General features: G+C 40.4%; 2 protein-coding genes across 2 annotated transcripts; one reads left to right on the forward strand and one right to left on the reverse strand.

The window, feature by feature from the left end:
* The first annotated feature begins 3,814 nt into the window (after window positions 1–3,814).
* Window positions 3,815–68,474, forward strand: Slc9a7 (solute carrier family 9 member A7). The gene is made up of 12 exons (XM_051179644.1): window positions 3,815–3,984; window positions 4,814–4,960; window positions 7,408–7,508; window positions 7,666–7,754; window positions 7,846–7,959; window positions 10,304–10,415; window positions 11,062–11,215; window positions 20,437–20,496; window positions 27,995–28,058; window positions 50,785–50,867; window positions 57,039–57,144; window positions 61,367–68,474. Exons 1-12 carry the CDS (start codon window positions 3,815–3,817, stop codon window positions 61,616–61,618), a joined length of 1,452 nt encoding a protein of 483 aa, XP_051035601.1. The 3' UTR covers window positions 61,619–68,474.
* A 1,431-nt stretch (window positions 68,475–69,905) lies between these two features.
* Chst7 (carbohydrate sulfotransferase 7) lies at window positions 69,906–96,521 on the reverse strand. The gene is made up of 2 exons (XM_051179643.1): window positions 94,924–96,521; window positions 69,906–70,379 (listed from the first exon to the last, which is right to left on the reverse strand). Exon 1 carries the CDS (start codon window positions 96,416–96,418, stop codon window positions 94,961–94,963), a length of 1,458 nt encoding a protein of 485 aa, XP_051035600.1. The 5' UTR covers window positions 96,419–96,521; the 3' UTR covers window positions 69,906–70,379; window positions 94,924–94,960.
* Between the last annotated feature and the right edge of the window lie 41,784 nt (window positions 96,522–138,305).

Below are 138,305 nucleotides of genomic sequence, written 5' to 3' on the forward strand. Positions count from 1 at the left end.
TCCTCAGCCTGGTCTTGACTGACCCCTTTGCTCATTACTCCTCCTTCTCAACAACTGGATTCCAGGAGTTCAGCTTAGTGTTTAGCAGTGAATCTCTGCTTCTGCTTCCTTCAGCTACTGGATGAAGGCTCTAGGATGGCATTTAAGGTAGTCATCAATCTCATTATAGGGGAGGGACATTTAAGGTCTCACAGGGTTTTCTAAGAAGTGAATTAAATTACAAAATTCTTAGCATGGTATCTGCTTCATGGTAAGTCATCAGTTAGTATTTCTTAAACAGCTGAATTTTTTTAAAAAGAAAAATCTTATACTATATAATGATAAACTACTAGAGTCAAAGTTTTACATGAAGAGCCATAAATGTAATTCATGTAATAAATCATATAAAACACAATTTAAGAAAAGACATACTTGTAAAGATGTGTAACCTTTTGCATCAGGCTGAATGGAAGAAGTTGATTTTGTGTCTTGAGATAGCATCAGTGTTGTAAGGACATGCCCTGCAAGAAGCTTTGCTGGCAGGCATGTAGCCTGTTCCTACTAGCTTATGTCATGATTCAGAGGATATTCTTCAAATCCAAATTAGTTGTATATTTTTTTGTAAATGAATTAAAATATTTAGAAAGGAAAGCATGTTGGAGGAACTGTCACTTTGAGGTGTCCTTTATTCCCCAAGAAGAATAGAGAAAGCAGGACAGCAGAAGACAAAACACATAAAAGAAATAACAGTATTCCAGCATGAACAATGAGGCTTAGATACAAAAGTAGCACCTCTGCAGAGGTAAAGAGGAGATGCTATTCATTTTGTCTGCTATGAAACCCAGAAATTTCCCTCCAATATTTAACACACCAGGAATAAATATTGTTAGTCTATATGGTGATACTTAAAACTGAGAGGGAGATTCAATGTTCAGATTTACTGATGAGTACAAGGAGACTGAAGGAGGTCAGAGGCTGGGTTATAGGGAGTCTCGGAAATACCCAGAAAATGACTACCAATATGATGCAGTGGGTAAAGGCTCTTATACAAGTTTTGCAACCTGAGTTCAAACACTGGAATCCTTGTAAACATGGCAGGACAGAACTGACTCCATGAAATTACCGTCCAACCTCTACTTATATGTGTGACACACAATAACAGTAAGTTTTTTGAAACTAGAGCCTTACTGTATAGTTTTGGCTAGCCTGAAACTTACTGTGTAGACCAGGTTGACCTCTAACAAACAGAGATCCACCTGCCTCTGCCTCTTAAGTGCTGGAATTAAAGGCATGTGACACTAAACCCAACTAATAATATTTTTTAAAAACAATAAAAACCCAGAAAAGATATTCCTGGAAGAATTGACCCATCCCCCAAAGAGGAACTGCTAGACTATTTACTTCGATGGACAGGTGTTACAAGTAGGATTTTCTGCTGGCCTGCACCCACTGCAATGCCAGCCCCAATTAACACACAGAGACTCTGTATTTGATATTATGCTGTTGGCCAGTTACTTGTTTCTTAACGGCTAGCTCTGCCTTAATTATTAACCCATTTCTATTCATCTAAGTGTTTCCATGTGGTCTCATGTTACCAGAGAGTAGGGCTGGCGTTCTGCTCTCTCCAATCTACATGCTGAGTCCTTCCTACTTCCTCTCTCCTCGTCTCCTAGTCCCACCTATCTTGCTTTTCTATTGGCTAACGGTTCTTTATTCATTAACCAGTGTGAGAAACATATTTACAGAATGACATCTCCCAACAGGCAGGCAATTAAAAGAGGAAGACAGATTAAGTTCTAGTTGGAGTGGGGTGGATGATGTTGGAGTCAGTGGATTTCAGAGAGTACTGGGGAAATGGCCATACTTAACAGTCCCGGCAAAGCTAGATTTATTAGTTATTTGTAGTTACTGTGAGAAAATTTCATAGCCAAAGATAAAATAAGGAAGACAGAGTTTATTTTAGTGTATGAATCTACAGTGACAGCATCTGTTGATGGTGGGAAATGCATGGCATATTAACAGGAGCAGAAAGCTGGATATTCACATTTTCTTTCTTTCACATTTATATGTACACACAGAAAATTAGAGTGGGGAGAAGTAGAACAAGCCTGCAAACCCTCAAAGCTTGCTGCCCCAGGGACATATTTCCAGCAAGTTTCCACCTCCTTAGGGTTCTATGACCTCCCCCAAACTACCAATTAGGTACCACATGAGCCTGTGGAGGACATTCTCACTCATACACTGCATCAGAAAAAAGAGCTCACGCACTAAACTTGACACACCTTCATTCAATATAAGCAACACAATCAAGTTAAGGTTGAACAGCATGGAAGCATAAAGAAAAATGAGGTTAATCACTTGAATAAGAAAACTACAACAATGAGGTCACACTAGGGAAACAAGCCTCCCTCCCAATGGATGCAACTTTCTTCAGATTCCAAAAGATAACCAAGGTAAATTAAGAGAGTGACAGACAACCTAGTATAGTATTGCATACTTTTATCCTAGCACTCTGGAGACAGAGGCAGGTAGATTTCTGAGAGTTCAAGGTCAGCCAGGACTATACAGTGATCCCCTATCTCATTATTATTATTATTATTATCATCATCATCATAAAAATAATAATAAAGTCTAGATAGTAGTGGTGCATTGTTTTAATCCCTGCACTCAGGAGGCAGAGGCAGGTAGATAGATTTCTGTGAGTTAGAGGCCAGCCTGGTCTACCGAGTGAATTCCAGGACTTCCAGGGTTATACAGAGAAACTCTGTTTCAAAATCCCCCCCTCAAAAGGAAGTGATAGGCATTACAAAAGATCTGTGCATGCCCCAGGGTTGAAAAGTTCTGACCCTAAAGAACTAAATCTTATAAGGCACCCTGAGAAAAGAGCTCACAGAGGAGGAACCTAATAGAGTAAAAGAGGTATTTTTAGAAGTCCAGAGAGTATATATTGTTGTCACTAAACTGTAAAGAAAGGACAAAAAGGTCACTATAAAATTTCACTGTGGTTATTTTCAAGTGAAGGGGGCTTGAGGTTGGGGTGGGACACAAGCATATGAAGAAGGCTGGCAAATACTTGAATTCATTGATAGTAAAAAATTTGACTTGCTTATAATTATTCACTAAACTAAGCATTTGGCTGGTGTTCTGATTCCGTAAGTAGTAGTACTTTTGGCTACAAATACTACACAGACCTGACTGATACCCTCTTAAACAAAAATAGACGTTTATCTTGAATCCCACCTGTAACCTGATACTATGACTTGTGTCCTAGGTGCATCCATTGCCTTGTGGAGGTAAGATGGCTGCATGTGCCAGGGATAAGACTAACCATCTTGTGGTAAACAGGTTAACCACTACAGCAAAACCACTGGTCTCAAACACTAGTAAGGTTAAAGTTGAGAAAACATGTTCTATAATTCTAACATTCTAGGAAAGCTTGGGTTATATAAGAAACCGTTTCTTAGTTATTTATTCCCTAACAAGTAATTTGACATGAACAAAGCCTTGGTCAGTCTTTTCTGCACCCTGACTCTGTGCTGGGTTCGAGGAGCACTGCGGTCAAAAAATTTGACAACTAACAAAAAAAGACAAATCACTTAATTGACCCCCCCCCATTTTTTCTACACAAGTAATTTTCAGTATATTGTACCATTAGGGCAGACAGCAATGCACTTAGGTGCAGGAATAATGAGGCTCAATGATCACATCAAACCTCATCTAGATTAGAAGTTTATCATTATTCCTTTTATCATTTACCAGACAGATCATCTTGTCTGACTACTGCTGGGTACTAAGCTGCCTTTTCCCACCTATTATACAAATAGCCTCTATAAATATGGAATTGATGGTTACAGGACAGAAGCCAAAACTTATTTGTGTGCTTTGGGCCTACATTTCAGTGACCGTGTTGGCAATCTTTAATGAACTGCATGCAGATGTGGATCTTTATGCTCTTCTGTTTGGAGAGAGTGTCCTGAATGATGCTGTTGCCATTGTACTGTCCTCGTAAGTAACTCTTTACTGCAGGTGCGTGGGGGATGGGATATATTTCTGTCTTTGTCTTTCAGCAGCATTCAGGATGCTGATGTCAGTATAACATGGTAGCTGCAGCTTAAATTAAATGCATTTACTGTGGGCAGTGCTTGGTAGACTTTGTTTATTGATATTTTCAGTTACAGCGCACCTCCTTACCCCCAGGGGTACAGTTTAAGACCCCTAGTGGATGCTTGAAACCATACTAATCCCTGTTTATGATTTTTACATACATATATACATACACATATATAATGAAGGTAAGTATAAATTAGACAAGTAGAAAGATAGAAATGACTAATAATAAAGTAGCACAATTAAAATAATGTTTTAATTGTAATAATATACAACAAGCTTACTCTTTCTCTCAAAATGTGTTATTGCACATTTCACTTACATATAATGTTTTATTGCTTGTCTTTGGCAGATCCAAATTTTTGGCAACACTGCGTTTTCTTCTTCGAAACATTATTAAGTAAAATAAAAGTTGTTTGATCATAAGTGCTGTAGTCAGTGGTTTCTAAGGCATATACCATGTTAAAGTAGTGAGTGATTCATGGCATGGATAGGCTGCATCTGGATGGTTTGAGATTTCATTGTGTTATTGAGAACAGTATATAATTTATAACTTAGAGTTTATTTTTGGATTTTTCTACTTAATAGTTTTAGGTTGACGTTGACCTCAGGTAACTAAAACCATGGAAAGTGAAATAACGAAGGAGGGTGGGAACTGTTTAGTGTATCCACTGTGGTCTTTTTTCAAAAACAAAACCAAAACTTTATCTTTCTTTTTAAATTCCAGGTCCATTGTTGCCTATCAGCCAGCAGGACTAAATACCCATGCTTTTGACGCTGCTGCCTTTTTTAAGTCAGTTGGCATTTTTCTAGGCATATTTAGTGGCTCTTTTACCATGGGAGCTGTAACTGGTGTTGTGACTGCTCTAATATCCTTTTGGTTAGTTTGGCCCCTGCCTAGCCACACATACATGATATTGTATTTGCAAAGAGAATGTTCTTGGTTCCTTCTCTCAGATCAGAATCTTAAAGTGAGTTATCCTGAGATGTGGTACCTCCTCAGCTGGGTCAGGCACAGTGACTGGGCCCCTCAGGAAGAACCTGGGAAATTAGACTCTGAGAGTTACAAAAGAAGAGGTAATGAAATTGGAACAGGGATATGATGGGTTGTCTCAAGTGGTATGGAGTTGGGGGTACATATGATCAAAATACATTGTTAGCATGTATGAATTAAGGAATAAGTAAAACAAATTCTCTCAGAAGAGAATGTGAAGAAGGAGGGAAATAAAATCAGTGAAACACAAACTATAACAAATAAAAATTTAAAAATAGGGAATTCAGCTCTAGATTTTGCTTTGTCCTTACCTTTGCTGTTTTTTCTCCCTTTCTTATAACTCAGTTAGAACACCCATTATAGGGGATGAAGAGACTGAGGAACACAGATGAAGCTTGCAGTCAGTAACCACTGGTTAGGCAGCACTTTAGCTACTGGCTACTGGTGTTGTCTGCTGTTCAGAGACTATGGGCATTAAGGCAGCCATAACTAAACCAGAGCCATTGGTGGTCATTACTGGACTTTCTACTGTGCCATCCATGAGGAAAGGATGGTATGATATTTAGTTTCAAATAACCAAACAAAAAGAAAAAGACATGGAAGGAGCTGGCATTCCCTCTACATATGTGCTGAATCCTCTATCACAGTGCCCTCTTTGCTGGGCATTACTATTAAATGTAATTCAAACCACATCTATTTTATGCATAACCAGTATAGATAACATGGAAAATTATTAGTAAGATTTGAGTTTTGTTCTGGTCTTTGAGATATGTATCTTTTTCTCTTTGCAAAACCTTAGCTATGCCTAACTACATTTTAAATGTTGAGAATCTACAAGTAGCTAGCAGCTACTGTGTCAGACAGCACAAATCAAGATAACTTTGTTTAATGGCCTTGGTACAAGGGTTTAATTGCTTAGTGAACTGATTTGTGAGTTGTTTCTATATTGATGGTGTATTGAATGGCAGTGGTAGGAAGAAGATTCCCTCTGTTCTGTAAAGGAGACCCCAGCACTTCATTGCTGTTACAGGAGTGATATATTTCTTCTTTTCTGTCTCATACATGGGTCAGGCTTTCATGATCCACAGGGATCAGAGCCTGTCTTCCCAGGTCTGCCTAAGGTCTTCCCAGACCTATGAGAACTAACCTGTCAGTCCAGCCTTCAGCCAGAAATTTGTTTATAGAGTCATAGTAATTCATGTACTATGAAATTCACACATTTAGAGCATACAATTCAATTACTTTGCAATTACTTTCCTTGTGTTATTAATTTTTAAAATAGTGACAATGTATAATAAAATTTGCTCAGCACACAATTTAAAGTTAGTAAGTACAGGAGGCAACAAGATGGTTCAGCAGGTAAGGGCTTTTGCCACAAAGCCTGATGACTTGTGCTTTTCCCCTGGAACCCACATGCTAGAAGAAAACTACTCCCTATAAGTTGTCTTCTGATCATCATATGCTTGCTTAACAAGCATGTGTGTGTCACAATGTAGATTATCCATTCCTACTGCCTGTTCCCCAAATTGTATTCCTTATCTTAGACAGACAATCTGTGCCAATTCAACAACTCTACGATCTAACTCTGGCTCTGGTAACCTGTGTTCTACTGTAAAGTTTCTTTTATTTTGTGTGGTGGGTGGATCAAACCCAGGATCTGCAAACTAGGCAAGTGCTTACCACTTAGCTACACCGACAGGCCCTGGAAAGCTTAATTTATTTTATTTTATTTTTGTTACTTGAAAATTGAGCTCAGCTGTTAAGAGCACTGGCTGCTCTTCAGAGGACCCAGATTCAGTTCTCAGCATCCACATGGCTGCTCACAACTATCTATAATCCCATTTCTTGATACCCTCACACAGACATACATGCAGGCAGAACACTAATGTACATAAAATAAAAAATAATAATTCTAAATAAAAGAAAGAAAATATGTGTATGGTAATGATAGAGCATACCTTTAATCCCAGCACTTGGGAGGTAGAGGCCAGTGGATCTCTGTGAGTTTGAGTCCTGTCTGATCTACACAGTGAGTTCCAGGCCAGCCAAGGATACATAAAGAAACCCTGTCTCAAAAAGAGAAGCAATAAAGCATGCCTGGTTAGGGATGTGTGGCAGAGTGGTAGAGGATCAGCCTAGCATGTTCAGGGCTCTTAAGCTCCATCCTGACACTGTAACATTTAAACAGATAGATAAGACACACCCCAAGGAGATATAGGGAATGGATGGCCCTTAGAGAAGGGGACTCAGGCTAAAAGAATGGGGATCTCAAGTGTCCCTGCTGTCCCTGCCCAGAGCTGCTGTCCTTAACCTAGTGCTGACGTGACCAAGTTCACTAAGCTGCACTGCTTCCCCCTGCTGGAGACAGCACTTTTCTTCCTGATGTCCTGGAGCACGTTTCTTTTGGCTGAAGCCTGTGGATTTACAGGTAGGTTAATGCTGGGCTGGCAGGGCCTGTGAGAGAGGGAGGGAAGGGGGAGGGAGGGGGAATTATGCAAAGCTCACCTGCCATAAATTCTCCATGTCAGTAGAATTTATTTTCTTGTCTCATTCTTCCCACTGAATTTTAGAAACTCTTTTGACAGGTGTTGTAGCTGTCCTTTTCTGTGGGATTACACAAGCTCATTATACATATAACAATCTGTCAGTGGAATCAAGAAGTCGAAGCAAGCAGGTAAGAGAAGCCCTTGAGCCTGATGGGCTTCTAGGTAGCATGGCAGGAGGAGCGCAGAGTTCACAGCCTGCTCTTTCCTTTTTTCATGCAGCTTTTTGAGGTGTTACACTTTCTGGCAGAGAACTTCATCTTCTCCTACATGGGCCTGGCACTGTTCACCTTCCAGAAGCATGTTTTCAGCCCCATTTTCATCATTGGTGCTTTTGTATCCTTTTCTTATTCCAAATGGAGACAGAGAGGTGACCTCTGTTGGGGAAGCTGTATAACCACTAATGATAATCGTTTGATCACTGTCTCAGTTTTGAGTGGGTAACAGGGTCAGTTGCAGTTCAGAATATTTGTGGGGAGCTTCTTAAAGCAGAATGTATTTGATTCCAAGGCCTGAATTTTTTTCTGGTATTTCCTGTTTTAAGTTAGTACTTGATGGACTATCATTTGTTTTGTAGAGCTCTGTCCTGAGTAGATCTAAAAGTCAATAGTCATGTCAGTCTCCAGAATTATTTTTGACATGCCATTGCCATGTCAGTTTAACACAGGTAGTTTCCTGATTTTAGTAACCAGAACATTACAATCTGCTTGCTCTCAGCTGCATAGTCCAGCTTGGCTAGCCGTACCCCATGCTATCCTTGTGTGAGTAGACAGTGAATGTGCTTTCACCCAAGCATAATCAACAGTAGCAGGGCAGCTTGGTCACCTTTGCTTTTGTAAAACAAGAAGGAAGGGAGGTTTGGGAGGAGAGAGAGAGGAGGAAAAAAAGAACAGATAAAGATATTGATAGGATTGGAGGGAAGGATGAAGGGAGAAAAAAGGGCATAATAAAATACCTAGTTCTTTGAGTTGGGCTGTTGGGAATAAAGTGTTTGAAAAGGGCACACTTTAGTGCTTGGCTTAGAAAGGACACATGTGTGTACCCAACAGTGGCAGCAGCCAAGGATTTGGCTCACTTGGTCTTAGATACTATTATTTTTACTAAAGTAAAAGTAAACTTTTCTGGCTCTGAATTTCAAAATCCTGTTCCTATTGCTGGACGACTTCTTCTTCTTCTTCTTCTTCTTCTTCTTCTTCTTCTTCTTCTTCTTCTTCTTCTTCTTCTTCTTCTTCTTCCTCCTCCTCCTCCTCCTCCTCCTCCTCCTCCTCCTCCTCCTTTTTTCTTTTTTCTTTTTGCCTTCTTGAGGTGTCATGGGAATCCTTAACTCTTATGTTATCTAAAAAGTATTTTTTCTTCTGGGGTTTTCATTTCATGTGTAAGAATGTGAGGGGCTAGCCCTTCTTAGCTGCTAGATAGTGACAGTGCTGGAATGCCGGTTAGGGTCTTACGAGTTGACTTTACACATTCACTAGAGGAAGAGCTTAGAATCTGTTGGATGAGTTTGTCTTCACTCAGCCCTAGCATGTCACTCTGAATTGTATTTCCTGCATAGCATACTGGACGAGATAGTGGGAGGAAGGCCTTGTTTACAGATAATGCCTGTTGGCTGGGTGAGCCATGTCTGAAAGGCTGCTGGCCATTTGAGGCTTTTTCTGCACCTCTGAGACAGAATATGCATGCATTACAAGCACTACCCATTTCCTTTTGTTAAAAACAAAACCAAACAAGGAAAGGAAGAAAGACTAAAAAAAAAAAAAAAGCAGGAACACAGTTTACACTTTACCCTGGAGGAAGTCGAAGATAGTTTGGCCCTGGTTTCTGTCTGAAACAGCTGTGGCTGCTGCAGCTGGTGCGTTGCTTGGCGGAAGCTCTCTGTTTGCTGGCTCCCGCCTGAGTTTCCTTCTCTGACCAGGGGATTGTGCCTCTCTCTCTGTTGGGTGCTGTTTAAACTTGGCAAGGGAAAGATGACTGATTTCCCTCAATTCTTTGCTTTTCACAGTAGAGTTCTTTTTTCACATTCATCCTTTTCTACTTCTTACATCCCCAAAGGCCATTTAAGCTACATAGGCAGAGACTTTCTCTGACTTCATTTCTGTGAGTGAATGTTTCTTTGTGGTAAGACTGCTTGAGGTTTCCTCACTTCTGTTTTCAGGTGCTCCCTGGGCATTGAAGTCCTGTCTACCCCCCCCTCCCCCCCGCCCTTTTTTTTTTTTTTTTTTTTTTTTGTTTTTTTGTTTTAAGTGAAGCTTGCTCTTTCTTTAGCAAACTTTCTACAGTTTGACTCCAGGATTATTTTTCTTTCTTGTTGTTTTCCTTCTAGCAGAGCCCAACAGAATATGCCTTGTTCTTGTCCAGTCTGCACTCTTGCTATGGTACTTTAGATTACTTCTGGACTTATATTTAGAGAAATTAAGGAATCTGTCAGTACTGGTTCAGTTCAATTCAAAAGTTACAGCAACGTGTTTCATAAGCTGAAAATTAATGAACTAAGAAGTCGGAAAGTTGATTAAGTGACTCCCATTTTGTTGCTGAGGGGATCATTCTATGGGGAATCCAGGCATTTTGACTTCTTTGGGCAGCTGTGTGCATCACAGCATTCCTAAAATTCTGTGGTCAACCAGAGTGTTTTGAAGTGCCGTTCTGAAAACTTTTTGGGTCCTTAACCTCACCTGGTGGTCAGGTTGCCATCTTCCTGGGCAGAGCTGCACATATCTATCCACTCTCCTTCTTCCTCAACTTGGGCAGAAGGCATAAGATTGGCTGGAATTTTCAACACATGATGATGTTTTCAGGTAAAATATGTTTATATATAAAGAAAATAGATTTTATTTAGCAAATAATGATAATATGACAAAATACAATCAACTGGGCTTGATAGCACATCTGTAATCACAGGCTAGGAAGTGGGAGGCAGAAGGCCATGCTTAGGTGCATATTGAGTTTGAGACCAGCCTGGGCTAAATGAGATCCTGTCTCAAAAATCCTGCTACAGGTCTATCTTTTTACTCTTCTATGAGGTAACCCCCCCCCCCTGCTAAGAAATACCACCCAGTTTTCCACAAATGTGCATTTGAACATATTCATACTCAGCCAACATTTTTGTTGACTGGTATTTAGATTGAAAACTCAGAGAGCTTGTTATTAGGCAAGTTTCTTTTTTAGTTTACTAGCAGGAAAATCATTTAAATAGTAAGAGTTATTCTAGAATGTGCTGTACAAAGTGGTGCTGTGTTTTTCTTCTCATGCTGGGAAGTCTGTGAATGCCAGCTTCAAAGGGAAGAAGACCATACACCTTTGGGGTGCTTCTGTGGGGTTTAAGCAGCAGGATTCCCAAAGCATGTGGCAGGAGTTTTGTTATCCCCACAGTTGCAGTACATTTTGAGGAATTGTCATCAGGTCCTCTCATCACCAGAGGATCTTCCTATTTGGTTCCCACAGGCCTGAGGGGAGCGATGGCATTTGCACTTGCCATCCGTGACACAACATCCTATGCCCGCCAGATGATGTTCACAACCACGCTGCTCATCGTCTTCTTCACTGTCTGGGTCATTGGTGGAGGCACGACACCCATGTTGTCATGGCTCAATATAAGGTCAGTTTGGAACCAAGCCAGTTTTGTGTCTAAATGTGTCAGTTGTCACAGTGCTTGAGAATGCTCAATGTGCTGTGCAGACTGCTTGTGAAAGGTTCTCATTCTTTCAGTTTAAGATATGTGTTTGGGAGTGTATTTTAAAGTTTTTAAATTAAAATTTGGAGTATTGAGAGTTTTCATGATACAGAAGTATCACTGAATTAAAAAAAACAATTTGTAATAAAATTATCAGTATACACAGGAAACTAGGATGAGGTGGCTCTTACTAGGGCATTGACTTTAGTATAAGAGTTCAGAGCCTCAAAGCTACAGGAAGAGGGAACAGACCTGTACCCATGGTAATGTTTCCTGTTCCTTTGTGTTGAAAGCTGGGCCCAGAAGAAGAAGCTCCTTATCCAGAAATCAAAAGAGGCGAGTAGAGTTTCACTTCCTTAGGAATTTGTATGCCATGCCTCTTCTTGGCTTCTGTGCAAAAAAAGAGATAATATTTTCTATGTAACCATCACCTGTTGTAGCCCCATGGCATCTTTTTTTGTGTGGTCTGTAGCTTTGTCAGGGCACAGGGATGTTGACCTACCTTTGATTCTTAATTTTTCCTTGATTTCTCCTATCTCTACTTCCTAAGCATTGGGACTACAGGCATGTGACCCCACACCCAGACTGTCTTAGGGTTTCTATTGCTATGAAGAGACATCATGACCATGGCAACTCTTACTAAGGAAAACATTTAGTTGGCTTACAGTTTCAGAGGTGGAGTCCATTATCATCATGGTGGGACATGGTGCCATGCAGACAGACAGAACTGGAGAAGGAGCTGAGAATAGAGAAGGAACTACATCTTGATCTCACAGTCAACAGGACTAGGTCTGGAACACTGGGCATGACTTGAGCTTACATGGGACTTCAAAATCCACCCCACTCCAACAAGGCCATACTTACTCCAACAAAGCCACACGTCTTAATAGTGCCACTTCCTATGAGCTTATGGGGGCAGTTACTTTCAAACTACTACACAGAATCAGGAATTTTATTTTGTAAAGAGCATTGGGATTATATACTGTGATCTATATCACTGTTTACTCAAAAAGGCATTCACTAGACCAGGAGTCCAGAGACCCACAGCCCAGTAGTGACTGATCTCTGACCACTCATTTCTTTGAGCTCCAGTTTTCCTCAGAGGAAATGAAACTTTATGCCAGAGTACTTTCAGGGCTCTCCACATCAATGTGTTAAACTCTGCCTCTCTAGTCTGTGTCACTGGAGATTCTCTGGCTACCTGCTGTGGTTTCATGTCTTCACTGGGTGACTGTGACTCATCAAGGAGGCACTTGGGTAATGTAAATGCCTGAAGAGTCACTCTCTAAAGAGCCACAAGGTGGCAGTATATCTTTCTCTTATGCTCTTTAATTTGTTTTCCCTCCTCTAGAATATAGAATGCCAAACAAAGACAGTTGGAGCTCCCACGCACTTCAGAGGAGAGAAACAGGATTTGAGAGAATAGCCTTTTCCGCCTGAGGCATTTATACTGATGGTAGGCAGGGATTCCTGGGTTTGGCCACTGCCAGTTGTGCCATTTCTGGGCTAATGTGTCTCAGACTGCAGATCAAGGCAGGGGCTTCTTGGTGACAATCTTGTCTTCGCTCATGTTTGCATTGCAAGTACCATTTGCATTTCCATGTTTATGTAGTAAGATATGGTTCTCATAACATTCCCATAGTGGAGATAATACTGTAATCCCTATTTTAGAGTTGGGGAGATGAGACAATAGAACAATGACTTTGCTCTAGGTCACAGAGTTTTAAGAGGATGAGGTGGGACTGGAATTCAGGAAGTTCACTGTGTTGTCCATTTGTAAGAAGGGTTGTGGTGCTAAAGACTGCTTTCCTCATACAATTTGGAATGTTTAGAATTTTTTCTTTCTAGCATTAATTCTAATGGTCAGATAGTCCATGCTTGGGAATGTAACCCTGAAGAAAGAACTTATAGTTATGTGGTACTCACCTTGAGACACCAGATGGTACTGCCTTTGTTCTTTGTAGTAGCATGAGGATAAGACAGGTGCTTGATCCTGTGTACAACTGAGAGTTTGCACCCAGTACCTGTGAAGTTACTCTCTGCCAGAGTCAGAGTTTTGGAATAGGGTTACTCATCTTGTATAGAGAATTGACAGACAGCTAATAGGCAAAATTTTATTTTTTAATTTTTTTTTGTTTTTCGAGACAGGTTTTCTCTGTATTATTTGGAGCCTGTTCCGGAACTAGTTCTGTAGACCAGGCTGTCCTCAAACTCACAGAGATTCACCTGCTTCTGCCTCCAGAGTACTGGGATTAAAGGTGTGCATCACAAATGCCCAGTTATAAGCAAAATTTTATAAACTCCCCAGACTCTTTGGCATTTGTATTTATCATTGGCTTTTGAAAACATTGACCAATACTATATAGCTTATCAGAAGTTTTTAGAAACTTTGAAGTCTGATTTCTTTCTCATTCTACTCCATTCATAAAAATGCACTTTGTGTATTGAGAAAACATTCACATTTATGCCTAATTTTATATGAGTAATTTAAAGCAGCTCCATAAATGCATAAAAGTTCTAGACCTCTCATTATTTTTTGCTAATCCCAGAAATTGTAGTAAGCTGCATAAGAGCATAGACTTCAAAGATGTGTTAAAAACTGTAATCCACCATTATGTAACAAAGAACAAAGGCAAACTATCTGGCTTTTTAAGTGTGATGCTAGTGACAGAACTCAAGGCCTCAGCATGCTAAGCAAGTGCTGGACCAGTGAGACACATCCTCATTATCTAACCTGCTTAATCCTTTCCTTACCTACAGAAAACTTACAACACCACAATATATTGTTTGAAAATGTTGTTCCAGGATTCCCCGTGGATAATAAACCCTGCAGATGCTCAAGGCCCTTGTAAAAGTGGGGTAATGTTTGTTCAGAACCCATGCCCATTATCTCAATAAATAAATGGTCTCTAAAAGCCTTTGGCATTTCCTACAATGTAAATGTTATGCAAACAACTGTAGTGCCATATTGTTTGTGGAATAATGACAAGGGAAAAAAAAAGGTCTACGTGCTCATTACAGAAGCAGTTGGGAGGGGGTATGTTTAATCTGGGATTGATTGGATTCCCACACATAAAACTCCACTGAGTACACAAAGCAAGGAGGGCAATACCCCCTGGCCATAGTGAATGATCAAAACAGGACTCATCAAAAGAACTGTTGGTTACCAGACAGCTAACAAACAAAAGTTTGTAATTTTCTCAGACTCTGTGATGTTTGTATTTATCATGGGCTTTTGAAAATATTAAACATCATTATATAACTAATCAGGGGTTTCTGCAAACTTTGAAGTCTATCATAATTTCTTTCTCATCCTATTTATAGAACCCATTTTTATATGTTCAGAAACTATTCATACTTATGTGTGATTTTACATGAATAAGTTAAAGCAGCTCCCTAAACTGTATAAAAGTTCAAGGCCCCTCAGGAATTGTCTGGTCTCCCAGTCTCTTGCTTGTTTATGGCCATATTATATCATGTGCATTTTCATTCTATTTTGTAAGTTCTGTTCTTTTTTTTGAATCCCAAAGCATATTTGGTACAACCAAAACCAAATTATTTTCCACTGAGAGTAGAGAGTTGACTTTTTTTTAACTTCCTCATGACCTTTACAAAAAGTGGGCCATTAAAACAGTCCTCCCAGAGCTGATATGTGGGCAGCTTTCTGAGAAGCATGTGATGGCTCAACTAGGCTGGAGCTGCTAAGAAGTGAGCAAGTCTGTTGAACAGAAAACCAACAGTTCCTGTAATTCTGCTTTTCTGTTTTTTTTATGTCTACGTTTTGGTTCCTTAACCATGTCATATTATCCGTAAATAACATAGAGAAAAGATCAGTCTATGGAGAATGGGTGATCAAAATTTGCTATTATTAGTATTTTAGAAAAGATTCAGTTTCCCTGTTCTTCATTGGTAATGTCATGTGACTTTTTTGAATTGTCAAATTTGGAGAAACCCTCTCAAGTTTCTTTGATATGTGAACCAGAATATTTCAGAGCATAAAAGCTATGCAGCATAATTTTTATTCTGAAGTAGTTATAGGGCTGAGCATTCAGAGTACATATCATGCATGTTCTCCTGTGCTTCCATCTTGCATAACTGTACTATATCACAACAGGAGCTGAAATGAGTTCATCTGTGTGTCTCTATACTATTTTATTACATATGGTTTTTGTTTTTGCAAGCACCACTATGTTCAAGGAAAAGAACTGTTCCAACACAAAGATGTCCTTAGCTCCATACTTTATCACACTCACCTCCTACCCTCACCAATCCCTTAATCCAGTAGCCTTGAATTTCTACTCCAACATTATAATTTTGTCATTTTGATAATTAAGGAGCTCAAATCATATAGCATATGATCTTTTGAGATGGCTTTCTCTTCCATTCAACATAATGCCATGGACATCCATATAAGCCATTGTACATGCCAATAGTTTGTTCGTTTTTATTTCTGGAGAATATTTCATGACATGATTGTATCAGGGCTTGTTTAACCATTCATTCACACCTTGAAGCTACTGTCAACATATCTAGGTAAGTTTTTATATCAGTGGAGGCTTCCATATATATAAGATATATGTCCAGGAGTATGCTTGCCACATGAGATAGTAAATTAGTATTTAATTTTCTAAGGAACTGCGTAACAGTGTTCCAGAGTGGCTGTGTTAGTGGCATGTGAAGATCTGGTTTCCTGGTATCCTTAGCAGTGCTACTTTGCATTCTCTAGTTGTTCTAATAGAAATGTGTGGTGCTGTCTCATCCTGCTCTTAATTTACATCTCTTTTTATGGCTAATGATGTTGAATATCTCTTCATGGCCTTATCTATTACTTTTATCTTTTCTTTCATGAATGCCAAAGTCTTTTGTTTGCTTTATAATTGGAGTTATTTGTTGTTATGATTTTTGAAATGTTTTTATTCTAGATACTAGTGTTTTAAAAGATAACATGGTTTGCAAGTTCTTTCTCACTTTCTTGTATCTTGTCTAATCTGTCTTTTTTGAGTCATCTATTTGGTGCCATGTCTAAAAGGTTCACCAAACCCTCTTGAAACTTCCTTCTTTGTTGTTAACTTAAACACTTCATTTTGTAGTTTACAATTAAGTCTATGAGCTGTTCTTGGTTAATATTTGTATACAATATAAAGTTTTGTCATATTTGTTTATGGCTATCCAGTTGTTCCAGTATGGTATAATAAAAAGACTGTGCTATTTCATTGAATAGCATAATGAAGTAACAGACTGCTGTTCCATTACCTTTTCTCATTTGTCAGAAATAAGTTGTCTGTGTACTTGGGGATCAGTTTCTGTTCTGGCTCATGGACTTATGTGTCTGACTTTCCAAAAATGATTACTATAGTTAAACAGCATGCCTGAGCATCTGGTAGACAGATTGCAACTGCTTCTTTCCCCCCCCCCCCAAATTGGAGCTATTCTAGTTTTATTTCATATAAATTTTAGAATAAGCTTGTCTATGTCTAAAGTAAAAATCATTCCATAGCCAGGCATGCTTTTAATTTCAACAATTAGGAGGTTAAGGCAGGAGTTCAAGGCTAGCCTAGGAGATATGAAGAGAGTCTGTTTGAAAAAAATTGAATAAAATAAAAGTAAGCAATCTTTCTCTCCTTTTCATAAGAACCATATTTTATATATTATCAGCTGGGGAGATTAACATCTTCATCATGGTGTATCTTCCAATTCATGAATATAATCTATTTCCCCATTTATTTTGACCTTCTTAGATTTTTTATAGTAGCATTTTTGTCATTTTTAGCATATAAATCCTATGGAAGTTTTATTAGATTTATATCCTGCGATATCTATTGTTTTATTTTTTTTTAACATTCCTAATAATGTGTATGTTCCCCTTTTTTGTCAGACTTGGTAGGGGTTTGTTAGGAAGTTTGTTTTTTTTTTTTTTTTTTTTTTTTGGTTTTTGACATGGGTTTCACTGTGTAGCCTTGGCTCTCCTGGAACTCACTGTATTATGTAGACCAGGATGGCCTTGAACTCATAGAGAACCTTTGCCTCTGTCTTTACAGTCCTGGGATTAAAGGTGTATGCTACCATGCCAAGCTGTAAGATTTTTTTCATTCTAAGCAACTTTTTTGCTTTTTAAAAAATTACCTGTTTATTCTACTTATTTTAGTATACTGTTTACCTAATTTTCATTTTACTGATTTTTGCTCCTGTATTTATTTCTATCTTTCTTGTTTGTGCTCAGCTCTACCTAGACACCCAAGTAAAGCAACATGCACTATTGTCAAAAAATACATGTGGTGCCAGTTCATTGTATTTTCCAGATGTGAATAAGTAATGATTATTAATTGTAGACACTGGCATTTACAGAACTTGCATTACAATAAGTTCCTTACAAAATAAGGTAATGAGACTGATGGGTTTCTCTTGGTTTGTGGCTTCTGAAGTTACTTGGTGACCTCATGTAATTTCTGTAACCCGGTTCTTATTTTAAACTGACTTAGAAATCCCCTGATACTCATTGTGGTATTTTGAACCTTGTAAACTCAATAGGATCAGAGCTTACTTTCTTACTTGTTTTTTATTTCTTCAACTGTTGCTGAGTGGTTAGGTAGCTGCTCCAAAATAGGACCAAGGCAGCTAGCTGTTTAGAAATAGGACCAAGGTCTTGGAGTTCTACTGTAAATAACTAGAAGTTAGTTGTGATTTCTTCCTCCCTCATTCCTTCCTTCTCTCCTTCCTTCCCTCTATCCCTCCTTTTGCAAGTGCCTCTCTTCATAGCCCTGCCTGTCCTGGAATTTAGTATGTAGACCAGGCTGGCCTTATACTCACAGAGATCCACCTGCCCCTGCCTCCAGAATGCTAGGATTGAAGATGTATGCTAACCATGCCTGGCTAGCTGTGATTTCTTGACCATGACTAACTTCAAGTTTGTGTTATGAATGAAAAATGAATACAACTACAATTCCAAAGCCAAGTCACTTCTGTGTATAAGTCCAAATTATATTTTTAAATTAATATTTTAAAATTTTTTGGAAAACACTCTAATATTTTAGTATACAATCTGTATATTTACTTAGTCTTGAATAATCACTTATACACAAAGGATATAATTTTGGCAACTTACAGGGGTTATGAAGTTGTCTCAACAGATGAACTTATGTGTCCCAAACACTTTATGTTGGTGTGATGACTGTTCTCTTGGAGTACAAATATGAATTGATAGTGAGGGCTGGGTAGTGGAAAAACACAAATTCAGCTAGCCAAATAAACAGGTAACCTTTGCACCTTACAGGGAAGCAATACAATTATTCAAGGTTAAGTAAGAACACTCTGGTATTATTAGACTGAAAAATTATGATAACATTTGCTTCAAATAGCATAAAGAATAAAGATGAGAAGAAACCATGGGCTTCTTGTGTAATAGTGTTTGTAACTTGATATTTAAAAAGATGCAACCTTATACTTAGAACTAGTATCTTATCAGGAAGAACTGCAGTTCTTGAGTCTACAGGTCTAAGTTGGAATTGTGTCTCTACCATTTCTACCTTTGTGACTGTAGACAAGTCATTTTACCTCTATCTCTCAAGTTTTCTCACCAATTAAACAGTGACAAACATAGTGTGCTGGTAAAATGTGGTTATAGTAAATATGATGAGGATTTCGTGCACTAGGGGCTACGGGGTGCAACTCAGTGCAGAATGTTTGCCTAGCATGTGCAAAGGCCTAGTTTCTATCCACATTGTCATCACTACCTATGGAAACTCCCCAAAACAATAATTAAATATGTTGTTTGACACATACTCACTAAATTTTGCAGTTTATATTATCTGTCGTTAATATGATTTTTACAATCACCCAGGCAACAATAAGTCTTACATTAATGAAATCCTGGTTTGTTTTTGTGTTATTTGTTACAGTTTTTCAATGTGCTATTGTAACTTAGACAGTATGGTCTAAGGTGTATTCTCATTCTGACCATGTAACTCATTGAAAGTATCATCTTACAAGGAGTCCTGATCTCTTGCATTTTTCACATTTCCTTTAAGGGATATAATGGAATGAGAATTTTGAACATTACCTATCACAATATCTCTCATTTTTTCCAGTTAACTGCAGTGAAATTTTAATACCAGAAGCCTGCTATGTCTCTATATTTTATAATGGTTTTGGATGGCTTAAAACTTACCAGTGTGATTTTAGGTTATTCTTCTGTATGTCCCACAATCATAGGGATGACATTACCCCATCTAGTGTACATGGTTTAGTGCAGTGTTCTCAACTAAGGGCAATTTTGTTACCTGGGAGACATCTGTGAATATCTGGAGATCTTTTTGGTTGCTATATCCTGGGGCAAATGAAGTTGTTGCTGTTGGCATTCTGTAAGTAGAAAGCAGGATCCCAAAGTGCACAGGAGAGTGGCTCCCCACAACAGATAATAATCTTGGATTGAAAAGCCCATAGTGCTGAGTTTGTAAAACTGTGTTGTAGTATGATGGTTAAGTTCAGTGTTGTCTGAATAATCCAGAAATCATTAAGGAAAGTAAAAGGCCACATCAAACCAGAGACCTCAAAGGAAAGAGTTGGGTTCTTGGCTTTCAGATAGAAGCTGTGGACAATGTAGTTTGCTTATGTAGACAAAAGAGGCTATCTTTGTTTTCTAAGTATTTTTTTTTTTTTTGGTAACAGAGTGGGGGTTTTTCTTTCTGTTAACTACATATAAAATATAGACATACTCCAAACATATGTTCATTGTTTCATAACAATTTCTGTTTTGTTTTTATGGACACATCTTGATTTATGAAACAGATTTATGAAATATTTGTTCATATGATTTTATTGTGATATATTTTGAGAAACTTAACATCGTTTTCAATTGTTCCTTATTTTATCTAGCTCCTAACATTGCTGCATTAAGTTTAGCAACCTCTCTGCCTCTTGGATTTTAGAAAATGGGGACAAGCGGAAATTGTTATGTAGCTCCATGGTTGGTACTTACTTAGTGTTTTCAAAACTTTGGCTTCCATCCCCAGCACTGACCAAAATGGGGACTATGCATTTCTGTTGAAGCTGAGATAGCCTTTCTTCATGGACATGGTCCAGGTCAGATGCCACAGCTTCTGGTACCTGTGTTGTCCATAATGTTCACATTTCCTTCTTCTGCTGCCCAGAGTTGGTGTGGAGGAGCTCTCCGAAGAGGACCAGAATGAGCACCGCTGGCAGTACTTCAGGTGACACAGACACTACTAAGAAAATGGTTTACTGGCCTTTGCTTTTCTGTCTAACTTGAATGGTTTCTCTTTATGCTGTTTGCTTTTTCCTTCCTGAATATGCCAATCATCACTCCATGGGCAACAGGGAAATCAGTTTAATCATTCCTCCATGTTGATTGGTGTGCCAACTTTATTGGTATTATTGCTTTCCACCCACATTTGGGGCCACGTGTTTTCAGCCACAAAGCCTGAATTAATGTCTTCATTTGGTACAGCTGAGCTTAGTGTTGAGAATAGTTTTTCCAAGCCATCTACACTTTCCCCAGAAAACCCTGCCTCTGATCTAGTAAATAAGGCTTGTAACTAATACAGAGAATTAGATTTTCATATTTCAGCCTTGACTAGAGCATACCTCACATGATCTTAATTAATTGCCAGTGTTGTGTATTTTTAAGTATGTATTTGTATATCTATACTTTGTCATGATGGTTCAGATGACATGAAGGACATTAGTTTTTATTAACAAAAGGATGAAGTTACCCCTAACACAGTTGTTTCTTGTCTACACCCAACTGTATATGATGAAGTTGTATTTAAGGGTAGTGATGTATGAGCAAAGTAAAAACCCTCCTGTGTTCATTCTTGCCTTTCTGGATCTCCAGTTGATATGTTTTCTTCCTGGTCTGATCTGTAGATACATGAAATGTAAAATCAGCTTGAACTCAGATCTTGGGAAAATATTCTGCTCACTGAAGACAGGATGAAAAAAATATCTATAAGTGGGGTGTGGGTTTTAGAATATAGCTCAGATATATGCTACAATGGCATACATGAAATTCATGGAAGTACTTCTGCCAAAACTACTGGCTGTGGACTTAGAGAATGCCTGATCCACCACCATGCTATTCCATACAGTATTGCTTCTGACCAAGGAACTCACTTCACAGCCAGAGAAGTGTGACAGTGGGCCTAGGATCATGAAATCCACTGGTCTTACCATGTTCCCCACCATCCTGAATCAGCTGGCCTGATAGAAAGATGGAATTGCCTTTTAAGGCACAGTTAAAGTACCAATTAGGTGGCAGTAGCCTGGAGGGCAGGAGCAGGGTTCTCCAGAAGAAGGTATATAATTTGAATAAATGTCCAGTATATGATATGGTTTCTCCCATAGCCAGGATCCACAGGTCCAGGAATCAAGGGGTGGAAAGGGGAATAGTTTCACTCGCTATTACTCCTAGTGACCCACTAGTAAAATTTTTGCTTCCTGTTCTTGTGACCTAGATTTTGGTTCCAGAGGGGGAGCACTCCTGCCAAGAGCCATAACAAACATTCCATTGAACTGGAAGCCAGCCCTCCTGGGCTTCTGACATCTTTAAACCCAACAGGCTAAGAAAGGAATAACTGTGTTAGGAGAAGTGATTGATCCAGATTACCAAGGGGAAATTGGATTACTTCTTCACAATGGTGGTAAAAAGGATTATGTCTGGAATGCAGAAAATCTTTTAAGGTATCTATTGGTGCTACCATGTCCTGTGATTAAAGTCAATGGGGCACGACAACAGCCTAATAAAGACAGGATAACAAAGGAATGAAGGTATGGGTCACTCCTTCAGTAAAAGAGCCAAGACCTGCTGAGGTTTTTGCTGATGGTGGAGGAAATACAGAATGGGTAATAGAGGAAGGCAGATATAAATATCAGCTAAGGCCACATGACCAATCATAAAAATGAGGATTATAGTTGGCATGAGTGCTTCTGTTGTATTTTGTTAACAATGAATTTGTACAGATATTTGTGTTTTCTTTCAATTTCTTTATCATATGTTGTAACATCAACTAAGAAAATATCAATTGTTATCATATTTAAGTTTGAGATACTAAAAAGATGTCCTCCAAGGGACAGTGTCCCCTGTTCTAAATTTATCATGAATTTGCAGCTGTACAAAGGATAGTCATATTATATTAGGCACACATATGACCTGGTTAAATATATAATGCATTTGTGGTTATATATGGGATAGTTATATTCTGTTTAGGAGTTATTATGGCCTGGTTATTGTTTTCATTTGGAAATTAATCATGACATGTATCAAGTTGACATGGTAGATTGTGATGGTTGTTCTTGGTTGTCAACTTGACTATATCTTGAATGAACCAGAAATGGGGCATACCTGTGAGGGATTTTCTGTTTGGTTTAAAGTAGGTGAATCTACTTCTAGCCTGGACCTTTAAGGTAGGAAGACATACACCTATGGTGTATCTTGGGGCAGGAGGACACATCTTAGATCTGGATTTTAAGACTGGAGAACACAGGCCTTTAATTCAGATCTTGAGGCTAGAAGATATATGCCTTTAATCCAAATTTTGAGACAGGAAGACATACCTTTAATATGGGCCATACCTACTGCTGGAAGACTATATAAGGATACAGAAGAAGGAAGCTTTTGCTCTTCACCTGCTTGCTCTTGCCTTGCTAACACATCTATTCCTTCAATAGTATGAGAGCCTATTTGTTAGAGCACATACAGATTTATTAGAGCCGACAAATCCAGCCTGTTATGCAGAGAAACTACTAGATTTTTAGATTTTCTGTTCATGGTTATTCATTGTTGGATTAGCTGAACTGTAGCCTGTAAGCCATTATAATAAATCCCCTCTATATATGGTGTGTGTGTGTGTGTGTGTGTGTGTGTGTGTGTGTGTGAGAGAGAGAGAGAGAGAGAGAGAGAGAGAGAGAGAGAGATTCATTCTTTAAGTTCTGTGACCTTAGTGAATGCTGACTAATAAACTACAGTAGACAAATTGTTTTAGAATGAAAGTTATTAACTTTTGGGTATTTATCCATTCATGAAAAACCACATCCATTTGACTTCTTTGAGTTCTCATATAGAATTTCCACATTTGTTTCATTCTTAGTGAAACTAAGGATAATTCAGTTCACTCTGGAAGAAAAGACTGCTCTACCTAGTGTATCTGAATGCTAAACTGTGACATAATAAAGCTCCAGGTTTCTGTAATGTTCCAGTTGTAACAGTCAGGAAATAAATACTTTAGAAATGGTTGCTGAACCGAGGAATTTGAGAAAGTTAAATGTTATGGGGCTCAGAACCTACAATCAAAAGCCTATGTCTATGATTTCTTGATGTTTAGCACCACTCCAAATGTCCTGGCCCATTGCTTTACTCTTGTCCACACAGAGCAGTTTGGTTCTGGGCTGTGATCCAAGGGCGGATCCCTTTATAGGAATCCCATCATACTATGTGTCATCCTTGGGGATTGTTCCAAGGCCCCATCCAGATGGCAGAAATGTAATTATTAAATCATGGAAGTGAACATTCTCAAATGGGAAGAAAGTTACAGAATAACTTTTATGTCCATGGTCCGTGTTTGTCTTCTGAGGGGTCATTTATGAAGCCATGGCAAGCTGGAAAGCAGGTATTATTTCCCTTCGTGAATTCTCCTACTAAGCACTTACATCAGTAGTTGGTACCTCCATGAGATCCCACGAGAGCCAGGCAGTACCCATAGTCTCTGTGCCTGTTTCCAGAACTTCAAGTCTCCAGGGAGTGATACAACCAGATCTGAACTTGGCTGCATTGCTTACCACTTCATTAACTGCATCTGAGTCAACTTGAGACTTTCTCCATTTCCATTACTTTTAGGAGAAAGAGAATTTCAGCAAAACATTTCAGAAATTTATCAAGAAGAAAATCTTATATGATGAGAATCTTTAGTTTCTCATTTCCTGTGTTTACCAAGTCTAGTATCTTATATTATGAATCTTTACAATGAGCTTGTAAATCATCAGTATTAATTAATTAGAAATAGAAAAATAGGTTGGTGTGTTTTTGAAACATCTTTACCAAAGGTATCAGTAGGTATTCTTAATTGTGACATTAAACATCCCCCCCTCCAAGGAGAGAATGGAGCAGTGAATACCCAGGTACTAACTTGCACTCACCACTTAACTAAATTTGTCACATTTTCCCCACTTCAGAGTCAGGTGTCCTGAATCTACTCATAAATGCAATCTCCTCTGTAACCACATATGAGAAAAGCAACATGAATTTTAAACACATAGAACCCAACAAACGTTTATGCTTATCGGAATTTCTGTTTACTCTTTTCACATTCCACTCCATTTCCATGGTCTCTTATAACGTTTTTTAAGTATTCAGGGTCGTTGTTTAACACAATATCCTATCAGGATTTTTCTGATGTTTCATTATGACAAGAGGTAAATGATCATTTTTGTCAAAATAAACTGTTAAAGAATGGTTTCACATTTCTTATAATCTTTCAGGTGGCACATGTTGTCAAGCTGTCCATTATTAGTGATATTCCACTTGGTCAACATAGACTACTGACCCTAGATTCTCTAGTGTCAAAATGCCAGTTTCCTTTATACAATTGAAAAGTTAACAGCAGAGTGATATTTTGCCACCATATGAATGACCAGATTCTTAGTGAGCCAGCAATAAAATCATTCACTAGTGAGTACACTAAGGACAGAGCATTAAAATTTTTCTAATTTTCTCATTTCTTTCAATTTTTGAAGATAACGAATGTCCCTCATAAAGAACTTTAGAGGTTTTGCAATTTGTTTTACACACTGCTAAAGTTGTCTAGGTATTCAGTTCAAGAGAATTTAACTTGTGGAATTAGAGTTGTTTCCCTACAGGACTCTTAACAGGAACCTGGGTGTTAGCACTGGCAAAGCAAAGTGTTAGCAATAAGAAGAAATAAGTGATGTCAATATGGAAACCTGACTGAAATTAGGGTTTATTTTAGAATCTACACTTTCATTGTCCACATATGATTATTTAAAGTTTTAATTAGTTAAAAATAAGACGTAAAATGTAGTTCCTCACTCATACTAACTGAGTTCTCAGTGAGCATAGCAGGTGACATTGCAGAAAGTTCTATTGTACAGTACTGACTTAGACTCTCAGGTTCTCTGTAACAAATTGTGAACATCATGAGCTTGTGACCAAGTTAAGATGGTTCTAATTTCCTGAGTTCACCATAACATGTTTTGAGTGCAGCATTTTAGGCTGTTTGGAATTCTGGCCCAGCCACATGGGCCTAATGCAAATGCATTGGTATTTCTGTGCTTTGAGTGAAATAGATCAGTCTTAGCTATTATACGTAGTTGTTTTAAAATAGAACCAATTTAAAATTTTGCTAGAACTCAGGAGACAGAGGATGGAGGATTGCCAGGATATGGTATACATAGTAAATTTCAGGCCAGCCAAGGCTACATAGGTTACCCTGTGCCCACAAACTAAAATGATTTTGTTAAGACATATTTTCTTTATGTAGTAAACATCTGAGGACTATAGTCCTCATAATTGTATTTGATTTTATTTTCCTTGTGATGGTACAGTGTTCCATGTGGGCCTCCTAGTTCATCCATTTGCTTCACCAGTACTGATGCATAAGCCTTTTAAGAAGGAGACTTCCTTCACAGTCCTCAGTGCAGAGAGGAGGGATTCTTTTTGTTGTTGTTTGTTTTGAGACAGGTAGCTCTGGCAGCTGTCCTGGAACTTGCTCTGTAGACCAGGCTGGTCTAGAACTCACAGAGATCCTCACCTGCCTATGCCTCCCAAGTGCTGGGATTAAAGGCATGTGCTACCACTGCCTGGTGAGAGGAGGGATTCTTAGTGGCAGATCTGAAGTGACATATTCTCGGTTACCCCATATTCTTTAGCAGCCTCTCTGTGGTTTGGCTGAGGACAACATGTCACCTGCTCTTCTGAGAGGTACTGCACCCCTGAGTCTGCATCCAGCAACAGCTTTCAGTAGATTTGTCTGGTACAAAGTATTTTTGTGCTGCTTCACAAGGTCTGATAGTATATTCTTGTCCATTGATCTTATAAATGCTACCATATATACCTTATACATCACCATCTAGAGGATATTTCCTATGGAATGGATATTAAGAGTCTCTAAAAACAGGTAAAGTTGAAGAATGGCTAGGAGTTCCAAATGCAATTTTGCCTCCAGCCACTTTCATGTATTAGATTATTGTGTGTCCTAGGACATTGGATGACTTTTTGGGGCAGCTTTTGAGCCACTGAAGTAGATGGTAATATAGGTAGGTCTCTGAGATTTGGTGTTTAAACATTACCAGATAAGGTCTAGTTGCAAAGTCCATCTAATTCAGTGTATTGGTTCACAATGAAGAATCTGGTGCCAGGTCCAGTGTAGGATTTTATCAAGTCCAGAATGCTGCCTGGCCCTGGATGCAAACATGTATTGTGTACATGAATTCATCTTGTGGCTAAAACGTTGCCTTCAACACACAATAAGGTAGATGTTTCCTTGTATTCTGCTCCCTTCCCAGGGGCAAATACTTTGGCCAATGGTCAGCAAGCTTGAGACAGGGCAGAATAGAGGTTGGCTTTGAGAGTTTGGGTATATCTGTGCTATCATTTACCCCTTACTTACATGTAGTCTCTTTTCTCTAGAAAGATGCCAGGTCTAACAGGTGATAGGGAGGAAGAAAAAGAAGAAAAATAAGTATGTACTTAGGGCTTTGTATGTCCAGTCCAGTGTCTGCTTGCTGGACAAGGACATTCTTGTACTGGACAGCAAAGCATCCCTCTTCAAGTTTATAATGGCCTAATCTGCTGAAAACTTGAAGCTTCATTACATATTGAGATATTGGGCGATTGAAAGGAGTACAGGATTTTCTTGGAGTCTATTTCCTCTTCCATTGCTCCATATTATCTGTCTCATAATGGAGAAGATATGTATATAAACAATTAAGCTTGATATGGTGGTGCATGTTTATAATCCCAGCGGTGGGGAGATAGGCAGGTCTCTTTGGCTTGCTGAGCATTCAGAATAATCTAATTGGTGATTTCTAGGTCAGTGAAAGTCCCAATCTCAAAAAACAAAAGGCGTTCTGAAGAACAACCTAAGTTTGACATCTGGACATCACACATATACATGTTTGCACATGTAAGCACTTGGACATGCATATACACAACAAGTTAGAAATGTATTCATGCTGCTGCTTCATTTATATCATGAATAGATGTGAGGTGGATAAATGGGATGATGGTAATAAAAAAGCTGTAATAAATGTTAACTGTAGGCTCTTGGTGAGCATGCAGGTATTTACTACAGATTCCTCCCATGATTCTTTGTTCATCGGACTAATCTCATAACAAAATATTGTGGGTATCAAAGCAATTCAGGGCAGAAGTGAGAAAGCAACCAAGCAGAAGAGACCTATGGTTTAGTAGTGGGATCCACTTGGTATAGGATGGCAGATGGACAGCTGCCGGTGTATTTCCCATAGGCCTTGCTAAGGGCAGGAGTGCTTATAATATCTGACTCTTTGGGATCTGCTGTGGTGTGGACCTGACTTCTGCATGATGGCCTTTCTCTCCTTGAAGCTAACCACTCCTGCTTTGGGAAGATACTCACTGACTCAACCAGCAAGGCTGCCATGGGCCAAACTAATGCTTTCTATTTTTCTCCTTGTCTTTTTTTCCCCGGTGATTTTTAGAGTTGGTGTTGACCCTGACCAAGACCCACCACCTAACAATGACAGCTTTCAAGTCTTACAAGGGGTAAGTTAAAAGTTGCTGCATTCTGGGAAAGATATGATTTGAAAATTGCTAAAATTGAGAATTTGATCTATGCTGTGCATTGTATCTGGCTTCCCTTATTGTCATCATGACAACAACCTTTTAGGTTGCTGCCATAAAGTCTGGTTTATAGGTTAGAAGCTGAAAATTGTGTTGTAAGTGAATTACCTAAGGTCAGATAATGAGAAAGTGGTACTTTTGCAAGTAAAACAGGCTTGGAACACTTGGCTACTAGGATGAGGAGAGATTCTCCTAGATCTAGATAGTTCCATAGCAGTCAACGCAGCTCCATTCTCCGGGTCACACATCGTCTCTCCCTCTGAACACACACCTACAAAAAGAATTAAATGGGGTGCATAGGTTGGTTTCATGCAGCATTGCTTACTGTGTGTCTCTTAAGACCTGCAGGCTGAAATATTAACAAGAGGTACAAGTCAACTTTGCTGGCTGTGTGGCCAACAGGAGTCCCCATGAAGTCTTGGGGTCTGTACTCAGGTGCATCCAGATGCTTGCTATCTACCCTAGAAAAGAACTTGAGGCTGAGTCAAAGCGAAGTTCCCAGGTTTGTTGATTGAGCACGAAAAAGAATGGGCTAGAAGGGAGTCAAATGTGCATGGTAGGAGATAAATACACCCAAGTGTCTCAGCAATAGCTACATTGTGATTTGGGGGTTTTGAAGGTACTTCTGCAGCTGAGTTTAGCTGTTGGGGAGAGTATGTATTTGAATACTTCATTTTATTTTCCACAGAACTCTGTCCTTGAAGTAGAAACTTCCTTGTAAATCTCACTGGCTTGCAGGTGGAGAAAAGAGTGTGGTTAGAGAGGAAATAATCATCAAGGAATCCTTATACACATAGGCCACAAATGGATTAGGCCTAAGCACAAGTAATAAGTAATGACACAGTTTTAACAATCCCATGTGTGCTACATCCCAGGTGGCCCATGCAATTACATAGAAATTCCTGGATGCCAATGAGTGAGAAGCAGAAATCAGAACTGGAAAATTAAAGGGTCTCTTCCCTCCTCACATCCCCTCGGCTTACTAATCAGCTGTCTTGCTATGGTAACACTGTATTTGCAGTTAGACTTAGTGATGAACTTGCTATCAGTTTTTCAAGGAAATATTTGGGAAGTAATAGTCTTAATTGTTGGTTCTGGCATTTCATACTACAGTAAGGCTAAAGCAGCCTTTTCTCCAGGTAGAGTGAATGACTTGACACCCTGGACCAGGTCAGCACTGGGTTGCTGGTACCTCCAAGATGATATTGATAGGGCTAACAGTGACTTCTGCTGTTGTCTTATGGCATCTGGTTTGCCTGCCTGCAACTGGGTGTGTCATAGATTCCTTTGACCTCCTCCTCCCAAGTTTCACATTAAGTCATGGAGGTGTTTTCAGAGTCAGTTCTGCTGGTCTTTTGAAAACATTCAAAATTAATGTCAGTATGGAAAAAGTAGGCAGACTTTCAGTGTGGTTCCCCAAGTGCCCTGCTACAACTCAATCCCCACACAAAAAAAGGCTTCCTCCACATCTTCCTCACTGGTTTTCTTGATCCAGGGAACCACAAACAGCATGCTCTGGATCATTCAGTGACCTTGAGAAACAAGAGCAATCAGTGTGCCTCTCATTTGTACATGAAACCTTAGGTTCTTGTGATTGCCTTGATATACCTTCCATGCTTGGTGATGTCATGAAATTTGAATTAGAGGTGGGAAAATTCCTGATATTTGTCCTCTTCTAGAAAGGGCAGTTCTCTTGACCCTGTTTTTTAAATGGTCATCTACAGGTGAAGGCAGTGATGAGATATAGGAAGGAAAATCATTTTTTTTTTTGTAATAAGGTTCTAGAAACCAGTTTTCTTACAAGTTATAGAAACAAAGAGAAGAATGCAATGAATCAATGAAACAAAATGTTAGTTCTTTGAGAAAATCAATAAGACAAACCCTTATCTAAACTAATTAAAAGGCAGAAAGAGAATATCCAAATTAACAAAATCAGAAACTAAAAGGGGGACATAACTATAGAAACTGAGGCAATCCAAACATCATTAGGTCATATTTCAAAACCTATACTCCACAAATTTTAAAAGTCTAAAAAAATGGACAAATTTCTTGATAGGTACAACTTACCAAAATTAAACCAAGATCAAATAACCAATTTAAGTATAGACTTATAACCCCTAAAGAAATAGAAGCAGTCATTAAAAGTTTTCCAGCCCAAAAAAAAAAAAAAAAAAAGCTCAAGGCCAGATGGTTTTAGCACAGAATTGTAGCAGTCTTTCAAAGAAGAGCTAATACCAGTATTCCTCAAATTATTCCACAAATAGAAACAGAAGGAACATTGCCAAATTCTTTTTATGAGGTCACAGTTACCCTGATACCCAAGCCACACAAAGACTCAACAAAGAGAATTATGGACCAGTTTCCCTCATGAACATGAATGCACAAGTACTCAATAAAATACTTGCAAATTGAATCAAAGGACACATTACAAAGATCATCCATCCTGATCAAGTAGGCTTCATCCCAGAGATGCAGGGATGGTTCAACATATGAAAATCTGTCAATGATGTAATCCACCATATAAACAAACTGAAAGAAAAAAAAACACATGAAACTTGTGGTATGCTTTAAGCATCCTTTGAGTATATGCCCAAGAGTGCTAGATTGGTCCTCTTATGGGACTCCTAACAGTGGGAACAGGGGCAGTCTCCAAATCTTTTACTGCCTTTGAGACTCTACATCACCTTGCATAGCCTTAATGCATGGAAAGTTGCTTAGTATTACCACAATTTGATATGGCATGTTTGATGATATCTGTGGGAGACCTGCCCTTTCCTAAACTAAAAAGGAAGAGGAGTGGATTGTGGATGGGAACAGGGGAAGGGAGGAGTAGGGACTGGGAGGAATGGAGAGAGGGGAAACTGTGTAAAATAAATAAATTTATAAAACAACAACAAACCCCACATGGATTTAACAAAATCCAGTATTCCTTCATTATAAAAGTCTTGAAGAGGTCAGGGATACAAGGAACATACCTAAACATAATAAAGGTAATATATAGCTAGCTGATATTGCCAGCATCAAATTAAATGGAGAGAAACTCATAGCAATTCCATTAAAATAAAGACCAAAAAAAAAAAAAAAAAAAAAAAAAAAGGCTGTCCATGCTCTCCATATCTATTCATCATAGTATTGGAAGTTCAAGCTAGCTCAATAAGACAACAAAAGGAGATCAAGGGGATACACATTGGAAAAGAAGAAAAAGTGTCACTATTCACAGATGATATGGTAGTATACAAAAGAGACCCCAAAAATTCTACCAGGGAACTTCTATGGCTGACAAACACCTTTAGTGAAGTATCTGGATACAAGATTAACTAAAAAAAGTAGCCCTCTTATATACAAATGAAAATGGGCTGAGTAAGAAATCAGGGAAACATCACCTTCACACTAGCCACAAATAATATAAAATATCTTGGGGTAACTCTAACCAAATATGTGAAAGACCTGTATGACAAAAACTTTAAGTCCCCAAAGAAAGAAAATTGGAGAAGATATCAAAAAATGGAAAGATCTCCCATGTTCATGGATAGGTAAGATTATTATAGTAAAAATAGCAATCTTACCAAAAGCAATCTATAGATTCAATGCAATCCCCATTAAAATCCCAACACAATTCTTTGCAGACCTTGAAATAATAATACGTAGCACACGCCTTTAATTCCAGCACCCGGTAGACAGAGGGAGGTGGATCTCTGTGAGTTTGAGGCCAGCCTGGTCTACAGAGCGAGTGCCAGGATAGGCTTCAAAGGTACACAGAGAAACCCTGTCTCAAAAAAAAAAATAAAAAATAAAAAATAAAAAATGGAAAACCTAAAAACCCAGGATGGCTAAAACAATCCTATTCAATAAAAGAACGGTGAGAAGTTTTATGACCCCTGATTTCAAGCTCCATTACAGAGCTATAGTAACAAGAACCAGATGGTATTGGCATAAAAACAGACAAGTGGATCAATGGAGTTGAAGATCCAGATGTAAATCCACACAGCTTGGACACCTGATTTTCAACAGAGAAGCCAAAACTATAAAGTGGAAAAAAGAAAACAAATGGTGGGATCTAACTGAATGTTGCCATGTGGAAGAATGCAAATAGATGCATATCACCCTGCACAAAACTTAAGTCCAAGTAGATCAAAGACCTTAACATAAATCCAGATACACTGAACTTGATAGAAGAGAAAGCAGGGAATAGCCTTGAACACCTTGGCACAGGAGAGAACTTCCTAAATAGAACACCAATAGTGCAGACACCAAGACTGACAGTTAATAAATGGAACCTCAAGAAACTGAAAAGCTTCTGAAAGGCAAATGACACTGTTGAAAGACAAAACTGCAGCTTACAGAATGGGATGAGATCTTCACCAACCCCATGTCTGACAGAGAGCTAATCTCCAAAATATATAAAGAACACAAGAAGCCAGACATCAACAAACCAAAGAACACAACTAAAAAACGGGGCACAAATCTAAACAGAATTCTCAAGAGAGGAATCTCAAATGGCTGAAAAAGTTCCAAAGAAATGTTCAACATTCTTAGCCATCCAGGAAATACAAATCAAAACAACTCTGAGATTCCATCTTACACCTGGCAGAATGGCTAAGATCAAAAATACAAGTGACAGCTGGCACTCCAGGCAGTGCCCAGAGTGGACTCACTCTTGTGGCATAGGTCTCAGGCTGGACCAGTCATTGGTTGGCCACTCCTATATTCTCTGTGTCACCCTTACCCCAGCACATCTCATAAGCCAGGTCCAACAGACTGTGGGTGGAAAGTTATATGGCTGGATTAGGGTCCCAATCCCTCCACTGGTAGTTTTGCCTAGCCATAGGAGGTGGCCAGTTCAGGCTACTCATCCGCCATTGCTAGGAGTCTTAGCTGGGGTCATGCTTGTAGATTCCTGGGAGTTTCTCTTGTACCTGACCCAGAAATGCTCCTCCATTTCCAGTATTTCAGTATTTTCCCACTCTGACCCCCAACCTGATCCTTCATGTTCCATCCCCACCCACCCAAAGTCCACCCGCAAAATCTGTTCCTCCTTCCCAGGGAGTTACAAGGCAACCCCCAGCCCTCCTTGTTACCTAGCCTCTCTGAGTCTATGGATTTATAACATGACTATCCTTTACTTTATAACTAATATCCATGTATAAGTGCATATGTGTTTCTACTCATTTACAAGTGAGTACATTTTTGTGTTTCTGGGTCTGGTTTACCTCACTCAGGATGATTTTTCTGGTTCCATCCGTTTGCCTGCACATTTCCTGATGTCATTGTTTTTAACAGTTGAGTAATACTTCATTATATAAATAAATATAACACGTTTTCTTTATCTATTCTTTGGTTGAGGGACATCTCAGTTATTTCTTGGTTCTAGCTATTACACATAAACCTACTATGAGCATAGCAAGTGTCTTTGTGGTATGATTGGGCATCCTTTAGGTATATGCCGGAGATTGGTATAATTAGGTCTTGAGGTAAATTGATTCCCAATTTTCAGAGAAACCGCCATATTGATTTCCAAAGTGGCTGTACAAGCTTGCACCCCAACCAGCAATGGAGGCATGTTCCTGATGGGAGATGCCATTCTATAAATATGTTTCTCATACTGGTTAATAAATAAAGCACTGTTGGCCAATAGGAAAGCAAGATAGGTGGGACTAGGAGACAAGCAGGATTGGAGGAAGTAGTAAGGAGGGGTCAGAATGGAGAGACTGGGGAGACCAGACGCCGGCCCCACTCCCCGGTAAGATGAGACCACGTGGAAATACTTAAATTAATAGAAATGGGTTAATACTTAAGACAGAGCTAGCCGATAAGAAACAAGAAGTACCTGTGCATTATTTGGGGCTGGCGCGGCGGCGGGACAAGACCAGGCTGATGGGGGGGGTAAAAATCCTACTCCTTACTCCACATCTTTCCTGGGAGTTTCTCTTGTACCTGACCCAGGTACAAGAGACCTAGGATTGAGTTAAACACAACTGAAGAAATAAAATGCCAACAATATTCTGCTCTACTCATAGATTGGTGCCTATCCCAATTGTCATTAGAGAGGCCTCATCCAGTAACTGGAGGAAACAGATGCAGAGACCCACAGTCAAACATTAGGTAGAGTTTCAGGGAATCCTGCCGGAGGGAGCCAGAGAGGTCAAGGACATCACAAGAGAATTCACAGAATCAACTAACTTGGGCTCATAGGTGCTCACAGAGACTGAACCGACAACCAGGGACTGACCTCTAGGCCCTCTGTGTATGTTACAGTTGTGTAGCTTGTTCTTCTTGTGGGACTCCCAACAGTGCAGGCAGGAGCAATCTCTGACTCTTCTGCTGGATTTTGGGACCCTGTTTGTATTGGGGTGCCTCGCTCAACCTTAACACAAGGGGAGGTGCATAGTCTCACTGCAACTTGATATGCCATGTTTTGTTGATACTCATGGGAGACCTGCCCTTTCCTAAACAGAAATGAAGGAGTGGTTGGAGGTGGGGGCAAAGGGGAGGTGTGGGGAGGGACAGGGAGGAGAGGGCTAAAGGGAAACTATAGTTAATTTTTTTAAAAAATGCAAAAACAGCAAACCAGAGCAACAAAGGCAGTTTTCCTTACTGTTTGCAGAAGCCCAAGCTTAAAGAATGTCATAGCTACAAGCTGCCATTAGCTTATGTAGGAGACAGGAAGGAGTAGTTGGCTGAAACTTTTGGCTCTGTGAGGGAAACATACGAATATTGTGGGCAGACTGCAGCTTTGTGTTTCTGGCAAGTTGGAATCATCAGAACAAAAACAAGACCTGAAAACACAGTTGTTTTGTTTCTCTAGAGGTCTTGGCGACTTTGCAACCAAAACAAAAACAAGCTCAGCTGTAAGGAAGCTGCTTGGCAGCAGGGGTAGCAGCTTCTCATCCAATTAGAGACGGGCTTTTATGCCAGAGCAGACAAAGCTGAGATTTCCTTTGGCTAGACATGCTGACACATCATTCTCTTCCTTCCTCAAGTTTTCCAGAAGATCACTCATTAATGAGGCCCCTCTGGGCAGTTCAGGGTGTGACTCCTGCCTTTATCATATCAACAAGACCAGCACACAAACGGATATGTTAATGGAGTGTGGAGGAAAGGAAAGTGTGTGTGTGTGTGTGTGTGTGTGTGTGTGTGTGTGTGTGTGTGTGTGTGTGTGTACAGTATTGGAAATTAGATGTTTAGTGTTGCATTGACAGAGAACAGAGAACTTTGTGAGCAAGTTGGATTCATTTTTCCCTGGAACCTGCCCCTAGCTAAAATTGGATTCTTTAGCCACCAAAATTTTTAACTTCACACAGTTGCTAATTCAAATTATTCTTCTCTGATCCCTTGTCCTACCTCATTTTTCATTTTTTTTCTCCTTCCTTCATTCCTTCCTTCTTTTCTTTTTTTAAAGACAGGGTCCCTCTACATAGCCCTGGTTTGCCTGGAACTCTCTTTGTATACTAGGTTGGCCACAGACTCTTAGAGATCTATGTGCCTTTGCCTTCTGAGTGCTAGGATTAAAGCCTTTTCTTGCAGTTTCTGCTTTTGTTGCTTTGATTTCCCTTTTTGCTATTTTTTGTTTGATTTCTAGAAGCTTTGCAGTAATTCAGATTTATTCACCCACTTGAAAAAAATGTTTTTTGAATGCCTGTTAGTTTGTCAGAACTTTCAGGTTCTAGGAACAGAGCCAGGACAGAAACCACCTTTTTATTTTGGAGGACTGGGCATCAGTGGATGATGAATCAAAGTTATGGCAGGAACCATGTTAGAGTACCTTACTTACTCTTCCTTTAGGAGGTCAGTTCTATCTCTTGTGGCTCAGAAGGATGGAAGTCAAGAATTTACTAGAAATACAGACTCTCAGGCATCACCTAGCCCCACTGAAACCAAATCTGGCCTTTCACTTTAACCCAAGTAACTTGTATGCATCTTGGAACACCCTGGGCAGGGCTCTGGACATCATCCCTGTGATACCCAGAGGCTTGACTCCTGGTCTGTAACTTCCTTATTATCACACCAAGTGCTTAGTTGGCTTTCCTGTCGAAAGACAGATCCAAAACAAATGACTTTATTTGCTCTTCTGCTCTCTCATAGCTTATGGGGGCTGTTATAACATGGTACTGTTCTGGTGGAAGCTTCACCTCAGCCCCTGGCATCCATATACTCAAAGAGTCTGGGGTGTTGTGGTGGAAATTCCACCCAAGCCCCCTCCTCCATCCCCCTCCAAACCCTGCTGCATCTCAGGAAGTCCACCAAATGACCCCTCTCCCCCAGAGGTGCTCAAGACCACTCTCATGGGTTATTTAAACTGTCCCCCAGAAAATAGACTTGTGTTTTTTCCAGTCTCCTTTTCCTGTCTCCTTTCTTGGGGACTTGAAGGCCATCTGGGAGTGCTGTATCCATTAAACATGGGCTTTTTCTAAATTGGTTTGATTTGGTCTGATTTAGATAGCTGTATTGGCAGAGAGGCTTATTGGGCTGTAGGAACTTCTCAGGTACCTCCAAGTTCACAACTTAAAATGATACAGTTTCATTGGCTGAAAGTTCAGTAAGTCAGAAATATGGTGGGATCAGCTGGATTCTCTGCTTCAGAGCCAAAATCAAAGTGTGGTGAGACAGAGCCTTGGCTAAGAAAACATGTGCAAGCTCATTCAAGTTGTCTGTGACATTCACTCCCCTGCTCTTGTGACATTGGCTGGTAATGGGATAGGAGGACACTGCCGGAGGACTTCATGGATGCTTGTGTTTAGTGCAGACTTTCCACACATGCTCTGAACATGTAGTTCTACAGACAACTTTATGTATGGTATGTCTCATTAGCATTTTAAATCTCTGACCAGGGATATATATTTGGGTATCATAAGGAGCCATGGGTTACTCTGGAGTCCCCGTGCCTCCTCTAGTGGTGCCAGCTATTTTAATAAGCCCCAGGCGGGTATTTTCCACCCTTCCTCATATACTAATATTTTAAAGCCTTCCACGTCTTATTTTCCCTTTTCCCTTGCCTCAACTCTTCTCTGAGAGCTGCAGCCCCTGGAATTTTAGTGGGTGGGGTTTGAGGGCATTGCTACATCTTCTGTAACTACTTCTTGCTATTGAAAGGTTTAGTTCCTTTCTAAGAAGGACCATGAATTCTCTCCCTCTCCTACCTGTCTGTGAGAGAGGCTCCCTTGTGATAGAGATTGACTGGAATCCTTGAAGCACAAGGGGTTTAGTCTGGAACTGCTATATCCTACTGACTGCAAACCAGTATTTCTTTTGAGACCTAGGTAACACTTGGGAGGTGGGAGGTCTGTTGTTGGCATTTCTGGGGGCAAGAAGGTCTTTGAAAATAGTTGTGCTCAATTTAACTTTTGAGTTTAGGAATGATATCCCCCAAGCTGCTAAAAATGCCAACATACTGATAGTTATATATTGAGAATGTGGCAAGACAAAAAAGAATAATTACAAGAAGAATCCAATGGTGGACATGAAGTTCTTATCAATAGTGTATATCAAGCCAACAATGCTGAAAGAAAGACAATGCAAGGACCCAAAACATAAATTAAGGCTATAACTACTGATAGGCTCATGTAAATAACACTTGTCTTTGTACTTAAGAAGTTAAATCAGCATGGTGGTTCAGAGGGTAAGAGTGCTTGCTGACTTGCTTCATGATCTGAGCTCAATCTCTGCTTGTTATCAACATTTTGAGGAATCTCATTGTGGTTACCAGATGATAGCATGGAGATCAGGATCTCCTCTTGGGATTCTTAGTCTCATTAATAAAAACATGTAAGACTCAAACAGAAGCTCAAGGGCAATTACTAGAGCTTAAAAACTTCCAGGACTAGAGAGATGTCTCAACAGTTAGAAGCACCAGACTCAGCAGTTAGGAGCACTTCCAGACCTGAGTTCAACTCCCAGCAACAACATGGTGGCTCACACCTGTTGTTCTTTTGCTGTAATTGCCACCTATGAAACACAAGCATGAGACTCAGCGCCCATGTGGAGTTTATTGGTAGGGAGGAGAGAAAGGGGGAAAGAGATGGGGGGGAGAGAGCAAGGCAAGAGAAGAGAGAGAGGGGAGCAGAGCAAGAGCAAGAGAGGGAGAGGAGTAAGAGAGGAGAGGGAGAAAGAGAGGGGTGCACTTGGCACACTCGCTTTAAAAGGGAAACTTGCACATGTCTAACTGAGAGTCCCCTGTGCAGCCAGGTAATGGTAGCCAGGTAATGCGCATGAGCAGCCAGGTAAGTCATGGCATAGAGATGACATGGCCATGAGCATCTCACCCATCGTCAGGGGGCAGGGTCAGCAGACTGCTGGGTTCCAACAACACCAACCCAAATTCTAGTTCTAGGGTATACTACAACCTTCTTCTGACTTCTTTGGGCACCAGGCACACACAGTGGCACACATACATATATTAACAGGCAAACATTCATTCACATAAAAATAAATTGAAAAAAGAAAAAAGAAAAGAAAAATCTCCAAGGCAGGCAAGTATAAATCTCAGCAGCTGCCCAGAAGAGGAGAACAGAGGAAAAAGTGTCTGGGAGGGGGGTAGGATGCCATGTGGTTTGGGTTACTAGCACAGAGGTATGCCACATGTCAGGGAGGGAGACTTTAGAGAAAAAGCAAGGCAGCCCAAAGTACGAGAAAAAGCATACTTAGGATCTGGCTAGTATCCAAAAGAAAGATGGTAGATGGCAGATGAATTTAGTAACCTTAATTTTCTGAAGGTCTCAATAAGCCTATTGAATAATACAGCAGGGTTTTCTTCTTTGCTTAAGTAACCCCTCTGATCTTATTATTAACAGGTTTCTTAATATAATTATTTTTACTGCTGCAAGAAGACTATCTATCATTCTGCATCTGTAGACCCCTAGGGGTATTGTGATTCTAACCATTTTTTTCCTGATCTGCAAGGATGTGTGTGTGTTCTGACCAGATAGTACGGTTTTGAGCAGATATTCTGTTTGTAGGTCTTTTAGTTTCCTCCAAGATCTTCTGTTTCTCCTCAGGAATCTCTCCTTTTCTTTTCTGTTCTTTCCTTTCCTTTCCTTTTTGTTTTTTTTTTTGGGGGGGTTTGTTTTGCAAGACAGGGTTTCTCTGTGTAACTGCTGTGACTGGCCTGGAACTAGCTCTGTAGACCAGGCTGGCCTCGAACTCATGGAGATCCACCTGCCTCTGCCGCCCAAGAGCTGGGACCAAAGGTGTGCGGCACCAACACCTGGCTCTCCTCAGGGATCTAAGCAGGATCAAGTTTAGATCCTTTCATCCAAATCTCCCCACCACTCAGGTTATATTAAATGCCTTTTGTGTACATGTAAGTAATTCTATGTCTCATATACAAAGTCCTCAAGAAGACCTGATGGGTTGGTCCATCTCCCCATTCCATCATATTACCTGATGAATTGAGCATAGCCTGTCTGTCAGAGAGGTAGATACAAGTTTTGAGCCCCTAAACCTTCTAAGCTTACTCATACTTGGCCAGGGTTTGAACAAATTGCTGGTGTCTCTCCAGAGACCATGTCTTCCGGTAACTTTCCCAGAATTGAGGTACAGGAGCTTACTATGGGTATCACTGAAGTCATTCTTTTCTAACTTAGTAGAATAAGATTTCTCTCATGAGACTATAAAAATTCCCAAGTGGCTAGGTTTGTCAGAGAAGAAGCTTGCTGGCAAAATAGCTGTGGTCATTTCTTCCTTCCTTCCTTCCTTCCTTCCTTCCTTCCTTCCTTCCTTCCTTTCATTCTTTCTCCAGATTACCATCCAAATTAAAATGAAAATGGGTAGTGCTCCCATCCCCCTGGATTTCTTGGTCAGGAAGTGTCTTACTATTTGTGAGACTACTATTAGGGATACTGTTAGGGATATGGTTGTCTACAGTACAGAGGAAAGCAGTAGAGAAGTATAGAGCAGTTAGTGAAGGGTATAAAAAAGGAGGAAACTGGTGGAACAGCTGCAGTGCGGATAAGTCTAGAGAGAAGTAGTGTGTAAGAAGTGGTCCCTGCACCACTGATACTGTATGTTAAACTGGTTCCTCTAGTACTTTGATGCCTAGGACAGGTAACCTGGACCTTTAATGTCTGGACCAACAGTTAAGTACCCCAAGCACCCTACCCACCCTGTACCAACTGTCCCCATCAGCCCTGGGAAAAGTGAAAGGAGTAGAAGAAAAGGACATAGGGAGGGATTGATGAGGAAGGCGTGATTGTTGTGGGTGGGATGGGGAGGAAAACATTCCAAGTTCCCTTAAGGTTATTAGTCCTTACCAGAGAGCTGCTGTGGAATGGTACTTTGAGAATTGAATATTTTCTTGCATTTTGTGAAGTCTAATTTCTTTTTTCCCCTTTTCCCATTCCATCTTTTTTTCTGTTTTTTTTCCTTTGTGTTTTCTAAAATATTTTTTTCTATTTTATATATCCATCCCAGTGCCCTCTCCCCTTCTCCCTGTCTTCCCCTCCTCCCTCCCTCCCTTGATCCCTTCCTCTCATGCCCCATGACCAACCTGCCATTCCATTCTCCTCCACAGGGAGAGTGATGCCTTCCATGAGGGATCAACAAAATCTATGAAGTCATTTGGAGTAGGGACTAACTAGGCCCTCCCTCCTGCCTCTAGGTTAAGGGAGGGGAATGTGCCCCAAAGTCCTATTGTGTACCAGGGATACATCCTGGCTCCACTGTCAGAGGTCCCTTAGACTGCCCAGGCCTTCTAACTGAGACCCATGTTCAGGGGTCTGAGTCGGTCCAGTGCTGGTTTCCCAGCTATCAGTCTGGGGGTCCATTAGCTCCCTTTTGTTCAGGTCAGCTGTCTCTGTAGGTTTCTGTAGCCTGGTCTTGTCCCATTTTCTTATCACTCCTCCCTCTCTGCATCTGGATTCCAGTTTGGCTCAGTGTTTAGCTGTGAGTGTCTTCTTTTGTTTCCATCAGCTACTAGATGAGGGCTCTATGATTGAAGATAAGTTAGTCATCAATCTCATTATCAAGGAAAGGCATTTTAGGTATTCTTTCCACTTTTGCTTAGATGTTAGTTGGGGTCATCCTTGTAGGTCTCTGGGCATTACTCTAGAGTCAATTTTCAAACCTATAATGGCTCCCTCTTTTATGGTATCTCTCTCTCTCTCTCTCTCTCTCTCTCTCTCTCTCCTCTATTCTTCCACTGACTCAATCTTCCTAGTCTCACATGCTTAAATCTACTCCCCTTCTCTTTCTCCTAGCTCCTTTTCCACCCCCCACTCCCCAATATGCTCAGGAGATCTTGTTCCTTTTCCCTTCTGTGAGGGATCTTGTATGACTCTCTTAGGTTCCACCTTGTATCCTAGTTTCTCTAGTGGTGTGAATTATAGACTGGTGATCCTTTGCTCTGTGTCTAAAATCCATATATGAGTGAGTACATACCATGTTCCTCTTTTTGTGACTGGGTTACCTCATTCAGGATGATTTCTTCAAGTTTCATCCACTTGCCTATGAATTTCAAGACTCCATTGTTTTTTTCCCACAGAGTAGTATTCTATTGTGTAAATGTGCCGCATCTTCCTAATCCATTCTTCAGTTGAGGGGCATCTAGGTTGCTTCCAGGTTCTTGCTATTACAAATAATGCTGTTATGAACAGAGTTGATCACATGTCTTTGTTGCATGGATGTGGATCATTTGGGTATATGCCTAAGAGGGGGATTGCCATGTCCTGTGGTAGACTGATTCCCATTTTCCTGAGGAACCGCCATGCTTATCTGTAAAATGGCTGTACAAGTTTGCACTCCCACCAGCAGTGGAGGAGTGTTCCCCTTTCTCCACATCCTCTCCAGCATGAGTTTTCATTGGTGTTTCTAATTTTAGCCATTCTGGCATGAGTAAGATGGTATCTCAAAGTTGTTTTGATTTGCATTTCCCTGATAGCTAAGGATGTTGAGCACTTTCTTAAGTGTCTTTCAGCCTTTTTTATTTCCTCTATTTAGAATTCTCTCTTCAGTTCAATTCCCCATTTTTTAATAGGGCCATTTGGTGTTTTGGTGACTAGTTTCTTGAGTTCTTTGTATATTATAGAGATCAGCCCTCTGTCAGATGTAGATTTGGTGAAAATCTTTACTCAGTCTGTGGGCTGCCGTTTGTTTGGTCTTGTCCCCTGTGTCCTTTGCCTTACAGAAGCTACTCAGTTTCTGGAGGTCCCAATTGTTGATCTCAGTGTCCATGCTACTGGTGTTATGTTTAGAAAGCGGTCTCCTGTACCAATTTGTTCAAGGCTGCCAACCACTTACACAGATGGGGTTTGAGTCACAAAGTAGCATCCTATGCAAATCTGTTTTCTCTTCTAAGAGTGGCTGGATTTATATTGAGGGCTTTGATCGATTTGGACTTGAGTTTTGTGCATGCCGATAGACATGGGTCTATCTGCAGTCATCTACACACCACCAACCAGTTGTGCCAGCACCATTTGTTGAAGATGCTTCCCTCCTTCAATTGTATAATTTTAGCTGTTTTGTCAAAAACAGTTTGTAGTTGTGTGGATTAATATCAGGATTTTCTATTTCATTCCATTGGTCTACCTGTCTATTTTTGTGCCAGTACCTAGCTGTTTTCAGGACTATAGCTCTATAGTAGAGCTTGAAGGCAGGGATGGTGATGCCTCCTAAAGTTCCTTTTTTTGTACAGGGTTGTTTTGGCTATCCTGGGTCTTTTGTTTTTTCCATATAAAGTTGATTATTATCCTTTCAAGGTCAGTGAAGTGCTGGGATTTTGATGGGGATTGCATTGAATTTGTAGATTGCTTTTGGCAAGATTGCAAGTTTTACTATGCTTATCCTACCTATCCAAGAGCATGGGAGATCTTTCCATTTTATGGTATCTTCTTTAATTTCTTTCTTTAAAGTCACAAAGCTCTTGCTATATATGTCCTTCACTTGTTTGGTAAGGGTCACCCCAAGATACTTTATGGTGTTTGTGGCTATTGTAAAGGGTGATGTTTCTCTGGTTTCTTTCTCAGGCCCTTTGTCGTCGGTATATAGTAGGGCTATTGATTTTTTTGTGTTTATCTTGTATCCTTCTAGTTTGATGAAGGTGTTTATCATCTGTAGGATTTCCCTGGTAGAGTTTTTTTCAGGTTGCTTATGTAAACTATCATATCCTCTGCCAATAGTGACAGTTTGACTTCTTCCTTTCCAGTTTGTATCCCCTTGATCTCCTTTTGTTTTCTTACTGATTTAGCTAGAACTTCTAATACAATATTGAAGAAATATGGAGAAAGTGGGCAGCCTTGTCTTTTTCCTGATTTTAGAGGACTCACCTTACGTTTCTCTCCATTGAATTTGATGTTGGCTGTTGGTTTACTGTATATTCCTTTTATTATGTTTAGGTATGTTCCTGTTATCCCTGCTCTCTCCAAGACCTTTATCATGAAAGGGTGTTGAATTTTGTCAAAGGCTTTTTCAGCATCTAGTGAGATGATCATGAGGGTTTTCTTTTTCAGTTTGTTTAGATGATGGAACACATTGATAGATTTTTATATGTTGAAACATCCCTGCAACCCAGAATGAAGCCTACTTGGTCATGGTGGATGATTTCTCTGATGTGTTCTTGATTTCGATTTGCCAGTATTTTATTGAGTATTTTTGCATCAATGTTCATGAGGGATATTGGTCTGTCGTTCTCTTTGTCAGTTGTGTCTTTGTGTGGCTTGGGTACCAAGGTAATTGTGGCCTGGTAAAGAGAGTTTGGTAATGAACCTTCTGTTTCTATTGTGTGGAACAATTTGAGGAGTATTGGTATTTTCTCTTCTTTGAATTTCTGATAGTTTTCTGGAGTGAAGCCATCTGGTCCTGGGCTTTTTTTGTTTGGTAGGCTTTTTACTACTGCCTCTATTTCATTAGGGGTATAGGTCTATTTAAGTTGCTTATCTGTTCTTGATCTAATTTGGTAAGTGATAGTTATCCAGAAATTTGTCCATTTCCTTTGAATTTTCAAATTTTGTGGAGTACAGGTTTTCAAAGTATCCTGAAAATTCTCTGGATTTCCTCAGTGTCCGTTGTTATGTCCCCCTTTTCATTTCTGATTTTGTTAATTTGCATGTTCTCCCTCTGCTTTTTGGATAGTTTGGATAAAAGTTTGTCGATCTTGTTGATTTTCTCGAAAACCATCTCTTTGTTACATTGTTTTTTTGTACTGTTTCCTTGTTTCTACTTTATTGATTTCAGCCATGAAATTGATTCTTTCCTGTGGTCTACTACTCCGGGTTGAGTTTGGTGAAGTCTAATTTGTAACCTTGGCTTATGACCAGATTATCCTGTTATAAGAATTTTCAAGTGATAGGTACTGCAATGGCTCTTAACTGCCCAACTTGTGTTTGTAAGCTAGAGTGTCTCCTCTAAGGGATGAGCAGAGAGTTTAGTAGATTAGCAATGTAAATCTCACCTCCTGACTCATTTGCCAGCTGATATTAGCAGAAACTACAGTTTAGGAGACATTTCTAAAGGGCATCCAGGTTGCCCTCTAGCATGGTTGCAGCAGGATCAGATCGTTTATTAAGAGGTAGTATATTTCCAAGGTAGGGAATGGGCTGGAAAAGGAAGAACTTTTAGTACTCAAAGGGCACTGCTCTACAGAGAGTTGGTTCTTTTATGATACCTTAAGGAGGGGTGCTTACATTTGCATATTGTGGAAGTTGGAACACATTTGCACAGGACGTTTTTCCACATCTTTTCTGTTCCCTGTACTTCAGCATATAACTTAATGCATTACATGTCTCATTGACATCTGAAATCTCCACCAGGAGTGTGCACTTAAGTATTATAATTGTTGTGAGTTACTTTTGTGTTGGACTTCTTTGTGCCTGAGCCTTTGGTACCAACCCAGTTTAGTGGTTTTGGGCCAGATAGTTTCCAGCCTTCTTTGCCAACTTTAGTTTTTCATATGGCAATTTGTAATGTTTTCTGTAAAGTCTTCTGAACTTCATTCTCTACCCTATTCTGCCTTAGTGAGACTGAGGTGTAGTGTGCTTTCTGTTTGTTTGCTGGGGTTCATGCTTAGCTCCCAGAAGCCACTCATATTTCCTGGCTCATGCCCCTTTACCATCTTTGAAGCCTCTGTCAGCAAAGCAAAGGGCCTTACCACCCTCTTCCATTATATCCCTCTGGCTTTCACATTCCTTGTCCAAAAAGGGGCTCTGGAGATTGCTCTTAACCACTTGAATAGCCTTAGCTCTTTCCTCAAAGCCCTTCTGTCCTGTGTGTAACATACCTGTCAGTCTTGAATTAGGATGTAGAGAAATTATGGGTAGCCTCTGTTCTGCTGCCAGGGTCCTTTATGAACCTTCTGTTCTCAGTAGTGCATCTTAAAATGTCTAACATTATATAAGAATAGAATAAAATACAATTCTATGAGCACATTAATATTCATTAGTTTTAGAAAATTATCTCAAAAAGTATTGCTTGTCATTGTTTAATTATTGAATCAGCTTTTTTCCCTTAATGACAATTCTCTCTCTCTCTTTCTCTCTCTCTCTGTCTCTCTCTCATGTGTGTGTGTGTTCTCCTCCTCTTAAAAAAATGCTACATTTTTCTTCTCTTTACGTGTCTAGATCCCTGCATGATGCTGGTACTTAGTAAGCTCTTTCATATATTAACTAAGTGCTTACTATAGTGAATATATGAAAGAGCACTAATATATAAGTGCTCTAAAATAATAATAAACAGGGTTAAAAGATTAAGAATCCCTAGTATAAGATACCCTATGAGACAGCCCAATGACATTAATGATTAGATATTTTCCTCTAACAGGTATGTGCTTAAAATTACATATTCACCCAATTGAAATAAATTCTATGAGTCCTACACTGTGCTAAATATTTTACAAATACTTAATCCGCATGCATATGCATATGTATAGACATACACACACAGAGCGCAGGTTTAAATGATGAGTCAGCATCTATTGAGTAAGTATCACATATCAGATAATGTTGTTTGGTTGTTTTTCAGTTTGCTTTTAGATATGGCCTTTCTGTGTAGTCCTGGATGCCTGGCACTCACTATTTAGATCAGGCTGGCCTCAAACTCAAACTCAAAGATCTACCTGCTTCTTTCTCCTTAGCACTGGGATTAAAAGTGTGGTGCCACCTCACCCAGCCTTGTCTTTGGTTCTTTAATAATAATGTATACCCCTAAAAAGAAAGACAAAACAAAACAAAAAAAAAACCTCTTTAAAAAAACAAAACAAAACTCTGTTAAACATGTATTTGCTTTTTCTGCACAGTAATCTTCCCATTGTCAGTGGTCAGGTGGAGTGCTGGCTTTGTACATAGGTTCAATTCCTCAGCACCTCCTAAGCTAGTCAGTGGCAAGCAGGCCTGTCATCGCTTCAGGAGGGGAATTTCAAGGTCCAAATTTGAGAAAGGAACTGTAGCCTAGGTGGGCCAGGAGCTGCCTGAGGGCTAAAGGACCTGTTGGATGCCTTCTCTTTGTCTAGCTTTCTTCTTCAAAGCCCTTTAAGGTACCATGGGGAAATGCCAGATGATGATCCTAATGAACATGTAAATTCCATTTCAGATGCCAGTTGTAAGTTCCAGGTTGCAACTTGTACTTCTGAGTGCCTGGCAATAAACTAGGAACTCCCACAACTTCCTCCTTAGGCTCTCTGATTCACTACAGTGGCTCACAGAAGTCAGGAAGGCACTCAGCTTATCATTACTAGTTTACTATAAACCATACAACTTATTAGTAAGCAAATGGAATAAGTAGGTGAATAGACAGCTGGGGAGGGCTTGATGGAGCTGCCATGTCCTTTGCAGGTACACTACTCTCTTAGAACTTCACCAGCTCATTAAGCTCTCTAGTCCCAGCACTTAAGGGATTTTTTTCTTTGTTTGAGGTTCCATTACACAGACATGGTTGATTAAATCATTGCCTGTCAGTGACTGACTAAATCCCCAGTCCTCCTTACCTTCTTGGAAGTTGGGAATAGAAGCAAAGGTTGAGTCTTAATCATGTAGTTGGTTCCTTTGGCAACCAGTTGTCAGCTTCTAAAAGTGACTTCGATAACATAAACTTAGGTATGGCTGAACCCCACTTAATATAAATAACAACAAAAAAAAGGATCCTCTTTGATTAGGAAATCCAAGAGTTTTAGTAGTTTTGTGCCCGGGAGTGATATGAAAACCAAATATTTCTTAGTCATATTGAAGTATCACAATCCCATAATGACCCCACGTGGTAATTATTAATATTATTTTCTGATTAATATGATCCCTGAATGACAGAAAAGTGTGGTAACTTGCCTAGAGTCACAAAGCCATGGAACAGCAGTCAGGACCTACCATCTTTTGAGAGGGACTTTGATGGTTACATCTACACTTCTTGAAGTCCCTTATTACCTATGAAACATTTGTCACAGAAGCCAAACTTGTGGAGAGACTTGAAAGACCACTAATGGTTTCCCAGGAAGGAGTATATATGGAAGAAAGGAAGAGGAAAAAAGGAGTGTGCTAGGCTAGAAGGGGCCTGAGCTAAAGACATGCTATGCATCTTTCTGTTGGAAAATTATGGAAGGGTATGGTGAGAGAATCAAGTTTTGCCTGTTTTATGGGCAACAAAGGAATGGGAATCCCAGTCCCCATGTATAGGGGAAGGAAGCCCCACCTGTTTCCAATGGCTATCCCCTTAGCCCTGTGCTAAGTCCACAGGAAGGGCTCTCAGGACTTCTGTGTGCTAGAGTAGTTAAAACTGCCCTGATTTCCTCAGAGCCACAATGTGCACGCTGAAGCTCTTCCTGTCCCTAATCATGTCTCTGGCACCATCTCTTTGGAGCTAGAAACTGTTAAACACCCATTTTAAAAACTTAACAGTGTTGGTTTTTTTTCCCCAGTTTATACTTGTGACTTATGACTCAGTTTAGTTTTCTTCCATTTTGAGTTTTCCTGTGGAACCTGAGGTCATTTTATCTTTCTTATGCTTTGTAGGCATATTGCTTTGTGACCTGACAAAAGCTTTTGTTAGTTTGAGTTGCTGCCTTGTGTTTTGTAGGAAAACTTGACGTGAATTTTGATTTAGGATTAGGTTGAATTTCCACTAATTTCTGAAATGGCCTTTCCTATTTTGTGGCTATATATTCATGGCAAACAGCATTCTCTATATTAACAATTATAAAATTAATATACTGAACTGAAAAATGTTGAAGATGTTCTGTATCCTTAAGTGTCAAATAATCAGCCAATATTTACACTAAAAGAAGCATATCTATCTCATTAGTATGAAAATTAATCTCATCTTTAGTACTAGAAATGGTAAATTATATGTATATCAAAAACTGTTTTAGGATAAGTTTATGATTTATTATCAGTAAGTATTTGCATTTTATATGTATAATATTCTCAGGTGAAAGTAGGACACAAATGGAAAAAAAGCTTAAGAAGCCCTGATTGTAATGTCCTTGTTGATGCTTATAATTTTCTTAGGTTTTTCTTTAGTAAAATTTTATGTGAGTGGAGAGATGGCTCCGCAGATGACCACTTGCTGCTCTAAAGATCCTAGTTCAGACACTCATATGGCATGGCTCACAGCCATCTGTAACTCCATCTGTAGCAGAAGATCCATGGGTACTAGCACACATGGGCGCACCTGTGTGTGTGCGCACACACACACACAAACACACACACACACACACAGGCATACACAGGGTGGGGGGTAATCTTTTTAAAATACGTATGAAGATACATTTCCTTTTTTTTTTCCACAGAAAGGCTACCTACCACTCTTAGGCTCAATCATACAGCATTTTGAAATCTTTCTAGCGTTGTCATTAGTTAACCATCACTCAGAGGAACAATTTTTGTCAGAAAATGGAGACTGTTTTCTGTCCCTTTTCTGCCACCTATTTTTATAAACATATGAAATAAAATTGGTCTGTGCAGTTTCTCCTTAATGTATATTTCTTATCTGCAAAGGGTGTATTTAGCTAGACGATTTCCATATCCATTGGTAAGCATTCTTCAGACACCATGGCAACTATTTTAAAAATGATTTTTGATGGTGGAATGTTGGAAGACATTGCTGGCTGGTCAGAGATTTCAGCCTCCCCATGGCCTAGCAACTTATCTTAACAGGTAAAATGGAGCTTCCTCCCTCCAGCAGAGCTTCCTGCATCTACCTGCCCTTATCTGGAGAATGTCCCTGGGCCTGGAGGACTGACCTTATCTAGAGCTATCCCTAAAACCAGACTCCCAGGTCATCTTTAGCTTGATCCTTGGCACAGATCCCTGCTGAGAAGACATGTGCTAGGGGCTCTGCTATAGAACCCTACTCTACTGCCACATACTAAGTCCTGTATTAGTAGTGTGCCACTTAATACAAATTAGGGTTTGTTCCCCAGGCTTCCCAATCCTATATATTCCTTATATTCCGGAATAAAATTGATCTTATTCACCGAAAACTGTCTTGGAGCAGGTGGGGGGAGGGGGCTGTCTCCTTCCTTGCTTATGGGACTTGTACAAAGCTTACTCTGTCACCTCTTCTGCCTCTACACTTGGTGGCCAATAGGTCAAGAGGGAAAGGGGAATTTGAATACTGTTTGATTATGTCATATAGAAAGCCATTCTGTATGCTTATCTTCTCAAGTAGCCCTGACTAACTTTGTTACTGCTTTAGAATTATACTCACTGTGATTTAGAATTACTTGTAATTTTGTTTCAAGTTTTAGTATATATTGCTGATTGCTTCTCACTTCCAGACTTGCTTCTCTCTGTAGTGTGAAGAGGATGATGATTAAAAATAGGTGTGTTTCACCAACAGTTTGTACCTGGAGAATCTTTCATCTAGCAATATAGAATCCAAGCAGTACTCTCAAACTGCTGAAGTCAATTTACTGTTTTATATTAGTTGTACTGTTTATAAAATAATTATGTAGAAAAGACATCTTAAACCTCAAATGAATGTCTGATCTTACAGATATTGAAAATTAAGTGGTGAGGATATTTGATAGGAATGACAAAGAACAGGCTACTTCATAATAGATTAAAATCCCATAATTGCTACTCTGTCTCTTATTTTTCTGGCCACTGGCTCATAAAGCTAGTAGAGATATATGTTATCTGGAAACTTGGGCTAGGACCACAAAGAGCCCTTGGGCTAGTTTGTCAGAAAATTTAGCATTGTTCATCTAGGTCAACATTGGGAAAACCTGGAATGTTCATTTTACACAAGCTTTCTTTACTATTGGCAATGCACAATTTTTGCTTGTAATTATCCTGAAAGGTACTTGGAGGGAAATTAAAAGAGATTTTATGTCAATACTGGCTTCGTCTACCCACAAACATTACTAGACCTTTTTACTTTGGGAATTGATTTTTTTTTCCTTTTGTGTTTGTTTGATTTCTGCTAGAACATTGCCTCACTCTATCTCTGCATGTGTGGTTCTGAGCATTGGAGTCAACACCCTGTGCATGTTACATAAATCCTGTACCACTGAGCTGCATCTTTGAAGCTGTAGTAGTGTGATGTGCTCCACTGTAAGCTCTGGCTCTGGGAAAGTTGTAGTTTTGTGAGCCCATGTTCAGAGCAATTGCCTAGCTTGTGCAAGGCTCTGGGTTCAATTTTAAGCACTGCAAAACACAACAGTTAGAGTTTCAAAACTAGTCTTTCCCCTTCTCTCATTGCCCCTTTTCCCTAATCAGTGTTCTCTGGTTTTTTGTAGGATGGCCTGGATTCTGTTGGAGGAAGCAGGACAAAGCAGGAGAGTGCATGGATATTCAGGCTGTGGTACAGCTTTGATCACAAGTATCCTTTTGTCTTCTCCTAAGCTCAGGAGACATTGGTGACAACATCCACTTATTGAATTGTCAGTGAGTGACACTCCTGATGAATAAGGAATGGTGTGTATGGGACACGTATCCTCAGGCTTCTCTTGGGACAAGATGATCTTTCAACCATAGGTGTCAATGGTGGCATCTCTCTAGTCAAGAGGAATGTGGACATTTCAGCAGAGTGGGTAACCCCTAGCCTGGAAGACTCGTGTGGCTTTCAAAAGCTTTGTGTTCAGGGAATGGTGTCTTTGTAGGTAAATTAGTTAAAATTGTATAGTGGCCTGCCCTGAAGTCAGGAGGGGAAGGGAGGATTGGGCCATCCTTGTGGTGAGGATGAATCCTATTGGTTAAATTTGGCCAATTTAATCTTATACTAACACTTAGGGCCACATGCAGGGAACATACTGTTTTTGTCACTTCAAATTAAAGACAAGACAGTTAAATCTTCATGGTATTTTGTATTGATGTAGTGATCAAATGGGTAGATGGCTTATTATACATATTTTTGAAGACATTGAAAATATTAAAGCAATATTTTCCCAAAGCATAAAAGATGAAGAGAGACATACCCAAATTATGTCAAAGCCAGCCTGAGCTATCTAAGACCCTGTCTCATAATAAACACACTCATTTAACATTAAACCAGCCATGAAACACAAAAAACTGGCATAAAGCAGTATTTTTCATCTTCACCAAGTGTAGCCACTGCCAATTTTTTCAGTTTTTTAATTTTAGTAGCATCTAATGATTTTCTTTTTCAATTATGTATAATATAAATACATAAACATATTTGTTTACATATTTATGTAAATATATTTTATATTATATACATATATAATAGAAAATAATATATATATATGCACACACACAAATATATGAGGTTATACAGTGTATACCTTTTTACATGTCTGGTTTATTTGTATGATTCGTCCATGTTGTGTTTAGCTCTAGTTCATTTGTTCTTATTGATGCATAGCATTTCATTGTATGAGTATTCCACAATTTATCATTCTATTATTAATGAACACCAGGTTGTTTCCCACTTGAAGAAAACTTCTGTGAACATTCTTATTCATACATGTCTTTGATGTTCTGTGTGTATGTTTTCAGTGGGACTGTACCTAGGAAGAAAATTGCTGGGCCATGAGACATGTGTAAGTTCAGGATTAGAAGACAGTTTTCCAAGGTGGTGCTACTATTTCAAACATTCCTAGTGTCTGAAAGTTTCAGTTCTTCCACTTGTTGTTGTTGTCTTTTGAGTTTTATTATTGTATATTTTACTGTGGCTTTAATTTATATTTATGTAACAGCTCATAGAATTGAGGACTTTTCACACATTTACTGGCCATTAACTATGTTCTTTTATGAAATGCTTATTTACATTTCTTGCCCATTTGTCTATTGGGCTATCTGCATTTTCTTGCTGATTGCTAAGAGTTCTTTATGTATCTGAATCTGTACCCTCTGCTTTTCATATATGCTAAAATATCTTCTTCCACTTTATACCTTATCCATTCACTATAAATTAAATTTTAAATTAAATCTTTTGAAGAACAGAAACTCTTATCCCTCACCCTGACACAGGATTTCTCTATATAACAGCCCTAGCTGTACTGGAGCTCATTCTGTAGACCAGACTGGTCTTGAACTCACAGAGATCTACCTGCTTGTGCTTCCTGAGTGCTGCGATTAAGGGTGTGCACTACCACCACCCAGCCTGAAGAACAGAAACTTTTAATCTGGTTGATTGATCCAGTTCTTGTTAGTATGTTTTGTGTGCTGCTCCAGAAATGATTGCCTGTCTCAAAGTCATAAAGCCAATCTCCTAAATTATCTTTAGAAGCTAGATACTTTATCTTCTGTGTGTATGTCTTCTTTTCCTGAGTGATAAACATGAGCAAGGACAGCATCACGAGATAATTTGAGATGCTCAGAAGGATGTCATCTTTCAGAGATGATTTACAGATTTCAATTTAGAGCTGCTCTGCTGCTAGACCAAATCAATAGAGACTCCAGGTCTCCTTAACCCAGTCAGCAAGAAAGGTAATTTAAAGATGGGTTCAGTTCCTGTGAGGGTTAGTTTCTCTTTTTGCATTTTCATCTAGGGTTCCAACCTTAAGCTTGGGCTGTTGACCTCTTTTTCTTCAGTAGGCCCTCAAATTCCAGTCTGTCACATCTGAGCATGCCAGATTCTCTGCTCAGCTTCTCAGTTTGTCTTGAGGGGAACTAGGGCTCACAAAGTATGGAACTCACATATTTGCGTAGAGGGGGATTTTTTCCATTGGTTTCAGTTCTACTGGACAATTTTTCTTCTCCTACTGGATCCCACAGCTGCTTAAGAAATAACTGTTCTGAGACTTAATATAAATTACAATTATTTATCCAGTTGTTTAAGTCTCTTACTGGCTGCTCTGTCTTAATTGTTATCCCATTTCTATTAATCCGTGTTATCTTTACATGACCTGGCTTACTGATGATGCCCAGGTGGTCTGCCTCCATGACGGCTACATGATGGCTCTCCTTTCTCTTCCTTTCCCCACCTCATTGTTCAGAATTCCTGCCTAGCTAAATTCTGCCTGTCCAATAGCCAAAACAGTTTTAGTCATCAACCAATAAGAAAAACATATTCACAGCATATAGAAGGACATATCCCATCATATTTGGTGTTTCCTTCCCAAACTCCAGCCCTCTTCACTACAGCCCTCTTCACTGCCTTAGTCACTCTCTGAAGCCATCAAGCAAAGGATTTTGCCTTGTTTAATTTTCTGTTCTGTAGGTTTTCTGAGTGTTGTAGTTAATGTTTGCTAATAGCTGAAACAGAATTTCCAGGGATTTATTTATAGTCATGTGAGTTTTTTCTAAATGAGAACATTGAAGAACATCTATAGAAAGACAAATAGTCAAGTGATAATTGATCCTTTGAAGAGGAACAGAAGTGAGTTTCAAAGTCCCATCTGGATCTAAATTTAGAGAATTTGGGGTTTCTACTTAATTCATGAAACAGAAACTAAAGCAGGCATAGTCTAAAGAATTAGATGAGGAAGTTATCCATGATTCATTCTATCTCTACATCATCACAAATCCAGAAAAGAAAAAAAAGAGTTTTAATGTTACCAGAAGAGAATTTAAGCAGTTTGGGCAGGCATGATATAGTAGTGCACACCTACCTGTACCCATGGTCCTTAAGCAGAAGGAACATCAATTCAGGATGAGCCTAGACTCCATAGTAACTTTATGGCCAGTTGGGATTATAGTGAGTTGGAGACTGTCTTAGTTACTTTCCTATTGCTGTGGTAAGACACCATGGCCATGACAACTTATAGAAGGAAGAATTTATTGGGAAGATCAGAAGGTTAGAGTTCATGACCATCATGGTGGCAGGTAGGCAGGGTGCTGGAGCAGTAGCTTAGAGTTTACATGTGATCCATAAGCATGAGGCAGAGAGAAAGATCACACTGGGAATGGCATGGGCTTTTGAAACCTCAAAGCCCACTGCCAGTGACACACTTCCTTCGACAAGGCCACCTTGTCGAAAGATTTCTTTCCAAACATTTCTGCCAACTGGGGACCAGATATTCAAATATACGAGCCTCTGGGGGCCATTCTCATTCAAATCATTGCAGAGATCAACCTAAGCAACATGAGACTGCATCTCAAAAAAAAAAAAAGAAAAAAAAAAAAAGAGTTTGAGTTGAACATGATGATTCCCATAGGTTTCAGGACCTCCTTCCCCCACATTTTAAGATGTAAGAAAGGCTGAGTGCCCACATACTCTCCATTCTTTGCCCAGGTCTCACAGAAATCATAAAAGAGGTAGTTTTGGTTACTTGAAAAGCCAAAGAAAGGTAGAAGGAATTACAGTACACAAAATAGAGTCAAAGATAATTGTGAGTCTTAGCCAGTGTGCTTAGCTGATTAATTCATGTGTGTAGTTGGGAACAGCTATAGTGGTTCCTTCTTGTCAACAGATTGACTAGTAGCTGTTAGTTTTCCCTCAGTCCTTAGACATCTAGAGAAAGTAGAAAACTTTCACAGGGGGAGGGGTGTTAATAAGGAAATATCTTGGGGACAACAGATTTCTCCACCCTGGGTAACCTTCTGTTTTTTTTTTTTTTTTTTTAGGGTTTTTATTTTGTTTTTTTTTTTTGGTTTTGTTTGTGTTTTATTCAGGACAGGGTTTCTCTGTATTGGTTTGGAGCCTGTCCTGGAACTAGTTTTGTAGATCACATTGGACTCGGATTCTCTGTTTTTGTTTTTTTAACACTGTAATAAGAGTCCCCCTCCTACCTGATGACATGAGGGAGTGAGGACATTGAAATAATCAATTACAGATGTTTACTGTTAAAGGGAGCGGAGACACTGAATAAACTATTACAGATGTTTACAGTTAAAAATGTCTAACTAGGCATGATGACGTAAACCCATACGTAAGTTCTGGGCCAGCACAGTCTATATATTGAGTTAGAGACCAGCCTGGACTTCAGGGTGTGAGACATTATCTCAGAAGGCAAAAAAACAAACAAAAATCATAAGAAACATCCAAAATATTTCTTTATAGAAATAAGGGCAAGTTATTATAAAATAGTTCAAAAAGAAAAGAAAATCTTAGGAATTATAAATTAGTTTTATGGCTGGGTATGGTGATGCATGCTTATAATCTCAGCACTTGAGAAACAGGCAAGAGAATCAGGAGTTCAAGGCCAGCCTGGACTTCATAAGACCCTGCCTCAAGTTTTTCTAAAAATACACCTCCAATAATGAATAGTTGTACATGACAAAGACAAAATTGTAAATTTGGAAAATAAAGTTGGAGGAAAAAAAGCTTCAAGAATTAGCAAGAATTCAGAGACATTTTGAGAGGAGAGTGATGGTCCACATCACTTAGCCTCCACAGGAGTTAGTTCTAACTCGCATGGATTTTCCCAGGTTCTAATGGCAGATAACATGTATAAAAGTGTATTCTCTAGTGAAAGTGTAAAATCCAGTGTGAAGCTCCACAACTTTAGAATTGCTATTCTAACTATGCAGACGCTCATTCTCATGAACTTTATTTTGGTGTGTGATGATTTTTATTTGTGAGTTCTTTATAATCAAGTTTTAATTAAAGTGATTTTAAAAGAAATTAGATATTGTTTTTAAAATAGAGAGTAATAAAGTATATGTAACATGAAAGCAGAAGCAGAGACTATTTGGGGGAAGTAGGGAACCAGCAAAAGTAGGATAGGAAGGTTGGGGGAAAGGGATGAATAAGAACAAAGTAAAATGACATATATTCATGAAAATGCCACAGTGAAATACATTGCTTTGTTTGCTAACTTAAAATATAAACACATTTTAAGAAGCTGCATATACATCTGCATACATATTTTAATTGTTCCAGGATTTTCCGGCTTGAGCCAAAAAGGGCTTGTTTTTTAAGTGTCTAAAGCAGAGAATAGAAAGGCAGCTTCTGGCCTGGCCCTTGACATGGTAGAGATTGAAGCTCTTGCTACCTTGCTAGCTAAAAACAGGAGAGAAATGACTGCTCTGTAGGGTTCCACATCCATCCCTGTGCCTGCTCTTAAAGCCAGCAGTCACACAGCAGCTTGTTTTGTTTGCAAAGAGCTCTAGTAGAACCCTTGCTTCTGTCTTTTAATGAAGTGTTATTCCATTATTTAAAAGAGTTAAATAATTCCCAGCTAGAAGCATACCTCAGTGTCATCTACATAAAGGAACCAAATTAGGTAAGTAAGACATGAACTCTGATGATTCCAGTGTTCTTTTTGCTTGCCTGCTTGCATGCTTTCTTGGTTTGGATTGATTGTTTGGGGATTTTATTATTTGAGACAAGCCATTAAACTCATTATCCTCCTGTCTCCCAAGTGCTGGGATTCCAGGTGTATACCGTTGTGCTTGACTGAATCAATTCAACATTCTTTAACTGACTATTAGAAATCATTACCCTTAGAGTTACACCATGGAGGTATATCTTCACCTTCTGTTCCTATAGCTATAAAGATTACCTGTTTTGTACTGAGCAAATGGGAGGCAGGGAGGCTTGTGGGTAGATTGTAGGATAATTTGTTACTCGTTGGGTTTCAAAAAATGCATTCTGTTTTGGGTATATTTTCATTGCAACCATTTTTCCTTAATGCATTCTTTAAAGTTACTTGAAGCCCATTCTCACCCACAGTGGTCCCCCATTAACTACCACTCTCCCAGCCTGGTGTGGCTTGCTAGCTCGATGTCTGACTAGTCCCCAGGTGTATGATGTAAGTACTGCATATAGGTGCTGTGATCCTGCTCAATACGTAGTCTCTTCCTGAGGAAAAAACACCATACTCCAAACTCTAGATCCATAGATGTGGCTCACCTAATAAGATATATATATATATATATATATATATATGTGTGTGTGTGTGTGTGTGTGTGTGTGTGTGTGTGTGTGTGTGTGTGTGTTCATCTGTTTGGCATAGTAACAGGGAAACCTTTTAACTGGGTTATATGGCTTTCCAGTGTGGGCAGCTGTGATTGGGAATCCAAGTGACCAGATTGCAGTTCAAGCCCTTACAGGCTACTGAAGTTTTTGTAATTGTACCATGGGCCTACTAGTGCCAGCTGGTGCAAGCATTAAATAAAGTTCATCAAGACACACCACAAACCACAAAGCAGCACACCAAGTTAAGGATTCCTTTTATTTATTGGTTTGGTTAGGTCTTCTCTTCCCATTTTCTGGTCCTAGAAATGGAGTCATCACACTTAGGAAAAGAATGCCCCTGTCATGCATGTCTCAGACTTAGGGCTGAACTTGAGCTCTCAATGTGGGTTGTAGGGCAGATAGGTTGGAAGAGCAAGCAGACATCTACAATTGAAGTAGTAGGAAGGAAGATAGAGCTCCCTCCATCTCTGTCTCTCACTATCCCAAGGTGATAGAGTCTTTGCCCTGAGGGAAAAGGGCTTAGATTTGTGTTCAGCTCATAGCTGCCAATGGCTCATTTCATTCTCTGCACACTGCAAAAGAGCAAATGCTGTGGCACTGAGGAGCGTAGAATGTCAGGGATAATGCAGGCTGTCCATGGCCCCACCATTGGTAATGGACAAAACTGAGACCCTAAGACAGGTCTCCAAATAAGTCGTCATCAGTAATTTGCAGTTGCTTTCATCAATGATGAGAAAGCAGAAGGTCAACCAAGGGCCCTCAACAGTGGGGTCAGGAAACTTGGTACACATTCAGAAAAGATGCATGACAGAAAGATGTTTATGCCATAGCTAGCAGATAAGGGCAACCATACCAAAAGAGCCAAGATGAAAGCAGAGTTCTTAGATGCCATGTTCTCCTTTTGATAACAAGGATTATAGCATCTGAAACTCAGTGCTACTGTGCACTGGGAGAGACCAATGCTAAGCTTCTTACTCATCCCCCTTAGGGGAAGGCAACTATTGAAAAGGTGACAGAGAGGCTACCATTAAGTGCCTGCCATACAAGCATGAGGAGCTCAGTTTGGCTCCCCAGAACTCCATAAAAAGCTGGGCAGGTTTATAACCTCAACCCTGGAACTCACTGGCATGATTGCCTAATCAATAATTGAGCTCTAGGTTCAGTGAGAGAACCTGTCTCAAAAGATAAGGTAGAGAGAAATCAAAGAAGACACCAATATCGACCCCTAGCATCCATGTGCAGGTGCATGCACATATGCACATACCCACATGAACATTCAGGTCACATGCAGGAACACAGGATACAGAACTGTGCATCTGTAAAGCATCTAGCTGGGCTGTCTTTTGGGAGATTTGTTGTCCCATGGAAGAATATCATTGTGCCTCAGTCTTTAACTCACACATCTTAAGGATGCCTGAGTCTTCCAGCATCCCCAGGCCCTCTTCCCCTATACAAGTGACACTTCTTCTGTGACCCATGGAATAGACTACTTCAAGTTATAAGAAAATGGGCCTTTGGGGATGTTGCTCAGTGGAAGAATGCCTGCCTAGTGGGTTCCATTCTCAGCATTGGGAGTAAAAAGGCTGTAATGGGGCATTTAAACACAAACTTCAGCCACTTTTTAAATACCCTCTCTAATCTGAAACTTACTAATTTCCCCTTTTCTCAGAGATTAGGGATATTTAACAGTCTGATGATAGTGTAAACTCAGTAAGGTTTTTACAGTCATGGAAACCGAATATGTCTTTCACCATTTCAAGAGACTACTCAAGGTTTTGTCTATGTATAATGTTTGGGCTCTGAGCTCCGCACACCCATCTAATCTTAAATGACCAAGACAAGTGCCAGCCTTGATGATGACCATTTGGGCCAAGGTTCTTCTGCCCAGCATCTCAGCTACCTCTAGACATGGCAAGGCTTCCCGATGAGTGAAAGCAAAGTTAGTATTATCAAAGTATTATCAATTGAGAAATCAAAGTTGAGAGAGCTAGAGGGGCTTTCTCTAGTTAGTGTCCTGTAAGGGTTGCTGAGTTGGTGGGTCTCATGGCCATTTGACACCTGTTTGTGTGTGGTCCCTACTCATCATCTATAGGATACCTTTAATGGGTAGATTGTATTTGGAGAACTCCGAAGTATTCATCTTCCACACTAACCACTAACCACAACTCACTTATGTTTCAAGTATACCTTGTACATACCTAAAGTTAATTTCATATTTATAATAATTTTGTACATGAAACAAAATTTGAACCATGAGAATTGTGGCATCATGTCATAATGGCATGATAAAACCTATTATTTTTACAATGAATAAAAACTAAAAATGTGGAAATACTTACTACTCAAAAGTTTGGACGTTGGATCAATTTAGACTTGGAACTTTTGTACTAAAGAAGCTCAGCCTATGTTAACTGAGTACCACTTAGGAAGGCAAGAAGAAAAGAAAAAGACTTTGGCCTTGGGTGGTTTATCATCAAGATGAGGAGTCCACAGGCCAACGGGTGGGGAGGGTGTACCAATAGCTTTGTGAAAGGGGATGGATAGAGGAGGCTCTGATGTCTAGAGGACACAAGACTTCAGATGAGTTTGGAAGGGCTGATGGGAAATGATAAAACAGACATCTGGGGTGTTCTTATACTCTTATTTGCCATTTGAGAAAGCCCTTCACAGTATTGGACAGACATTAGCGCAGACGAACAAAGCCATGGTTTTCTTCGCTGTGCTTGTGATATCCACTGGAGAATGCCAAAGTCTATCTGAACCACACTGTCTCCTGGCTCCCCCCACCATCTAGTAGCTTCAAGGAGTAATGGCCTTGTTAAGCCTGCCTTGTTTAGTCTTCTCTATTTTACTACACCCATTTCCTAGTATGAAATGCCATTCCAGACATTTTTCTTCCTTTGTTTTTTAAATTTTATGTGTATTAGTAAAGCCTTCATGTATGTCTGTGAAGGTGTTAGATCTGCTGGAACTGGAGTAACAGACAGTTGTGAGCTGCCATGTGGGTGCTGGGAATTGAACCCAGGTCCTCTCGAAGAGCAGGCAGTGCTCTTAACCTCTGAGCCACCTCTCCAGCCCCCTGGGCATTTTTCTGACCCACTGATTTTTCACATCTCCTAGGTGGTTCAAAGTAGGCTGGGGGCAACACAAATTCTAACTCTACTTCCTGTCAACGGGACAACATTAGGCACATTCCATGAGTTCTCACAGAATAGGTTTCCTACTGTGAGCCCAGTGTTCATAGCCTTCATTGGTATGAAAGCTTGTGTGAGGTTTCCAGCGGGTATTTAATAGAGGCTCAACAAAATACATTATCCCCATCAATCAGTGGAGGGAAAGCAAGGAGGGAATCCTCCCTGTGGCTTACTCCCATCCCTGCAGACCTGGAGACAGGCTTGCTTGTATATAAACAGGCAGCAGGCCCACCCAGTAGACCTGCTCAGATGGCAGAGAAGCAGAGCCTATAAGAAGGGTTTATTCATGCCCTTCTTGGAACCATTATTTCTATGTGCACAGGGAAGCAGTGAATATAGCCAAGTGCTTTCTTCTCTAAGCTATCATGCATCTGAAATCTGATCTGCTTCTGGTATTCTAAATCCTGGCTTAGGCAACATTCATTTGATTGAAAACACTATAATTTCTATCCAGTGGGCATACCAAGGGCATAGGCAGTCAAGTTTCATAAAAATCCATTGTTGTTTTGTTGTTGTTTTTTAAAAATTTTTTTGAATGTATGTGTATTTTTAATGTATGTGTATTTGTGCACCTGAGTATGTGTGTATGTGTGTGTATATGTACCAAATGTGTGCAGGTACCCACTGAGGCCAGCATAGGGTTTTGCATCCTCTAAAACTAAAATCACAGGCAGTTATGAATTGCCTAATTTGGGTGCTAGGAATTGGACCTTGGGTCCTCTGCAAGAGCAGCAAGTGTTCTTACCTGCTGCCCTGTCTCTGCAGCCCCCAAATCCTTGGTTTTATGATAGGAATATTTGGATTAGGTTGGTCCAGCCCTGGAACATCTCAGGTTCCCCTTTTGTTGGTTGTGCCTTTCAGAATCAAGAGCCACTGAGAGAAGATGACTCTGATTTCATCCTGACGGAGGGTGACCTCACCTTGACCTATGGAGACAGCACTGTGACTGCAAATGGCTCCTCGGGCTCCTACACAGCCTCCACAAGTCTTGAGGGTGGTCGGAGAGTGAAAAGCAGCTCTGAGGAAGTGCTTGAGCGAGATCTGGGAATGGGAGATCAGAAGGTTTCCAGCAGGGGCACCCCCCTTGTGTTTCCACTGCAGGAAAATGCATGACTTCCCCCTAAGTCCTGAAGGATCAGGGAGGCTCTCATGAGAATGAGGATGGTCAAATGCCCCAGTGTGTTTGAGGTGTGGCATAATTGAGTTAAACTAACGCTTCTGTTTCATTGGGCCCTGAAACTATCATCACTTAAAACTTAACCCAAGACTCAGATGGTAAAGCTAAAATGTCTCTAAATTAAGACAATGCAAGCCTATTCCCACTTTCCCACATAGTAGTATGCTGTTTCAGAGTTAAACAAAACAATAGCATGCTTTTAATGGTTATTCACTTCATCTGCCTGCAGCATCTGACCATGGTAGGGCAGATAAGTGGCTTCAACTCTGTACTGTAATGCCAGTCTAGCTGGCTTAAGAAACATCAAGTTGGGAAGGCAAGTTAGACAAAAGACAGTGAAGACAGGAAACTGAAATCAGAATCCCAATGGTGCCAGATGCTCGTGTCAACCAGACTCAGACAGTAGAGCCCCTGGCTCAGAAGACTTACACAACTGCATCCTCCTGTCAGAGTTCTAGCTGTTCTATCTGTGTTACTCTTAGACTGAAGATTAGGAAGTGTGGCCATAGGCTGGGCATTAACTCAGTGCTAGAGTGCTTACCTGAAATGCACAAGACCCTGGGTTCCATCCCCAGCACTGCAAAAAGTGTGTGTGTGGGTTTCCAAGAGCACTTCAATGTGGGGAAAATAAGTCTAGTTCCTTCTCCAGAAATCTCTATGAAAGAGTTATTGAAATGTTTAAAACCAAAGGCAAATCCTGTTCTGTTGTTCTTTTTTAATTGATCTGAGGACAGGAGGTATTGAGAAACTGCTGATGACACCATTGCAATACTCACTTGACTTTGGAGGCTACCATGTAAGCCCATTGACCAGAAGGTAATTGGTAGGTTGAGGTGAATCTGCAATAGGGTTTACTATAACGTGGACATTGCTATTATTGAAGGAAGAGAAAGCAGGAAGAAATGGAAGAAGCCACAAACTATGGTTAGAAGAGATTTCAATGTAAAAAAAATAACCTGCAATGAAAAGATAGAACTCTTTATTTTTATTTTACATCTTTAGGACAAAAACTTCAATATGTATAATAACTACTTTTCCATTGGTACTATTTTCAACACCTAGAAAATGAAAACCATTCTGCTGCTTTTATTTTGATCTGAACTTTTGCTCCTAAAAATACATATCCAAAGCCCTGTAAATGGTTTAGCTTTTCTGCTCTTCCAGGGAAGACAGGGAAGTCCATAAAAAACAAATCAGGCCTTATAAAACTATAAGATGACTGTCATTCTGACCTCTGACACCTTCTTTTGTGAGATTTGATAACTCCAGGAATCAGAAGTGACTTACCTCCTTGTGTGTGACAGTTGCTGTCTCCTGAGCAACCTTCTTGTGGTACAGGGCTTGCTGCCATGTTCCACTTTTCTAATTTCTGAACCCTTTCTTCCAGCCTGACTTGGTTTACTTTCTTAAGCAATTATGTTTGTTATATTTAGCTATGTTCAGATATATAGGATTATTTCTGGTTACAGTCTGAAGACCCATCAAGTAAGCTGGAGAACTTCTGGACATGCTTTGAGCCTTCCTTTGTGTGGCCAATCAAGCTGCCCCAAGACAGTCCAAATCAATCAGAACTTCTTCAGAAGGCACTACAGATCTCCATATCTCCTGAGTTCTAGTGGTCAAAAAGTGCTGCGTTAACCAACTGTCTCTTTCTTCATGGGATGCCTTTTCCTTCAGTCCCACATGAAAACTGGATTCTGTAAAGCTGCTTCATCCGAAAATTCTTTTTATGGTGGTGAAGTAGTACTGGCACCACATGTAGTGAGCAGCTGCTGGAAATGCTGTTCTTTTGAGCATTTCTTTACATTGCTTAATCTGTAATTTCAGTTTCTTTTTAAGTCCACAGTCTTGTAATGAGATAACATCTTCATCATTCAAATCTTCTCAATGTATCATGTGTGACTTGGTTATCAGGTTTTCTGTGTGACGTCAATATTCTCCACTGCTTTCTTGTGTTGTTTTAAGCTGCTCCCTTGAGGCTTTACCAGAAAGGCCCCACATGCTTGCTCAGGTCAACTCCCCAATGTGATGACCCCACTAAAGAAACAATTCCTGTATCATCTGCCATTTCTTTGTGTTTGTTTTTGGGGGATGTAATTCAGCATTTTCCATCAGAATTTGTCCCTGATAATCAACTTATAATCATTCAAGTCAATAGTTTCCTCTTTGTTTCTGGCTTCTATTTTGCTCATTCTCTGGGAGCCTATGTTTACATCAACTCTCCTTGCAGAATTTATAATGGCTGTGGTTGGTTTTCATTCTTCCTGTTTGTAGTAAGTTGATGAGGACAGGCCTTTCTGTATTTATGCTCTTGTTCCTTTTGCATCATGGCTATACTGTATAGCTTAGTCTGCAACATCAGGTAGTAAATTCTGTATCTTCTCTTTCTCATTTTTTGGTAGATTCTTGTTCTTGAATCATAAGTCCCTCTCTCCTGAAGTCTAGACATCTCTTTTGAAGGATTCTAGTTGCTCCCTGAGTTGCTTAGCAGGTCTGCAGAGGGCCCATAGCACTTCCCAGTTTCAGATTCTGTGTTTTCCCATCTTCCTAAGCTGCAAGGTTCCTCCTGTGAAGTACAAGTAGCTCACCCAGAGGGTTCAAAACAGAATCTATACTTAATTCTCTCTTTGTCTTTTTATTCTTGCATTCTTCATATAATGAATGAAAACTAAAAGTAGTCAACTCTTGGTCAAGATATGGAACATTTTAGTCAATACTCTCTTCTGTGCATTTATGGTCAGAAAGGCATTTTCCACTGGGAATAAATTTGATTGAGACATCATTATTTCTGAGGTATAATGAGAGATAATTCTGCTTTCTGCCATCTGACCTGGAACTATGGCATTCATTCAGTTTCCAGTTACCTGAGGAACCCATTACAGCAATGAAAGTCTTAGAACAGCTGCTGTCATTCAAACATCTCCATCAAGGCCCCAGAGATGCAGAGTCTGTGCCACCTTTTCCAGCAGCCCTATAGGCAGGACAGGCACCAAAGGAAACAGGAAGGAACTGCTTGCTCCTGCACTGAAGACTTCCACTGTATTTAGTGGGGCCAGCTATGCTCCATAGCAGTCTTAAGACTTAGTCAGAACTTGAGATATTAAACTGATGCACGCATGCAGTATTAGTGGCTACATGAGAAACAAGAAGCAAAGTAATGGGGCATAACCCAGCAGAAAATTCTGTCTTCTATAATTTTAGGAATTTCTCTTGATACTGAGTGCCATGCAAAGAATGCTGTTTTCTTGGTGGAGAGGCTACTGCACCAGCTTAATATGGACATGGTTTGAAATACAGCATTTCAGTTTAAATTCTTTCTGGATAAGGTATCCTAATTTACCCACTCTTAAAGTAGGTAAAGTACTAAGAGAAATATTAAGAGTTTTCCCCATGTCTTACAGTGGTAGCAGTTTTGGTAACACAATTTCTAAAAGATACTTTTTTCATAACATGGCATTTTTTTCTCCTTATTGCATACAAAATAATGCCCACAAGCACTAAGACATCAATAACCATCTGAACAGCCTAGTCTTAGCATAATCATGTGGTATTGCTCTTAAAGGATCTTATCATCTTTATTATTTTGAAACATGGCCTTGATCTTAGCTTACAAAATGTGGAGACTCACTCTGACTTCCCAGGAGTTCTCAAAGATGAAGCTACCTGTAGAAGTTGTGTCCAGGCTGCGTGAAGAAAATTAGGGGTGCCACAAAGCTCAGAAACTGCCTGCTTCAAAGCCAGCTGTCTGGAAACCAGACTGGAATTGCTGAGTAATGGTCATGTTTGTGTGAGAAACTAATCGAAGTCATCTTTCAAACCTGTTGGTTGAGTTGAGGGAGATGACAGCTCTGAGGACTGGAATCTTCTAGATCAGCTATTACTTTTGTCTGCATATTACTTTTGTCTGGTCTTGAATTTAAAATTTCCAAGGTTGAGGATTTGGCTTAGCTATAGAGCACTTCCTGCCATGCCAAGGCCCTGGGTTCTATTCCCAAGTACTGAAATAAAAATGCCAGTGAAAGGTGTGGTACCCTCAAAATTTGGATTCTGTAGCTTCTGGGTGGAGCCCGGCATGCAGGGTTTGTTTTTGAAACTTCCAGTATTTCTCCTGTGCAGAAGGGTTGAATCTTTTGGATAAAGCTCATAAGGAACCCTTTAGAAGGTTAGGTCATTCCTTTGAATGACCCAATGAGTTAAGTGTTAGTGGCCAAAATAAAAACTGATTATGAATGCTGACTAGGCCACCATATAACTTTCATGCTCATTTTGAAGAATTCAAAGTTGTCTTCCATATGAAAAAGACTTGAAGGAGAGAGGAGGGTAACTTGAGGCTATGCCTGGATGAATTTCAAACTTAGTCATCTTTATTCCCAGTTGTGGGTGGGGAAGGGAGCTTTTGTCTGAGCTGCTGAGTAGTCCAACACAAAGGATTCTGGGAAGTTTTCCTTTCAACTCAATGTGGAATTAAATTAATAGTTCCTTTTTGTGGTCAAACTTTATCTTATTAGTTCACATGCCTTATAACAGGATAAGGGTAAATCCATTTACTGTGAGCAGCATAGGGAAGGTTGTGGTCACTGTTGACACATGTCAGCAATGGTACAACTCTGATATAAGATGAAACCCACCCATTCCTTTTCATAATGCTCCTGTGGGAACTACCTAAGAAGCCTAAGCTTTCCTGGAAGAGGTATTCTAGCACTTTAAGAAGGTTGTGCTTCTTCCTAGCAATGCCATAGAAAGGCCATACCCGCTCCATTCATCTAGGATGTTTCCTAGAGTGATAATGATGTCTTGGACCTAAACAAATCATGCTATGTTATCAAATGTCTCATCAAGCAAACAGCAAGGAGCACCCTGGGTTGGATCCTTTAGACCTCCAAATGCCTGTGGTTTCATAGAAAAAATAAGATCTCTTTTGAGAGGGAAAAAAGTTATCTGTATGTGAACAGTTCCATCTAGAGCACAGACCAGTTCCTTCCAAAACAAATGTCTGATTCACATTGCTCCTCCACAGCCTCTCCCTTCCTTGTCTCCAGTGGAAGAGAATGTAATCAGGCCAGATGCTCAGTGTGAACCATTGGTTCCCCAGGGCAGAAACACCACTGAGATAAGAGGACAATTGAGCCAGTCATCAGAGGTGCAGACCATCCTCTTGTAACCTGCCTCTTCCCAGTATGAAGTCTAAGAGAACTAAAAGTAACCCAGAACCAACATCATCATCCACCTAAAATGTCAGGGAGGGCTGCTGGGGTGGCATTTTGCTGAGCTGATGGTTATAGTAGGACACTTGGGTGCTTGAGAGTCTTATACCTGCCCTTTGATACTGACTCTTAAGTTGGGGCAGACCCTCTCCTGTGTGTTGAGTTGAGCACTTCTGTTGTTTTTTTAACTGAGTCTCTGGTTTGCTGGCAGAAGCTGCAGTGTTTTGAGGCAGTAAGTTGAATGAATCTAGTGGCCAAGAGTTTACTTTAGAAACAACACATCTGAATACTGCTTTTACCTGTTTGATACCTAAAATGACTTTACCCCTTTCAAAACATAGTTTGAACAATCCATAGAGAAATTTCCTAGGAGTGAGTGTGCTGACGTCAAACCAAAAAAGCACTCCTTGACAATTCTTTCAAAACAGGACCTATAAACAAACTTTTTCCTGCGTTCATAGACATTTGTCAAATTAGCAGGTATATCTTATCACCAAGTGCTGGAAAATTATAAAGAGCAAAATTAAAGTTTTTTATGTCCATTTTATTTTCCTAAGCAGGATATGCTATAATTGTGGCCCAGTTGGAACATGTGGGCAGCCATGTTTAGGTCACTGAAGCCTTGGGGAACACTAAAAGAAGGGTCTCTCTGTTGTGCTGCTTTTTGAGATGGCCTCAAGTGTGTATGAGAACACACAACACAGGCCATCATTTTCTTCTCGCATCACCATTAACAGGTCAGAAAAGGCTCTCTAAAGGCCCCTGTCTGCCTTCAACTCTTGGCCAGTGGAAAATTTGCCTTGCTGTATATGCTGAAGAAACAGACTAAAAACGAAGTGAATAGCACGAAGCACTGCAGGTTTGCTGTTGAAAGCACTTTCCGAAAATGACCATCCTGGTGTTCATGGATAGGTACCTGCAGGAATGTTTGGGGCTGCTTAGGTTATGATGGTTCTACTTGCAGGCTTTGGAGGAACAGACAATACTTTTTAGTTTTATGGGTATTCAATGTGTGGATATATAAATTAGTGCTGAAAGCACTTATTTAAAGTATAACTTCACGGTAGGGCCATTTCTTCCTAGGTTTTCCTTTCTTTTTTATCCTAAAGCCACCTGGTCCTTCTTTTGGGACATTTTACTATACCCACTAAGATAATGGAATGCAAAGACCATACAGATTTGCTGGCTAACTGGAAAGCAATTTTTGAAGCAGAATAGGGGAATTTTAACATGCATTGATGGGACTTTCTGGTGAACTTTTTATAGAGAGCCTACATAGTATATTTGGAGAGAATTTTATAGAAAACAACAAAGCGTGTTTTAACTGTGAAAATTAAAGACTTGGAATTATCTTCAACCTTTATGTGCAATAAGGAAAACAGCAGTAGGAACCCTAAAGTGCTCCCCCCTTGTCCCCTCACCTTTGACTTAATGTTTGCCTTTGGGTAGCTGTTTAGATTGCTATTGTAAAGCTAGTCTCGTGGTTTCCTGTCCTTTACTAATATTTAACATGTTTTTCTCAAAGCTTTCTTTCTTTCTTTCTTTTTTTTTTTTTACAAAATTCAAAATAAAATGATTAACTAGCTGAGCTAATGTGTTTTATGTTTTCAGAGTCTGCTCTGGTATATGTATCCAGTGTGATCTTATTTCCAGCATGTCTCTTCTGCTCACTGAGAAGTTACTTCTTTTTTTAGAATTGTTTCTCTCCAGGGGAATTTGTTCAAACTATAGTTGGCAAGATATACTTGGTCCCTGAGCAAATCCAACCCACAGCCTGTGTTTGTAAATGAAATTTTATTGGCATCCATTACACTAATTGCTTGGCATGCTATCTGGAGTTACTGTGTGCTACAGATAGAGAATCTGTGGCACATAAAACCTGAACTATTTACTGTCTGACCTTTTACTAAGAAGACCCTTGCCAATCCTTAATTTAGGTACTTTTAATTTTTCACCTTTGGGACAGGGTATCATAGAGGCTAGGGAGACGGCTCGGTGGTTAAGAGCTTTTGTAGAAGACCAGGAATCATTTCCCAGAACCTATACAGGCCAGCTTAGAACCACCTATAACTCCAGTTCCAGGGGATTCTATACCCTCCTTTGGCTTCCACCAGTACTTCATGAATATGGGCAAACATAATCTCATACAGGCAACCCCCCACACACACATAAAACTTTAGGGGGAAAGGAGAATAGGGTGTCATTTGGGTGTACTTATATACAACTGTCGACCAACACTTAGTAGGCAGCTTCAGCTGCACGGACAGGTTGACACTGAGGTCTGTAAAATCCATGGAGACGTCTTTTAGAGATTTTTAGAGTTTAAAGAAACAGTTTAAACTTCACCTCAGCCTGGGATTCTTCCTGCACCCAGGAATCTCACAGGCTTTGAGTGCAGAACCTTAAAAAATGCATCACCAGGAGTTGGCAGCATAAATCTATGAGACTGAAGGGTGTATACTTGACGTTGTAATTTAATAGTTTCCACAGAATGACTGCATAGAAATGGCTCAGTAGTTAAGAGCACTGGCTGCTCTTTCCAGAGGACTGGGATTTGATTCTCAGCACTCATGTCAGCTCACAACCATGTAATTCTTGTTCCAGGGGGTCTGATTTCCTCTTCTAGCCTTCATGGGAACCAGGCATTCACATGGTACATAGACATACATGCAGACAAAACACTCACACAAGTAAAATACAACTTAAGAAGAAAATTCCTGAACCCTAAAGACAGTTTCCTTCATGGTTCTTATATACATTTTTATATAGACTACCTTCAGTGAATTTATGCAATTGAGCCATTTCCCAAAATCTGCTTAGCAAAAACAAACAAAAAAAAAAAAAAAAAAAAAAAGAAAGAAAGAAAGGAAAGAAAATATCCTGTCTAGCATGATGCTAGAGGCATTTAACTGCATAGTTACAAAGCCAACTTGAAAATAAAAAATATTTCAATATATTACAGCTCTCCTGCCCCCAGGGAAAACTGAGTTTTAAAAAATGGTTCTACAGGAGGAGGGCTAACTGAAGGAAATCTAGACGAGGAGTCCTTTTGGAAACAATACCACCCAGACCTTTTATTTAATATGAAGTAATTTAATCATGATAGACATAACTGTACTTGGCCCTTATTCACACTGATGATTTTGTCCAGACATCTGCTGATGTGAAATGGAACCAGATCCCATCTCTTCTTTGTTGTGAGGGTGTCTTGTTGAAATGTCTCAAGCAGAGCCAAGTTCAGCCTGCGAACCAAACTTTTCCTATTTTATGGCCATAAATATCCACATTGCATTGTCACTTCCTTTCTGTAAACTTCATTTCAGCCAATATGTCTGTCATTACTTAACAGCTTGTGATGTTCCTGACCACCGGATTTGCACAGCAGTTGGTACCAAATGTGTCCCAGTCTGACAGTGTGATACATTGCTTCCACCGTGCAGCCTCTCTACTGTTGGTGCAGCATGCTGAGCTCACCTGTTTTTTTGCCACTGACCTGAAAGGGAAAGAACAAAAAACTGTTGGCCTTTATAGAAATTCATAGTCTGTTGAACCCTGGTGATTTAAACTAGTTTGCTTTATCCAAGTCATGTTATCAAGTATTGAAAATGCATACCAATTGAGTGCCTATTATTTCTGGTTTGTGAAAGAGACAAGGAGAAAATGTGACTTGAGGGGTTCAATGAGGGTGAAAAGAAGATACCACAGACCCCTCTGAAAATATTGCTGTGTTTATACAGCAACCAAGATGGGGTGCTCCTTGAAAAGAGCTTTCTGGTGCTCTGGCAAGGGAAGCAGGTAGGCTAACTGTAGATCATCACCTCTCCCCGTGCTCCTTCAAATCCACTCTCCAGTTTAATCCCCATCCCTGCAGCAGACCACCAACTGCTCCCTCTTCCAGGGGATCCTACAGATCTTCCCCCCAACTCACTGCTTTAGCCCAGCTCCCCCAAATCCAGCAGGCATTCTCAGGAAACAGGAAGGCCATTCCTGCCAGGGAAGCAGGTAGACTAACTGCAGATTTTCATGTCTCTCTCACTTCCTCCAAGTCCACTCCCCAGTCTCATCCCTGGCTGCTGTGGACTCTTCTTGTGGAAGGAAATGAATAAAACAGTTCAAGATATGAAAGTGGAAATAGAATAAATAGAGGAAACCCAAACTGAGGGAAATCTGGAAGTGAAAAATTTAGGAAATTGAACAGGAAACTCAGAGGAAACCTTCATCAACAGAATACAGGACACAGAAGAGAGAATCTCAGGTGTTGAAGATAGGATAGAAAAAATAGAGAAATCGATTAGAAAGTGTTAAATCTAAAACTCCTAGCTCAAAACAGCCAGGAAATCTGGGACACTGAATAGTTTAAATCCAAGAATAATAGGATCAGAGGAAGGAGAAAAAACATGGACCAAAGACACAGGAAATATTTTCAACAGCATCTTAGAAAATTTCCCTAACCTAAAGAAGATGCCTATCAAGGCACTAGAAGCATACAGAGCAGGTTGGACCAGAAAAGAAAGTCCCCTTGGCATATAATCAAAGCACTGAATGTACAGAGTGAAGAAAGAGTACTGTAAGTTAGTATGGGAAAGACTGAGTAACATATAAAGGCAGACCTATTAGAATTACACCTGTCTTCTCAGTGAAGACTTGAAAAGCCAGAAGGGCCTGGAGAGCTGTGCTGTAGACTCTAAGAGTACACAGATGTAAACTCACTTTACCCAGCAAAACTTGCAATTACTACAGATGGAGAAAACATGATATTCCATGATAAAGTCAAATGTAAGCAATATCTATCTAAAAATAGAGCCCTACAGCAGGGGCTAGAAGAAAAACTCCAACCTAAAGAGATTAACTATATCCAAGAAAACACGGAATAAATAATCCCAGACCAGCTAAATGAAAACTTGGGAAAGGCACATACACATACCCTACAACCACCAACAACAACACTGTAGCACAAATAATAAAAACCTAGAGACCAATATTAGGGTTAAAGCTGAAGATCTGAGAAACAAAGCGGCCAGCTACAAGGGCTTCTACCTCAGACTGAAAGGGTGATCCTGTCCCCACTAATCAGATTGAATCCGATTGTATCTGTCTCCCCCAAAATTCAGACTCCGAGACTGCACTGAGCTCCTTGTATTCCTTTCTCATGCTGTGATTAAAGGTGTGTCATCCCAAGTACTTGGATCAAAGGTGTGGGCTCCTGTTTCTTTTTAGATTGATTCAGTCTCAGATAGACTAGGGTGGCCTTGAACTCACAGAGATCCATCTGCCTCCATCTCCTGAGTGCTGGGATTAAAGGTGTTTATCTCCATTGCCTGGCTTCCATGGCTAACTAGTGTGGCTAGCTTTGCACTCTGATCTTCAGGCAAGCTTTATTTGTTAGATCTTAAACAAAATATCACCAAAATACACCATGTTCAAATAGGCTTCTTCACAGAGATGCAGAGATGGTTCAATATATGAAAACCTGTTGATGTAATCCACCATATACATAAACTGAAAGAAAAACAAAAACACATGATCAACTCAGATGCTGAAAAGGCCTTTGACAAAATCCAATACTCCTTCATGGTAAAAGTCCTGGAGAGATCAGGAAACATACCTAAACACAATAAAGGCAACTTACAGTAAGCCAACAGCCAACATCAAATTAAATGGAGAGGAACTCAAAGCAATTGCATTAAAATCAGGAACAAGACAATGTTATTCACTCTCTGTATACCTGTTTGTCTTATTTAGGATTTCTATTGCTGTGAATAAACACCATGACCACCACAACTGTTATAATGTAGCTCCATACAAAACTGACTCACAAAAAACAATGGGCCTCCTATATACAATGGTAAGTGATATAACCCTCTTGTATGCAAATGATAAACAGACTGAGAAAGAAACCAGGGAAATAAGACCTTTCTCAAGTCTCATAATATATATCTAATGAAGCAAAAGGCTTGTATGATAAAACTTTGTTGAAGAAAGAAATTGAATAAAATATCAGATGTTGGAAAGACCACTCATGCTCATGGATCAATAGGATTAATACAGTAAAAATGGCTATCCTACCAAAGTCAATCTACAGATCCAATGCAAACTTCTTCAAAATTCCAACACAGTTCCCCACAGGTCTTGAAAGGGTAGTTTTCAGCTTCAAGAAAAACAGGATACCTAACACTATCCTGAATGATAATAGAACTGTGAGAAATATTACTATCTTTGATAGTACTTTGGAACTATGAAAATAAAACAGCTTGGTATTGCACAAAAAACAGACATGCTGACTAATGGAACAGAACTGAAGACCCAGACATACATCCACACACCTGTGAACATCTGATTTTTATAAAGAAGCCAGAAACACTGAAAAAAGTATCTTCAAGAAATGGTTTGGGTCTAAATGGATATCAGAATGTAGAAGAATTCAAATAGATCTATATCTATCACCTTGCACAAAACTCAACTCCAAGTAGATCAAAGACCTCACCATAAATCCAGATACACTGAACCTTATAGAAGAAAATGGGGAATAGCTTTGAACACATTGGCACAGGAGACAAAAACAGTTACTGGGGCTGGAGAGATGATGGTTCAGAGGCTGTTCCACAGGTCCAAGTTCAATTCCCAGCAATCACATGGCAGCTCACAACCATTTGTAATGAGATATGGTGCCCTCTGCTGGTGTGTTGGCAGATTACTGTATCCATAATAAGTAAATACATCTTTTAAAAACTAATTAGTGAATCTGAGTTTGCAGTCAGCCTGGTCTACATAGTGATTATCAGGCCACACACAGCTACGTGGAGAGAACCTATCTCAAAATAAAATGAAACAACAAAAATGATGAATAGAGCTGCAAAGATTGGTGTACTGATCTACCTTCATGCCATGAGAGTTCCACTAGGAGGTTGAAAGAGTACTTGAAGAAATATGGTTGAAATTTTCAAGATTTGACAAAAGACATAAACCCACAAATTCAATAAGGTCCGAGAATGTTATTCAAGGAGGACCCAAGGAAACCTACCCCCAAACACAGCACAATCAGGGTTCAGAAAAGTTACTTCTAGCCAGGCATGTTGGTTCACACCAATAATACCAGTACTAGAGTGGTGTAAGCAGGAGGATCATGACTTTGAAGTTATCCTAGGATAAATAGAGACTCTGTTTCAATAATTTAATTGGATTAATTGATTTATCAAATTAAGAAAAGTTCAAGAAAAATTCCTGAAAGCAACTAGAGAGACAATGTAATGGATTTCATACCTGAAAGCATGGAGGTTTGAAGTAAGTATCACATACTTTCAATGTGGAGAGAAAGTAACTGTCAGCTCAGATTTTTATATTCCATAATAATAACCTATAGGAAGATGTTGCAATAATGACTTTCTCAACAGGAAGTAAAGTTTGTTGCTGTACAATAACTGCTAAAGGAAAGTTTTCCAACTGAAAGAAAATAATAAAGGAAGAGTACCACATACCACAAATGACAACAGAACAGAGTAAGAAAATACAAGGAAAACAAATGGACTCTTTTCTCATGTTTTAAAAATCATGTTTCCTCTGTGTGTGTGTGTGTGTGTTGTGTGTGTGTGCATGCGCGCGTGTGTGCACGTGCATGTGTGCACCCATAAGTAGGAGGGCTATTCATGTTCATGAATGGAAAAGGACAAAAGAGGATGTTGGGTGAGACTGGGTCCTAAACCTAGAGCTAGGCTGGCAACCAGCAAACTCCGGCCATTCTCCTGTCTCTACAGCACTATTGTTGCAGATATACAAGCCCATGCCCTATTTGTTTTATATATCTATACTCAGGTTTTTTTCTTTTAGTTTGGTGGGTTGGTTGATTTTGTTTTGTCAAGAAGGTTTTTTCTGTGTAGTCTTCACTGTCCTGGAACTCACTCTGTAGACCAGGCTGGTCTTGAACTCAGAGATCCACCTGACCATGCTTCCCAAGTGGGCAGCACCCCTGCCTGGCTACACTTGGGCTCTTTTTTATTAGAAATTTTCATTTATTTTACATACCAACCACAGTTTCCCCTCCCTCCTCTCTTCCCGTTCACTCCTGCCATCTCCCATCCCCTCCCCCACCTCCTGTCCAAACCCACCCACCCAAAAATTCTGTGCAGCAAGTGCTCTTATCTGATGAACCATCTTCCCCAGATCACAAATTGATTTGAAAGCAAATTTACATTGTATGATTTTGCTTTCAATATGTACAGAGAAAATAATTAAGAGAATCATAAAAAGGGAGCAAGTTAAAGAGACCCAATGCAGCTTGGTTTTGTGTACTTCTCCAGAGCAAATAGTCGATTCAAGTAGGCTGGGATAAGTTACATATGTATAAGCCAAAGGAACCACTGAAAGACACACATAGAGGGTTGCTCAGAAGTACTGCAGGGAAATTAAAGGGAAGTTTTGAAAAAATATTCAAATAAGAAAAGGCAGAAAGGGGAAACCAGAAAAATGACAGATAAACAAATTCAGTTTGAAAAACAGCAGATGTAAGCCCTAAAAATGTCAATAATCATCTTATAAATGGTTTCAATACTTGATAACCTGGCTAAAATGCATTTATTCCTCAAAAGTACAAAACTACCATAACTCTACCAGTATGAGATGGATAATCTGAAAATTTTCATATTACTGAAAGCTGGAGTTAATAGTTAAGATTCCTTCAGAGGAACTCTCCTGGCCCATATAGTTTCAATGGATAATTCTACCAAATTGTTTAAAGTAGAATTGACATTAATATGATACAATGGTTTCCATAAAATTGTAGGCCAATTCTATCCAGATACTAAAGCCAGGAAGACATTGTGAAATCTGCCAATTAGTAGCTCTTAAGAACTTACATGTAATTATTTTTGCATTGTTTTGCTGTTCTATTGAAAATAGAGTCTTCTCTCATACATACATCCAGACAAGTTTCCCCTTTCTCCACTCCCCCAGTTCCCCAATACCTCCCTTCTCCTGCAGATCCACCCTTGCCTCCATTTCCTTTCATTTCAAACAGACTGCATAGCATCTATAAAGGTCCCAAGGTAGGAAAGAGTTTGGCATCGTGAACATGAGCAAAGACCAGTGCAGCTGGAGAGATGGCTCAGTGGTTAAGAGCACTGACTGCTCTTGCAGAGGACCTGAGTTCTGTTTCCGGCACCCACACAGCAGCTCACAGTTGTCTGTAATGTTAGATTCAAGAGATCCAACAATTTCTGTGGGTACCAAGCATGGAAGCAGTACACAGACATGCATGAAGACTTCTAAGAGACAACAACAAAACATGACAAAACAAGACACGTGAGATAAGGCAAAAGCCCTCACATCGAGGCTGGACAATTCTGTATTGCAGATTGTCCTGGAAATTACTATATAGTCTAGACTGGCCTAGAACACATGACCTTCCACATGTGGAGATTAGCACATGCTCAGAATACAATTGTGCACAACCATGTCTATCTGAGATTTTTCTTTTCTTTGATTCTTTTTTCAAGACATGGTTTCTCTGTGTAACACTGGCTGTCCTTAAACTCACAAGAGATCTACCTGCCTCTGCCTCCCAAATGCTGGGATAAAAAGATCACCCAATCAAATTCAGCAAAATGTAAATGGATTTATATATCATGACCAAAAACTGATTATGTGAGTCTGGTCCAATATTCAATCATCAGTCCATATAATATTAATAGACTAAAGAAGAAAACTGCATGGTGTTTCTGATCAGTTGATACAGAAAATAATTTTGACAACATTTAGCATCCTTCCATGATTAAAAGAAATACTTAGCAAACTAGGTATAAAGAGAACTTCCTCAACTCGATAAAGAACATTTGCATAAACCTACATGTAGACTCATTCTTTTTGGTTAAGTCCAAACATTTCCCTCTTAAGATCATGAATAAGAAAACATGTTTGTACTTTTTAACTTTTCACTCTTGGATGATAATCCAGTACCACTGGACCAGCCAGATTCTTATTCAACACAGTACACAGTCCTAGCTAATGCAATGAGGACAGGAAGAGGAAAACCATACTTACTTGAAAGGAAAATATATTCCTGTTTGCAGGTGACATTATATATGTAGAAATACTGTGAATGTATTAAACAGTAAATAAGTGAAGTGCCTGGTTGTAAACACATGTGGAGGCCAGAAGTTGACACCAGATGTTTACTTCTATCACTCTCCAACTGTTTGTTTTTATGTCTATGGGTGTTTTGCCTGCATGTATGCCAGTGTACCATTTCCGTGCCTACTACCTGCAGAAGTCAGAAGAGGGTTTCAGATTCACTGGAACTGGATTTATAGATGGTTGTGAGCTGCCATGTAGGTGCTGAGAATTGAACCCATGATGTCCTAGAATAACAGTTTGTGTTCTTAACTGCAGAACCGTCTGTCTCTGCAGTCCATCCACCTTGTATTTTAAGAAAGGGGATCTTAATGGATTGAAGCTCACTATCTCAACTAGGCTGCCTGGCCAGTGAGCTTCTAGGACCTTCAAGTTTCTCTGTCATAGTGCTTGGTTTACAGACATGTGCCATGTGCCCAAGTCTTACATGGGTGCTGGGGATTACAAGTGTTTTAGTATCAAGCACTTTATCCATTGAACTATTTCCCCAGCCACAAGATCAATAATATTTTTTAAAATTCTTATTTCTCAACACTAGAAATGATCATGTTAAAGTCAAATTTTAAAATTTGTATTATTTATAATTTAATTTACATGAACTAACTGTAACTCTAATCAATTGTCCTGAAATCCATAAATATCATCAACAGAAGCCAAGCGAGAGTTAAAGCAATAAAGGTGTACTATTTGGTCAATTCAAAGACTCATTGTCAGCTTTGTGTGGTGGTGCTCACCTGTAATCTCAGCACTATAGAAATATAGACAGGGGCCTGGGATTTCAAGACCAGCCTGTGTTACACAGAGAAATCGTATCTCAAAATAATAAACAAAAGATATTTATTCATCCAAACTGATATCTAAGATCACAAAATTCCCATCAAATTCTATCAATATTTGTAGATACAGAAACGTTTATGGAAAAGGAAAGAAACTAGAGGTTGGGGAGCTAGTTCAATCCCTAAAGTCCTTGCCTTGTAAACATGAAGACCTGAATTTGGTCCCTAAAACTTATGTAATCATGTTGGGCGTGATGAGATGAGGTTTATAATTCCAGTGCTGAGGAGGCAGAGACAGACTGGAGTTCAGTGGTCAGCCAGTATAGCCTAATTGGTGAGCTCCAAGCCAATGAGAAACTAACATTCAAAGGAAATAAACATCATTTTTTAAAGATGACACCTGATGATTTACTCTGGCCTTTACATACTCTTGTGCATGCACTTAAAACATCACAACGAAACCAACTTTCCAAGGTCTGAGCAAATTAAAGAGCTGAAGTCCAGAAATGCCTTTCAAATAGCCAGCCAAAAAACTGTCAAGGCTAAAAACAAAGCAAAACCAGTTCCTACTTAGGAAAATAAACATGAATGATGAAAAGGTTGCCAGAATGAACAGTGCTTGTAACTAGATAGATGGAACTTGCAAAGTTTTCAAAAAACCTCTCTCAAACCTGTACAGAAAGAGATAATCCAGCCCTTGCAAGCATCATAAAAAGGAACCAGCTCAAGTTGGTCAATGGCTCAGTTGTACTAGAGTGATTGTGTACCAAACTCCTCCAATGTCCAGTAAATTGAATGTTTTATACATAACAACAACAACAACAGTAATAATAATAATAAAGGAGGGACTGAAGAGATGGCTCAGAAGTTATGAATACTCGTGGTTCTTGAAGAAGAGCTGGTTCAGGCCCTAGCACCCACATGGCAGCTCACAATGCCTGAAACTCCAGTTCCAGGGGATCTGACACCCACTCTGGCCTCAGGCACTGAGAACCAACAGAAAGCACACATATCCATGCAGGCAAAACACTCATACACACAAAAAAAAATAAATATTTTTTTTAAGATGAGGAGGAGGAAAACATGAAAACTCCAATAGCTAGTACATTTTGGGGGAAAGAATAAAGTAGGAAGAATCATTCTAACTAATGTTAGATTCTGTATAGCTGCATTAAACTCTGTATGGAACAGGGACACATTCCCAGTCAGTGGAACAGAAGGAGAATCCAGAAAAGGATCATGAGTGTATGGCTGCTTTTTTTTAATAAAGGTGAAGATTAAGAATGATCTTCTCAACAAATGATGCTGTAGCAGTTAGACATCCATAAGAAAAAAACTCATCCTTCCCTTAAAATTTATGTACCATGTTTAAAAAAAACTCAAAATGAACCACAGGATTAAAATCAAAATATAAAACTTTTAAAAGAAAATCTAGGAGACAGTCTATAGACCCCTAGGATTAGGCAGAGTTCTTAGGCATGAAAGGAAAAAATGATGATAAGCTAGATAGCAAAATTAAATTATATTTGGGAGATGGAATCTTTTCCCATAAGGACAGCAATGAATAAACCTGTTTCTTTTATTCACAGTCTGTTCCTTGCATTTTTGGTAGCAGGGTTAGGAGTGTAGATATCAGTGCAGACATACTCCAGCAACAATACACCTGGCCTTTGGGAAAGTGCTTTAGCCACACCAGTCTGTGGCTTGTTTGTTTGTTTGTTTTTTATGTGTATGGGTGTTTTGCTTGCATGTATGTGTGTGAACTGCTTTCATGCCTGGAACCAGCAGAGGTTGTTGGATCTCTTGAATCTAACATTACAGACAAAATGAGCTGCTGTGTGGGTCTGGAAACAGAACTCAGGTCCTCTGCAAGAGCAGTCAGTGCTCTCAACCACCGAGCCGTCTCTCCAGCTGCACTGGTCTTTGCTCATGTTCATGATGCCAAACTCTTTCCTACCTTGGGACCTTTATAGATGCTATGCAATCTGTTTGCAATGATCATGGCTGGATCATTATCCATTAAGCTTCAACTTAAATTTCAGTTCCCTAGACAGGTCTTTCCAGATCCATCTAAATCTTATAGTTTTCATGGTCTTCTCTGGAAGTCTGTGTTCTCCACTGTAAACCCAATTCCAAGTAGTTGTGGGCATAGAGGGAGACACTTAACATTTATCTGAAGAATGGATTAAAAAAAAGTCCTTACTGTGTTCTGATCATCTCTCACAGGGTCAGGAGAAATCACATGACTTTTAAAAGGCTTTGTAAGCTTGGCGTGGTGGCTCACACCAGCATTCAAGAGACTGAGGCAGGAAGATGGCTGCCAGGGCAAGGTTAGCCAGGGTGTATAGGTTAAGGACTTCAGGATTACAAAGTAAGACTCTGACTCAAAACTAACAAATAAACAAACAAACAAAGCCTTTGCAAATAAGGAATTAAAGAATGAATAAGAACAAGCTAGGTTGAAGATGTGTTAGAAGATATCTGGTGGTAGGAGGAAGGATTTATACATTTGAGGGACACAAGAGATATTCTGGGGCTGTGTTGCTATTCAGTGGTAAATGACTTTCTAAGTTAAGTTTGTGTGTGAGATCCCGAGTTTAGTCTTCAGCACTGCAATAAATAAATGTTTACTTTTCAAAACAACTTAGAATGAAAAGACAAAATTGACACTGAAAAAATATTTATAACCATATATCTGATGAAGAACTTGTATCTAAAATACATAAATAACTCTCAACATTAGTTAAAAAATCTAATTAAACCACATTAGTCTGGAAGGAATCCATGTCTTTTCATTTTCTGTGGAAACAAAAATAGAAATCCTTTTCCCCAGTAACTTGTCCTTCATCTTAAATGATCACGCCAGACCGCCTGAAACAGAGTAGAAGCTGATCCTACATTCAAAACAGCTGGACAAAACAGCCCTACAGACTACAGCCAGGATATCTGAATCTTCTTAGAATCCCCCAAGACAGCGCCCCTTACCAGCAGGAAGTAGTTTGGAAAGAACGACGCCCAAATTCCAAAATATTGTGTATAAATGTTTGTTTTCATTTAATTGGACTGTTATATAAAATTAAATAAAATTTAAAAAATCTAATTAAAAAATGGGCAAAACATCTGGGCCAGCATTTCACCAAAAAAGGAGAGGTATAGATAGCAAAAGGGACTTGAAAACATGTTCCACATCACCAGCCATCAGGAAGATGCAAATGGAACCTATAATGAGATGTCACTATGTACTCTTTAAAACAGCTGCAGCATGGTCACAGTATCAAGTGCTGGTGAGGAAACAAAGTAATTTGAGAAAGTAAATGGGTACATCTACCCTAGAAAACAGTTTTGTGTATTTTTAGAAAATTGAAAGTACACTTGCCCATAATCCAACAATTACTTTCCTGGGCATTCACTTCTAAGAATTGAGCACCTCTATCTACAAAAACTTGTACATACTTCAATAGTTAAAGCAATATGAAGCAAAAAGAACAATACTGGAAATATCACCAGATTTAATTTCAAGTTACACTTCATTGTAAACACACACACACACACACACACACACCAAACAAAAACCAACACATAAAACCATGTAGAACAATAGAATATAATATTGGATCCAGAATAAGCCCACACTGCCAACATTGTCTAATTTTTGTTTGTTTGTTTTATGAGGTAAAGTTTCTCTGTGTAGCCTTGGCTGTCCTGGAACTCTGTAGATCAGGCTGGCCTCAAATTCATAGAGATCCCCTTGCCTGTGCCTCCTGAGTGCTGGGATTGAATGTGTGTGTCACTTCTGTCCAACAGTTACCTGATTTTTGATGGAGTAGAAAACACATTGGAGAAACGAAAGAAAGCCTGCTAACCAAATGGTGCTGGGAAACTGAATATCTGCATGTAAAAGAATAAGATTTGATCTATTCCTCTCACCCTATACAAAAATAAATTTAAGATGCATCAAAGGTTTGACTTCAGAGACCTGAAATTCTGGAACTGCTGGAGGGAAAAAGAAGAAGAAGCACTTCAAAATATAGCTATATGCGAGGACTTTCAGAAAAAAATTGACTCCAATAGCTTAGAAAATAAAATCAAGAACTGACAAATGGGATTGCATGAAATTAGAAAGCTTCTGCAAAACAAGGGAAGAATCTAGTCAAAAGAGAGTCTAGGAGATATGTCCAACCTTTCTGCATTGCAACATCATGTTCTCATCTAAAAACATGATGCTCAAGAATTGGATAATTGAATTACAATAACAACTGCAAAATAAAGTCTCAGAAGAGTTTATGATGTTGTCTTAGGCTACATTCATAGCTATCCTCTGACACATGCACAGAATGGGGGGGGGGGATCTGTAGCTATACCCTGAACAGGGAATTAATATCGACAACATATTAAAAACACAGAAAACTATTAAGAAGAAACCAAGCAATCTAGTGAATAAATAGGTCAATGAAGTGAAGAGACAGAATTCAAAATATGTAAAAATGACTGCTCAGTCCACTTAGCCATCAGAGCTACCACGTCAAAGTGAGATTCCATCTCCACTCAGTCATTAAGGAATCAAATAACAAAGTGTGAAGAGGTTGAAAGATGCTGGTGGCAAAGTAAACTTGGAAGTCAGAGAAATGGAGGCTGGAGAGATGGCTCAGCCGTTAAGAGCACTGACTGCACTTCCAGATGACGGAGGTTCAATTGCCAGCACCCACATGGCAGCTCACAACTGTCTGTAACTCCAGTTCCAGGGGATCATACACCCTCACACAGACATACAACACAGGCAAAACAACAATGCACAAAAGTAAAAATAAATAAATCCTTTTTTAAAAAAGAAAAAGAAATAAAAAGGAAGGACATGACTACTCCTAGGTATGATGAAGGGAAAGGTTTACTGTAGATAAAGGGGCAGCATAGGCAGAGGCAGGAACATCTGGGAGTGAAAATGGCCAGACTGAGCTGGACCATGTAAAAAGAGGGGGCAGAAGAGAGAGGAGAGGAGAGGAGCTCCTGACCAAGAGAGGCAGCCTGGCTAACAAACGGCCATAGCCAAGATAGCTGAGTTATACAGGGGCCAGAAGAGCTAGGGGGAGGGAAGCACAGCACAATATCTGAGCTGGAGAGTTCAGGATAGGGGATGGGGTATGCCAGTCAGGAGGCTCTTTACCCAGTAGACTATGGGGTGCTGGGAGAAGCTGGTGGCCACCATCTGCTTTGATATGTACCTCAGCCATGTTTCCCAGGTTTGAGAACTAACAGTCAGTATGGAGGTTCTTCATAAATGTAAAAAGAGGGTTAGAGATGTATTAAACTCAGTTGATTGAGTGCTTGCCTATCATACAGGAAACTCTAGGTTCCTACCCTAGCATAGCATAAAACTGAGAGAGGTAGTGCACACCTATAATCCCAGCACTCAGGAGATGGAAGCAGGAGGATCAGAAGTCTAAATTCATATTTTGCTGTAAGTTTTGGCCATCCTGGACTGTATATGAACTTATCTCTTCCTTTTAGCCTAGCTATTCTACTCCCGGATATACATATGACCATACCAAAGAGATGCTTGTACATCTTACTTAACTACAGCATTATTCACAATAGCCAACATATGGAATCAACCTCAGTGATATGGAATCATCCTCAGATCGATGGATAAAGAAACTGCAGCACACACAAAATGATGTGAAGAAGCCATACAGAAGAATGGAATTGGGTTGTAGAGATGGCTCAGAGGTTAAGAGCACTGGTTGTTCCCCCCAGAGGACCTGGGTTCAATTTCAAGAATCTACATGACAGCTCACAACTGTCTATAACTCCAGTTCTAGGGGATCTGACATCTTCACACAGACATTATTGAAAATAAAACTGTTAAAGAAATGGAGAACAAATTAGCATTTGCATGGAAAATGGTAGGATGGGACATGGTATAAAACTACAACCTGTTGCCACTGCAATTTTTTGTGTTGATAGAATTATTCTGTAGTGGCTACAGTGGTGTTCATAGAGAATTTTGAGTGATAACACTCATGCAGATCTCTGCATATGCATACACATAAAATAAGTGCATGTAAAAACTTGAAAGTAGAATATTAAGTCTTTAGGTTGCACTAACATTAATTTCCTGGTATTGATGTTAATCTATTTGTAAGACATCCCCTTGAGGGAAAATAGGTGCACAATACACTGGACCTGAATGTGTTGTTTTTGCAACTTCCTATGAGTCTATATTCATTCAAAGGGAAAAGTTAAGAAAAAGTTCTTATCACTGTTCATTTCTGTGGTGCATTTAGCCTGTAACTTGGGATCCAGAAATAAGCCTGGCAGGAACACAGTGGAGTCTTGTCAATGACTAATCATTAAATGTTGCCAAGTCAGATATCATTTCCTAACAATGGTCTGGAGAGTCCTCTCAGACCAACCCATGGACCATACACTCTGCATCATTTTATTAAACATGTTATGTCCAAATCTTTATTACTTTTTGCTTAGTTCTTTTTGAGACAGAATCTCATGTATACCTAGCTGGCCTCAAACTAGTTATGGAGCCAAGGATAACTTGGAACTCTTGCTTCTCCTTCCTCCCAAATGCTAGGATTACAGGTGGTCCACATGCAACTTTTTTTTAAGGAATGCAAAGTACATCTTTACCATTTGGAAAATCTACCTGAAAAGTTGCTTACCATTCAACTTCAATTTTTCTTTTTGTTAGTGCTTTGGGTTGAGCCTAGGGCCTTATGCATGCTAAGTGTATATTCCACTCCTGAGCCCCATAGCTAGAGCCTTAAGTTTAAACTTTTGATCAAATCACTAGTGAGGCAAAGTGAGAGGAGAGGAGAGGAGAGAAGGGCAGCCTGGAAAACCTGTTGCAGTCTTCAGGGTATTGTGCAGGTGTCATTCTACCAAAGGTTCTTTCTTTCTGCACACTAGAAATAGGCTGTCACTGAACCACAATAAGGATGCATAGATAGCTTCTACTGCTGATTTCTACCTGCATGAATTCAACAGTTCCCAAGCACATACTAATCAACTATCAGCTAATTCCCTCCTAGTGGCTGTGTTTAAAACATAAACATGCTTAGGAATTCTTGGTGAGATGTTCCCCCATATCTATTAAGCCCAACTTAGCTTAGATATAGATATTAGGAATTTAATTAGCTCCAGACTTTAATTCTTTTCTTCTAACTTTTAGTTTTATATGCCTAGGTATTTTGCCTCCATGTACCATGTATTACACTTGTAAGCCAGAAGATGAGTCAGATCTCCTGGGCTGGAATTATGGACAGTTGTGAGCTGCCCTATGGGCTCTGGGAATCAAACCTGGGTGCTTTGAAAAAGAGCCAGTGCTCCTAACTCCTGGACAATCTCTCTGGCCCCTAGACTCCAATTTAATATTGGGGTGCTGTTTATACAGAGCAATGAAATATGAAATTAGGTGTATATTTCTAAATGAAACATTCAACTTATCAACAAGCTCAACTTATCAACTAATAGCCTCAGTGCCATCAAAGAAAGACTTCCTTCTACCTGGGTTGCAGCTTGTGTAGCCTGGACTGTATTCTTTTGGCCCTGCTGAGGCTCTACTCAGCATAAAGACAGGCTTAGTGTTTTAATGGTACCATTTCCAACCTTTGAAGCTAGAAGTGGGAGGGGCAAGAATCAACTTCATGCTGGTTTTAAAGTTTGATAACAGAAGGCTCAACCAACTGAACTTGCTGCACTATCTTTCTCTGTAGTCTTCCTTCCAGTCCCTTTCAGGTTAGTTAAGATCTAGACGCTCCCTCAGATTCCCCACTTATAACTTTTGACCTGCCTTTCTTCCTTTTAAATTTTCTGGTTTTGTCTGGAGAGTAGAGGTTATGTGCTGAAGACTGACACTTCTATATCTGTTCCTGTTCACCTACTCATGCCAGGTAAGGAACCATGGATACTGAACACCCAAAGCTACTTAACAGATGCTCAAAGTGAGCAACTGGCTCCTAACACTTGGGCTGAGAGCTGAGATTTCCAGGTATTCAGCAAGTTCCATCCTCAAGGCTATGTTACTACTTCCCAGCTTATTGTCACAGCCTTCCTCCAGGACCACTTCCAGAACAAATGGGCTGGCAAGTGTGCTATTCTCCTTTTTAATGGACATGAGTTCTGATGGAGGCTTCTCTTAGCCACTCAACTGGGAACTACACTGTGAATGACACCAACATATGAGGCTTATCTGATAGCCCGGGTTAAGCTTTTTTAACCTTCCTGTTTGCATTTCTCAAATCAGTGAAATACTGAGCCAAGGAAAAAGGAAATGACTGATAATGTTGACAATAGAACCATTAAGTTGTTTTGTTGCTAGGGACTTGCTTAGAGGCAATGGTAAGATAATTCTCAAAATGCCATCACTGTGGGAGAGGCAGCATCTCTTCACTGTGGCTAGGAAACAAAGTATAATTAGAAATGGTTTGTGTGTGTGTGTGTGTGTGTGTGTGTGTGTGTGTGTGTGTGTGTGTAAATGGACTTCAAGCACCATAAATGTCAAACATAATTTCAAGCCTTCCAATCTGAAAAAGTGACAATGGCAAGGGATTGCTGGTTAATATTTGCACTATTTCACCCAGTCTCAGCCTTATTTAATTTGAAACAACTCTCAAGTCAAGAAAATGTGTTGAGTCAAAAATCAAAGCAGAAAACTATTGCCTAGGAAGTATATGTGGAGGTTGGAGGAAAAGCTAGGGCCCTAGGTAGCCACAGAGAATGACTAAGAAGACCTTGGTCTGGCTATCCCCACCACATGGGAGGAATTCAGAGTGAAACTTCAAACCACTTGATCACTCAAGTCCTGGCATTGACCAAGGCCAAAATTAAATGCCCATTATATCTCTTCCTTTCAAACTTATTATAATCTCCACAACTAAGAATTCCTCACATTTTTGTACTTACTTGAAAACAAATGAATGCAAACCAAAACAGTATTAATAAAACCGACATTGTTACATACAATTATGATTTAAAAAATTTAATGTATGTGTGCGTGCCTGCATCACACATGTGCAGAGCATAGGTGGCCAAGAGACCATCAGATCCCGTGGAACTGGAGTTGCAGTGGATTCAAGCTGCCTGGAATGGGTATTGGGAACTGAATCTGGATCCTCTGCAATTTGGACTCATCTCTCCAGGCACCAATCCTCAGGTTTTTATATTTTTTTGCTAGCTGGGGACTGAACCCAGAGCCTCAGACATGCTAAGCAAATGCTCTACAACCTAGACAAATCCCCAAACACTGTGTGTCAGTTTTAAAACTAACAAAAAATCCCCAAAATTCATAAAAGTGGGAAGCAGCTGAGCTTGCCTGTTTGACATGGTTTCTCCTTTCATTGAACAGTTGGCATATGTGGTTACTTTTTTTGAGTAAAGGTCTTCTCAACTGAAGCAAAGGAATGGAACCAGTATTTTATAATATCTAGTCAGATGGGTCATCTGCAGATGTTGGCCAGCCACCACTAAGGATGAAAAGGCTTAAGACGGAATCAGGAAGTGACCAGAGTTTAGACCTATTTAGAGAGCCATTTGGTTTCCACATGGGTGTGAACTAAAATTCCAAGGGGGAAAAGCAGCACCTGTGTGTTAAGGGCTCTCTAAGGCTGATTAACTGAGCAGAACTTCAGTTGGTCTGGAGAGCCAGAATTTCACACCACCAGAGGCAAATTACCATGTTATCTTTATTTTCCTTAATAGTCGTTCACTGCATACCTCTCTGTGGTGTTTGAACTCACATCCACATTGTGATCATTAGGTGTTTTAGAGTGTACAAACAGACCATTAGCTTCCACCAACTCAATAGCTAAGAATGTTATCAGAGAGCCTTTGAGGCCTATAGCAGATTCCTCCTCTTTGCTGTAACCATACCTACTGAATGTTTCCACCAATGTATCTTGAAATTGATATATTTTGTTGTTCTGTTACTGTAAAAACTTCATAAAACTGCTATCACACTGGTACTCAAGGTGACCCTGAGTCTATGTTCTGATGCCATGTTTACACATATTTGGGTTCAAAATAAACTAGCCCTTGTATCGGTTGAGGCAAGTGCTATGTTTTGACATTGACAGACTTTGGCATCCAGTGTGATTAGATTTTATCCAAAAGCTAAATTTGTCTATTTTCCCATTGAGTTGAAGTTTTCCCTCATGAATAGCCACTGCTTTAACAGTAGAAAAAAAATCCACTAAAAAGAATTATTCCTATCTGTGACATTCCTGCTACACTGCATAGCAATTATAGAACCAACTTTAATGGATAATATTTAAAATTTATTTCTAAAATTTGCCTGTAGTACAATTTTCATTGTGCCTATATATGTCTAGATCGATGAGATGATTAAATGCACAAATGGCACTCCTGGTCAAAACTGAATAGAGCTTTTGTATTATGTCTACATTGATGAGATGATTAAATGCACAAATGGCACTCCTGGTCAAAACTGAATAGAGCTTTTGTATTTCCTAGCCAAACACACTCTCACTAGTTTTTCTTTTTAAATTTAATGTTATTAATATTTTTTCATTTAGTTTACATACCAACCACAATTTCTCCTCCTTCCTCTCCTCCTGTTCTCCTCCCCTACTCCCATCTACCCCCTCCCCATCCACTCCTTCTCTGTTCCCATTCAGAAAGGGACAGGCCTTCCATGGGCTTGAACAAAGCCTGGCACATCAAGCTCCTCCCCATGCAAAAAAGGCGAGGCAAAGTAATCCAGCAAGGGGAGCAGGTTCCCAAAAGCCAACTAGTGCCCGGGACATGTCCTGCTCTCACTGTGTTACTAAGCTGCACAACTGTCACATGCAGGCTGGCTCCCTAGCTGTTGGTTCAGAGTTCATATGTGCTCCTAGTAGCTTAGGTTAGCAGTCTCTGTGGGTTCCTTGTCATGATCTGGACCTCCCCCCACTTTCTTCAGGAGGACTCCCAGAACTTGGAACAGTGCTTGGCTGTGAATCTCTGCATCTCCTCCCATCAGTTACTGGATGAAGGCTCTATGATGATAATTAGGGTAGTCATCAATCTCAATATAGGCACCCTCTGCACTATTGCTAGGATTCTTAGCTGGGGTCATCCTTATGGATTTCTGGGAATTTCCCTAGCACCAGGTTTCTCCTTAACCCTGAAATACCTTCCCCCATCACGAAGTCTCTTTCCTTACTCTCCCCTTCTGTCCTGGGGGGGATGGGAACTTGAGGAAGAGGGTTGGGCAGGCTGGGCCTATTAGTTTTTCTATATCTAAAACCTACTGTTTTTGGAAAAATTCCTTTATCACTTAATGTCCCAGTTAGTTTTTTTTTCTGTTAACTTGACACAAGCTAAATTCACCTGGGAAGAAAAACTTCAATTGAGAAAGTGCCCCCATTAGATTGCCTTCCCAGCACCTTGACACTGCAGACACAGAAAAGGCTTCAAATCTATAAGTAAAAATAGGCTACCTCCGCGACTATTTTGGGAAGAGATTCTACAAGGTAGTCTTTATTGTTCTGTTCATCTCATGGGAGGAGATCTGTTGGCTCAGAATGCAGTCAGTGCTTAAGTAGAATTGTGGTGGTCCTTTTTCCTAGGTCCTTGCCCTCTGCACTTAAAGCAATTCACCACTGGCTGACATTCTACTTTATTCTCAGCCTCTAGCAGAATGGTCTTTAATATGAGCAAAGGGCAGCTACAAAAATATCAGGTTGGCTGTTGGCTTTATGCCTGCCCCTGGAAGGGGAAGGGGGCAGAGCTGAAGGCTTCTAATTCTCATGGAGACATCATTGAGCTCTGCAACTTTCCTTCAACTCAAACGGCTTCCTGTCCAGCTTCCAAGCAATTCTCCACTTCCCAGTGTTCTTGAACTTGGGCCAGAGCTGTTTCTTAGTGTTTCTTAGTCTCTACTCTTCTTATTCTGTACTGTACTCAAGCAGAGACACTGCTTTTCAGTGGAGTTATTTCCTTCAGTTCCATTCAGAAGCATGAGGATGGGGAGCCAGGAAACTTGACATAGACTTAACTTTGCTTGGGAGCCACCTCATTAGACCAGAATGTCAGACACACATAACAAGATCAGAGAGTATCTTTAGTTTCATTCCCTCTGGACTGCTCATGCTGGGAGCAGGCTAAGAAAAGGCACATTTAAAGAAGCTGTTTATGTAAACAAGCTGTTTATGAGTGTTTTAAAAAAGAATCATTTCCAATTATTTATATTGCATTTGTATTTGTGAGAAAAAAAACCTCAGCCCAAACTAAAGCAAACTTTTAGAGGCTTCTCTGAATACTGCATTAAAAACTGCAAGGAGCTTGGAATGTGGTACAGTGATAGAGGGCTTGTCTAGCTTGGGCAAGGCCCTGGATTCAATCCCCAGCACTTGGGGAAGGATGTGAGTATTCCAAAGTGAGGTGATACTCATTAAGTACCTATTTTGTGTACTTCGTTCCTTCCTCATCTCAGCTTGATATTTTGGGGTGACAAAACAAGCTCACACTAGTTTTTAAACTAGTGCCTGTCAAATGTATAGAAATCATGGAAGCATGTGGTAAGAAAAAGTTTGATAGCACATAGATGCTTCATGCAAATTCAAACAAACCCACTGCCATCTTGATGCATAAGTAAGACTAAAGTGCATTCAATGTCTGAACTCTCCCCACACACATTCAGTATTTTAGTAATCTTTCTATGTTATCTCCTTTCATGTGGTTATATTTTATTGTAAGAATATGTTATGACATATTTACCTAGTTCCTGATGACACACTGCAGGTAGGACATTTAAGTTGTTCTAGGTTTGTTTTTTGGTTTGTTTGCTGTTTTTTACTGTTTGATGACTGAGCCACACTCTTATCCAATAACCTCTTAAGTACTAACTAAGAGACCTAGGCCCCCAAAAACCTGTGTTTCTGTGTTCTAATGTGAAAAGTGACTTCATGTAAGTCAAGGGATTACTGTTAGTATTTTGGCTTACACATAACGTTGCAGGACTAGTTTCCTTCCTGTTGTCACTTACCAAACTTGAGGAGTATTAGCATTTCCTAAACAAACACCAAACCTACTGTCAAAAGAGGTGTCTTGTCAAAGAAGATGGGCCCAGAAGGAACTCAGAGAAAGTCTGAATCAAAGATAACCACAAATCTCACTCACAAGGGGTACATTTTAGAAAACTGTCTGTGTGCTATTGAAGCCCTGCCACTCATACCTACCTATGGGTGTGCAGACAAAATCATAACCTATCTGTATGTTTGCACATGAACACAAATATACACACCAACATCACCATCTTAACCCATCATTTAATATCCTGGCCTCTGGCCCAAACATAGTACACAGCCGAATTTGCTATTGACAGTGAGAACGGATAGTTCTAAATAGAAGCAGTGTTTTTAAAATGCCTGTTATTCATCAGTCTGTGTTTGAACCAAATGCAGACATTTCAGTGATAACTATCCATAGTCTCACATAGAATGTTGGGGTTCTACCCATTGATTTAAGTGGGATGAATTCCAAAACAGTGGTGCCTGGTCTTTTCTTTTGTTTAGAATGATTTTCTGGGAAAGTTTCCTAATTGTTAGGAGTTACGCTACAGGACACCTGGATCTGTCTCTAGTTTCTTTCAAAGGCAACATATCCTATCAAGAACAAAGATCTAAATATCTTAGGACCATGTGGGAATAGTCTAGTGGTAGAACATATGTTCAGCATTATTGTGGCTGTGGGTCTATCATCAGCATGTTTATACATGTATAAACACACACATACACTCATATAGGGGCAGTATGGACAGCCTTGTGTGCTAGCTTGTTTATGCCAACTTGACACAAGCTAGAGTTATCTTAAAGGAGGTTAACTCAATAGAGAAAGATGTCTCCATTAGCTCTTTCTGTAAGGCATTTTCTTAATTAGTGATTGATTTGGGAAGGACCAGCTCACTGTGGGTGATGCCACTTCTGGGCTGGTGGTCCTGGGTTCTATAAAAAGGTGGGCTGAGCAAGCCATGTGGAGCAAGCCAGTAAGTTCTTGCCTCCAGGTTCCTGCCCTGTTTGAGTTCCTGTATCGACTTCCTTCAGTGATGAACAGCAATGCTGAAGTATAAGCAAAGTAAACAATTTCCTTTCCAACTTGCTTTAGATCATGGTGTTTTGTTGCTGCAATAGGAACTCCAAGACATCTTGCATCCTACCAAAGATAGCAGGCAAAGGGAGATGTGCTGAAAAGGACAAGACAAGAACACCAGTCTATACAGAACATTTGTGCAATGATGGACTCTTAGATGTGAAGCTAAGGACAAGAAAATATATGAAGACATATGCAGGTGATGCACAGCCCTGTGTGTAATTTCCCTCCCCATAATAACACCCTTTATCTGCAAAGACTTCATAGCTTCAAGTTCTTTCACATAAAACACTGTGGCAGAGCCCTTGAGTCCCCATTAATGCCAGTGGCCTGACCCTAGGAATGAATCTTTGATCCAAACCAAGTGGTTTGCAGTTTGGGCTGTACAGTAGAGCTTGGGAGCATTGAAAACTCAAATGCTTGGGTCTGGAGACCCCACCATAGACTAAATGGATCAGATCTCCTGGGCTTGGGGTAAGCTCAATAGTAGAGCACCTACTTATAACATACATTGTACCATGAGTTCTATCTCTAACACCAAGCTCCACCCCATAAACATCCCTGGAGGAGGGGACTCAGGCATGGGCATTTTTCTAAAAGCTACTCAGTTGGATGTATAGTAGTGATTCTCTCCTACCCATATGGTTTTCCTTTCTTAGGCTCCAATTACCTACTGTCAACCACAGCCAAATAACAATAATAGAAAATTGCAGAAACCACTTATAAGCATAACGATGCTGCTCTGAGTAGCAGGATGAGCTGTCATACAGTCCTACTCTGTTCTATTTGAGATGAAAACTAATCTTTGTCTAGAATATTAACAGTGATCCACATTGTATACACAACCTGCCTCATGGCAACCCAGAAACTATACATGGATAGAACTTTTATTACAATCCATTATTATAATAAACCCCATCAGCCTTCCAAATAGCAGCAGCAGCAGCAGCAGCAGCAGCAGCAGCAGCAGCAGCATCTCCATCCATAGTGACTGTCACCCACACAGACTTGCACTCCTTGGAGGACAAAGTCTTTGTCCTTAGCACTCAGCACTCAAGAGGCAGGTGGAGACAGAGGCAGGTGGATCACTGTGAGTTTGAGGCCAGTCTGGTCTACTGAGCGAGTTCCAGGACAGCTAGGGCTGTTATACAGAGAAACCCTGTCTAAAAAAAACCAAAATCAAATAAACAACAAAAACATAAAACGCTTCATCTTTTGCCTATGGGAGGAGTTTCCTGAGGATTGTGAAGGTGAGTTATGGACTATTATATTCCATCTATAAATATGGCATAACAGATGATAGGATGTTTTTGTTAAGATGTGAGAGTCAAAACCAAACCAAACCAAAACAAACAAACAAAAAAGATGTGAGGAGTCTAAAGCTTTGACTAGCTTTTGGAAAACTATTCCTCAGTTCCCTTGCCCAGCTTTAATACAAGGGAAGGTCCTTAGTCGTACTGCAACTTAAAATGCAATGCTTTGTTGATATCCACGGGAGGGCTTCCCCTTTCTGAACAGAAACAGAGGAGTAGTGGATTGAGGGGGGAAGAAGGGAAGTGGGGGGAAGAGAACTGGAGAAGAGGGGGGAGGAGAAACTGCAGTACAGATGTAAAATAAATACTTTTTTTTTAAATGTAAGAAGTCTCCCTGGACCTTACCTTCCTTTACTCTAGAAATCAGGAAAGAACACAGACTTCCTAGCAATTATAGAAACTGATTTGATTACTGGGAGAAACAAATTCAGTTAGCCAGCTTCCTGAAACCCTACCACTATTAACCAAAAGAAAAAAAAAATCCATCTTCATTAACATCTTCAATCTTTGTCCCTCCTTCTATTCCCAGGGGAATACTGAATTACACTATAAAATAATGAATGGAAACTTAAGTCACTTCCGGCCTCCCTCCCTTTTCTTCCTCTTCTGGTTTGCTCTGAACAGAAGGCAGCAGGCACTCTTCCAATTCACAGTGTTTGGGGAAATGCATTCCCATGCCACTGAGTAGATTCCTATGGTTAGCAGCCTGCAGAACAAGCTTTCCCTTGGCCCAATGTTACACACCATCTGTTAACCCAGCACTGGACACATATAGAGACCATTAGAGGCCATTTTGATAAACCACTTTATAGAGAATGAACAAAAAAGGAGAGGTTTACTCGACAAATTGTTAAGTGACAATTTAAGATCCCATCTATCGAAACAGCGGAATGGAGTTGGGGAAAGCCCAGCCCAGCCTTCTTAGAGCACTAGAGGAAGCTGACCAAGCAGCTTTTGTGACCTGACACAAACGGGATATGGTCAGATATCCTGCAAACAGCAGTCAGCCTCTAGAGAGAGGGGAAAGAAGGGAGAGACAGGAAGGGAGAAGGGCATACACACGCCAGGGAAAAGAAATGTCAGTTTTACTTGTTTAAAATAGGGCTGGAGATCTACAAATGTGCATAAGCTGTTGCAAGAGCTGCCCACCAGTGCTTGCATGCTGAGTACTCAGCAAGAAAGACCTGGATCCCCAGAAGAGAGGCAAAATATCAGTCAGAAAAGTCAAGGATAAGTAGGGGCAGAAGCCACTCTTTTCCGTGACATCTTGGTTTTGGTTGTGCTTTCTGCCTCTGGCAGTAGACACCATGGCAATAGGCTGTCCCACAGGACAAACAGCCATCCACTTCAGAGCCATCAGTCTTGAAGGGTTCTCTTAAGTTCTATGGTCTACTCTTCATAGCAGTTCCCAGGCTCAAGTTGCATTAGGATGCTTTAGGCCTTCACTACACTCTTTGAGCTCTGATGCCTTACAAAGGGGCATGGAAGAGCAGAGCTTTGGCTGCTGCTTCGGATGCACTTCCACATCTCTCGGTTCTAGGTCTTGCTCTGAGAAGGGAGCTAACTTCATTTTTACCAAGCCTGACTTTCTTGGATGTTTTCTGACAGCATGCGATTCAGGACAACATTGCCCCTGTAGCCACCCTCTAAATCCCTCTTCCCCCTCTGGTTGTTTCTTGACACCCCAAACACCATTCCTTATAACCTGCTCCGTCTAGAGCCACCTTACCTAGATCAGCCCTGGGGCAGGGATCCGGATCAGAGTCTTACGTGACCCAATTGGCCTTGGTCTCCAAGGGTGTCTCCTCTTCCCTGGCGGTCTCCACATCGCCTTCGTCTCTGCTGCGAGGGTAGGCCAGCAGTCGCATGGCGGGGGAACAGGCGGCCTCCACCTGGCGCACCTGCTCTTGGCTCAGACGCTCTCTCCAGGCGTACACAGCCTCTCGGGCGTCGCGTGCAGACAAGTGGAATGGCCGATCGGTGCCATAGGCGGAGCCGCGGGTCATGTTAAAGGCGAAGTTATCAAGCGCAGCGAGTGCCCTCAGCCCAGAGAATCGCAACAGGCGGCGCAGCTGAACTTGAGGCTGCCACACCAAGTCCTCATAACGCAGCTTCAGGTAGCGACGCCGGAGCCAGGTGGGCGCGCCGCGCGCGAAGAGCAGGTCGCGCAGCCAGGCCTCGCAGATCACCTCGAGGGCGCTGGTTAGGAAGAAATCGGCTCGTGGCGAGGACGGCAGCGCTCGGGCCTGGCCTCCGGGACGCACCCCCACGCCGTGCGCCAGAAGCACCCGATGGAAGCGGTCACCCCTCTGGCGCGTGCGCATCACCTGGATGCTCTCACGCAGCAGCCCGTGCCTCGACTTGAGACGCGAGTTGTGCACTGCACGCGGGTCACGGAAGAGCTGCACCACCTTCAGGTTGAGACCCGGGTCGCGCAGCAGGGGCACCAGCACGCCCAGGTCGAGCAGCCGCACGTCCTTGATGACCACCACCGGGTACTTGCGGCACTCGGCCTCCAGGGCGCGGAGGGGCACCGGCGGGCAGCTACTTTCGCAGGCTTTGTCCTCGACGAGGCCCACCTCGGAGCGAGCGCGGGGCGCAGCGGGACACAGAGGTTGCGAGCAGATGACCTTGTTGGTCCGCCAGCGGAAGAGCATGGCCGTGGTGAGGTTGGCCGAGTCCGGTGTTCGTGCCTCGGGGTCCCCGGGCTGCGCGTAAAGCCGCAGCACGGAGAAGTCACATCGGAAGAGGGAGCGCAGCATGTCTCTCAGTGCGCCTTGCAGGCTCTCGGCATCGCCCGGATATAGTGCCTGCCACAGATGCCACATAGGCTCGTACAAGTAGAAAACGTCCGGGTGCTGGTTGAAGAGTTCGCCCAGGAAGGACGAGCCGGTACGCCAGGTGGCATGCACATAGATGTGTTGCTTCTCCTGGGCCACTGCCTCACCGATGGTGCTGAGGTTGCCTGGGGATCCAGGGGATCGACCAGCATTCCCTCCAACCTGGGACCGCACCTCGGTGTCCTGCTCGCGCTCTCCAGCAGCTGCCGCCTCCAGGCTCCACACGCCCAAGCTGCGCTGCAGGCCTGGGCAGTGCCTGACGCCCTTGTCCTGCTCACTGCCACTGTCCAGTACAGAGGGGACAAGCAGTAGCAGAAGCGTGTACAGCACCAGGAGCAGCGTGAACTTGCAGTACTCTCGGCGCCGCCGCCGCCGGCCCTTCATAGTTCACCGAGCCCCCCTCCCCCCCCACCTCGCCCAGGGCAGAGCAGGCGCCTGGCGGTTCTCTCCTATGCCTCCGAAATCCCAGTCTGCGACTCCCGCCTCTCCGGGTCACTCTGCTCTGGGTGGAGCGGAGCAGCCAGGCAATGCATCCACTAGAGGAAACTTGGGAGGTGGCCTTGCCTGCTCACTCTGTTGGGCTCGGCCTCTTGAGAGCGCTCATTGGCCGGTTCAGCAGCTGTCTGCCCGGCCCACAATACCCGCAGCTCCTCCCTGCCCTCTTACCTTCAGGGGTTTGCTCACTGCCTCAGCAGATCTGGACCAGGCTGCCACAGGCCAGGGTCACCCTCTGGAGTGCACTGAGCTGTACTCCACCTCTCCCCAACTCCTTCAAACCAAGTTAATTTTTCGTTAACCAGTTGACTTTAGGCAAGGGAGGTTCACATCTGTAGAGAAAGTACCCAGTGACTGGACATGAATCCCACCCAGAGAACGCCACCAGTTTTTTGTTTGTTTTGATTTTTTGTTTGTTTGTCTGATTTGTGTCGTCTGCCTTGTCATCCTGGTCCTAGGCAAATAATCACTCGTTATAATCTATTCCCAGAATCGTCATCAGTCTGGTAGTGGATGTTGCGACGTTCTGGATAGAACGTCGCACATGCAACCTATGTGGTAATTGATGGGAATGGGAGACATAGCAAATTTAATGGGTAAGATCTAATAGCCCTTGTGAAATTCTAAGTGTTCTATTCTGCACATTTTACAAACATTCGATTTACTCATTTGTTCTATGGTTGATTTCCAGTGCCGATTATCCTACGGTTCCAACCCTTAGAGATTAACACTACAGTTTAACCCACATGTACAGAGGATATTTGCAGAACCAGAGTGGCAAAATGGTGAATATCCCGAAGAAATGGGTGTTTAAAAGAACACATATAAGCGTGTACCAAATGACAGATGAAAAGGTAATTGAAAATCCAAGAGTTAGATTAGGCTTAAAATTACTAAAATTTTAAAGAGAACTGGAAATATTGTTTTCTTCTGTTTCAACTGGGTGAAGAACTGGAAAAGGAGAGGTCTCTCACATCCACCTTGATAAGGTGTGGAAAGTTTAACAAAAGACAAAGCAACTTTATTCATCTCCACTAAGGGGAGGTGTTCAGATTGGGGAAATGAGAACACCTGTAAGGATCTTTTATCTTTCTCTTCACCAAAGCTTCCCCAATTTGTCAAACAACTGACTCAAGGATTGCATTCTCCCCACAATTGTCTTACTTTCTAGCCTCTTGTATATATTCTTTATTTCTGAGCCACCTTGTCCAAACACTCCCCTTACTTTGTTCTCAAATCTTCGTGTTCATCTAAAAGACTCTGGGCCATTCATTTTCTCTTTCTCTTTTTGAGTTTTAAAACATGCTCACACATTCATATGGAAGTTAGAGGGCAACCCGAGGGAGTTAGCTTTCTTCTCCCACCTTGTGGATCCTGGGGACTGGGGATTGCATTCTGGTTGTTAGGACCAGCTCATGGCAGATGCCCTCACTGAATCATCTCACTATTTCTGACCCATCATTTTAATGACACTTGTGCCAATAAACTAAATTTCTTGCTAGCAAAGTCACTTTCCTCCCAAACATGATTTTAGCTTTCTCTGAACCCACAGACATTATTGCAAAAAGAAAAAGTTTCCATAAAGAACATATTGACAGCAAGAGAACTTTCACACTATCAACCACAGATAGTCTCTGGAATCCCATATTCATTATGTCAATTTCAAAATTCAGACCAAATTCTCTGCTCTTGACACCCACAGCTAAACACTGAGCCAAACTCCTGGAATTTAGTTGTAGACAGGGAGGAGGGGTGATGAGCAAAGGGGTAAGACCAGGCTGCAGAAACCCACAGAATCAGCTGGCCTGAACAAGGGGGAGCTTATGGACCCCAGACTGATAGCCAGGAAACCAGTATAGGACCAATCCAGATTCCCTGAGTATGGTGTTAGTTAGAAGGACTGGGCAATCTACAGGGCCTCTGGTAGTGGATCAGTATTTATCCCTAGTGTAGGAATGGACTTTGGGAGTCCATTCCACATAGAGGGATATTCTCTCAGCCTAGACACATGGGGGAGGGCCTAGGCCCTGCTCCAAATGATATGACAGATTTTGAAGACTCCCCGTGGAAGGTCTCACCCTCTCTGGGGAACAGAAAGAGTATGGGGTGTGAGTTGGTGGGGTGACAGGGGAGGAGGAGAGGGAGAGAGAACTGGGATTGACATGTAAAACAAGCTTGTTTCAAATTCAAATAAAAATATCAAAAAAGAATAATAGTAAGCATATTCAAATATCATTTTAAAAAGTCAAATTAAATGTTACTCCCCTCTCTGCTTCCAAAAGTATAATAAAAAACTCACCTATAAAAAACAAAACAAAACAAATTCTCTGCTTTTCTCCACGCAGGAGTACCCCTGCACCCCTTTCCCAACAGTGCTCTTACTTCCTACTTTTTGTCAAACAAACCATATTGAGCCTCTTCATTTTTCACCAGTAACTCCTTTATGCACTCTTATGTTAATCTCCTCTGTAGCAAGGATATTATTTTGCAACATAAAATTCATAGCTTCCAGTAGGGTTTTAGTTTTCCCTTTCCCTTTTTAAGCAAACAATATGTCTCTGGACTCACTTGGGGAGAAGGATATGGATGAGCAAAATGTAAATAACTCTGTGTTTCTTTCCCAAAAAGCTCAAGCCCAGTAGTGGAGACATTAAAAATTCAATTATTTCACAGCAACTGGGAGATGGAAGAGGGCCTGGGGTTGTGCTCAGTTGATAGACAACTTGTCTCCTATGCATGACACCCTGGGTTCCTCCACCCAGAGACTGGGGACAAGGGATCAAAGGGAGAAGTTAGTATTATTGGATTAGGAGATTTACAAAAGACACAGATATCAGGCGCTAAATAAGGAGTGGAAAGGACCATGCTCATGCTACTACCCCTTTTTAGTAAAATGCCTACCAACCAAACTGCTAGTAGAGACAAAGATGAAGTTGCGTATCCTCTTGACCTGTTCAGGGCCTTGTTCCAAAGACCTTGCCAAAACAAGAACCTTGGCTGAAAACCCCACAACTGCGTTGGCAGGAGTTTTAGAATGAATGGGACTCCTTAATTACATTGTGGCTTTATCACAGTCTGGCCTGGTCAGTATAGATAACAAAGATGATATCCATGAGAAGTTGTATTGGAGGGACTTATTTGGAGATGACCTGGAAGTCTCCTCACAGAGGAATAGTTCTCATAGTATAGGAAGCAGTTATGCAAGCTGTTAAGGATTCAGGCATTACTCTGGCCTGCCCCTGTCACCTGGCAGAATGCACTCAGGCAGTACTCTAGTCAGCCTAGGGTTCCATGAATACTAGTTTGCAGGCAGATGTAAAGGACCCCTTTAAAAGACAGACCCCCACCCACTTACGCTCTCTTTGCTCTTTGCTCTCTCTCTTTGCTCTTTTTGCTCTTGCTCTTCTCCTCAGTTCTCTCTCTTGCTCTTCTCCTCAGTTCTCTCTCTCCTCTCGTCTCTTCTGTTCCTGGTGTCTCTATGTCTCTTTTCCCTTCCCCCTCACTCCCCTTTCTAAATAAACTTCTCACTTAAGCTCTGTCTTCCTGGTCTGTTATTTCTTCCACCTTGGTCACCCTAACCTGCTATGGAACCTGCTATGCTCTCCCAGGTGGTCATTACCTTGGGACCCTCATGCATGAACACCACCACCCCACCTCCACCCCCGCTTCTCCAGCTTTTTCCTATAACTGTAATAAAATAACAACACAAGCTACCAACAAAGAAAAGCAATCAGTAGTCCTACCCAGCTGCAACACCTATGAACCACAGAGACCAGCAAGGCAAGATATTCAAAAAGAACAATAGTAGTTGCACTTATATCCTGGGACATTCTGCTTCAAGATACTCACCTCTAGGAAACAAAACAAAACATAAACAAACCAAATATGAAGGGGTGATAAAGAGAAGGAGGTGATTCTGAAAGGGATTACAGGGGAGGAGTGAGTGGTGAATATGATCAATACATTGTATAACATTTTTCAAAGAATAATAAAATATTATATGGTAAAAAAAATATGAGATTCCAGCTAGTAAAGCAGGTAAGCTAACTGTAGATCTTCAACTCTCCTTTCATTCCTCTAAGTGCAGTCCACCAGTCTCATTCCCAGCTCTGTAGCTGACCATATACTACTGCTTCTCCTCCCTCTCCACCCCCATGTCCAAGGTACTAACCTGATCCTGGTGGAGCACTCTGCTTTACTCCCTCCTGTATAACCCTTCAGCACTTCCCACTCCTAACCAATCCCCATTCTTATGTATCAGTTTTCAATATCAAGAAACACATTTTACCTGGAAACTACAGTGGTTCCACCTATCAGGATCTTTCTTAGTCACTGTTCTATTGGTGTAAAGAGATGCCATGGCCAAGGCAACTCTTAGGAAAGAAAGCATCTAACTGGGGCTTGATTACAGTTTCAAAGGTTTAGTCCATTATTAAGGTGGCAGCAAGCAGGCAGGCACGGGAACAGTAGCTAACAGCTAGTTACATTCTGATCTGTAGACAGAGAACATCGCTGGGCCCAGGTTGGGCTTTTAAATACCTTAAAATCCACTTCCTCCAACAAGTACACATATCCTAATCTTTCTAATTGTTTCAAAAGTTCCACCCCCTGGTGACTAAACATTCAAATATATGAGCCTATAGAAGCCATTCTTATTTGAACCACCACAGGATCCCAAAATGTCCTGCCAATCAACACAGACAACACAATCTTCTTAGAACCAGAGAAGGCAACAGAAACTAAGGAACCCATCCAACAAACACAAGAGCAGATGGGCCTTATAAACAAGCTGATATAGCCATTTTAATATCTGACAAAATAGACTGCAAACCAAAATAATCAGAAGAGACATGGAAGGACAATACATACTGGTTAAGGAAAACTCCAAAAGGACATTACAATTCTTAATATCTATGCACAAATACTAGGACACCTATGTTCACAAAAAAATTAAAAACACTACTACAGCTTAATCACATATTAACCCTCATACACTGATAGTGGGAGACTTCAATGCCCTTCTCTCATGAGTAGATATGCCATCCCCACAAAAAAGTAAACAGAGAAAAGCTGGAGATAACTGATATTTACAGAACATTTCACTTCAACACAACATAGTATAATTTCTTCTCATCACCTCATGGAACTTTTTCCAAAATTGACTTCAAATTACCTCACAAAGTAGAAACAGAAGGAACACTGCCAAATTTGTTTTATGAGACCACAGTTATCCTGATACCAAAACCACATAACAGCCTTAAATAGAGATTTACAGACCAATTTCCCTTATGAGCATAGATGTAAAAATTCTCAATAAAATAACTGAATCAAAAAACACATCAAAACCACCATCCACCATGTTCAAGAGATCCACAGATGTTCAACATAAGTAAATCAATAAATGTAATCTGTCATATAAATAAACTGAGGGACAAAAACTGCATGGCCATCTCAGTAGATTCAGAAAAGGCCTTTGACAAAATCCAATATACCCTATCATGTTAGTCTTGGAGAGATTATGGACACAAGGAACAAAACACAATAAAGGCCTAAAGTCAACATTAACTTAAACAGGGAGAAAGAAAGCATTTCCATTAAAATCAGGAACAAGAATAACACCTCTCTCTCTCTGTACCAATCAAATATAGTACTTGAAATCTTAGGTAGAGGCACAAGACAACTGAAGGAGATTAAGGGGATACAAATTGGAAAGGGAGACGTCAAAGTATTGCTATTTGCAGATGACATGATAGCATATATAAGTGACCCTAAAAATTCCACAGGGAAAATTCTGATAAACAGTTGATAAACACTTTTAGCAAAGTAGCTGGATACAACAGTAACTCACAAAAATCAGCAGTGCTCCTATATACAAAAACAAAAAAAACAAAAACAAAAACAAAAAAACAAAAACAAAAACTGGGAAAGAAATCAGGAAAATAACACCTTTCACAATAGCCTCAAATAATAGAAAATATTTTGGGATAACTCTAAGCAAGTGAAAGGCTTGTATGACAAAACTTTAAGACACTGAAAAAATAAAGAAGATATAAGAAGTTGGAAAGATCTCCCATGCTCATGGATTGATAGGATTAATATAGTGAAAATGGACATCCCACCAAAAGCCATGTACAGATTCAATGCAATTCCCGCCAATATTTGAACAAAATTCTTCACAGATTTTGAAAGGACAATTTTCAGCTTCATATGGAAACACAAGAAAACCAGGATAGTTAAAACAATTCTGAATAAAAGAACTGCATACCCATACCCAATTTCAAGTTGTATTACAGAACGATAGTAATAAACACAGGATGGTATTTGCATGAAACAGATGTTAATTAATGGAATCAAATATAAGACCCAAACATAAATCCACACACCTATGAACACCTAAATTTTGATAAAGAAGCCAGAAACACACTGGAAAAAAAGACATCAAATTTTCAACCAGTGATGGTGGTCAAACTTGATGGCTGAATGTAGAAGAATGTAAATAGAACCACATTTCTCACCCTGTAAAAAACTCAATTCTAAATGGATCAAGGACAGCATCATAAAACCATATACAGCGAACCTGATAAAAGATAAAGTGGGGAATAGCCTTGAACATATTGGCACAGGAGTCAACTTCCTGAACAGTGATAGCACAGGCACTAAGAAGAACAATTAATAGATGGGACCTTGTGAAACTGAAAAACTTCTGTAAGACAAAGGACACTGTCATTCAGACATAGCAGCAGCACACAGAAAGGAAAAAGATTTTTGCCAATTGCACATCTGATTGAGAAATAACACCCAAAATGTACAAAGAACAACAACAACAAACCCCATAGATATCATGAAAACAAATGACCCAATTAAAAATGGGGTGGAGTTCTAAACAGAGAATCCCATCCCACAAGAAAAAGAAACTCAAATGTCACATACGTCTGAGAAAAACTTAAAATTTCAACATTGTAGCCATTAGGGAAATGCAAGTAAAAATTACTTGGAGTTGAATAGCTAAGATCAATAAAATAAGTGACAGCTTTTTCTGTCAAAGATGTAGAATAAGAGGAATACTCATGCATTGCTATTGGGAGTTCAAACTTGTACAGCCACTATGATAATCATTGTGGCATTTCCTCAGAAGGATGGAAATCAATCTACCTCAAGATGCACTAAGTCACTCTTAAGTGTATAACCAAAGGATGCTTCAATCTTGCCACAGAAACAGTAGCTCAACCATATTCATTACTGCTCTATTCACAATAGCCAGAAATATAAAACTATCTAGGTGTCCCACAACAGAAGAATGGATAAAGAAAATGGGGTACATTTAGTGAGGAAGTGTTATTCAGCAATTAAAAACAGCGACAATAAAAATTTTCAGGTAGGTGGATGGAACTAGAAAAAAAAAAAAATATCCTGAGTGAGGTATTTTAGACTCATAAAGAGAAATATTTTGTGTATTCCCTCATATGTGGATGTTAGCTGTTAAGCCAATGGAATTCAAAATATAATCCATAGAAGCAAATATATTAGGTATAGAGTAATAGACTGGTAGGGTAGGGGCAGATAGATCTCATTAGAAGTGGGAAATAGAATGGATAGTTGTGGTTGGGGGTTGGGGCTGGAACTGGAGGATCAAGTTGGGAGAGGGAGGGAAAAGGGGGCTAAGAGAGGGAATGCAGGGAAAGACAGCTACCATTAAGGACCATTTGAAGAGTAGTATGAAAACAATACAGTAGAATCTTCCTAAAATATATGCATATATGAAGACAATTCAATGGCAATTGCTAAATAATCAGGGCAACAGAACCCCAATTGGTTATACTTTTCCATCAAATGAAGCTTCCAGTCCTGGGATTGTGTTACATCTAATTGAGTTGCTGGCCAAAAGACTCCTATGGGAATCCCTAAACAATCCAGTATTGTAGTGAGATAGTCCTTCTGTGGCACTGACCACGCCCATTGGGGGGGTGGAGCCATGGACGGAAGTGACCTGTGGAAGGAGGTCGGAGGGATAGCTGGGAAAAGCTCTCTGGCTGGCATGACTCAGACAGGAGAGGATCGGGTTGAATTTCCTGGTGTTCATCTGTCTAGGTTGTAAGTTATTTCTCCCTGAATAAACATCTATTCGGCCTATTTGTTTATCCTGATCCTTATTTAACCGCGATATCTGGTGTCAGAAGTGGGATTAGGATTTTCACGGGATCTGGGTTTCACCCAGGCGGCAGACACCGCTCTCCTCCCCCACCTCCCCAATGGGCAGGGTTTAACCAGGTGGACTCACCACAGCTTTGGGACATTTGCCTCTTCCTTACCGCAAAGGAGATCTTTGCCACTAAAGTGGACCTGAGAAGGAACTCACCGCTTCTCATTTTTTGCCCATTTCCACCCTGCTTGCGTGTTTAGTCTTGTGTTTCCAGTAATTCTAGAAGTCTCCTTTTAACAAAATTTTCCTTGCCATAGTTTGTTAAGAGCGTCTGCTGCCGGACAATATTTGGCGGTATGCTTCTGGGCAGAACCGGGATCAGACAGGCCTCGGCGGCTAGGCGCCATTTGTGGTATACCTCCAGGCGTAACTACCACAAGCTGAGATCTACAACTAAAAGCATCAAAGTTCGAGGACAGCAGAATTACACCTAAGGTAATTGTAACATCCTTTGCAATTTAAGCTGATATAAAATCTGAGATCAATTGTTCCATAACTATGGCAGATAATTTTACAATGCAGAACTTTAGGAATTATTTTACTTCATATGTAGAAGGGATTTTAGCAGAAGAAACTTATGACTGGACCAATATGTACTTTTATTTCGTAATAGCAATGGGTTTCATCATTAACATGATATTCTTAAAGAAATGGTTTAAGATTACAGCAAACAATAAGGAACTTGTACAAACCATAGGAGACTTAGTAACAAGGATTCGAAACATTGAAAATGATAGAATTCAAAGCATAGAAAGTATAGAAAGAAAAGTTCAGAATATTGAAGATGGTGTTGGAGAGCTGACAGGTAGAATTTGTTTCATGTCAGATACCTCAATAACCAGAACAGAAACAATGCGATGCATTAACACACTAGCAGAAACAGCTCTTTCCTGGTCGGAGGAAGCTACTAATAAGTTTTAAAAACTGGAACATCAGATAGAAAGACTAGATGATATAATCTCTTCCATGTCTGAGGATAATGGCAAGCTAGCAGATAGAACACTGTTTCTGGAAGGCAGTTTACACGCCATTCAGATAATATCTAAGGATGAGAAGATTAAAAACATGGAATCATTTGTAGTTGGAGAAAGTAAGAAACTGACTGATGCAATGAAGTTTCTAGAAAGTTATTTGATTCAAGATGTTCAGACACTCAAAGAAAAAATGGTGAATAGATTTCAGGCTTTAGAAGACCTTCAGTCTGATACATCAGAAGAAGAACTACAGGTAACAGGGCATGAAAAAGATTTAAAATTTTCCACACCATTTAGGGTCAGGGGAGCTTTCCCTGTATCTATTCATGAAAAGCCAGCAACGAAGAAACATCCAAAAGGTGTCATTGCATATCAGTGGGAACCAATACGTATGAAAGATTTAAAAGGTATAAAAGAAGCAGTAGTCTCTTATGGCATGCACTCACCTTATGTGAAGCAATTAGTAGAATCATGGGCATGGAATAACAAGGTAACCCCTAAGGATTGGAATCAATTAATATTAGCTGTCCTTGAAAACTCCTCTCAATTAGAATGGAGGGCTTTATGGAGAGAGGAAGCAAAAGCTCTTGAACTTCAGGGCTTAAAGAAAGGCTATAAAGCTCCCCAAGATAAAATTCTTGGTGAGGGTCTCTATTCTGACCCAGAAACCCAAGCTGCCTATGATGAACATATCTTGTCTCTATGCAGTACAGCAGCTTTGAATGCTTGGGATAAGGTTCATGAATTAGGAGAGAGGATAGAACCCTATACCAAGATAAGACAAGGACCTAGAGAACGTTTTAGTATCTTTCTAGAAAGATTATCTAGGGCAGTACAATTAGAGGTAGCAGACATAGATGCTAGGCGAATACTCATAGAATCTTTAGCTTATGCGAATGAGAATCCTCAATGCAAACAGGTGCTTTGACCTTTAAAACTGCGATCAGCACCCTTGGATGAATAGGTCCTATATACAGGCAACATTGAGTATAATGACAATAAGACTGAAGCATGGGTAGGAGAAGCCATATCTAAAGGTCAAAGAAGACATCAAGATTATAACAGAGTTCCTTACTATGGTGACTTCGAAGCTTGGGTAGGAGAAACCATCTCCAAAGGTTTGAAGAGATATCAACATGTCAGATGTTATAACTGTGGTAAGATAGGACATCTAAAAAGAAATTGTAGGCAAAGCTTCCCTAGAAATAACACTCCCAGGAATGAATCAAACAGAAGGCCTCAGTCTCCTGGGTTATGTAGAAGGTGTGGCAAAGGCAGACACTGGACAAATGAATGTAGATCGACCAAAGACAAGCAAGGAAACCCTTTACCATTGGGAAACTCCTTGGGGGGGCCTCTCGAAGGCCCCCACGTCACAGGTGGTCCGAACATTCCCAGTCACAGTAGAAGATAATCTCCCACAGGACAATTAGAAAATTCTGTGCCTATTATAAAAACTCATACCGCTCTGGATGACAAACTAGTGACGGGAATTGAATCAAACATGACAGAAGGAAATAAAAAACGTATATTTTGGCAAACTGCTATAAATAGTCATAGGCCTAGATTGATAGTTAAAATGAATAATAGACTGTTTGACACAAGGACGGATGTAACTATCATATCTAATAAATCTTGGCCTCGAAGATGGCCCCTGCATGAGGTAAATGTTCAATTCTTAGGGATTGGAACCCTGTCTCAGGTAAAACAAAGCACGAGATGGATTGAATGTATAGGACCAGAAGGACAGAGAGGGAGGTTGAGACCATATGTGGCTGATGTAGTGATACATTTATGGGGTCGTGATCTATTACAGCAATGGAATACACAGATTAACATTCCTCCAGTATTAGATAGGAACCATAGACGACCTCATGATTGTGGAAAAAATACTGTTAAGTACTATACAAGACAGATACCAAATATCCAGGCAGTACAAAAACAGAATACAAGTGCTGAACAAACAGAGGAACCAAAAGCCCTACCTTTAAAATGGCTAACAGAGGAACCTGTCTGGGTAGGACAATGGCCTATGACCTCTGAGAAGTTAGAAGCTTTAGAAAGCCTGGTTCAGGAACAGCTAAATGCTGGACATATTGAGGAATCAACCAGCCCTTGGAATTCTTCTGTATTTGTGATCAAAAAGAAATCTGATAAATGGAGAATGCTTACAGACCTGAGAGCCATCAATAAAGTTATCCAGCCAATGGGCTCTCTACAGCCTGGAATGCCCTTGCCTTCTTTGATACCCAAAGAATGGCCTATTATAGTTATTGATTTAAAGGATTGCTTCTTCACTATACCTTTACAAGAACAAGATAAAGAGAAATTTGCCTTCACGGTACCTAATTACAATAATTCTCTACCGGTGAAGAGATATCAATGGAAGGTTTTGCCACAGGGAATGCTAAATAGCCCCACCCTGTGCCAATATTTTGTACAATAACTGCTAAAAATAACTCGTAAACAGTTTCCACAATCCATAATCTATCATTACATGAATGATATATTGCTAGCTGACTCTAAAGGAGAAATATTAGAAAAAAATGTTTGAGAAAGTAAAGGAAGTTTTACCTCGCTGGGGATTACAAATTGCACCTGAAAAAATACAAAAAGGAGAGTCTATCAACTACTTAGGATATAAAATAGGTCTACAGAAAATTAGACCACAAAAAATACAGATCAGAAGAGATCGCTATCAGACTCTTAATGATCTTCAAAAATTACTAGGAGAGATTTCTCAACTGCAAACCATTATTGGAGTAGAAGGGCATGATTTGAAAAACCTGAAAATGCCCCTAAAAGGAGATAAGGACTTGAATAGTCCACGAATACTATCAGCTGAAGCTGAGAAGGAATTAGAATGTGTAGAAAAGAGGATACTAGAAGCACATGTGGACCGTGTGGATCCAAACCTAGACTATATTCTGGTTATATTACCATCTAGAGAATATCCTTCAGGGATTTTGATGCAGAGAGAAGATATCATATTAAAATGAATATTCCTACCACATAAACAGAATAAAAAACTAAAAACATATATAGAAAAGATCTCTGACTTGATTATAAAAGGTAAATTAAGACTTCGTCAGCTAATAGGAAGGGACCAAGCAGAAATTATAGTACCATTAACTAATGAGGAAATTTCTTCCTTATGGAAAGATAACGAATATTGGCAGAGAGCTTGCAGTAACTTTTTGGGAACAATTAGCAACAACTATCCCAAAACTGAGAGAATCAAATTCATAAAGAAAACGATTTGGATCCTTCCACTCATTGTAAGAAAAACACCTATTTCTGGAGTTCCTTCATTCTACACTGATGCAAACAAATCAGGTAAGGCAGGATATAAATCAGGAAAATTTAGCAAAGTTGTTCAAAGCCCTTACAATTCTGTACAAAAGGCAGAATTGTATGCCATTCTCATGGTACTTATGGATTTTAAAGAACCCCTCAATATAGTTACTGACTCTCAATATGCAGAGAGAGTCGTTTTACACATTGAGACTGCAGAATTTATTCCTTACAATACAGAATTAACTTCATTGTTTATACAGTTACAAGATACTATCATAAAGAGGACTCATCCTATATATATATATAACACATCAGATCCCATACGGGTCTGCCAGGTCCTCTAGCACAAGGCAATGATGAAATTGATCGTTTATTGATAGGAAGTGTGCTAGAAGCCTCAGAATTTCATAAGAAACACCACGTGAACAGCAAAGGTTTAAAAAAGGATTTTTCTATCACTTAGGAACAAGCCAAGGAAATAGTAAGGAAATGTCCTACTTGCTCATTCTATAACCAAACTCCTTTACCACCAGGCAGTAACCCTAAAGGTATAAATAGGAATGAAATATGGCAAATGGATGTGTTTCATTTTGCAGAATTTGGAAAATTAAAATATGTACATCACACTATAGATACATTTTCAGGGTTTCAATGGGCTACTGCTCTGAGCTCTGAAAAGGCTGATTCTGTTATCACACACGTATTAGAGGTAATGGCCATTATGGGCATACCTGCACAAATAAAAACTGACAATGCTCCAGCATATGTCTCCAGAAAATTGAAACAGTTTTTTGAGTATTACAAGATAAAGCACATAACTGGTATACCACACAATCCTACAGGACAAGCAGTGGTTGAGAGATCCAATCGTACTTTAAAAGAAATGCTCCATAAACAGGCAGGAGGAACCAAAACACCCAAACACAGATTACATAATGCTTTATTAACATTAAACTTTCTTAATGCTGATGAAAAAGGAAAAACAGCTGCCGAAAGACACTGGACAATAGAAAAAACTTCTGAACTAAATCAGCCAGTGTACTTCAAGGATGTACTGACCTCAGAATGGAAAGCAGGATATGTGTTACGTTGGGGTAGGGGTTTTGCATTTGTATCTACAGGAGAAGAAAAACTATGGCTACCATCTAAGTTAAACAAGATCCGAGTTGAACAAGAGAAACATCTTAATGAAGAGAAATGACAAGTCATCCAACAAATTAGGTCCCATGAGGTGTGCAGAGGCCTCTCCGAGGTAGAGGAAGTGTTCTGTTCTTGTTCTTACAGGAAAACAGAGAAAGCATATCATCAAACAGTCAAAAAAAACACTGAACATGTAGGTGCCTACAGAAGAGAAGACAGCTCTTCAGAAACAATCACTTAAGGAAGCAGAATCTGATATATGGTAAAAAAAAATATTTAATTGTAGTAAACTATCTCTATACAGAAATCTATTTTTCTCTACTTTCTAGTATTTCTGAAGTCCCAATTTATGTAAACCACTGCTGGCTTTGGAGTTGGATTTGGCTTTCCTTCTCTAAATTCAAGCATGTTGTTAAGATTAAATTCATGGTTTCTGCCTTAAATCAAGAAGCCAATTGGTGTAAGGCAGAAGAAAACAAAATCTGGGGACTAATTTCTTATATGCAATTTTCTCTCTGAAATCCTAATTTTCTCACATACTTTTTAATGGTTATTGTTGTCTTTCCCTAATGCATACCTTAAAACTTGAAAATTTTACTTTAATATTGATGTGTAACTTTTTCACAAGGAATAATAACGATTCCTAACAGCAGTCTTTGAACTCTCCGGAAAAAAGATGGGGCCCCACATCATCGTTTCCACTTGACTCAACCTGATGCATCTGAACTACAAATATCACCCTAAAACCAGTTTGAGACTGTTTTACTCGAGACAACTCATGACTAACTAGCTGTAATGGTGCACCTTTTTATTACACCCTGGCCAGAGTTTCAAATAGAACTACAGTCAAGAATTTCCTGCCACACAGTGACTAGCTACATATGTCACAGCCAGTTCTGTTGAGAAATTTGGTTGCTAAATATTTTCTTCCTACAGGATCCCATGGAGCAATCATCATCCCATTTCAGCAGGAAGTATCCTTAAGATAACGACATCCCCTTTCCCTACCCTTGGAATTTTGGGATAATAGTCATCATCTTTGGGTTGGTTTTAGTTGGGTATGGAAGGTGATGCTTACACTCGGGTTTATATTTTAGACAGGAATAGGGAATGGTTGGGAAAGGTATGGTTTAGATGGGATGTAGGTAGATTAACCTATTTCCTTGAGAATTTGAGTAAGAATGAGATAGTATTTTACAGCTTACATTGTTATGTATTCTTATGTGGTAAGCTATGTAAAATTAAGTTTATATTTTGTTATATTGTGTTAAATCTTTCCACTTACAATGTTTTATGCACATTATTTTTTACCATATTCTATGTATGTATATTTTTCATGTATTCAAGACATTTTGTATATTGATACAATTTGGGATATTTATCTTACTGCCCTTTATAGTTCTACCTCTTGTCTTGACACTTATACTCTACCTCTATTTTAGTGATTTACATGTATGTGTATGTAAATAGTTATATTGTTTAAGTATTTGTTCCTGCTTTACTCAGGGAAGTTTTAATCAGTCTTTTAGCTAAATTCCTGAGTATTACAGATTATCTTCACTCATGTTTCCTGTACCTATGAGATTAGTCAGATATAGATGCTTAATCTTCAATCACTTCATAGACATGCAGAACATGGCATTTAAATGTTTTAATATTAGTACTCTATTGACATGAGACACTGTTGCTCCTGACAGCACCGTGCACTTACCCGAAAATATGTTGGACACTGTTGTTGCTCCTGCTGGAGTTCATTCTCGCCTCAGCTAATGGCCTGTTGGGCAAAGAATTGCCCCCACCTTGACCACTGATTTGGACATGCGGTCCTATGTGCTTGCAGGAGACAAATATAGAAGACTGCTTGACCTTGCCAAGTCAGGGTAAGACAGCCATTCTACCTCCCTGCTGTTGTTGTGGTCTGTCACGTTCTCTTGGCCTTAGCCAGAACTGGGTGTACCAACGTTGCTGCGAGGCCTAGGGTGACTGTTCAGGTGGCTTGCTGTTTCTGTCATTGCTGCACCTTTTGGAAGTTGTCCATCTGCACTTCCTGTCTACTCTAGTATTTTTATTTTCCTTCTCAGGTCTTGATGTGGTTGAAGATTAAACTATAACAACCATTATTCTCTCTTTCTAGTTAGATATATTAGGTACTAGACTTCCATTTTCCATCTTAGGACAACTCTATTGTAAACTCCATTATGCCCTCACACTAGGACTAGATATGTAGGTCATTTTGTTCTTGATTTTCCTTTTCTTAGAGCACACTTGTTATTCAGTATTTTGTATATAGTTTTGTATTAAGCCTAAATCTTTTCTTTAGACTAAAAGGGGAATTGTAGTGAGATAGTCCTTCTGTGGCACTGACCACGCCCATTGGGGGGGTGGAGCAATGGGTGGAAGTGACCTGTGGAAGGAGGTCGAAGGGAGAGGCGGGAAAAGCTCTCTGGCTGGCATGACTCGGACAGGAGAGGATCGGGTTGAATTTCCTGGTGTTCATCTGTCTAGGTTGTAAGTTATTTCTCCCTGAATAAACATCTATTCGGCCTATTTTTTTTATCCTGATCCTTATTTAACCGCGATACAGTATATTTCCAAGAATATAGTTTGCTCTCTGATGGCATGGCTCAGTTGCTGAAGATAACACACACGTATACAATTCATTGAACATGAAGAAGTAGAGCTTGTGTTTGTATAGAGCCTTCATCTCTATGTTTTAACGTCTTTGATATGGGAAGGTACTCTGAATGTTGTCAATAAAAAAGAAATGTAAATATCAAGCCAGTAACGCACTCTTTGGTTTACAATGGTGTCCTTCCTGCAAGATATGCTAAAGCAATGATGGCACAAAGCTGGTGGGAGTAACCAATCAATATCTGATTTGACTTAATGCTCACTCCATAAGATGGAATCCCAACCAAACATTGCTTGGATGACCCAGAACCTGAGACTAGATATCCCAGGAACCTAGGGTAAATTAAAATACTACTGTTCTAAAAAATGTAGCAATAAAATGGCTCCTAACCACATTCTTCTATGCTCATAGACCAGTGCCTTGCTCAGTCATCATAAGAGAGATTTCCTCCTGCAAAAGATGGGAGCAAATACAGAGACCTACAGCTAAGACAATATGCAGAGAGTGAGAGACCTTGAAACACTCAGCCCTAAAGGGTATGTCTCTATCAAATCCTTCCCCTCAGGGATCTGGGAATTCTGTGAAAAAAGAGGCAGAAACAGTGTAAGAGTCAGAAAAAGGGTGGAGGATACAAAGAAAACAATCAGTGTGTCATATATACATGCATGCATACATACATATATATGTAGAGAGAGAGAGTGTGTGTAAGGGAGAGAATAAGAGAGACAGACTGGCTTTGAAACCTCAAAGCCCCACTCCCAGTGATACACCTCCTTCAACAACAACAACCCCCCCCCCAAAAAAAATCAGGAGAAGTTAGTACTTTTAGAGTCAAGGACAGAAGAAAGGGGTATGGAATCTCCCTTTTAGACTACGGAAAACCACTGAGGCCAGCCAGGTATGTGTCAGGGGTCCCTGCATTAAGGCCCAGAGAGCATTAAGGCCCAGAGAGGCCATTGTGAGAAGGTGTGAAGTTGAAGCCTGGATTGCCTTGGAGAGCCCAAGATGTTGGAGATGCCAGAGCCATGGGATACCTGCTGAGGAAAGCTCATAACAGGGTGTAGAACCAGCCCAAGAGAAAGAAGTATGTTGCAGTCAACAAAGCTGAAAAGAATTGGGTGTCTGCATCTCTATGTCTGATATTAAAGCACTGTTCAGAGTTTGGAGTTTGCCCAGCTGGTTTACAGTCTGGCTTCAGCCCAGTATTTCCCCACTATGTTCCCTTACCTTCCTTTTGGAACAGGAAAGTATATCCTGTGTGATTATATGCTGGAAGTATGTGATTTGCTTTTTCATTTTGGTTTTACTTTTAAGAGATTTTGTGAGTCTCAGAAAAGACCTTGAACTTAGATCTTTTAAACAGTATTGATACTGTAATAGACTATGGAGACTTGAAAGTCTCCATACAGCTACAAGTCTATGGGGAGATAGGGAGTGGAATGTGTGGTTTGGATAAGTATGGTGCCCATAAACTCATGTGTTTGAATGATTGGCTCATATAGAGTGTCTCTATTTAGAGGTGTGGCCTTATTGTAGTAGGCATGGTCTTGTAGGAGGAAGTGTGTCTCTGTGGGTGGGCTTTGAGGTTTCATATGCTGAAGATATGCCAATGTGCCACATGGTCTCCTGTTGCCTGCAGATAAAGATGTAGAACTCTCAGCTCCTTCTCCAGGACCATGTGTGCCTGTATGCTGCCATGTTTCCTGCCATGATGATAATGGAACTCTAAACTTTAAGCCAGCCCTAATTAAATATCTTCCTTTATAAGAATGGTAGTAGTCTTGGTGTCTTTTCACAGCAATAGAAACCCTATCTAAAACAGATAGATTAGGCCTTTGTTTTAGTTTTGGCAAGTGGTACTGTTAATGTGCTTACTTTTATGGCATGAATGGTACTTTTTATCATGGAATCAGTGCTAAGGTCAAGCCTGTTACAGTAGGTTCTCCTCCAATATTCATGCCTTCACTAGCACTGACTAGTTTCTAGTACAAGGCATGTCAATTAGAGAGGTGTCGGTTACTGTCAATGTATTGAGTGACATTGTTGCACCCGTAGGGTTATTGTGAATGTTAGTCGTCAATATGGTTTGTAGGCATTGTAGCTTGGTAGGAGTACTGCTTTCCTCACTCCTTTGGAAACTTGCATGGTGCCTTCTAGTAACATGAAAGCTACTCTTCAGAGAGGGGACATTCAAGTCCATTCCAGCTCAGAGGTCTCTGGGTCCTGTTTCTGAAGTCCATGGCATCTTTATCAACAGAACTTACTTTCTACCTCTGAGGGGAAACCAAGAGCAACAAAGCAATAGGCTGTATATTTTGGACATCTCTTGGACAGCCCAGGCTAGCATCTCAAAAGAGAACTTCTCATGGTATTGGGGTTTTGTTAGGGTGTCTTTGGCTCTTTGGAGGAGCTTAATAAACTCAGATGAGAAAATATCATTAAAATGATATATGTATATTTATTACATGTATTATAGGGATTCTTAGGTAAATAGCTAATAGTAGATTTCATATGGCCTTTTGAGACATCCTTATTGTTATTTTACTTTCTTCCCTTCTTTTCCCTTCTCATTCCTAAAGATCCCCCTTTTCCGTTTCCCCTACCTCCATCCAAATGCCGAAAATGGTCCTGTTTTCATCCCATGCTTCTGCAGTTATTCATGGCTGTGTACTGACATCTGAAGATTTATACCTAGGAGCTTCTTAGACTGAATATGTGACATTGTTCTTTGTGGGTCTGGGCTACCTTACTCAATAAGATCTTTTCTAGTTCATCCATTTATCTGCATAGTTCTTGAATCATTCTTCTTTAAAGCTCAATAGTATTCTGTAGTGTATATGCACCACATTTTCATTATCTATTCATTGGTTGGAGGACATTTCTGTTGATTCTGTTTCCTAGCTAATGTGAATAGAGCAGTAGTGAACATGGTTGAGCAAGTACTTGTGAGTAGGATGTTGTCTCTTTTGGGTATAACAGGGTCATGTGGTAGATTTCTAGCTTTTTGAGATTTTTCCATACCGATAGTCTTTTTTTTTTTTAAATTTTTAATGTTTTTATTTAATTTAAAACAAGCTTGTTTTACATAACAACCCAGTTCCCATACCCTTCTGTCCTTCCCTGTGCCCCCCACTAACCCCTATTCCATCCCCTTTCTGCTCCCCAGGGAGGCTAGGCCTTCCATGGGAAGTGTTCAAAGTCTTCAAAGTCATATCAATTGGAGCAGGGCCTAGGCCCTCCCCCAAGTGTCTAGACTGAGAGAGTATCCCACTATCTAGAATGGGATCCCAAAGTCCATTCGTATACTAGGGATAAATACTGATCCACTACTAGAGGCCCCATAGACTGCCCAGTACTCCTTACTAACACCACATTCAGGGAATCTGGGTTGGTCCTTTGCTGGTTTCCCAGCTATCAGACTGGAGTCCATGAGTTCCCCCTTGCTCAGGTCAGCAGTTTCTGTGTGAAATATTGTGTGTATTTGGGGGACTGTGTTCCTGTGAGTGTGTGCATGCTCTCTTTCATAATCATATAAGTCAATATCTACATGGTTACATGTGACAGAAACTGAACTCAAAATACTTGGGGCAAAACAGGCTTTTGTTATCTTGAGTAACTTCAAATACAGAAACTTAGTCCAGTCCCTAAAATGAGCACAATCTTGTTTTTGGCTATCTCCTCATTAAGCCTTATTTTCTTCCATGCTTTCATTGGCCATCTCCTCTTTAAGCTTTATTTTCTTCTGTGTCTTTTCCCTTTCAGGTGTGTTTTCTCTACATTATTATCTACATAGCCCTTAGCAGCTCAGTATGACCAGGGACATCAATGTCCAAAACACCAAAGTTAAAGCAGGTGTCTTTCCCAATGGTTTCAGCAGAAATCCTAGCAAAGACTTTGATTGATTGGCTCACTGAATATCTACCCACTGCTATAGTAAGCTACACTGATAGTCTTTTAGACAGTATACTTTTATAGGCTTTTTGGAGGCTTCACATCCCATGTCATATATAAACCGCTGTCTCCTCCTAGTGGCCTCAGGTAAGTAGCAAAAGACTTTATAATGGTTGAAACACTCATTACTTCAACATGTGTAAGGAACTGTAAAGCATTAAGCAAGATGCTACCATATTCCCACCTGAGTGTTATAATTCAAAGCAACTGGTCTTTGTGCAGAATGTAGAATGTTACAGCGCAGAGTCCATTTATTAACAAGAACCAATGCCAAAATGTGGCGGTTGGTATCAAATCATCTCATCCATCCACCTTTGCTTCATTCACATCAAAATTGTTTCGATCAAATGTAGTTTTCATCTTCTCCAGAACTTGCTTGAGTCCATCTTTCTTACTTGAAGGCTGGCAGCTGCCCTTGTTTTGTTGTTGTTGTTTTGCTTTGTTTTGTTTTGCTGAACATAATGAGATTGCCCAGGTCCTGCTGTCCTGCCAACTGCCAGGTGTTGTGCCAAAAGGTCACTAGGCTTCCAGCTATATTGTACCTATTGCTCAATTTTCCATAGTGCCAGCTCTCCTAATATTTCTTATATTTTTGGTTGTGAGCTTAGCCCTAACAGCTGAGCCATCTCTCCAGCCGTCCCTAAAAGTTCTTAAAGGTCTCTGTCATTAATGTTTCCCCTCCCAAGACACTATGTTCATCAACTCACACTGTGTCTTGTCTTTACTTTGCATGATCCATTATCTCACTTTTTTGGTTTGAGACAATGTCTTACTAGGTAGCCTAGGATGGTTTTTCAACTTGTAATAGTCTTCCTGCCTCAGTTTCCCGAGGTTACAGATATGGGTCACCAACAGAACATCCATCATCTCTTCTTTTAAAAATATTTTAGATTTATCTATTGTATTTTATGTGTATAAATGTTATGTCTGTCTCTCTGTATGTGTACTAAGTATCTATGCCTGGTGTTCATAGAGATCCAAAGGAGGCATCAATCAGATCCTCTGGAATTGGAATTCCTAGTTACACAAAGGCTCTGTGAATTGAATGTAGCTCCTCTGTAAGAACAATGAGTACTCAAAACCACTGAGGCATCTCTCCAGATCCCATCTGTTTTCTCTTAAGTAATCTCTCTGCTTCCATTTTCTACAGCCTCTACACTTGCATACAATGACTTTTAAGTCAACAAGATGATGGCATAGCTTTACAGTACTGTCGTAATTTCTTTTTCTTTCTTTTTATTTATTTATTTTTTATTTTACATGTCGATCCCAGTTCCCCCTCCCTCTCCCTCTCTTCCTCTTTCCCTCTTACCCTCTCTGCCCCCCCACATGCACCCTGACAACCCTCCACTCCCATCCTCCCACCCCAATTCCACATGTAGGGCTATGCCATCCAGGTGGGGTCATGTAAATCTGTCAAGTCATTTGAAGTAGGGACTAGGACTTCTCTCCTGTCTCTAGGTTAAGGCAGTATCCCTCCATGGGGAATGTATCCGCAAGGTCCTTTTGTGCACCAGGAATACATCCTGGTTCCACTGTCTGAGGTCCCTTAGACTGCCCAGTCCTTCTAGCTAAGACCCATATTCGGGGGGGGGGGGCTGAGTTAGTTCCATGCTGGTTTCCCAGCTATCAGTCTGGGGGCCCGTTAGCTCCTCCTTGTTCAGGACAGCTGTCTCTATGTGTTTCTGCAACCTGGTCTTGTTCTCTCCCTCTGCATCTGGATTCTAGTTCGTCTCAGTGTTTAGTTATGGGTGTTTGCTTCTGTTTCCAACAGGTACTATATGAGGGCTTGCCATGCACAAAACTCAAGTCCAAATGGATCAAAGACCTCAACATCAATCCAGCCACACTGAACCTCTCAGAAGAGAAAGTAGGAGTTACCCTTGAACAAATTGGTATAGGAGACCGCTTCCTGAACAAAACTCCAGGAGCACAGACACTGAGATCAACAATTAATAAATGGGCTGTCCTTATTTCTTAGTGCCTCTTATAAGGATTATGACAACAGTGTGCCCCTACTGAGTCACTTCACATCATTTTTCCTGCCTACATTTCGACTCTCTTGGCATGTGGTGTAGCCAGATTATTGTGGCTTCCATTAAAAAATGTAAGATGGTTTGATGCTTTTAGATCTTAGTTCACATAATTGACTCTGCCTGAAATACTTTCTGCTCATATCTCAGTCTGTACTATACCACATAGATTTAAAAGTGAACATGTGAAATCACTTTAATATAACTAATGATGCATTTTATATATGAGTGCTTTGTATAAATGCATATATGTGTATTGCTTTCATTCTGGTTCCTGTGGAGGTCAGATGACAGCATCAGATCCTTTGGGACTGGAGTTACAGACTCCAGTTGTAAGATGCCACGTTTGTGCTGGGAATCCAATCCTATTCTTCTGTAAGAACAAGAAGTACTCTTAACTGCTGAGCCATAGCATATCTTAATAAAAGTTATGTGTGTGGGCTGGAATTATGGCTCTGTGGGGGTGAGAGAGTTCTTAATTCAGCATTCATGTTAAAGAAGCAAGATGCTGGAGGGATGGCTCAAAGGATAAGAGCACTGGCTACTCTTGCAACGGATCCAGGTTCAATACCCTACATCTACATGGCAGCCCAAACCAATCTGTGAATTGGAATTCTTCACCCTCTTCTGCAGATGCCAGGCATGTACATGGTGCACACACATACATGAAGATAAAACAATCATACACACAAAATAAAGTGAAAACTCTTTTAAAGTGCTAAGCATGGTCCTGTATGTACCTATAACATCAAAACTGTGGGGAGGTAGAGACCAGAGGCTTGGTGAAGCTTGCTGACTGCTAGCCCAGCTAGAGGCTCTGTGGGAGACCCTGTCTAAAATGTGTAAGTTGGAAAGTGACAGAGCAGGACACCAGATGCCCTCCCCTGCTCCACATGTATACATTCACCATACTCGCACACACAGACACATAAATTATGTTTAGTCTCAAAGCATCTTCTGGTATTATGCATATTCACAACCTCAGTGTACAGTTTTTCTTTCAGTCAATATTTTTCTCCTTTTCATATTAGCAAAATACTTTCCAGTTTTTGTAGGGTTTTGTTTTGCTTTGCTTTTTGGTATTTCTTTCATTTCTCTTCGGTATGGCTAATCTGCCAGCATTACCTTTGCCCTCTGTACCCTACTGTTGCTTGTACACAAGGACTGTGATATTGTAATAATTGATTTGATAACTATGATGGCTAGTAAGAGACTAACTGGCAGATAGGGCAGCCACTATGAATACACTAGATGAATGATGATTTATATCTAGGGCATGACAGAGCAGGAAGACCTAAGATTTAATCATAGTACTTAGAACATAATACAATCCCGGAGTCATGAATTATTTATTTATGAAAATCTCTAGTAAATGTTTTTGGACAGTGGTTGAATGTGGGTAATTGAAATGGCAGGTAGGGAAAACTTACATGGGGGTGGTGTAGTATAATTCTGAAGTGCAAATGCAGGTGACAAAGAAGAGTTGGGAAACTTTGCTGAAGAAAGTAGTAGTGATAAGAAAACAGAGGGATCAATTATTGAAACATATATTTGCCCATTTTGATATGTCCTTGTTATTCTATTTTTGTCAGCAAGTAGGCAAATATGTGTAATCAGATTGTAAATGAGACATTATCTGACAAAAAAAAAACCCTTTGGAAACCAGGATGGAAGAAGTTGTAATTTTCTCCTGGTTTTTATGATTATTCATATATCCATTTATATGTATATATGAATATATAATATATATACATATATATAGTTACTTTTCAATCAATGCTATTTTGTAAATTATTTCAAGATATTGACAAAGGAAAAGAAAGACAATTTCTATTTTAGATACTTAGATACACTTGAAAAATTTCTTCATGTCTTATAAAACATCCCCATCTGCTGGGTGAAGCAAAGATGTGCAATTCAACTTGATTGTGTGGAAGGATATTTTAAGTCCATATGATGATCTAGACTCTAGACCATAGAGGGCAGTACTCTTGTTTTGTAGCAATACAGTCACAACAGCTTAGCTGCTGATGAGCCAAAAAAAAAAAAAAAATCACACAAATACAGTACTCATTATTCTCCTTTGTTTAAGGCATGCTTTCTTTAATGGGCATTTTAGATAGAATGCCTTTCAGAACATGTTAGGGATAAGCTTTCCTAGGGTTACTCATTCTCTCTTTTCAATTCTTTCCACTTAGCAATTAATTTGGGAGAATTAGGAAATAAAATCAGCTACCTGCCGATTGAGACTTCTAGAATGGTTTAGTGATAAGCTTAACAAATTCCCTCTTCAAAAAGCCATGCGAGGATCAGGGATGCAGTGCGGCCTGTGTAAATACAAGAATCTGAGTTTGATCTCCAGAATATGTAGTTTAAAAAAAGCTGTGTATGGTGGTGTGAAGTTATAACCACAGCATTGGGGAGATAGAAATAAACAGATTGCTGAGACTCATTGGTAATCTGGCCTAGCCTACTTGGTATGTTCCAGGCCAGTGATAGACTTTGTCTAAAAAAAAAAAAAGATGAAGAGTGTCTGAGGAATGGCACCTAGGGTATCATCTGGATGACATATATACGCACATGCATACAAATATGTACACATACATTCATATAACAAAACCAATAAAGTAGCAAAACAAAAAATCTAATCACTTCGGGGCTCTGGAAATTGACGTAAGGAAAGAAAGTGACAGAAAGAAGCCAGTTGTCAACACAGAACTTTTAAGCCTGATCCACTATACTCAGAAAGGTTCTTCTTCACTCAGGCAATACTGGTCCATATTTTAGTGTCACATCTGGAGAATTACCATCTCCTGACAGACTTTCCTGTTTGGAGTCTTTCTCCATAAGTACAGTATCTTGAGTCTTGGGTATAGAGAGGGCAAAATATAGTATGATGAAATGTATCATTTTAGCCTTCTTAAAAAAGATTTATTTATTTACTATGTATACAGTGTTCTGCCTGCATGTATGTCTGCAGGCCAGAAGAGGGCACCAAAACTCATTATAGATGTCTATGAGCCACCATGTGGTTGTTGGGAATCGAACTCAGGACTTCTGGAAGAGCCATCTCTCCAGCCCTACTTTATTTAGCCTTTTAAATCTATTGTTAATCAGCATTAATCACGATGCCATTGTTAGTAAACCATCATATCTATTTCCCAAACTTGGGATCTAGCAGACCTTTCCCATCAGTACTGAATGTGATTATTAGTTTTAATTGTCAAATTGGCACACTATAGAATCTCCTAAGATAAGGTTCTCTGAAAATGCCTATGAAGGATTATCTTAATTATGTTAATTGATACATGAGGACCTGTTCATAGTGGGCAGCATCATGCCTTGGATCCTGTCTTGTATAAAATTGGAAAAGGTGGGGCTGGAGAAATTGCTCAGTGTCTGCCCTTCCAGACAACCCAAGCTGATTTCTTAACACCCACATGGCAACTAACAAACTATCTATAATTCTAGTTCCAGAGGATCCAATGTCCTCTTCAGGCCTCTGTAGGCACATGGAACATAGACATGCATACAAAATACACATCTGTATCTTTAAAAAAAAAGAGTAGAGGGGCTGGAGAGATGCTTAGTGGCTAAGAGCACTAGCTGTTCTTCCAGAAGATGCTGTTCAATTCCTAGCACCACAACTTTCTGTAACTGCAGTTCCAGGAGATCTGACACTTTCACACAAATGCACATAAAATAAAGTTAAATTATTAAAGAAAAAGAGTGGAGGAAGTGAGCCAAGTATTAGAATATGTGCATCAATTCATGTTGTTTGCTGACTGTAGATGTAAAGTGACTTACCTGCTGGAATTGAATTAAAATAAGCCTTGTCTTGTCTAAGTGGCTTAAAAAATCATTTCCCCCTCCCCTTCCCTGTGTGTGTATGTGTGTGTAGAGACAAACATGCTACCATAGTGTCTAAGTGGAGTTCAGAATACAAATTGTAGAGCTGGTTCTCTACTTTCTTCCACTATGTGGATACTGGGGATTGAAATTACATCTTTAGGTTTGACCTCAGGCATCTGAACCGTCTTGGTGACCCCTAAATTACATTTTCAGGGTATTTTATCATAATGACGGAAACAAAACTAAAACACTGTGACTTATGGGCACCTGAAGCCATGCTTGACTTTTTATTTAGATGTTGAGGATTTGAACCCAGCTCCTCAAGTTAAAAAGCAAGTGCTTCTACCCACTAAGCCATCTACTCTGCCCCCCTCCATTGTGGTATTCTTTAAGCAGATTTTGTTTTAGTTGGTTCTCTTCCTTCAATATCTCCCCCATCTTCCTGTATCCCAACTCATAACCTTTACCCCAATCTCCTTTCCATTTTCATGTCACACGTGCCAAATGCGGTCATTTTTGTCACAATGTTATTCTGCCATTACTGGGTTTCAAGCAATGTGGCTCATTTAGGGCCTTCTCTTCTACCATTTGCAAATGCAGATAATATTTTCTTATATGTACTTATGTGCATGAAAATATTTATTTTTTAAGTTCTCAAAATATTTTATGATATATTTTTATTTAAATTTGAAACAAGCTTGTTTTACATGTCAATCCCATGTAATTACCCCCCTCTGTCCCTGCAAAACCCCATCCCCGCAAAAGGCCTTCCATGGGGGATCTTCAAAGTCTGTCCTATCATTTGGAGTAGGGCCTAGGCCCTCCCCCATGTGTCTAGGCTGAGAGAGTATCCCTCTATGTGAAATGGAAACCCAAAGTCCATTCGTATACCAGGGATAAATACTGATCCACTACCAGAGGCGCCATAGACTGCCCAGTCATCCTAACTAACCCTCACGTTCAGAGGGTCTGGGTAAGTGCCATGCTGATTTCTCAGATATCAATCTGGGGTTCATGAGCTTCTCCTTGTTCAGGTCAGCTATTTCTGTGGGTTTCTGCAGCCTGGTCTTGACCCTTTTGCTCATTACTCCTCCCTGTCTGCAACTGGATTCCAGGAATTTGGCTCAGTGTTTAGCTGTTGGTATCTGCTTCTGCATGCAAATATTTCAATAGGCGAGTCATTTAAATGTAGCTGCTGGTTAAAGTAAAACAACAGTAGTAAAAATTTTGAGACTGGGTCTCACTATGTCATCCCAGGTAGTCTGGACATTTGTATGTAAAACAACTCACAGAGATCCACCAGTCTCTACCTCCTGAATGCTGGGATTAAATGCATGGGATTAAAGATATTACCATGCCCAACTGAAGAAAAACATTTTGGGTGTTGAAATAGCTCAGTAGCTAATAGCACTTGCTAAACTTGCAGAGTAACAGAGCTCAGTTCCTAGCCCCCAAGTCAGGTAGCTCACAACTACATGCAATTCTACCTGCAGGGGATCTGACACTCTCTTCTGGCCTCCATGACACCTACATAATACACACAAATAAAAATCAAATGTAAAAGAAAAATTATAATATTAGGTTAATGGACTTATGGTTCCTTAAGCACCATTATTATTATTATTATTATTATTATTATTATTATTATTATTATTATTAGAGTATTCCTACTCCAATATTTTTATAATCAGTAGTCTCTCTCTCTCTATTTTAAGCTATAAAGCAGTAGGCCAGTTACTTGTTTCTTATCGGCTAGCTCTGTCTTAATTATTAACCCATTTCTATTGATCTAAGTATTTCCACATCTTACCGGAGAGAGGGGCTGGTATTCTTCTCTCTACCTTCCATTTTGGATCTCCTCCCTCCTACTTCCTCTCTCCTCCTAGTCTCCTGTAAGGAGTATGGTTTTTCTGCCTGCCGCCTAGTCTTGTCCCGCTGCCACGCTAGCCCCAAATAACACACAGAGACTCTGTATATGATATAATTCTGTTGGCCAGTTTACTAGTTTCTTATCGGCTAGCTCTGTGTTAATTATTAACCCATTTCTATGTATTTCCACATGGTCTTACCAGCGAGAGGTGGCTGGTGGTTCTAGTCTCTCCAGACTCTCCATGTTGACCCTCCTAGTCCTGCCTATCTTGCTTTGCTATTGGCCAATAAGAGAAACATATTTACAGAATGACATCTCCCATCATCTTCTCTTTTCTGTCTAAAATAAAAAGAAGGGTTTTAACCTTACCATAGCAAAATGTATAACAAAACAGTTATCAAATAAAAAACACAGTTAACAATATTTAGTCCATTAACATTTATCAAGATTTAAAGGAAATATTTCATCATCTATCCTATCTTTGTGAGTCTGAAATCCTATATGTAACTTATCATTAATCCTAACTAAAGAAAACTATAACCATAACTATCTGTCTTCAACTCCTTCAAGACCACAGAAGGATAATATATAACTCTAGAAATGACAGAGACATCTTGCCTTGTCAGTCACCTGAAGTTCTTCTATAATGTTCCATCTTCAGCCTATAGGCCATAGTGTGTCTGGCAGACTCCTCAGCAAAGCAGGAAACTTTAAACTGTCCATCCATATTGGCAGTTTGTCAGTCACTTTTCTCTGTGTCCTGCAAACTGTCTGACAGACTCTTCTATGAAGCAGAAACCCTGTAGCAATGTCCATCTTGTATCAGCAGTCACTTTCCTGTGGGTCCTGCATGTCCAGTTTATACAGCATAAAGTCAAACAGTCCAGACAAGAGCAGTATCTTGTTCAAATGGCTAGTCTTGCCATATTGAAAGCAAATTCCATAACATGTTTCTTCAAGGTCCATCTTCCTTTCTGATGAAGGTGGTGTTGCCAGGAGCAGTTATGCCTCACTGTTAAAAACCCTAAACCATTTTAAATGCCATATTCTGTAGGTCTTTGAAAGGTTTGAAGAATGTCTATCCATCTCAAATACATCTCAGTGTATCTTGAAAACCTAACTAACTTAACTCTAAGTTTTGACTATCATAGGAGACTATCTATAATCTGTATTTTTAATAACTAAAAAAGAGGAGAAATATACACATCACAAAATTGACCTTAAATTGTATCAACAAATGAAAATCCATTTTATAAAAAGGATTCATCTCTATACCATAATCCCATTTTTACCTTTAAAAGAATTGGTTATGATCATTAACCATTTGTAACCAAGCCCAGTTAAATGACAACAAACAGTTATAAACAATATTTGGGAATATGGACGTTGTTCTTTCCAAACTGCTTCCTGCTGGTAAGGGGCACTGTCATGGGGGATCAGAAGGAGATGCAGAAATCCTGGCTGTAATCTTTATGGTTGCCTTGTCCCAACTGTTTTGAATGTTGGACCACCTGGGACTGTTTCAGGGGGTCTTGTTTGATTAAACCACATTAGTCTAGAAGCAATCCTCAGCTTTTCATTTTCTGTGGAAACAAAATTAGAAATCGTTTTCCCCAGTAACTTGTTTTTACACTTAAAATTTGAAGTCAAAGCATTTTTTCTTCAAGCTGATAAATTTTATTTTCTCAGGGGAGGCTTATATAGGACCGTGGACAGAATGTGAGCAGGGTTTGAGCATAGCCAGGGCATGGGTATTGGCACATAGGCAGAGTGAGAAGGTCAGTAGAAGGAATGCCCTGAATTGTTTAGCAAACCTATAATTGGCTGTAAATTGCACCAGGAGAGATAGCCCTGAGCTGGTTAGCTACTCTTTAGCTGGCTGTTAAACTGCAGCAGGAGAGAGAGCCCTGAGCTATTCTTTAACTGGCTGTGAGACCACAAGCCTGTACCTTGGAATGTTCTGCTGATCATTCTGTTTATTTCTTTAAGAGGAAGTAATTTTCTGCCTGAGAGATCTGAGGTTGTGATGATGGTGATGGGCCCCCACAGTACTAGGCATGGCATGACTTATTGAGACACTGGTGTCCACTTGCTGTGGGTGACACTATTCTTCCCAGGCTGCTCTATATGAGACACTGACTTCTATACTAAAGACCTTTAGACTAATATTCAAATATACTCTACCTGTAATTGCATTGATTTTTATCTGTGTGTGTTCTATTTTACCCCTAAAAAGGAGTTTAGACTATTGTATGTTAATAGATTAGCATGAAAAGGAGCTTATTATTTTAAAGAGATTTTGGTATTTTAACCAGTGGATGCTGACATGTGGAATAACATATTTAATTAGTAAAGAAAAACGATGTGCTTAAGGAAATTCAGGCATCTGGAAAATACTTTTGGTATTTCAGTGCTTTACTGATTTGTATGTGAGCCTCGGTATATCATTTATTTCTCTGGCTTAATTTGTTGATTTGTAAAATGAACTATTGTGTCATAAAATTTGAAATATGTCAGTGTATCCATCTGAACATGACATAGTAAAACCCAAATTCAACAGAAAGCAAATCTATAGTGATTAAACAGGTCTGAACCTGATTGAACTGGCTTGAACAGGATAAAACTGGCCTGAACCAGATAGAACCGGTTTAAAACAGTCTGAACCAATATGTACCAGATCCAACTGGTCTGAACTGCACCAAACAGGTCTGTAACAGTATGAACAGGATCGAACCTGTCTAAACTGGTTTGAACAGGCTAGAACTGGTCTGAACAGGTCCGAACCGGTCTGAACAGGATTTTGCAGGTTGTAAATTTATATTGCTCATTGGACAGAATATATAATCAGCTTCAAAAAATTAAAAGTAAAAAAGTCTGCATGTGTGTATGTTTGTGTGTGTGCATGTATGTGTGTGTGTGTGAGAGGCACACACATACACACACACACACAAAGAGAGAGAGAGAGAGAGAGAGAGAGAGAGAGAGAGAGAAGGACCTTAAAAATTTCCTTGTGCCATGATGAGATGATGTCTGTGATACAGTTTTCAAGTTTAGGTTAGAAACAGATGTGGGGATAAACTGATAGTCATATATATTTTGATCTTTAGAATGGCTCACTAACAGTTTTCTCTGAGATATCTCTCTGAAAAGTGAGTATTTTTAGACGTGTGAGTATTTTGCCTGGATGTATGTCTGTACATCATATACATGCCTAGTACCTGTAGAAGCCAAAAGAAGACATCATATCTCCTAAAGCTGAGATTACAAGGGGGAATTGAACCTGGGTCCTTGGCAAGAACAGCAAGTGCTCTTAACCACTGAACCATTTCTCCAGCCCCTAAAGTTTTGATTTTGTCAATTGTATCAAAACTTAATCCTCTGCCACAGAACAGTGCACACCTAATCCCAGAGTGACAGGCTTCTTTTCTTTCCCATTAGCCCAAGTTTTATTACCTTTCAATCTGGTCTGAATCCCATATTACTGCCAAGTGTGGCAGTTCATATCTGTAATATCAACACTCAGCAGGGGAAGGCAGGAGGCAAGAGTGAGTTTGAGGCAAACTTGAACTACAGAATGAGATGATGTCTTAAAAAATAGCAGCAGGGATGGAGAGATTGCTCATCAGTGAAGCACTTGCTGTACAAGCATGAGGACCATGCGTTCAGTCCACAACACCCACAGGGGAAAATAAAGCAGGGTGGTGCACATCTGGAATCTGAGAGCTGGAGAGACAGAGATAAGAGAGGATCCCTGGGCTTGCTGGTTAGCTATTCTAGTTTACTCAGTGAGCTTCAGTTTCAGTGAGGGACCCCATTGAAAAATAAGATGAAGAACAATTGAGGCAGACACTCAACAACATCAAACTCTGAGAGAATCACATTTCTTTCTCCATTATCTCTCTCCTTCAGTCTCTTTTCATAATTTAAGATATTAAACTTAGGGTGTCTCTTTCTCAAGCCCTTCCTATAACTCCTCTTTATCCTTGGCTCCTATCCTGGTTTTGAATTCCCACAGGGCCCCGAGTCTTCTACTCCAATAGGGGAAGTTGACCTTATCTTCCATAATCTTCAAGCCTCTAAACTATGTCAGAAGCCTCCTTTGTTTGCTGTAGCTTGTATATCAAACTGATCAAAGAATAATAGTAAAAACAACAGATTTAATTGCATACGTGTGTACGGGAGCCTACAAAGCAATGAAACTGAAAACAGCAGTTAGAATTTGGGTTGGGGTGGACTGGGATTACATTCCTGCCTGTCAAAAGGTCCACAATCAAGGCCTCTACAACAAAACATGGACTGACAAGAGAAGGGCATAACAGGGGCTGGAGGGATAGCTCAACCGTTAAAGGCTAGGCTCACAACCATAAATATAAGAGAAAGGCATAACAGATTTACTTCAGGTTTTACATGCTGCATGCCTTTTTGTTGAAGATCCAAATCCTAGGGAGAGCTATTTCTATGTTTAAGAATGAGCAGCCATGTAGAAACATGATGAGACAAGAACACGTGGATGCCATGCTAACAGACAAAGGGAGAGCCAACAAGCCCTGTCAGATGGAATTTTTCTTGTCCTCTCGCATTCTCCTCTTCCAGCTATGGACAGGACCCCTCTGGAGTGAGGGACTTCAAAAGAAAAGAGACAGCATGATCTTCCAGCCTGTACAGCTTGCTTTGATCAAGTGAAATTATAGTTTGTATGACCCACCTTGAAGAAGAGAAAATCTGGTTTCTATGATCCAATGATCAGCATGGGGCAGAGACAGGAGAAGGTCAGGGAAACACTTGACTCCTGGGGCTGCTTTTGAGCCCTTCCAGTTTCCTCTGGTTCAAAGATACTGTACTTTAAATATAATTTTCTGGCCCTCATTAAGAGCTATTTCCCATATTAGGCTAGATGAAGGAAAAGAAGCTTAGAGCTTCTTGGGACAGTGACTAGGAAGTGTACAGTGACTAAAAGCTGTTTGGTAAGATAAGAGACATGTCAGGTACTAAGAGCTGTCTCTGGGGTAGTTCTCTTCCTGGTATGTCAGAGAAGCACTGTTATGCTACTGAAAATTTGGGAGAGTTCCAACTGGGATACCACAAAATACCAAGGGAATTAGAGATTCTTTCTCCCGGTTCTCAGTTTCACTACTAAGACAATTTAAGGACAGTTCAGGAGAGAAGGAATAATCGGGAAAGAGTGAAAAAGGCCAGAATGTCTTGAAAAGCCTGCCCATGTCTTAGCAATTATCTGAAAGAAAGCAAAAGAGCTAGAAGGAGGAAGAGCAGGAGGAAAACAAGAAAAGGAAGGAGAGAGAGAGACATAGACATAGACAGAGACAGAGACAGAGACAGAGAGTTACACCTTAGGCAAGCAGACCTAACAGAACCTCATGGCCACTCTGTAGCTATTGCATTGAGGTGAATCTGCCTTCTAGGTGGTGGTCCTGTTAATAGAATTTTAGAATCCTTCATGGCTGCTGGATGATTCAGGGGAAACTGTGGTGCCCTCCCCACTCGCGGTTCTTAATGTCATTAATAAAAAATTTAAGGTGGTTTTCTCCTCTTTCCCTGAGGCCACATAGGAATGCTTTTATTCATATTAAACCTGGATTTATTAATTTGATTTGATTGGCTTATTACATCAGCGGCAGCGGATTTCCGGTAGCCATCGATTCAGAGCTTATCATCTTGGTGCTGAATCCGAGTACAGTTGAGATTTCCACCAACCACTCTCCCTCTGGGCTATTGCACAGACGTGCTCCGTAAGTTACCCAATTTCAAGCCAACAGCCTCTAAGGGATCCAGGATCCCTTCTGCTTTCAGTGTCCATTTCCCAAGTCATTGCAGTGCCCGGCTCTTCATGCTTCTTGGTATTCCCTGTCTGTGAAACATGCCACACATGAATACCCCATACCTTCTACCATTTTACCCCAGGCTATCTTGGAGGACACTCTACCATAATCTCCAGGTCTCTGGCTAATGGTTTGTGAATAGATACTTCTGGGTTCAAGTTCGATCCTCAATACTCTATAAAATTTTCCAAACTTGGCCTGTCTTACTGTAAATTGATTTGAGCCACACGATCCAGGTTCATGAACACTTCATTCCTGTCCCCTCTCTTCCTACTGTCTGTCTCTGTCTCTAGCCTGTGTCTCTGCTCAAGGCTTTTGCCTGCGGGCCATCTTCTTGGTTTTCTGCCTGCCTGTATTTCACTCCTCTGTCCATTTGCTCTCACGGTTTCCCCCACTTATTACTTTCTTGGATGCTCACTCTAACTTTGCCTTTGCTTCCCTGATGTTTGATCCAGCCATGATTGGGATTCATGTCCAGCACATGGCTGTTCGCTCCCCTTCCCTAAACACCCTGGGTGACCCACAGCTTAAACTGCAACTGGCTGTGTCTTCCACATGGCTCCTGCCCCCTGCTCCTCTGCCAACTGCCCCCTCCCACCAGTGAGTTCCTGTGCTTTTTCCTCCCCTTCCGTACCATACTGCCTCTTCTTCTACTATTGGCATACTTTTGGCAGGGCCCAAAAAAGGGTGCATGCACAACTTTAACTTTGCCTAACAGGATTCCCTGGAGTTTGGACTGGCCACGTGTGGGATTCTTCCAGCGACAGATCCCTACCCTTGCCTGTTCTACCCGCCCACTCCGTCTATACCAGATCAATACTCCTTACTTGTTCAAGCCTGCTCAATTTCCCTCCACAGTGCCACCTCCAAACTCCAGTGCATGAGGCACTGACACTTTGAGCCCAGCACCAAGGCTGACAACACCCAGCCCCGTGCAGTGGTGAGGAACTGTCGCTCACCTATTACTATTGCTTCCCTATAGGTCATCTGACGTGGTTTCTCGGGAAAGGTTTGTTTCTCTTTTTTGTTGAAGAAGGATTTTTCCCTGAGATATTAAAGCTACACCCCACATTCATATACAGAGATGAAACTTGCTGGCAGCCAGATTTTGTTACCTAACAGTAAATTACTTGATATTGATTTAAAACACTAAATTGTTTACTTTTGCCTTCTACAGACTAGGAAAATGCTCTAGGTATCAAGACCACAGCTGAAAACTAGAAACTGAAATATTCCTTCTAATCGTCTCACCTCTACTAACATGGGTAAGCTCTAACTGACTGGGTAAACTGTATGTCCAGATTTAACCTTTACTAACATCTGTAAGCTGTAACTAACTGTGTAAATTTTATGTCCATATTTAACTTATATGATCTCAAAGTTAAGCCTAAACAGCATTTGTCTAATTTAGATATACCTAACAGATAATTGTAATTTTAAAAAAGTGGAACAAGAGAAAGATGCCGTGCGACAGAAGCAACTGGAGAGAGGAAAGAGATGCTGAAGGAGAGGGAGAGAAAGAGAAAGGATTATGGGAGGTTGGCAGGGCTCTTTTAAAGGGGGACATAGTGAATGTGCACAGGTGGTGCTCTTAGTGGCTGCAGCTGAGGGCATATACTGTCAGAACCCTGAGGATGCCTGAACAGTAACAGTAGTGATGCCCTGATCCTCAAGTGCCTTTAACAGATCTGAGAGTATGGCATTTAACAAAAAAGTTCCTTAGGATATAGAGTCATGCCAGCTGCTGGCAGAATCTGGTATCTCCTCCAAGATGGCTACAGAAGAACTTCCACCTAGAGGCTTGCTACAAATGTGACAAAGCCAGCCACATAGGGGGAAAAACTGCCTTTTACCTCAACCACTGCCTAGATCCTTCCAGATTGTGAGCAAGCAGAATAACGGGGGATTGATTGTCTCGGCCTGCCAAGACAGGTAAGCCAATCTCCCCAGATTCCTCCTCCACAGAAAAGTTGACAGCTAAGGCAAGTACTGCTTCTGTCTGGTACTTGTGCTTCCCAAGAACAACAGAAAGACTTGGGATTGCCTACATAGCTAAAAAGGCTCATTTAATTATCCCTCTCAGTTCTATGTGATTGTGTTTGAAGACTAGGGTACTGGTAGCTTATTAGTTCATTAATTCATTAGTTAAGCTTCCTGTTAAAAGTACAGACAGGTGTTCTTCTTTCACAGGATTAAAAGTCCAAGATTAACATGTTTCAGATGCAACTTCAGAGGTTCAGACTTTTAAGTTTCCTTTGGTTGTCTTCTCACATATTCATGCCTTTTAACCCAAAGTCATACCGATTTGCTATGACACCAAGGTGTGAATCTGCTTAGTTGTATTACAGACACCAGTAGGTTCCTGGGAGAAGTTCTGCTACTGTATCAAGAAATCTGGCCTGATGACAAGAGTCTCCAGAGCCCATCATGACCCTCCCATTTTCCAGTGTAATTTGCAGTTTCATTCCTCCTGCCCAAATATGCCAGCCCTTGTGTTAACTTTGAGGACTTCATCCAAGCGAATACCAGTGTGGGATCTTTACCCACATGCCCACTCACAAAAATCTCCAATGTCTCCTAACCTGCTGATATCTGTACATGATGAATAGAGGCATTTCCCACCTCCAAAGAAACAGCAGCTGTCATGATGGCTTAAGTACTCCTGAAGAACACTTCATCAATCTGGCATGCCATTACCCCAAGCTCCTGGGACTTTACTGCTGGTACCACCTCCCCAGGCTCAAGCAGGCACATACCCAGTAACTGGAGTTAGGGAAGTCACAAATGTTGCTGAAACCCAAAGTGTTAAGGAAAGCATGCTTGGAAAAGACATAGAAGTTAATCTATAGCTGCAAAGCTACATCCCAGTAAGCAATTGCACTAGAAGCAAAGATTCTGGGCAGAAAAGATAGTTTCTCGTGAAAGGGTTAATTATTCAGCCTAACGCTTTAGTGTGGCTTAAGGTGAGTCTGCCTTCCTAAGGGTAGTCCATTGACTTGGAGATTGGTTCATCCCAACTGGATTGTTAGGTCTCCATCCAGTCCAGGGTTTGGATCCTCTTGATCAGAAGGAAACAGGTTTCCATTAATGGGACTGTAATAGTACTGTAACAGCACATTTCCACATGGGAGGTCATGTGACCTCCATAAAGAAAAATATATATGCTGCTTATGGGAAAAGAAGATCAAGAGCTAGGCCTCTTTAGCCCCTTAAGCCAAACTGACATTTTGTATCTCTTTCACCATCTCATGTCTGATTAGTAAAAACTTGTGGACCAAGAGCAGAACGTGCCCATGCTAAGAGCCCTGGGTTTGGTGGCTGCTCTGTCATCCCAATTTAACAGAGCTTGGCAGCTAGTACCAAAGACCAATCACAAAAGGAATAGTACAAAGGGCACGTCCAAGGTGTCTTTGCTGACTGCCAAGACCCCATCAGTCTTCATGCCAGCCCTGGGAAAGCTGGAAAAGGAGCCTCAAGCCCTAGGAAGGAGGGGTCTGAGCAAGTGGGTAATGAGTCAGAAAGGAATGTCTGCTAACTAACACCCACATGCCTGCTTGGCAATGTGAAAAGGACCCGTGTAAATTCCTTTCCACATACCAGGGGCTCAGAGCACTCCAGAGGGCACTTTTTCCATGTGAGTGTCAGCCCTGCACTTTGCAGAACAGTAGGCTGCTTGTGTGCACTTGGATGGAATTCTGTCATCACCATACCTGTCTCCCCTCCAACTTTCTTGGCTCCGGCCAGGCTTGCCTTTTTCTTTTTAAAACTCGGTCACAGTATGATTCCTGAAGTGGCCCCAGAGCTCCTGGAGAAAAATCCAGGACCTAGGCTGGGGAGGGGATGCAAGCTTGTGTCAATAAACCCTTGAGCCGGGGTTTGGCAGTTTGTTTTCTTTAAATAAATAAGCCTAGGACACAAGTTCCTGAATTTGAAAACAGAAGATTTTAAAAGTAGATTTCCTAGGCAACAAAAAATAATTTAAAAGTTCAGCCAAAGACTCTTTCAGATAGTAGGTCAGAGACAGTCGTTTTAGGAAGCCAACATACTCTTTGATGAAACAGCAAAGCATATTATTTAATAGAAACATTGAGGATTACCCTGCTCTGTTTTAGCTGATGCAGTGGGCCAATAAGGAGTGGCGGGGAAGGGAGGATTCCTCTCCAAATGAACTCAGAATGTCCATCAAGAGTCATGCACTTCCTGGCCAAACAGCAACAAAGAACATTGCTTCTCTGTTACTTAACTCCCATCCTTCCAGCCTTACTTCCTTTCTAGAGCAAGAGCTGTGTCAAATGCTCAGAGACAGTTCCCCCCCCCCAGAGGAAGTTGTTATGAGAAAGCTCATGGGGAACCTTGTCAGATTCCATGGCAGCCGAGGGTGACCGAGGCAGAGGGGCAAACAAGCCAGGCAGACAAAGCTTAAGTGAATAGTTTTATTAGAATGGGGAGGGAAGGGGGAAGGAATGGGGAAAAAAGGTAAAGAGACACAGAGAGGACAGAAGAGAAGAGGGAGACAGAAATAGGCCTGTCTGCTCCAGGGGAACAGCAGGAAAGAGAGCGTAAGTGGGTGGGGTCTTTCTTTTAAAGGGATCCTTTGTACCTGCATGCTGACTAGGGTACTGCCTGAGTGCCTCCTGCCAGGTGACAGGGGCAGGCCAGCATAATGCCTGAATCCTTAACAGAAATGTCTTGGTAACCCTCACTTCTCAGAGGAACCATTCCCCCACAAGGTCATGGTTGTTATAGGGGAAGGTGTGGGAGTCAACTTGGACCAAAGATTCCAAAGCTCACTTCACTCTTTGTAGGTATTTAAAAAGCCTACATGTGAGTATGGTTTGATGGGAGTAAGTGAGAAGGAAAGGTAGACTGGTCACTTGTTTTGTCCAAGGTAGAAGCAATTCATACTTCAGCGGAACATTCTTTATTGATTCTAGCTCCTGTTTCCTGTAATATCTGATGGTGACTCCAATAGATGGACTTCACCACTCAGAAAGTTGGAGGTAAGTGGTAGGAATGCAAATCCTGTCCTGTCTGCTTCAACTGACTTCCTTCTCTGCCAGAAAAAAAAATGAACAGTTTTCCTCCATTTGCAATTCATTTCAACTTCCCTCCCCAACCCCAGTAAGTGTGGGCTGTGGTCTTTTAAAGATTTATTTTATTTAGAGAGAGAGAGTGTGTGTGTGTGTGTGTGTGTGTGTGTGTGTGTGTGTGTGTGTGTGTATGTACTGGTGCTTTTAAAGTTCAAAAATGGGGCATCAGATCACTTGGAGCTGGAGTTACAGGGGTATGTGAGTCACCTATGTGAGCTGGCATCTGAAGTATCATCTTTTGCTAGAGCAGTAAGTGCTCTTAACTGCTGAGCCTGCTCTCCAGGCCCTGGCATGTTTATTGTTAAAACCCAGTATGAACTCTGACTGGTTCCTTCTACTGTAGAAATAAAATTTTCTTATGCTCCTGTTACCATTTCTGTGTGAGCCATGATTCTATTGCTGCAGAAGCCACCAATACTATGCCATGCAAGCTACATATTAGGGACAGATGCCTCCTACAAAACTGCTCCAAGACGATGCAAGGAAGCAGCCTTTCAAGACCTGGTTCTGACGGGTTCCATCCGGTTGAGACCGGTTCGATCCGGTTCAGACCAGGTTGATGAGGTTCAGACCAGTTTGAACCGTGTCAATCCAGTTTAGACAGTTTAGACGGGCTCAAACCGGTTCAGGCTGTTTCGAGCAGGTTCAGTTTAGTTTGACCTGGTTCAGACCGGTTCAGACCAGTTCGATCCAGCCCAGTCCAGTTTGATCCGTTTCAGACCAGTTCGATCTGGCTGAGACCGGTTCGATCCTGTTGAGACTGGGTTGATCCGGTTCAGACCGGTTCGATCTACTTCAGACCGGTTCTATCTGGTTCAGACTGGTTAAAACCGTTTTGATCCAGTTCAGACCGGTTCGATCTGGGTCAAACCAGTTTGATCCAGTTCAGTCCAGTTCTGTCCGGTTCAGTCCAGTTTGATCCGTTTCAGACGGGTTCAGGCCATTTCGATCTCGTTCAGACCGGTGCGATCCGGTCACCAGCTCTTCCTTTTTCCATTACACCTGTAGCTGCCTGGCCTGGAACCCGGTACATGCCTTAGCCTGGAATTGGCAGGGCACCTGTGCTGGCACTGCTGCTGGTGGAGCACATGATCACCCACAGGAACCTTCCTTCTGATAGTGCTGGATCTGAGATGAGAGGCTTCAGCTGCTTCCATGATTCTGCTCAGCCTCCTTGTTCTCTGATCCTGTTTACTGCTTCTGTTGGGCTCCAGGGATACAAAAATGAGATTCATGCCATGGGTGTCTGTGATGATTTATGATGGAGCCTCAGGGCAAAGATTACAGAGCAGAAGGAAGCAGTTGATGATTCAAAGACAGCTGCATCACCAAATTCCACTCCAACATGGGAGCTGGGAGCCTAGAGAAGCACACCACCCAGCCTGTAGTAAGCTCAAACATTTGGAGGGTGTCCTTTCCAAGTGACTCAGTTGGTCTGAACCTATACCTGGCTTCTGCTTTTCCTAGGCAGCTGGACTGGTTCATCCTGCTTTCTTATACACTCAAGATCACTAACTAGCACAGGGACTGGATCCTCCCCCCAAAATTACTAATTAAGAAAACTCCCTACAGGCTTGTCTACAGCTCAATTTTATGGAGACATTTTCTTAATTGGGGTGTTCACCTCTCAGATTACTTTAGCTTGTGTCAAGTTGACATGAAACTAGCCAGCGCACTCCGCTTGTTTCTGTTGTTCAAAGGAGCATCTCTAGAGCTCTGAGTCCAGAAATGGCTTTTGGCTGAGCTGGCATGGTACTCATTTTCCATATAACAAAATAGTTACCAAATAAGAACTATAGTTAACAATATTCAGTTCACTAACATTTAGCAAGATTTAAAGAAAATGTTCCATCATCTATCCTATCTTTGTGAATCCAAAGTCTTATATGTAACGTACCTTTAATCCTAACGAAGGAAAACTATAACCATAACTATCTGTCTTCAACTCCTTCATAGAAATGACAGAGGCATCTTGCTGCATGGTCAGTCACCTGGATTTCTTCTGTAATGTTGGCAGACTCCTCAATAAAGCAGGAAACTTTAAACTATCCATCTGTATTGGCAGTCACTTTTCTCTATGTCCTCTGGCAGATTCTTCCTTGAAGCAGGAACCCTGTAGCATTGTCCATCATGTTTTAGCAGTCACTTTCCTGTGGATCCTGCTTGATATTTTAGAAAGCATATAGTTAAACAGTCTAGACAAGAGCAATTTCTTGCCCAAATGGCTAGTCTTGCCATATTGGAAGCAAATTCCATAACGAGTTTCTTCAAAGTTCATCTTCCTTTCTGATGCAGGTGGTGTTGCCATGAGCAGTTATGTCTCACTGTCAAGAAAAACCCTGAACCCTTTTAAATGCCATATTCTGTAGGTCTTTGAAAGGTTTGAAGAATGCCTATCCATTTGAAATATATCTCTATATATCTAGAAAATCTATCTACCTAACTTAACTATATGTTTTGACTCTTATAGGTAACTATCTATAATCTAATTATACATTACAGTTTTAAATGAGCTATATAAACACAATACCTAAACAAGAGGAGAAATATACATATCAAAAATTGACCTTAAATTGTATCAATAAATGAAAATTCATTCCAAAACAAAGTATTCATATCTATACCATAATCCTTTTTTTTTTTTTTTTTTACCTTTAAAGAGATTGGTTGTGGTCAATAACCATTTATAACCAACCCCATTTAAATGAAACCAAACATTTATAAACAACATTTAGGAATTTGGGTATTGCTCTTTCCAAACTGCTTCCTGCTGGTAGGGGGCACTGTCATGGGGATCCTAAGAAGATGCAGAAATCTTGGCTGTAGTGGTCTGCAAGGCTGCCTTGTCCCAGCTGTTTTGAATGTTGGATCACCTGGGACACTGCTTCAGGGGGTCTTGC

This window comes from Phodopus roborovskii, unplaced genomic scaffold (genome assembly GCF_943737965.1).
Source record: "Phodopus roborovskii unplaced genomic scaffold, PHOROB, whole genome shotgun sequence".
NCBI lineage: Eukaryota > Metazoa > Chordata > Mammalia > Rodentia > Cricetidae > Phodopus > Phodopus roborovskii.

Bases quoted from the DNA above. Each gene is read 5' to 3' on its own strand.
- Slc9a7 (XM_051179644.1), top strand. From the start codon at position 3,815: ATGGAATTGATGGTTACAGGACAGAAGCCAAAACTTATTTGTGTGCTT. The intron at 7,509-7,665 runs GTAGGTTAATGC...CTCTTTTGACAG, and splicing joins TGAAGCCTGTGGATTTACAG to GTGTTGTAGCTGTCCTTTTC. The intron at 50,868-57,038 runs GTATCCTTTTGT...CATTCTTTAAAG, and splicing joins TGGTACAGCTTTGATCACAA to TTACTTGAAGCCCATTCTCA.
- Chst7 (XM_051179643.1), bottom strand. From the start codon at position 96,418: ATGAAGGGCCGGCGGCGGCGGCGCCGAGAGTACTGCAAGTTCACGCTG.